This window comes from Motacilla alba, chromosome 14 (genome assembly GCF_015832195.1).
Source record: "Motacilla alba alba isolate MOTALB_02 chromosome 14, Motacilla_alba_V1.0_pri, whole genome shotgun sequence".
NCBI lineage: Eukaryota > Metazoa > Chordata > Aves > Passeriformes > Motacillidae > Motacilla > Motacilla alba.
The window spans coordinates 6,208,338-6,330,233 of record NC_052029.1 but is presented as its reverse complement, the minus strand read 5'-3'; the positions used below and the strand labels follow the sequence as shown (position 1 = coordinate 6,330,233).

General features: G+C 40.1%; 5 protein-coding genes across 26 annotated transcripts in view; 2 read left to right on the top strand and 3 right to left on the bottom strand.

Moving 5' to 3' along the window:
- Positions 1–970: 970 nt before the first annotated feature.
- Positions 971–58,801, bottom strand: CLEC16A (C-type lectin domain containing 16A). 10 transcript variants are annotated; one of them, XM_038150735.1, is made up of 25 exons: positions 58,589–58,801; positions 52,391–52,519; positions 51,617–51,750; positions 50,718–50,866; positions 49,980–50,085; positions 48,462–48,467; positions 48,001–48,124; positions 46,926–47,100; positions 45,966–46,019; positions 43,476–43,589; positions 38,446–38,674; positions 36,927–37,056; positions 32,730–32,830; positions 31,869–31,991; positions 30,393–30,502; positions 29,879–29,923; positions 28,599–28,649; positions 27,767–27,895; positions 24,087–24,207; positions 19,630–19,781; positions 18,722–18,926; positions 17,873–18,040; positions 12,402–12,548; positions 6,660–6,783; positions 2,640–2,826 (listed from the first exon to the last, which is right to left on the bottom strand). In XM_038150735.1, exons 1-24 carry the CDS (start codon positions 58,666–58,668, stop codon positions 6,707–6,709), a joined length of 2,859 nt encoding a protein of 952 aa, XP_038006663.1. In that variant the 5' UTR covers positions 58,669–58,801; the 3' UTR covers positions 2,640–2,826; positions 6,660–6,706. The 10 variants fall into 10 exon arrangements, 9 of the variants coding, with proteins under 9 accessions (XP_038006660.1, XP_038006669.1, XP_038006662.1 ...); XR_005258598.1 differs by having other exon boundaries at positions 2,693–2,826; positions 6,577–6,783; XM_038150736.1 differs by lacking the exon at positions 6,660–6,783 and adding an exon at positions 3,868–3,906 and having other exon boundaries at positions 2,775–2,826.
- Positions 58,802–59,725: 924 nt separating this feature from the next.
- On the top strand, positions 59,726–68,195 carry DEXI (Dexi homolog). Of its 3 annotated transcripts, XM_038150744.1 has the most exons (3): positions 59,726–60,753; positions 65,103–65,356; positions 67,537–68,195. In XM_038150744.1, exon 1 carries the CDS (start codon positions 60,226–60,228, stop codon positions 60,505–60,507), a length of 282 nt encoding a protein of 93 aa, XP_038006672.1. In that variant the 5' UTR covers positions 59,726–60,225; the 3' UTR covers positions 60,508–60,753; positions 65,103–65,356; positions 67,537–68,195. The 3 variants fall into 3 exon arrangements, with proteins under 3 accessions (XP_038006672.1, XP_038006671.1, XP_038006670.1); XM_038150743.1 differs by lacking the exon at positions 65,103–65,356; XM_038150742.1 differs by lacking the exon at positions 65,103–65,356 and having other exon boundaries at positions 60,511–60,753.
- Positions 68,196–69,990: 1,795 nt separating this feature from the next.
- Positions 69,991–98,346, bottom strand: CIITA (class II major histocompatibility complex transactivator). Of its 7 annotated transcripts, none has more exons than XM_038150727.1 (22): positions 98,309–98,324; positions 97,875–97,955; positions 92,572–92,713; positions 90,822–90,935; positions 90,333–90,392; positions 88,931–89,014; positions 88,303–88,365; positions 85,471–85,620; positions 84,154–84,294; positions 83,963–84,019; positions 83,167–83,226; positions 81,972–82,037; positions 79,812–81,516; positions 79,525–79,698; positions 78,600–78,671; positions 77,186–77,266; positions 76,074–76,166; positions 75,643–75,726; positions 74,817–74,900; positions 74,254–74,337; positions 73,515–73,607; positions 69,991–72,146 (listed from the first exon to the last, which is right to left on the bottom strand). In XM_038150727.1, the coding sequence occupies exons 3-21, from the start codon at positions 92,696–92,698 to the stop codon at positions 73,535–73,537; spliced, it is 3,372 nt and encodes a 1,123-aa protein (XP_038006655.1). In that variant the 5' UTR covers positions 92,699–92,713; positions 97,875–97,955; positions 98,309–98,324; the 3' UTR covers positions 69,991–72,146; positions 73,515–73,534. The 7 variants fall into 7 exon arrangements, with proteins under 7 accessions (XP_038006655.1, XP_038006658.1, XP_038006657.1 ...); XM_038150730.1 differs by lacking the exon at positions 98,309–98,324 and adding an exon at positions 93,011–93,197 and having other exon boundaries at positions 97,875–98,292; XM_038150729.1 differs by lacking the exon at positions 97,875–97,955 and having other exon boundaries at positions 98,309–98,346.
- Positions 98,347–108,809: 10,463 nt separating this feature from the next.
- On the top strand, positions 108,810–118,824 carry TVP23A (trans-golgi network vesicle protein 23 homolog A). 4 transcript variants are annotated; one of them, XM_038151544.1, is made up of 7 exons: positions 108,810–108,952; positions 109,343–109,422; positions 113,321–113,465; positions 114,406–114,495; positions 116,129–116,254; positions 117,873–118,002; positions 118,402–118,824. In XM_038151544.1, exons 1-7 carry the CDS (start codon positions 108,917–108,919, stop codon positions 118,461–118,463), a joined length of 669 nt encoding a protein of 222 aa, XP_038007472.1. In that variant the 5' UTR covers positions 108,810–108,916; the 3' UTR covers positions 118,464–118,824. The 4 variants fall into 4 exon arrangements, with proteins under 4 accessions (XP_038007472.1, XP_038007473.1, XP_038007475.1 ...); XM_038151547.1 differs by lacking the exon at positions 108,810–108,952 and having other exon boundaries at positions 108,982–109,422; positions 113,321–113,357; XM_038151543.1 differs by lacking the exon at positions 108,810–108,952 and having other exon boundaries at positions 108,982–109,422.
- NUBP1 (nucleotide binding protein 1) overlaps positions 118,009–121,896 on the bottom strand; it is a 7,542-nt gene continuing 3,654 nt past the window's right edge. The window contains exons 8-12 of one of the 2 annotated variants that reach the window (XM_038151542.1): positions 121,167–121,277; positions 120,939–121,041; positions 120,162–120,245; positions 119,533–119,588; positions 118,009–118,563 (exon numbers count right to left, since the gene is read on the bottom strand). In XM_038151542.1, the coding sequence (XP_038007470.1) occupies positions 119,536–119,588; positions 120,162–120,245; positions 120,939–121,041; positions 121,167–121,277 (351 nt within the window). In that variant the 3' untranslated portion in view covers positions 118,009–118,563; positions 119,533–119,535. Of the gene's footprint in view, positions 118,564–119,417; positions 119,589–120,161; positions 120,246–120,938; positions 121,042–121,166; positions 121,278–121,896 lie in introns of those variants that run through there. The other variant, XM_038151541.1, reaches the window with a different exon arrangement.

Below are 121,896 nucleotides of genomic sequence, written 5' to 3'. Positions count from 1 at the left end.
CAGATTAACAGCAGACCTATTATTCTATTTTGCTAATAACAGTATCTAAGTCATTTCCTGTGAAGCTGTCACTAGACAAGTGATCATGAGATTTAAAAGCCACTCAAAGGTAATGAAAAGCACAACGTCACCTTTCTTTCCCTTTGCCCCATTTCTTGTGCAGTACAGCTCAGGGGTGAGATTATTCATAGGCATATGCATTGAAGAGACTCCTAGTGCATGGGTCTAATCTTGCTAGAACTGAATTTGAAATGAGATAAATTAAGATCAAGGTTTTCCAGTCTAAAATTAATTCTATTTAAGGGAACTCAGCCTGCACAGTGGTATTTTCTGTAATCTAGGTCAAGAATTAAAGGTTAATAACGAACATGAAATGCTTTCTAATTAAATGAGGCATTTTTTATAATGGTCTTCAGAATATTACTGAGACTACAGTGTAATGCTGCACCATTTTAGAGAAAGTCTAGACTGCAATCAGTTCAGCTAATAAAAATTCATGTGGTTCTTGTGCCCAGATTGCTACTGAAGTGTATAGGCTTGTTTAGGTACATGCACATTAGCTGCAACCATGAGTGCAAATTCATCTTTAGCAAGAGACCAAAAAACCCAAAAAGCAGGCTCTTATTCCAGTAATGCCAGATTTTCACACAAAATCCACTGCAGTGCTCAGGACACATAACTTTGAGTTCATTTAGAGTTTGGACCACTCTGGAATGGTAAGAGTATCCGTTAATTCGATTTGAGATACAGAAGAAGTCACAGAGAATTAGAAATCAAAACTGCATGAAAAAGTTCATAGGGGAAAAAAAATTCTGGTATTCAGTAGCAGACACCTCATATATCCAGTTGGCAAAGATTCAATTATTATGTGAAGGAGAAGACAGAAAAAGTGAGAAAAGTGGTACCTGTGAATAGTTAATCTCATATATGTGTATATATATACAAATGTGTATATATATATATATATATATATATATATATATATACAAATGTATATATATATATATACACACACACACATCACTGAAAAGTCACTTCAAGTATTCTCTATGACAGCCAGGAAGAGGTACAATAAGCAACTGGGAAGTGGGTAAAAACTCTGCAGATTCACCCATTTGGTAAGAACTCAATGCCAGTAGAGACAGCAGAATGAGGAAACAGATTGCTGTGGTGACTGAAATCAATACCAAGTAAACAACAGTCCTCCTTTGAGGAGTTGCCAACTCAGTGTTAAGAATAGACCAGCAATGATAATACTATTAATTTAAATTAACTTACTTGGAAATTGATGAAAAATCTTAAATTCCTTTCATGTTAAATTATGTATCAAGTCAGCAAAGAACATTCCAAACTTTAAAAACAGCTTTCCCTTTTCTGTCAACTTGGTGTCAGGATCTAGGAAGTAATGTTAACTCAGAATCACTTTTATGTAGCAATGTTGTTTAACTGGGATACTATCCCAGACAGGAAGAGAAAAAATATACAGTACCTCTCGAGATCAGACTTGCAACGCAATTATCAGTTAGATATGGTGACCTTCTTCCTACATGACTCTGAAAAATTTGAAAAACCTCTTTAGAGTAAAACTGCTTCTGCCTGCTTCTTGAAGTTGTCTTTCAGTTGCAGGGATATCACCATTCCTCAGATGTGTAACAATTTGACTGTCAGAAGTGAACAAACAAGCTATAGCAATCTTTTAAAAGATTTTACATTCCTCTCTAGGCAGCTAAGCAAAGACTAAAGTAGTCCCAAAAATCCCTTATGTTAATTTGAACAAGCATTGTGTTTTAAATTTGAATCAAACCTTGAAATAAATATTACATATGGAAAACATAATATTTAAGTCTGGAGTCCTACGAAGACAATACTGAATGTGGCCAAGCCTGCTGGTATTGTGCAGACCTCCAAAAGATGAACAAGATTAAAAAAAAAAAACCAAAACCAACCAACCAAAAAAAACCCAAATAAAACCCCAAAACCCCTCTTCCACAAATAAAACCCCAAACCAAACACCAAACTGAAAAAACACACCCTGACTCAAATGGAAGTTTTACCTCTGTCCTATAATATATATTTTTTTTCTGGTCAATGGCATGTCTCCTGTTTCAGAGACGTAACAACGCAAAGCTGGGTATCCAAAAGTCTCTTCACTTTGCCATAATACTGTAGACCTTTTACAATTAATTAGTTCCTATTAGAAAGACAGTAGGTCCTCTGAAATATGTTCATTTTCTTGTATAACAGAAACTGGTAGGAAAGAACCAATGCAGATTCAAAAGTTTGGGTTTTTCTCTTTTCCCCAGTTCAGATATGCTGAGTATCCGACGTTGGCTCTAAAAACTGCTGACGTTCTCTGTCACCACTTGGTCCCTTCATGTGGACCTGAGGCCTCTCAGGCCTCCAGAAGTATCTGCACTCCCAGAGGAAAAAAAATCACAATTTGGTTGCACTTCCTTCACTGTTTATTACAGTCTGCGTGGTGGCTTTAGTCAGAACATTCTTCCTCTACCTCTTTCACCTTGTCAACTTCAACTTCAGACTGCAAAGAGGCCTGAGGGACGCAGCTGAATGTTCGAATGCTGTGTGGATCAACTGGTGGCACCAGCGTGAGCGACTCCACGCTCAGCGTGTCCGTGCTATCATCTGTGAGTAAGGATATCGTGGGCTGCTGGGCAGGAATCAGGCTGGGAGACAGGTTGGCTGTTTCTGTGTCACTGGGTTTTACAGCATTTCTGCTGGACTTTGAAACAGCTGCAAGAGTTTCATCAGTCAACATCGTCTGACCGGAACTCGCCGTCAGAGGCTGCTCTGGAGCTGAAGCATCATCTGAGAAAAGAAAACACCAAGAACAATCAATATTCAAGTCAGTATGCACATTAAGCCTAACAATACACCATTATTCATGAGTGTTCAAGGATAACTAGGTAGAAAACACAGTTCTGTGAAGCACTATGCTTACACATCCACATTTTAGTAATTAGAAATAAACCAAAATATTATAAAGGCATAACCTAAAATGCCAGCAGGATGATGTTCAAATTAGGAACCAGGCAATTATGTATATTTAGTATTAGAATATGTATCAATAATAGAAATATTCTTAGAGAGAGGAAGTTGAGGGAAAGAAAACCTCTCCAGTATTTAGTATGGACTAAAATGGACCCACTACCCCTTATCAGGAAGATCTTTAGAAATAAAAGAAAAAAACTGAAGAACCACTCTACAGCCAGCTTTCCCAAAAGGTGGCCTGTTTCTTACAAAAATTTGGAAATCATTCTCTCAATTCATCCTCCAGATTCCCATTTAAGTGACACTTCAACCACAGAAAGCAGAATTATGGCAGAAGAGGAAGGAGGATCATTTCCTTACTGCTACTGAAAGGTGCTGCTTTACACAGCCTGGTGAGACAGGAGGGTTTTGTCCTCCTAAGCATGGAGCATCCAACACTCAAAATTGAGAATAAGCATAAATGCTACAGAAAACTGATATGCTGCTGCACCTCCTACTTTATGAAAAAACCCTCCAACATTAATAGCTATTTGTGCTGTCCTTTCCCCCTAAAAATCCTAGTGAGCTGTCAAGCAAGCTGTTCATTTGGCTCAGGATGGAGAGGGAATGGATGGGATGAGGTGATACAGCCTTAGATGATCAAGTATGCCCAGAAAAGTCAGGTTTTTTTTTTCTTTTCAGACTACAAAAATAGATGCCATTAAAGTAACAGGTATCCAGCTTCAAGACAGACCAGTTTTACAGCTTTTGTAAGAAACAGCATGTGTTCAAGTGTACAGGAATCTGCAGAAAAGCTTACAAGGCAATGTAGTGAATACAGAAGCTAAGAATTAAGTTATGGTTCTAATACACAGTGACCTTAAAAATATTTCCGTTTCATTATGATTCCAATTAGTCCTGGAAAAGAACAGAAAGCATGAACATAAGACAAAGGGAAAAAAGGAAAAAAAAAAAAAGGAAAAGCAAAGTAGAGAATAGAATGGGTATCAGTAAGGTATCAGTGGATAACACTAAAATTACTGATTTTTTTTACCTTTCTGGTAAGATAACCCAAACAATGGTGTATTCTCGCTCCAGAAACATGTACTTTTTGCTGAATTGGTGGCTAAAGCTTCTTGCTTTGATAAAAACAAGATTTATAGATGGTAAAAAGTATAACATTAAATAAAAGAGACATCAGTGGTTATTTTTGAATTATAAGGATAGATTCAAAGTAACACTACAGATTCTTCATCTGTCAAGAAGCTTTAGTGAGAATGTAGCAACTGATAACAGAGGAAGTGATGCAAGAATCACATGGAAAATGAACTGCTAAAACAATGAAATACAGGCTCATTTCTCTGAATTCCAAGCTAAACACTAACATTTCAGTATGCACAGAACAGTGAGTTTCTGCTTTTTGAGTCTATACAATCTTAAAATGACATCAAATGTTCTTTGCCAAGATAACTTTTTAATCTTATACTATAGCATGAATAGTCACCCAAATTCAGGATTCAGAAACCTGAGGCATTCTGGTAAGTAAAGTATTATCAATCAATGGTATTCTGCTCAGAATGTTGTTTGCAGCACATTTCTATTTAACTTCTGAATCCACACTTCATTTCTTAAATCACTCCTTCCCCTCTCCCAATAGAATATCAATGCCTTTTCTTAATACTTGCATTTATTGAAATGATGAAAGACATTATATTCTTTTGTTATGCTGGATGTTTTGGTCCCCAAATCCTTCCAGGCAAGTTCTAAGTTAATGCTAAAGTCACTCCCTTTTTAATGCCACAAACAAAAAGTATTTGGAAAAAGTCTTCATAAAAAAGGTATCTGGAGTTAACAAGTCCAAATTTTCTACACAAAAGTCTCAAAAAATGTTAAGAAGAAAGATAAAAATATCAAAAACTGTAAGCAGAATATGCTGCCCAGTATTTCAGTGGCAGCATTTGTAGAGAATACAAGATCAGAGCTCTCCTCTGCTTCCCTCCAGCTGTTATTTACTATTGCTAGCAGCCAGTCTCTCCTCTCAGGATGTCTTTAGTCACTGCCAGCCTGGTTTCCATCACCGTGGCACTGAATTTCAGGGAACAGTGGCTGATTGCTGTAACCCAGGGTGGCACTACTGCCAAAATGGTCAGAAAGCAAATCCCAACACACAAAAGGGTGGAGGAGGGAGAGTTCTGAACATTGTCTAGAACTCACAAGGATGTCTGTCTTTAAGCAGCTACCAAGACAGGTACCAAGCTCATGCTTCTAAAGAGTTTCACAAAGCCAGCATGTTTACAGATTAATTTCTCTACTTATTATCTGGAACTTCCCTTTATACTATATATAAAAATACTAACTGGCTTTCAAAAAACCCAAACTCCCAACACTTTGTTGCAGTTTGACTTTTGGATATAAAGAAAATTTGTAGTTTTTCCCTGGATAAAACCACCAGTCACTGAGATATGCTCTGCTCTTAAATATCAAAAGGTTATCACCTAATACTAGAAAACAGCATTTCTATTTATCTCTCCCCAGCCTCGATGTATTTAGGCAAGAGTGTTCTGGCAGAAAATATATGCCAAATCTGCAACAAAACCAGGGAGAGTGAAGTCAGTTTCTTAAAATGGTTTTGATCTTAATACTGAGCTCTAACAAACAGCCTTCCATACCTCCAAACTTATTGTACGTACTGAAAACAAGGTGTAATTTTGCAAGTTTTGGGTATTATTAGCTCTCTTTGGATGCAGAGCCTTCAACAGGCTTACATGTTTTTCAGCACTTCTTAAATGCTACAAAGATTCTCATTACAGCAAAAAAACCCAATTAAAACACTCAACTTGTTATATTAACTTATGCTAAGAAGGGTTATTGTGAAAGAAGTTAGAAAAGAACAGAAAAAGGAAAGAACGAATATCAGCCACAGAGAAGTGTCCTAAGCTGTACAGCAACATACTATGAAAGGATAACAAAAATACAAATTACAGGACATTAGGCAAAAAGTTGCAAATTAAATCTATAAAGATGAAAAAGGGTGTTTAAAGTATTAGCAGAGTCAACTATCTTCATGCCATGACAGTAGCAAAAGAAAAGAAAATTAGACAAAAGTTCAAACAGATTATATAACAAAGGTCATCTGGAGCATATTTCCATATTTTTTTGCATCTGCTCCTCCTCCTCACCTCCTCAGGTAAGGACAATCAAACATAATGTCATCTGCCAGAATCTGATGACCACAGAAATACTAAGCTTGTGCCATCAGAGTCCAGGGACAGTCTTATGTTGAATGCCTGTCCGTTTGACCTGTGCTATAAAGAGATTTCTTGCTGCTGGCCAAGGACCTGCATTACTGTCCATTCAGGAGCCTGTGTGCACTAAATTTCACTACAGCCAGGGCTGCCCTGTGCAAATGAAGACATGGCTGCTTTGAAGCTGGAGGCTTGATAGCACAATTTCCACCTTTGGCACGAGTGCCCAGAGACACGGGAGAAGCTGCAGATAAGGCTTGCAGAAACAGCTCATTATTGCTTTACAGTTCTCCCAAAACAAAAAGCAGAGACAAATATTATGACACTTTCTTCAGTTTCCTACCTCACTGTCATTGCTGTCAGCATGGAAAGCAAATATGTTCTACTGATTGTTATGGGCTTGTGAAGGCTTATGGAGGAACCTGCCTGAGTGGGTATTGCGGGAGTTTCTGCTGCAGCTGCTGCTGGAAGGCCTAAACCCAGTGTCCACCGTGACTGTCAGCCTCCGACAGACTAAACACCCGCCGGCGTCCTTTCCTGCCAGACCTTACTAGAGGGAAACACAGCCAGAAATCATACAGAGGCTTCAACAATGACACAGGGGAGGGAAACTGGAATGGAGACAAAGGATAAATGTTAGAGCAGCAACAAGAATAAGTGACAAGGACACACCCGTAACTGCTGGTATCTTGAATACAATTTGACACCACACCAAGAGCCTTCTACGTTTGGGAAATACTTCTGAAGCTGGAAGTATTCATTCTTTAGAAATAAATGAGTTTATATGAATTTAATGTTTTGCTTCCTATCTGAAAATGCTCGTAAGTTTGGGCTATGTCTGGCAATACCAACAGCAATTACATCAAGGAGGGCTGGCAGGTATTTATTTGCATTACAATCTACTCACCTGCTCTAGAATCTTTGAGAGAAGTTATTTACCACAAATTCTGGTGACACAGAATTATTCTCCTTTCCCCTGGCCATGAATTAGATGCCGTGCAGGTGACGCTTCAGACCACTCAGCCCTACTATTCTGAAACCCAACAGCAGCATTTACATTTGGTTTATGGTAAAGCCAAACACAGGGTTTGAAAAGATAACAGCAGTTCAGATGATGATGCTTGGTGCATAGAAAGTTCCTAGAAAAGAAACTTTCTAAGAACAGAAGTACTTCCTCACCTAGTCAGAAAATTACTAGAGCTTCACGGAACAGGAGGTCAAACCACATTTACATTACTGATTATAGAGGGGAGAGACAGAGATGGTTTCAATAAGAAGGCAGGCACTGCTCTTATAAGCTCTCCAAGCTTGATTAATCACCCTCTCCTTGGAATGGAAATTTAATTTCACAGACTGGAATCCAATATGTTCTTTGCAACAAGGGACAGCTCTTAGTACTTATTTTAGATCTTTTATCATCAATACCTGCCAGAAGCACAAAATACAGCTTAAGTGGCACAGATCAGTGCCTTGTGAAGTCCTCATTACCTACTGCTCTGATGTAAACATTTTCTTAAGTACTGAAGCCAATTGTTTTAAAAGTTAAGACAGCTTAAAAAGTAATAAAATACAGCACAGATGACATTAATACATTCATAATTCTGGAAGACTGCTAACTTACAGTAAGAGAGCTTCTATATCTAATCCTTGGCATATATGAAAATAAGCACTTTAAAGAAGTGTACAGTTCCAGCAGGGGTAGCCAAGACATGACTGTATTCTAAACTCTGAAACTTTATGATTAAAATCTGCCTAACGAGAACATTTCTACCTTATGCATAACAACATTTCAAAAGCACATGATAATTAAAAAAAAAAGTTAATACAAAGAAATAACCAACCTGATAGCAGCACTTGCAGAACCCGATACTGATTTTTCTGTCTTGCTAAGCATTCTGCTTTCTTTAAGGGATGATTTCTGCTTTTTCAATTTTAAAGAACAGTAATCTTGCAAAGGGCTGAGCTTAATCCCCAAACACTGCAAATAGGGGAGTTGCCAGCCTTTAAAATATCTGTGCCATAAAGCAGTGTGACAACTACAAGGTAGAATAGCCAATGAACTTGGGAATCATAGGAGTTTATTTCACTCATGACAAAGCAACTGATGCATACTGTGGGACTGTTTGATGCAGGTATGAGTGATAACAAGTAAATTGTTTTTACAAAACATTAAACTAACATAACTTTTCCCTGTGACACAATTTTGAAAGCTCTTTTGCTGTTTAATCATCAATATATCCTCTATGTTGTAACATTTTCTCTTAATTGCAATTTGTCTTTATTTTGTTCTCATCTGTCACTGTTTTATGTAAAAATTGGTGTCCATGCTCCAAATCTTATTTCCTGAAGCAACTCTGAAGATTTACAAGTATCACCTCAAATATATCTAAACCCTGACCAGTTTAAATCTGTCAACAGACTGCAGCTTAGGACACTATAATCACGAGTTCGCAGTATAAAAAGCTGTGTGGTTTAAGATGTTGCTCTTGAGGAAGGTAGTTGAGGTAGTTTCCTTGAAGTCCAGATAGGAATCTCCCCTTTATCTAGTCTGGCCTTCTTGTCTGAAGTTCTGAGCAACCCAGGATGCTTTTCATGCTCAACAGCTTGAGCAGGTGCCAGAACAAAAAGGGGAGCAGAGAAGAAGGGGCAGAGAGGGGCACACACATTTGTGTGTGTGTTCAAAATGGAATGGGAAATGAGACAGTCAAATATGACAGATGGCAGCAGCATTCAAGGGCTACCTTGGGACATAAAACAGATTTTGGTAACTGCTTGCTGCTCATCACAGACTGGCTACTTCCTCCTCAGAGGAGCTACTTCACATCATGCAAGTTACTGCTGAGAAGCAGAAGAGGAAAGGCATTTTAGTTTCAACTGTCCTCAAGTGGTTAAGCTAAGGGAAAACCACTGCTTTACACAGAAGTGGGTGAATACCAACAGTTGTTTCCATATCCCAGCTGAGTGGTCAGTATGACCTGATGTAACACCGCCTGTGCTCATGGCACTGTCACCTCCTTCAGCAGAGTTCTGTTCATGCACAAGCCCACAGAGCAGCCACCTGCACAGGCCAACAGACCCCCACTTTCATGTCATGTGCCTGGCAAGCTTCCACTACAGATCACATGTAAGTACTACGAAAGGGAGAATATTCAAACTCGCAGTAAACTGGCCAATCAGTTAATGCAGAGACACTGATCCCAAGAATGACATTATTGAACAGACACTGAGACTGGCAAAAAGTGTCAAAAGAGCTCTGGGGGCTGGGGAAAACCCTTCCTACATTCACACCTCCCAAAAGACCTAGCTCCAGGGATTTCAGAGTTCTCACTAGTCTGTAACAAGGACCTTGACACACCATCAGACACTCAGCCACAGGTTTTAAACCACTACTTGTGTTCATTATTGCCTGCAACTACACTAAGCAGTTTGGTACAGACCAGGGCAGCAGTTTTGAAGAATTATGCACACTTATTGCTTTAGTCTGATTTTAGGAACAGTTTCTGTGCATTAATGAGGTTCTTGTAGAAAGAAACTAAACTATAAGATATGCTGCGACTATGCACCAAATACACTTCCAACACTAATGGCAACATATTAGTCTGACCTGATCACTGGTCCTTTGAACGGCCACATACACGACAGGGATTCTTGGTCCTGAAGATCAGAGCAAATATGGTGCAGCAAAATCCCTAAGCCACATGCATGCACCTCAGTACCAACTGTGCATTACCCTACTGCAATAAAATACCTGCTCATGCACATTAAGTCACTGTCTTTCTCTCTGTAACTGCCCTCTGAGGAGAACAAAAGTCATCCCTGCAGCAGGTTAGTGCAAGTTGCTGATTTGGGACTGAAGCAGCTGCTGCACATTGTCAGGTTCATTTCCTCTGACTCGGCTGAAGGTGACTGGGCCCAGTGGTAGGACCCAGAACTGGATCCTCACAGCTACATTTGCTAGAGCATCACATAAAAAAAATAAAATCAAAGCACACCCAAAGACAGTTTTCCTGCACGTGACATTTTGCACAAAGTTTATGATTAAGTCACAATGAAAGTCAAGGTGGGCAGTTCATGCAACCTAACTGGTAAAGTGCATACTGAAATCAGGCACTCCAAAATACTGTTTCTCTGGTTTTGGTTTGGGTTTTTTTCATTATTTTTATCTTTATTTTTGGGGGTGAGGAGGATAGGGAGAGTTTGGTGTTTATTGCTATTTGTTTTTCTTTTTTTTTTGGAAATCAATGAGCAGCCTCCTGTCACCAAGCTTTTTAAAATGCAGGAAAAACAAACAGAATTTTATGTTACACAAACGCCAACATACTGTGTAAGTAGACTGCAATTTTGTTAACTACAGTCTGTGATTATACTTCAGTAATTCACTATCTTTTTATACTTGATGAGTAATTGTATGTTCTAGATCTATGCATTTTTTGACAGAAGCCAGATTATGTGTGCTTGAAAGACCTCAGTCTGAAACAAAGCATAGTCTTGCTTGATATTTTTGTGAACTAGCTTGAATTGCTTATACCTACAGAAATAATACAGATTCTTTATTTTCATTTCCTTTACCACAATTTTCTCTTAGCCACTCTTGATAAGAACCTGTAGTTGCATTTCTCTTTCTGACCATAGAGGATTCAAATACAGCAAAGGACACTGTACATGAGCCTTTTTGCACTGCTAAGGAGAAATGTCATCAAATTCATGTTTTCTTGCAGTGCCAATCCAGCCTGAGAGTTCTGACAAATGACAGCACTTCTCTATGCAATGACTACATATTACCTGGGCCATGAAGAGACTAGGTAACAGCAATCACTTACCAACAGAAAAAAATAAAATTTTGAATAGATGGTATATAAAAAAATTCCAAATTTTATTTTGAAATTACACATATTCCAGGACTATTTTGACTATATGTTAGTCTCTCAAGGTAATAGATGCTTTTTAATCTAGACTCTGGCTGCTAGAATGCTTTAAATATTTACTGTTCCTTAATTTCATGAGCACCCTTTCATTACCCTTTTCAGCAGTATTTCTTGCAGGTAGACTCACTTTAAACATATAATGCACATTTGTCTGCTGACACTGCTCAGTGAAACCTAAAAACACTCAATACCTAACAAAGTTGTATCATTTCCTGTAGGACTGCAACCAATTTTAGATATAGATGGGCCTTCCAAAATGGCATGTCTTAGAAGGGGGAGCCAGAACAGCCCTCTCAAGGAGTGGATCAGCACTGGAAGTGACCATTAAAATGAGGGCTTGCTTGACAAGGTCTTGAGAATCAAGTTACCTCTACTGTTTTATAACAATATTATAAATTTATTATAAAATTAGGTAGAGTAGGTCACTTCTAGCATGAAAGCATTTCAGGATGCACCCTTGTCTAGTCTCCAGCCTGAGGCTTTGCCTCACACAATTTGCACTCAGAACAGACACCATTACAAGATTCTCTACAAATACTACATAAAAAGGAGGAATAATGCAACAAGAAGTTGAAGTTTAAGCAGACTCACTAAATATACTGACCAATGCAAACACATGCAACCTACAATTGTGAAAGTTACAGTGTCAGTCTATTTATACTCCAGCCTCTTCTGCACCAATGAAACAGCCTCCTGAAATGTGGAGGTGTTCAGCCACAAGAGTGTTATTGCAAAAACTACAATATTAACGTCCTAAATAATTATTTTCAAATATTTCATATTTGGCCCATTGTCACAAGTTAACCTGAGGATCAGATAAACAAACAAAAGCAAATGTCATCCAGTTCAAAAAAAGATGCTTCATGTGGAAAACAACTTATCTACTACGTTGGAAGGCTAACAGTTTACATTACAGATTTATTCAAAGCAACACTTCAGTTAAAGCAAACCACTGACAAAAAAACCCCCTCAACATTCTAAGCTGTTTGTGCTAGGAGAGAAGTCAGACAAGCAGGACATTATTTCACCAGTACTTTAAGTCTCTACTGAAAGAAACCAAGTATTTAGAGTTCCAGAAAGCTGAAGAGATCACTGCAATTTGTACCACAATTTACTTTTAATTGGCTTAGTTGATTAAGTGATCTAAAACCATAAAGCCCTACTCCTTTAATCCAGTAACTTAATTTTACAATAAACTGCTCTGTGTCCCTTAGTGCCTAGGCTGAAGGTGGTGAGTGAATACCTGCTGGGCTCTGAGCAGCAGAAGGAGTGGATGTTGAGCTTGCAGTCACTGAATCACAGCGCCCTGTACTGCCACTGCCACTGGAAGGGGATGGTGACGAGAGTGGGGATGGATTGTGCTGATTTATGCACTGGGCTACAGCAAAGCCTGCAAAACAGGACAGTGAAGTTTATAAGTTAAATATCATCTTCAAAGAGTTAAGCTGTTGAAGAAACTGGGAAAAGGTAAAGCAAATCCTGTATCAAGGGCATGCCAACCTCATGTAGTGACCCAAGGGATGTGCCTGCTCCCACCTTCATCCTGGAAACCAGAGAAATCTGAATGTACCTTACTGAAAACAGGCTGCAAGTGCTGATCAATGAAAAAGGAAAGAGTTTAAGGGATTCAAAGCATTTTAAAACTCAGAGATTGCATGAACAGTCAAAACATATCAAAACTCTTCAATTTTTGATATAGTCAATTTATTCACAGGTCACAGACCTTAACATGATAAGGAAAATAATTAAGTCAAAAGCAAACAAAAAACCTCTTGGACAGAAGACATACATTTTTTACTAGATATAACTTCAGAACATTTTAATCAATCACATCTAATGCTGCCATTGAATTTCATCCAGCCTCTCACAAACTAAACTTTTTCCAGTCTGAAGACAGAAAGGTCTACAGCACATCTTAGATGAATCATCTTCTGGCTTCTAGTGTAATACTTCTTCAATCTCTTTGCAGTGTAGCATCCTTTTCTTTCCTAACCACCTTGCATTCATTCCTTTCTCCTTCTATAAGTACATACCTATAGCCACCGCTTCAGGTTCTGATAGCAAGCAGCTTTTCAGAAGTTGATGCCCTTCTTAACAGCAAAAGAAGTGTAAGTGTCTTCACCATGGGCTGTAGGTCAGGTGAGGTACACCATTTCTGCTTCTGCAGCTCTCCTCCCTCTCTCCCATGGGAAAGTACTAATGCAGAAGTCTTTTTGGCAGTCCTGTGAATTACTGAAAGCAGCCACAATGTGGACTACAAAACACCTAACAATACTCTAGTTGCTACCTTTACTGAACAGTCAACACTGAAAGGGAAAGTATCTGACAATCAGGTAAGACTGAATACACACCACACAGTTCTTTATCCTTTCATAAAGGGAATCTCCCATGGCACTGGATGGATGATTTACTCAGAGAATCTCCTATATGGGGAAGGTGCTGGTGCCATACAGGACACAGCCACCCAAAACTCAGCTTAAATGGACACGTTACAAGAAGCTCTGAAAGCTTTGAAACATAGATATGCCAAGTCAGGAAAATGCTGTTAGCAGCAACACACTGACAGGCTGTGCTACAAGTGAAAACAACAGTGATGAAAGCACAGAAGAAAGCTCACAAACATCTGTCCTGTTAATAATCTGACTTGATCAGTAGTCCCACCTCCTACCTTCTACCTCCCACGCTTACCCAAGAACTAGACTCAAAACCACTGCAGAAACACAGTGGTGTCTGAATTTCTGCAGCACTGCAGCATAGTTTTAGATAGGTATCTAAATGTCACTTTTACCAAGTTAAATTAAAATTCATTATGTTCAAGATGAACACCACTTGAAAGAACTAAATCACTACCAAGGCAGGAGAGATGTCTTTCAGTGAAAAACAAAATATTTGGTAAGGAGCTAATTATCCTATAAATGTAAATAAATCCATGCATTTTATTTCAGAAACCAAACTGATCGATCTTCTACAATCATTTAGGTAAGTTAAACTGAGTTTGCACACAGTGACGCCTAACAGTCTGCAAAAAGTTAACCACAAACTAAACCACCTCAAATGTGAAAGACTTCCACATGTATCACTGGCCCTGAGTGCTATAGTTTTTAATCACAGAAAATGTACATTAGATTTTTCATACACAGTTCATAGTTTGAAATACCAATTAGGATGGGGAAGCAAGGAATAACCAGTGGACTTGCGACCACAGAAGTGAGGCAAAGCCAACTGTTAATGTCCTTAATGAAATTAAGAACAGTTCCTAAAGCCACTGGTACAGAAGAGCTTACATCAAGATATTTAGCTTCCCTTACAGTGCTGGTAAAAGCCACACCCATCCGAAGCATTCTATATCCACAAAGTTTGCACTTCAAGGGAGAAGAAACCTTCCACCCCCACCAGAGCAGCAGAAAACAGTAAACAAGGTTTCTCATGACTGTCACAGGGAAAACTGGTCTGATTTAGCAGGATTGCCAGCCAAAAGCTTCTGCAAAACAGCACTCATGGATTCATGTCCTCACACAGGAGCATTCGCTTCAAAATGACCTCAACATATTTTCTCTTCCCAAAACAACTGCAAAGGAAGAATTTTAAATGTGCTAACGGAAGCTAATTTAGATAGGAGGGAAAGGTAAGCCAAAATCATTCAAAATACTGTAACTGGGAAACTACTGACCAAGAAAAAAAAAATTCTAATCAGGAAACTCCTAGAGGAAATACCTGCAAAGAAAATGTGAGCAGAATTAATCACAGCTACAGGAAACAAAATAACAGTTAGGAGATTCATCTGATGATGACAGGAATGTTAGTTCATACTACACAAAGAGTTCCAAACCTATGGATGATTTTTTTTCCTTCAGACTTCAAAATGAAGGTGGTTGTAACCATGCTTGCCATGCTAATGTTAACAAGTTTTTCTCCTACCTTTTTCCTCTCAAAGCCTTATCATCTACTATGATATTAACCATGGATAAAATATAAGAGAAATCTATTGATTTTTGAATCTTTTGCTTTTCAAAATAAATTTACTTAGTAGGCAAGCAACCACACTTGTTAAAATATTTAGATGTACCTTTTGCTGGAAATCGTTAACATTTCCCTTAAGAATAGCTGGGCATATAAATCTCAGAATAGAGCTGATACTTGAAACTAATTCTTGAGTTTGCTTGAAGAGGAAGTCATTATTTATTTACTTTCAATGGAAGACCTTTGTTCACAGGGCCCCTACCAAATCTGCTGGTTTCTTTGGAAACAGTGTTCTTTATTCACATAGATTGCTTCAAAAGTACAATACATTCATATATAGCTAATACATGAGATGGTGAACAGTCCAGCCAGCTACACTATCCCTAAAATGCTCTAACATTCTAGCAAAGACCAGTAACCTAAAATAGACCTTGGAGTACACTCATAGCCATGACTTCATGATGATAAAATTGATCAAGTGAGGGATTTTGATTATGCTGTTCTCTGCTGAAAACTGTCCAGTCCAGCAGGAGATAATCACAGCATGTCCCTGCACTTTTCATTGTGTTCAGGGGGATGCTCTGAAGCATTGTCTGTGACATTCTCATCACCCTTCACTTGTCCTGCCCAAAATCCAGTTTCAAGCTGTAACAATCCTCACCCTCTTTCCCCCAGACACCAAGATTTTAACTTTGCACTGTGGAACAATGAGGAAAAATGAAGCCCAGTTTGACAACAATAAGGGAACACAGAAGGTAACTGCAGGCTCTCTAGTGACATATGCAGAGCTTGATATAGGCACTATGAGAGAAACCGAACCAGACAACTGCAGTGAGTGTTCTTGAAAATTCTAAATTCATTGACAACAGGAATTAGGGAACTGATTCAATAGCTGTATCAAAGTTCACAGACTGAAATTTGCAGAAGCAGAAGGAATAAAAACATTATATAATTGTTAATTTCTTAAAAACCATGCTGGATGTACAGCATCGACAGCTAACACAGTCCTAACAGAAGTAGTAATTAGTCTTCTAAAAATGTTGCCAGAACAACAGCTCTGCTTTAAATCTACAAAGGACATCATCACCAAGAGAAAGGGAAAGCATAATTTGATTCTTAAAAGTACAACCAAATTAAATGACAGTGCGAGTTCCGCAGAACTCAAACACCAGTTGGAGCTGTAACAGTAAGAAATGATACATGAAGCCAGTAATTTAACTGCAATTTGTTCAGTAATTTTTTCAAAGCCACAAAATTCTCCTCTTGAAGTAAAAATCACTGCAAGTCTGATTAAGGGATAAGCACAAACAGATTCCTATAAAAATCACTAGGAACAAGGAAACCTTATTCATTCCTCAGCAAAGATAAGATAACAAACCCACATTTGATACTGGTTTTGTAATCAGATGCCAAAAAAGGATATTAATCCTTTTTTTATTATATTACTACCTGTCATAAAATGCATTTCAAAGATGCTGTACTTGAAATACTTCAAGTTGCGTGCCTCGTTTCTCATACTTTGTATCAAATAAAAGCTTCAAAATACTTTTCCCTCTGCATCTGCAAGTGGAAGTCTACATTTCCTGGATTCAAATAAAGGATGTGGTTGCTTGAACAAACGACCGTGTTGTGTCATCCCCAATATTCCCCTTTAAATTAGCAGATGAAGTCATTAGTTAGGAACACAAGTTCACCCTCTTAGAGAAAGCTGAAACAGTAACACTGGACTCTTTACAACCACACCTTTTCCATGGAAGTCAGGTCAAATAACGAAAACACTTCCCTCACACAACATACACTTGTCTTTGAAACACCTGACTGACAACACCTATGGTTTTATAATTTCTGTTCCCCAGTCAGGACTCAGGTAACTGAGCTCCAGTTAAGTCTTAAAGCAGTAAAACATCTATGTTCTAAGTAATTTGAATTCTGTACACTTGAATTCTGAATCACATTTCAAGAGAAATGCTGAGTTCTGTGAAAAGACTGGCAGCAAGTGGTAATGAAATCTTTTGTATAATACAGCACAATCAAGTACTTTCAAGCAGGATGAGATTTCCCTTTAAAATGACTCAACCTAAAAGGAAAAATGTCACCATCTGGAAAAGAATTTCTGCAGAGAAGTCAATTTGTGAAACAGACAATAAAGAGATAAAAAAACAAAGAGCTCATTGATTTAGAATCTTTCCTTTAATCCCAGTTCCAAGCTAATGTTTCAGGAGTAGCTGTGGCCCTTTTCTGTCTTGCTCACTCTGAGGGAAATGAGGCAGTGCACAGCATTCTAGCTGTTTTCACAATCCAGCATGAAAACATTCATAACCAAATTAAAGGAGGAAATATGCACAACTGACCAGGACTACTCACAGAATCTAAATGGGAGGTGCTGGGCTGCAGCTCCAGAGCTGTGTCCAAAACCCATAACTACAGCTGAAGGCTGAACAGGAAGATCCAGATGTGTTGCATAAATACTGAGTATGCAAAGCATGATTTAAACTAACTTGATTTGTAAGGAGGGCAAGGTATTAAGACATCTGGGGAAACTGCCATGGAAGTATTGCTCACAACATACCCAGAATACACACCCAAGTATTACTTGTTTCTCTCAGAGTAAATTTTGCCATAAGCCTCATCCTGGAGTTGAGTGTTCAGGAACACACCACAGTAAGCTTTTCACTGCTTGTACGAGTTACAGTACAGTTTCTGCAGAAAGAGATCACAAAGCAAAAACTGCTTGTTAATGAATGCTAATCTTACCTGGGACTTTGTCAACAGATGCAAAGACAGAGCGCTGCACTGTTGGGTCACTGCTCCCACGCCGGGACTGGTCATAGAATCTAAATGGGAGGTGCTGGGCTGCAGCTCCAGAGCTGTGTCCAAAACCCATAACTTCAGTTGAAGGCTGAACAGGAAGATCCAGGAGAGCTATGTTTAATCACAATTGATAGTTTTTGTTACTCAAATACATAAAAGGAAAAGAGGTGACAAGAAAATTGATAGTTTGCTCAGGACCTAAGACTAAACCAGATTTTAACATAACTTGCTTTCATTTGCCTATTATGGTTACAAATGCACTGACAAACTAAAGAGTCAGTGCTTCTGGCAGCCTTTTCTACATTGCTGTCCACACCACATTCACTCTAGGGAAACCTCAAAATACAGTGGAGAAGAAAAAAATCCCAGGATTACAGGAAGCCCCTTACACTAAAAAACTATGGGAGTTATTAACAATAAAAAACCCCTTTTGTTTTTCCCTGCAGAAATAAAGTAATTCATTAGTTACAACAGAACACTGCAGAAAGCCATTTAAAGAGACAATCTGCTTTAAAATGGAAAATAAATGCATTTGCATTACATTCAACGTAAAAAATTCAATATCAAGTAGATTGTGATATCCTCAAAACTCCTTTAAATTTTTTTACAGGAAGCGCAGCATAAAAGTGTGACATATTCACTTAATAAACTCAAAGCTAAAGATGAAACTAAATCCATTCCTTGGAAACTCAGCCCTGGTTTAGAGCTTTCTGTGGCCCACCACTCCTCAGTGTGCCTCAGCCTGCCATTCCAAGTCTTGTCTCCCAGAAGCATTTCAGGACAAGCGCTCACCGGCTATTCTCTGCATCTTGGTGCGCCGAGCCTGGATGCGGCCTTTGGCCAGGCGCTGCTTGGCGATGATGCAGCGAATGTGATCCGCAAAAATGAACGTGGCCTGCAGGATGGGGAAGGGCTTCGAATGAGGGCTGGAGGCAGGCTTGTGAATTATTATGTTCAGGGCTCTGCTGTCATCCTCTACTCCAGTCACCTGCATATCCTAAAGAGAAGCAGAATGCAAATAGTTAAAGAAAAAGTAAGCTTTTTTAAACTACAGGTTAAATATTAACATTGAAAGAAAATACTATGAGAATGTTCCATATAAGCTCTTACTAAGACAGTTTCCGTGTTAAAAAACCCAACAAAATAAAACCGAACCAGACTCTGCAAATTGTACAACTTGGGTTTACTTCTTCAGAAATCAGTATTCATAGAGATTGAGTTAAATTATTTGAGCACAGCAAATTTTCAGGAAATACAAACAGCAATGGTTAAGGCAAGAAAGAGACAAATGAGAAAAACTTCCTTAGACAAGCACAGATCATTCAGAAATTACAACCTGTCACCTTCTCTACCTGTGTAGGAAAATCAGAACTCTAAGTGAGTTCATTGATGTGCTACTTGAGTAAAGTGCTTGGAACACAATCCTTACCAGATGTGACTTCAGTGTTCAAATGAGCACAGCCCAACATATGTTAAGGAAGTTACCCCATCTGCAATTGTGTCTCTGGTTACCTACATAAACTCCTTCAGAAAATCAGAATTGTTTTAAAAGGCAGGAAGCAGAAAAAAGACCAAAGACACAGGGAAGCACGGTACAGAGCTTAAATATATAAGCTAATACTGCTATTACTATTTATCCAACATAAAATGTAGATTTTCAGCTCAGAAAAGCTGGCCAGCCAAACTACAACTTCCCTTACCTGCAGAAGGCCTGCAAACTTAACTACTCCCCATCCGAGTCTGGCAACATCTGGTTCAACCAAACTCATCTGGTAAATATCCACAGCCAGGAATCTTTGAACTTGACCTCCATCCTTTGTTACGACTGTACAAGCAATCAGATCACTGTTATCTAAAGGAAGGAAGAAAGGAAAAAGGTCACATAACACTCAAGCTGAGGATTCTGGGGTGTGGGTGTTTACATAACAGAAAATGTTAACACATAGAAATATAACAACCTTGACAACACATGGTTAAATCTTCTGTTCTCATTTTTAACAGATATTTTAACTTCCCTATCATAGTTACATAGAAAGGGTAGGAGAGATTTTAACAACAGTGGTTCAGCCATACAAGTTAGATATAAGATGGGTACTATATACACCTTGCTTTCTCTTACCACCGTCATTACCTTTCAGAAAAAAGCTCCCTACATCTCAGGGGTGAAATTGCAACAGTGCTGATTTCTCTCACTATGTGAAGTTTCAAGAAATCTTGTTAACAACCACAGCCAGACCCAACACCACTGCAGGCCATAACTTCTACCTTGTTATAAACTTTGTCTCCTGACACAAGCTACTTTTGTACAGGTCTGGTTCTTGGGCATACTTCTATTTCAATATTATTTGGACTTTCCAGGTAAATTGTGGCAGTGTTTTGACAATGTTTGTTAAATGAGGTGACATTTTTTCCTTTATCCATATATTTCATTGACTTATATTGAACAAACATGCCCTCTCTTACTCCAGAAACCCCTCCAACAAACCCCAAAATACATTCTCCCCCATTTTCTCACTGCCCCATTCCAGTTCAAACCCATTATTAATGAAAAGGGACTAAATCATCCTCTTCACACCAGCTGAAATCTACCAAGCAGCCCTTAAACTGGCAGTGCTAACCTCTGGCAGAGCTCTGCTAACTCTACTAGGAGTTGCTTTTTCCTTTGCTTCATACTGATACTTTCATTCATATATTTGATGCACACAGGTCTTTTCCTCTCTCTCATCTAGTACAACTTACTGCAAGTAAAATATTGTGAAGGCTATACAAAACAGTAGAACTTATTTACTCATCCAAACATCCAAACAAGCATTTAACACCATTTTCCATATTAGAAACATTTGCAGGATAAACTACAAGTTGAAGTGTACAGCTCTTCACAGTGGCAGGTTATAACTACAGACAACAGCCATAAATTATAGTCAGGAGGTGGAAGAAATTCTTTTGTGCAGCAGGTTACCCAGAGATGTTGTGGAATTTACATCACCAAAAGTTTTCAAGCTTCAAAAATCAAACCAACTTCCTCTTCTCTACAAATAAAAAAACCCACAACACAAATGAGAGATCCTTTCCAACTAACATTTCTATGAATCTACCAATTACCTTTTACCAGCAGGATCCATTCAAAATTCATTGGGTGGTAGGAAAGAAAGGCATGAAATATAGAACCCCAACACAATTAAGAGGATAATTAATGCTAACCAGTGTGAATCTACTGTCAGCTTTTGAAATTTGAGAAAACAAGTTTAATCAATAAATGCAATACATACAGGACATGATTCAGTTAACATGACGATTGATTGCTATTACCTTCTCACAGCCCTGGAAGGCTCAAGAAATCCATAAAGGATTGGCAAATTTTACTGTAAGAACCTGTGGAGGATTTATTCCTGTTTAGAGAAGGAGCTGAGACACCAGGCAGAACTGGTGAAGAAATAAGAAATAAGAATTTCTTATTTTGGTATGCTTTATTTTGTTGCCTATTTATTTTTTTTATTCTTTAACCAAATTAATCCATCAACATGGTTATTTCAGTTGACTTGAATTCCTAGAGCACTCCTGTTCTTCTCAAGACACAAAGTGCTTGGATTAGGACTCCTTCAAACAGGGTATGTCAGGCTGATGAGTCTTTTGGAGATTCTCAACTAACAGGCCACAACACCAAATAGAGTTGTGGAGTTCTCAAATACTAGTTTTTGACCAGTATTTACAAAGTTTTTAGTGCAACAGTAAGCAGGTTAAAATACTTGCTGTAGAAATTCAACTGCCCAAGTACAGAAATGCACTACTTCAGGAACTCAAAGGACAGAATGCTTTCCAGAACAGAAAGTTTTTATTTTAGACCTGACAACACCTTGAAGTAAAGCATTACTGTAAAAGTCTTGAACAGAAAGGAAAGTTACTCATTTACTAGGCAACTGTTACAGGAATCCATCCTTTGAGTCTATACAACTGAATGTAGTCCATTTACATGCCTGTTTCTAGTTCACAGCTGCTGAAGAGTCATAAACTGTCATCCTTGATGACAAAAACAGAAGAGCAAGTGTGGTTAAACACCTTTTCAGTGAACTGATATAAGAATACTTACAGCTATGCTATGAAACAGCTGGAGATACCCAACCACATTCAGATGGAAATATCAAGCCCAGTAAACTTCAGTGCTACTCAAATTTGGTCTGATTACAGTGAACCACAGTGAATGGTTTCCTGGCGTGAGACTGATGTAGAGAACTGGAGTGCCTCTTCTGAGATTACCAGCAATGGCTAATTTCTCCTCAAGCAAAATGAAGGTTGTAACCAGTTTGGACACTACACCTCCATTACATGAATCCAAGACTTCTGTGTACTTTCTCCAAGAAAAATCCAAGTTTTAGGAAATAGAGCCAAGGAAGGAGAGTTCACAGACCTCAGCTGCTTGCAGTGCTGAAGATATAAATTCAGGGAAAATAGTTGCCTGTGTTTATAAAGATATTTGCCTGAAATGACTGTATTGTAAGAAATCTTTATGAATGTAACAGCTACTTGATATGGTCTAAATGCACCTGATCTACCTTGGGGCTTGATCTTTAATGATTTTATAATTTACAGTCATCCCAATTCCAGAAATTATCTGCAGACATTAAAAGCTCTTACAGAAAACTTTCAGCCCTTTCTATACACAGCTGGCAGCCTAAGATAAGCATTAGGCTGGAGATACTGAAGGCAGCACCTCCCACTTCACAGGAAGAACTCTTCCCAACAACAGGCAGCCCTTCTGGGATGATATTCTGCTTTACTAACTAAGAAAGCAACAAATCATGAATCCACCTTGTTCCCATGAAGTACATTTAGGTGAAGTTAGGGGACGTGTCCCTGGTCATACACCTGGTACCACATTTTGGGTTACTCTCTTTGCCACAAAGGAGACAAGTTGTCCTGGACACCTTTTTCAGCTGACCCCGGTTTGAGCAGGAGGGTTAGACTAGATGATCTACTGAAGTTCCTTACAACCTCAATTATGCCATCATAAACGTTTCTGAAATATATTTTAAAAAACGTTGACTGTGATGGCCTTTTAAAGCCTGCTCACTCTGTCTGCAAGTATGCAAAGAAACGTAACTATAATGTTACTTTTTTTCTGTTTTAGCAAAGAAATAATAGCTTTAAACGTATCCTCATTTACCTCTTGACCATAGCATTTAAAACATTAAACTAACAGAATCCTGTTACCACCTGAAACCAGGCACTGAAGCTGTTAATCTGAGCTACCAGTGATTTCACACAGTGAGCTGCTAAACAAGACTGGAAACACCTCCAGCCTCACAGGCAGTCTAAGTTAGACAGTTATCACAAAATATGTAATTGCTTCAAAACCATTTTCAATAGAAAAACACTGCAAAGTAATAGTGGTTGTAATTCTGGTGACAGCATATCCAGCAGTACGGAATGAACCTTTTGTGCAATTACCTGACTCTCATATTCATATATATCCATATATACTGGTGACAACCTTGTAACTACACTTAAAGGTTCGCATTCAACATATGTCCATCGAAATACTAAAAATCCTTCTTTACAAGAAACTTGAATCTCCCTCATCAAGCTCACATAAAACACCATCATTACATTCAGGCAAAAGGAAAAAAGGAGCTATTTTGATACAGTTCTGTGGGATTTTTCCAAATCAAAACAGTAGCTGAAACTATTACTGGATCATGTCAACCTCTACTCCCCTCTTAAACTGATTTGTATACAAACAAGTATAAACACTGAAGGCATCTTAATGTTCCCAAGAATTTTAAAAGCCTTGTATTAATAGAGATTGAGGAAAATTTGTTAAATCAACAACACCTCCAAAGTGATATTTAAAAAAGGCACACAAATGTAATGTTTTGGGTCACACTTTGCCCCCTGCAAAGTCTCAACGTATGGCACCTATGCAATCATGTGCATCCTATGTGCTTTATGCCAAAATGCTGATATTCTCCTGTCCCTCTTGTTTGGGCAAAGACTCAAACTGGAAAATACATTTTTATGTTACAACACACAGTAGAACCTCATCACCGTGCTACTTCAATTCAGGCAGTTAAAGTAAGAATAGCAGTAACAAGCAGTTTAGGAGAAAAAAAAGTCAGTAATTTTTCTATCAGACTATTTAGGAAATTGAGGGGCTACTTACTCAAATCCAGAACATCATCTGCCTTTATCAGATCTCCCTCCCTCGTGAGTGGTAACTGAGTTTCCAGCTCACCTTGCAAGTGCAGTGACAGTGAACGGAGCATAAAGAAAACTCTGATTGCCTTGAGAAATTAAAGAAAAGATTATCAGACTATTTTTACACCCAATACTACATATTTTAATATAATCTTATGAACATATACTGGCTTTTACAACTCCCAAGTTTGCTGTCCTATAGTAAATCTTTTTAATACATTTAAAACCGAAATTAAAATTGTAATACCTTTTACACTGAAAAAGTAGAATGTAATTTCCAACTTAGTTAAAAAAATACATGAAAGAAGCTGAAACATGTAATTTATTTGCAGTGAAGTAGAAGCAGCAGAGCTTTTGTCTCACTGGCACACTTACACAGATTGTGACTGACAGGGAAACTATTACAGGAGCTGTTTAAGCAAAAACAATCTTGTAATATTTTAATTTAATCATTATGTTAAGACTGATTGTATTTGCAATACTTCTATGCTATAGACACCTACACAAACAACCTTTAGAGACTCTCACATTTTGAACTTAAAACAGTAATAAGTTTTCTGGCCAAGTCCAGCTAACATGTCTACAAGTTAAGAGAGAAACAGAGGGGATTTCTGCATTTTAATTTGCTGTTCTCACTAAAACTAGCCACATGTAATGTAACTTTCTCAGAGCACTTAATTTATATTCTCAGAAGGTCTTCATCAGGGCAAAGCATTCTGAAAGCTGCAACAGTCCCAAGAAACTTTCAACAGCTGCTTTGTGAAATGAATATGCTAGTTTTGATTTACAAATTCATGACATACGGTATGCAAAGACCCAAAGTGTCAAAGAACAATCATTTTATTAGCCACATATTGAAAGGCACCATTTGTAATCCTCTTTCCCTACAAGAACTGCATTTTCAGTACAGCAAATGAAAAATCATTTTTTATTACTTCCGGTGTTCTGCTTTTTAAGAGTTTCCTACACAGTAATTCTGTGGTGTGCTGTAAATTAACTGCTGCTTTACAGTAACAGCATTGAAATCATGAACAGCTGCAGTGCCCAGAAACTCCCAGATTGCAGGAAGTATTAGGAAAAACAAATCTAAAATGCTTTAAGGGAAAACCCTTCACTCCTCTATTTTTAAAATCAACAGAACAGTGGCTCCTGTGAAGTAGAACTGTGAGTCTTTGGCAAGCTCTCCACTGGCAGTGCTTCCAGGAATTTCTGGCAGAACAGGGATGAAGAGAGAGAAGCCATGTATCAGGTTCTTCCATGAAATGACCCCAAAGGCTTTGGTACGCAGTTGAAACTGAACAGGGCAACATCATTATGTGGAGCAAAGGACATCAAGGGCAGCTAACAAAAATATGGTACTAATACTATTTAACTCATGAGAACAGAGTCACTTTAGAACGTGAGATGATCACTCCCATTTAGGCAGACTGCATTCTAATGTATTGTGGATTCACTGAAATTATACAGGATTATTATAAAGCAGTTTTCCTACCAAGTACTTCAAGAAGAATTCACAGTATTTGGTTTAATATTTGCCAAATTCAATCAAGAACAGGAAAATCTTGCCATTTTTGGTAACCCAAAAGTTAAACCCACAAGGTTTGTGTTTGGGTTTGTTTTTTTTTTTTTTTTTTTTTTAATTTGGAGGGCAACCATCACTCAGCTTTCACTTATCTACCCCCTCAAACCTCTTCCTCCTAGACTGCATTAATTTTTATCACATTCATTTCCCATAAAATTAATGACACTCATCTCCAAACATATAATCACATTCAGTGCAGAATAAAGTACACGAGTAGAAAATAAAATTAGAACTTTAGCCTTTGCAAAAAAAAAAATAAAATGAGCAAGAACATCAGATGAAATGGAAAGTGTGCTGTGCTTCCTACAACACTGACAGCCCATAGTTTGTTACCAATATCAATATATTGTGCCTAACACATTTTATCAGATCTCAACAAAACAATAGAAAAGTTTTGTGGACTAGAATTTTTTTGGTTGACTTTTGGTTTTAACTTGGAACAAATATGGATTTCTACCTACATTAAAGCATTACACACTACGATGCTAATTTCCTCATCTATATACATGTTCTATGTGCAAAGAAACAGCAATTTGCAGGGAAACCTACCACTATCTTATTACATTCCCAAGAAACAGTGTTCTTAGTACTTCAAAAACTTCTCACAAAGTGAGATTTTTGAGAGTTTCTCCTGAAGTTGTCAAAGAGAAGAGCTACCACTTAGAGGGACTTTCTACAGTAAGGAAGTAAGATCCTAACAGTTAAGAACTCATAATATAATCAACATTCACTTTCTAGTGAAATAAAACTTGGGAACTTTTCTGAATCGTGTCAGAGCATGCTCAGAATCAAATGTTTTTCCATTTGAAATCATCCTTAGAACCTCAGCAGGCTGAGTGGCAGCAGCAATGTCACAAGGTATACCTGAGTCCAGCATTTTGTCATGGCAGGTCAGCCGGGCTCAGGCTGCAAGGAAGCAGCACAGGAAATGAGGAGATACTAAACCCTGAGTGCAATGTGACTGAGGAAGGAGCACCAACAAGGAATCATTCTGGGAATTCTTGCTCGTGATAGAGACCCTTTCATCCTAAAGGATCTACAGGAATATTTGTACCGATTTTTTTTTATTTCCAACAACAGAAGTTAAGCTATTCCTTATTTAGCACATGAAAATCCCAGAACAGTCATTTCCCACTAATGTGCACTTCTAAGTATCTTTCTGTTGAACACTTCAGAGAATTTCAGGAAGCATTTCTGCTTTCTAAGAATAATACTTTTCCAAATAATTCACTGTATTCTATCCAACAAGTTGCTGTGATAACACAAGCTGTGTAGCTTATAAGCAATGAAAACGAACCTTTTCAGAAGATTCCTGGAAATGTTTTTTTTTCTCCAAGAATACTTGAATATACTTACATAATACAATTAGATAAATGCAAAGAAACTTTGAGAACAGCACTTCCCAAATAATGATTTTGGGCACTAACATATCTCTTAGATTTACTGACACTGCAAGGCTTCCGGGACACACCCAGATAAGGGCCAAGAACTGATTAACCAAGAATGGAAATAAGGATGTTGTCATTCAGGTAAATATCACCTCTACAGATTGTGTCAGTAACAAAAATAGATACTTTGCTGGTTCTCTCTTCATTCTCAAATCTCTCTCACAAATTACCTCGGCAGGATGAACTCTCAAGTAAAATTAATTTTTTTGCCATGTCTAGAAATTTGAGCAATACAAAGCCAGTCAGTCTTCCACGGAGATTCTTACTACAGGAATATAATTGAGATAGCAGATCACAAAAGAAGCTGACAATATACTGAGTGTCATCAAAATGCCTTTGTATGTAGCTTTCTGTATGGTCTGAAAATTTAAACCGAAGTGCAAGAACACGTTGCATTGACTAGACACAGGAAATCAGAGAAAAAGTTTCTCCACTGGGGCAGGAAATTATTATATATACTCCACACAGATCTGTCTTCAGCAAGCTTTTATGATTTTATGGATGAAGCTTCCAATCAAGCGATTTTCAAAGAAAAGTATTTGTATTCCTAGAATTGCTCAGTGATTTTGGAAACATTTTGTCATGAGCAGACATAAGAAAAACAGTCTTACTCACTCTTCGTGTTCTTTCCACATCTCCACAAGGCAACCTTTTCACAAAATCAATCCCGGTCAGAGGCGTCCCCGTTGGGGGTAGCAAGATTGAGGCATCCATCATCAAGTATTCTACATTCATCGGTTTCATCTACAAAAATATTTTAGCACCGGTTAGTATACAGAACAACAAGCATTTGCCTCTAGTCCCAAATACAACCATTGTTGCGTATTTTAAAATTCTGAGAATTTTTACTATCATGTCTTATTTAAGGGCCTTACATGCAATCTTTCATTTACTACATGCAACCGCTCATTGTTCCCAGACACACTGCCAAAGTTTTCATACAAATAAAACACAGGAAAAACACCAGAAGATTACAGAAAAGATATTTCCCAAATACTAAAAAACAAATTCTGCCAGGTCTGATTCTAAGTTTTGACTTAAATATGTGGTTACTTCAATCACAAGGAAGTTTCTCGTAACTTTCTCTCCAAAAAGAACTTTCTCACAAGAGAGAACATGCTGAGCTTCAGATAGGTATAGGAAGATTTTCATATTGGATTTATTATTTTTCCCTAAACAATGTCCCATTTAGTAGGCTGAAGCAATTTTTGTATATTCAATTTTATAAGTAATGGAATTTTATTAAATAAACAGCTGTGAAGTTTCACATAAATAATTTATGTAAGTATAGACACAACTTCTCAGGGGCAAGAACACCTCCCCTGTTTTGATATCCTACTCCCAGCAATAAAGACCCCAGTGTGCTCAGCAGCTATCAGCACTTTTTCTTATTCCTGTGCTGTATCTGGGTTTGAGGATTTGCCAGGGCAGAAGGGGTCTCACTTACTGTCATACTCCGGTATTCATCTTCAAACATATCCAGGAAGATTTCTTCTCCCTTCCAAAAGAAAGAACATGGACATGCCATGAAGCCTTGCTGTTTGGGGCTCTGTCAGGTTGGGTTCTGTACAGTGTGTCTGTGGAGGGAGGCCAGGGCTGCAGGGCACTGCTGCCCTTCAGCAGCACTGCTGAACTCTGGAAAACACTTAGGAAAGGGAGAGATTCTCTGCAGCCCCTGGAGGACCATGGTGGAGCAGGTACCAACACCACAGCAGGCAGATGTGCTCTGAAGGAGCTGCAGTCTGCAGGACCCACACTGCAGCAATTGTCCAGAAGGACTGCAGCCCATGGAGAACGGGACCCACAGTGGGGCAGGAGAAGGTGTGAGGAGGGAGAAACAACAGAGAGAAGCTGTTCTGGACTGACACCGAATCCCTACTTCCCATTGCCCCTGCACCACTCACAGGGGGAGAAGGCTAAAGAGCTAGGAATGAAGCTGAGCCTGGGAAAAGGGAGAGTTGGGGCACAGCAGTGTTTTAATATGTCTTTGTTTTTCACTATCTGAATTTATTTTTCTTGGCAATAAATTGATTTCTGTGAAGTTGAGTCTGTTTTGCCCAAGACTGTAATTGGCAAGTGACCTCCCTGTTCTTTATCTTGACAAGATATTCTATTCTCCCTCCATCCTGTTGAGGAAGGGCAGTGAGAGAGCAGCTGAGTGGACCTTTAGCAGCCAGCCAAGGTCAACCCACCACAAGTTACTTATTTTTTGTAAGCCACATTGAGCAAACAGAATTCTAAGAAAAACAGGAAGACATTTCAGACACTTGAAATCTGTCATGGACTTACTGCTCCTTATATAGAAGTTAATGCCTAGGGCTAAAAAATTTAATTTCTTTCATTGTTTACAACACATATGTAAAAGTAAAAAGCTGCAAAGGTTTCCAATAAGGAAAAAAAAAAGACAAAACTTTTGATCATCATTTCAGATATGATACAAACAAAAAGCAATGTCAAAACCAAACATATTCCATATTAGTGTCAACGATAAACTTGATCTCCAGCACAAACCCTGTGAGTATTCCAACAGCCCTTTGTGACATAAGTCAGGCTGGTATGGGAAGGGTGGAAAGGAGAGGAATTCTCCAAGAAAACACTTCCTTCACTATCACAAATTTGGAGTTCCTGTCTTAAAAAAGGTGCTTCTTTGGACACTGTGTAAAGACTGGGCTGCAGACATTCCCCATATGTAAAGGAGCTTTTCCTTACAGCACACTGCATATTTACCTTATAGAAACGACGAAGGAGATGAACACTTTCCTCCCTTGCACCCTAGGAAAGAGAAAATGCACTTCAGGGAATACATACACCACTTATTAGTCACGTTAAAAAACCCACCCAAACACTCATACAGAACAGACTGTCTAATAATTCAGGGCCTTAATCCCAGAATATCATAGAATACAGTTCTTGCACCTATGAAAAGGCAGCTTATTTGAGTTTATTATTTATTATTTCAAAAGCACTTTTCTTTACATTATTGAGATGGATAACATACAAGTTTCAGAGAAACAATGAAATAAAAAACTGCTGGAGGAGCTACAAGTTAAAATAGCAGAGATGAGAACAGAGCATAGGTTATGATGCTCACAGCACAGAGCTACCAATGCAAAGATGTTCTAGAAGCTCAAATTTCACATCAAGGCTTATTGCAATCAGAAATGAAACAAATTTATTCAACTATACTCCAAGACTCAGACACCATAATGCAGTGACTCGGAATTTGAAAGAAAATACTCACCTCAAGACAATCAAGGTGAACACTTTTTATGATCCTGCCATTTTTGGAAAACACAAGCTGCTTCAGCAATAGGCAGCCAAGTTCTAAAGTTGCCAAACGAATTTTTCCATCTATGAAAAGAAAATTTCAACATACAAAACAGTAGCAGTTTAGTTACAGCTCTTGTGATCATCCCATGACCTTAAATGTTTCTACTCTTCCTGCAGTTGTCAAACTTTGCTCCTCTGTCCCACCCCCATCAGACAGGGATGAGTGCTGGTGCTGCCTTACTATGCTGATGGCTATAAAGAAAATACTGGAAGAGTAATTTAAAGCAGAGGAAAATTTAAAGCAGAACCATTCAGTAAGAAGGCAAAGATTAACACCATTGAACAGTAAGCTCAAACATTGGTTTTGCTGCCTTTATCAATCGGCTGCACAGGTTGAATTACTCTAAAATTACAAAAGGATCCCAGACATTTGGGATGGATGAAGTTACCAGGTGAAAGGAAGCTTTGTATAGCACACTAATAAGGCACAGTTTTCCCTTGAAGAGAGAAAAGGAGATGTTCTACACAGCATGCAGCAAGCTGAATAAAAAATCACCCATTTCCATCCTTCCCCAGCACATCCCTCCCCAGACATGCCTTTATTTAAATAAATACATATCCTCATTTGCACTCCTTCCTGCTGCTGCAGGTACAAACTCTTCATATATAAACATGTTTTTCATCTCTGACACATCAGCACAAGTTAATTTGCTGTTGAGCAGTTTTGCAAGTCAAACAAACAGATTTCTATTCTACAGACATTCAAAAATTTGATAGTGTGTCGGTTTCTGGGGAAATCCAGTTCTACCCATTGTAAGTTTTAAGGGGGAAAGTTCAAGGAGGAGAGGTGTGGCTTGAACAAAAATCATATTTTCATGGAATAGGTCATGGAACATTGTAACCCTCATTGCACAAAAAAAAAAAAAAGGAAGAAAAACCCCATGTTTTCTGTAGAACAGTTGAGAACTGAAAATACAATCTGAGATGATAAAAAGTATGGGAAAATTTGCTACCACCTAGAGCTGACAGACAAAGGATTACTATGAGCAAAGGACATCATAGTTTTCAAGATTATTTCTCAATTGAAATTATTTCTACAAGCAAAGGTGAGACAGATCATATTTTCAGGATGAACTCCATTAAGGTAAAACCCCTCAAAATCTCAATTTTTGTTTATTCAAAAGTGCAGAAAGTAGGAATTAAGACAACAGACCCTTGTGTAGTTCTGAGTATAAAAACAACTACTCGGCACAATTCCAGAGTTTCTGGTTCCTCACCAACCAAGAAAAAGCCAATAGTTGTCTTTCACAAACCATATCTACATACTGCTCATCAAAGAGCATGCTGAACAGTCACTTTCCCCTCAAAGACAAGAGGCTAAAGAGCTTTTACTCCATCTTCAAAAATTTCACCTTGGAAGGAAAAACAAACCCTGTAAAAGCAATACCTGGTTGTGCAGCATAATTCATTATCCTGATGAGCCCTTCTGCAAGGACATGATTGTACGAATTTCTCTCTTCAGCATGTTGAGCTGGAAGTTGAATTCTCTCCAGCTTGACTGAGTCAAGTCCTTTCACAGGGGTGAAGGAAAAAGATGCAAATTAGAAAACAGGAGTGTGCTCCAAGGCAAGCATTTAATAGACCACAGCAGTTCTCTCAGAAGAGAGCAACTAGCAATAGGAAACTAGGCTTTGACTTTGTATGACAAGGAAAACGAGGAACAACAAAGACCAAACATAGTGATGAATCCCTGAAAATTCTCAGCCTTAAATGGGGCCTACTGGGTGAAGACACTCAAACCTCAAAGTGGCTGGTGAAATGCAAATAATTTGGCTGTTTCTGAAATTCTCATATTATTTGTTTGCACCTAAATCAAATCAAAGTCAAGCCACACATCTGGAGAGCATAATGGCTAAAGGGGAGAAGATCAAAGTCTGATTTTAAATTCTGCTTTGGTAGTTAAGTAATCTGTTCATATATGTTCAAACTAAATAGGAATTTTATTTTGTAGTAGCCCTATTTAGTATCCTCCCCAACACAAATAAAATTTTCACTGACTTGTTATATAGGGAAACTAATCCCATCTTTCTTTAACATATTCCTCTAAAATATCAAAGTTATTTCTCAGGAAATGCTGGTTTGCTGGGAGACCTCTTAGAACAATACACAATTATGGACTGTGGGGATCTTCCTGTCCCGTTCTAAAGAACAGCAATAAACAATCCCATGAAACAGAAGACAACTCTATTGAGGTTTACAGTGTCTTCCAATCCTGGCCTAGCAGTTAACTCTCCGTAACAGCACTTACCTTTGTTGTGTGACATTGCATACAAAAGACAGAGCACAAAGAGGGCATAGTAATCATCTTCAGGACAGTCCAGTGCATTATAGACCATATCAAGAAAAGGCCTGTGGAAAGGAGCAATTTACAAACAGTTAAAAAAAAAATCTATAGAAAAATGGGTAACTATCTTATTGTAAATGTAGCTAATGGAAGAGGCAAATTCACAGCAATGCACATTTTCAGGCATTATAACAAAAGAGCTCTGTTACAGAGGTTCTGTTGCAGAGTACTCAGATTACAGCCATGCTTTGTATTTACATACTGACAATAATTCTGAGTTTTAACTGGATTCATTACATAATACTTTCCCAAGAACTGCTCGTTCAAACATTTACTGGGTTGTTTGTAGTCCATTTAATAAGTACACAGAATCATTGCTTTAAATGCCTATCTAAATAAATTTAAGGAACTGCTATCACTGTTGTATAAAACAGACTCCTTTAAAACTCATGTGCTAAACAGAATTGAAAAGTTCTCACTATTACAAATAATCATTTTTACCAGAAGTTTGGAGGAAGCTACGTTTTTCTAAAACAAGAGTTTTACTGTCCAACAGTTATAGGAAAGAAAAATTAACTAGGAGGGAATATCCGAAGAGAAAAAAAAAGCTTTGGATTCTAGATAAGCTTCATTTTCCTGAGTTTAAACACTTGTGACCTATGACACATATACAGGAAGTTAAAACAGTGCTAACTTCACCTTTTCTTTACCTGTACGTTGGAAAGAGAGCATAAATCAGTGTAATCCAGAAAGCATTTAGACAGATCAGATACAGCTGAGATTAACCTGATATTAGCAAAGGCCTGATGGCAAGGTAGCTTCACTTCTGGTCTTAAGATGGCTTGCATCCAGCCAGTAGTTCAAGTTCAGAGCACATGCAAAAACTAAATATATTTTCACAACTGGCCCAGCTAAACAAGTGATGTGTCAGGGTAGTGTCACAGTCATCAGGAGATGACAGTGTGGAAGCCTGAGTGGAAAGGGTCTATTCCTATCTTTTAAACTATACTTTAACAATGAAAGGAAAAATATCCTTACATTATCTAAATCACATTAAAAAATACACTAAAAGAACCAAGTCCCAGAAGCAAACACATTTGGCCGTGTGCAGGCCTAGCAGATGAGAAGCAGGCACTACAAACTCCCTGCTGTGGTTCCTGGGGGTCAGAAGGGCTGTCAGAGACCAGAACACAAGACACTTCAATCCCCACTCCAGACCTGTGGCGCCCTCCTGGTCACACCGAGCCCTCCCTGGAAAGCCGCAGTGCCCAAGGCATAACAAAGCACGGGAAGTTCCCGGCAGCTCCAGGCAGGTGCCAGCACAGCGGTGTCTCTTACTGAAAGCAGCAGGGACCAGGCGGTGACCAACAGCCAGCCCACGCTGCTCCCTGCTCGGCTCCTGCCACAGCAGCACATCTGTGCACTTCTGAGCCTGCATTCCAGCGCTCCTCTACCAGAGCTGCCGCCGGCAGCGGGCCCTCTTTGGCCAAGTTCGACACTGCTCAGAGTGCTTAAGTCGAATTACCCACACACTGTAGATCTCAAAAGGATGTAACTACTCAAGGAAAAACAACCAAGAATTAGCAATGTTAAAAACAAGCCAAGAGGGCCTTTGTGGTCCCTAAGCATTACCCAAGCCCTACAAGCCTCGTGTCACTCTCAGATGGGGGGCTTTTCACTCGATAAAATGAGCTCAGCTTCAAGGTCTAAAGAACAAAGAGGACCAAGATATTAAAATACTTAAATGCAAGCTAACACTTGGTTTGTTTTCAGACCAACAGCAGACAGTAAATAACCTAAACCTCAAACTATAAAAGTACTATTTAATATAATTTCATTAAAGCCAAAGTTTTACCCGGTCAAAGCTGCTGAGGTATCAGTAGTTGTTCCATTAACACCAATATTACACAGTATTAAAGGATTTCTGTGATGCCTAATGCATTTTTCATTGTTTTCCCCCACATACTAATTAATTAGATTCATGAAATTATGAAACTTGAAACAAAATCATTACACAGCAGCAAGAGGTACCATTTTCATTCCAGATGCTTCTTCACAGCATCTTATCGGCATTATCTGTCTCAAGCCACAATAATCTGAGGCTGAAACAGCTTCCAAGAATCCCCCTCACCAATGTTCCTCATTTAGACTAAATACACAACAGACCCAGAAAAACTTCAGCCTAAGAAAATAGCAACAGAAGCCACAACATAGCATGAGGATTTGACATGCTTTGGAAAAAAGCTTTGCTGTGCAGCATTTCATAAAATGAAGCTAATTTAAAACATGTCTTTAAGCTTAAACTTTCCAGTAGTGAGGCCTATCAAAACAAAATAACACCTAAAATACTTAAGCTTCTCCTTTTGTTTTTCACAGTAGGAAAAGGGCTAAGGGAAATGAAAAGCTTGACTTAGCTTTTACAGCTGCAGACTTTTAACTGCCATCTATGCTGTTTTCCATTTATTTTTCAACAACTACTGGACAGTTTTAAACAAAAAAAAAACAGTTTTCATAGTAAAGGCTATATGGTAATTATTTTCAAATGTATTTCTTAACTCGGTAAGCATTTGCTTCCTTTACTAGTCTTTCACTAAAGTCTTGATAGAAGCAGCAGATCAAATGCCATAGAAATGTTCCTGAAATTATTTATTCTTGTGGAGTATGTCCACAACTGAAGACTGCAACACACTAGGAACCACGGTCACCACAAGCATCAATGACTGTTGCAGGTGTGGAAACTTCAGTTCCAGTATGGCATAGAGGGCCCTGCATTTCCCACTTTCACATGGTGCCTTACCCACAAGGATGAGTGATTCCAACCAGAGTAGGACAGAAACCACACCTACTGAAGCAAGTCTCTTGAGAAATTTAGCTGCTGCTTCAAATATTATACATGGCATAATATAATACAACTTAAGCTATAGCAGCTAATCCACTGACATTAAAAAAAAAGCACATATAAAACAAAGGCCAGGCTTGCCCTATACAAGGTATATCCTTATTTTAAAACTATTTTTAGCTCTGCACATTCTTTGATGTTGCTTATTTTCAGAAAAGATGCAGAATGCTGTGAGACCACATCTGCAGATCAAGAGAGGCCTGAACTGCAGACACTTGCCAAAGGCACTGGCAGCTCCAAGCATTCTGCACTTTTCAAGACCCGAGCATCCCAGTCCCTTTAGTATTCCATGCACTCACTGCCAATTTCTTTCTAAAAGCCATTTGGCACATATTTTAGTCAAATTATCAATAATCTAGAACAGTGTGTTTTAAAGCCAGTTCAAGTCAAGGTTCAATTTCACTTTTACAATGAAATTAAATGTTATCTTTATTAATGAATGCAATCTAAACTACAAAGCTATAATGGAGACAGAATGAAGTTCTGGGAATACCAGGCAGCATTTCCCAAGTTTAAAAATAAATTTTAAATCCTATGAAACATGTTCATTTCTCCAATGGACACATTTGCAATTACTTTTGTGTCAGGCACATTTGGTTTCTTAACATTCTATTAACAGGAATGCAAAATCTCTAGTGAGAAGGTGTTTTAGGGGTATTCATTATATCCAAGCTTAAATTTTGAAGTCAGGGTAATTTCTGCTCCCAGAAACACTTATAAACTGTATTTCCAGTAGAAGTTTCCAATAATCCTAAAACATACTAATGGACCCTGGAAACAGCAGAAAGGTTACAAAGGTTTGCCTAGAACTAGCGCTACTAAAATTCTGCCAAACTCATCCCTGAACTGAAGAATTTTCCTTGTTTTTTCCTTATAGGTGCATACAAAAATGGACAAATGCAACTATAAATATAATTAATAAAACTTCCATCTTAACTTAGGGGTTTAGGAAATTACAGAATGGAAAGATTTATACTCTATTTTTGTCATGTTAATATTCTGTAGTTTAACTTTACCAACTTAATGCATCACAACTGCCTAAAGAAAAGCACAAACTACAAAAGAACAGGATAATTTCCAAAACTGAGCAGTAGAGAGACTACACCTCACTTTTGTATTGAGTCACTCACTTGTGATCCAGAAAAAAACCCTGTAATTTTAACTTGAAGCAGATTTGAAACATCCCTTTAAGAAAAGCAAAAGATTTAAGGGGAGGGTAGGTAAGGAAACATTCAGCAACATCTTTTACAGTTCCTTTATACCTGTTCCAGTTTGTCATCTCACTCCCAGAAGCAGCTGCACTTTTTTCTTCATCTGTCGTATTCTGTTCCGTCACAGCAGAGATAGATAGCTCTGACAGCTTACACCTCTCCATGATTACCATCTCTATTTCTACAAAAACCAAAAACATGCCACCAAAATTTGGTATTTTCAACAAGGTTATCACAAGCTCTTCTGCATTTTCTGTTTGGTATTAAAAGCATCTCATGCATTTATATGCAAGAGGTATAACCATTACTTCAGAAAGGTTAATGAGCAGATGTGGGCAAATTTTCTTCCCAGCAAAACTAAGAAATTGGCTTACATTTCTTTAAGGAATGTAACACTATAAAAAATGTATACATATACATAAAATATGTAAAGAAAATATACATATCATTTTGGCAAATAAGCCACAGTCAGCTCCCTTCCCACGCAAACCACAGGAAGAAAAGCCATAGAACCTCTTTCTGAAAAAAAAAGTGTGAAAAAGCTGGTGAGACTGGGGCATGGGTGGACATCAAGTTTCACTGAGGGTGTAAACAGGCCTCAACAACTGCAGCAAACAGGACACCTGGTCCCCAGTGCTTCTCACCTACTGAGTTTCAGTAGAACAAATCTTGCATTTCCTTAGGAATTTGGACAAAGATTACAACTAAATGCACCAGTTAAACAGTAGATTATTTCAGATTTTCATCAAATCATGGTGGAAAATACACCATCAGATATTTGACACCATTTAAGGAAAGCCTTCTCAAAAAGACTGTTTACCTAAGTCTAAACTCAGTCATGTTTGGACAGGACTGTCAAAGCATAACACTCTTTCTTTCAATTGCTTGCAGGCAATCCAGCCACATTTTTCTCAATTTATGTTTCATGTAAGTACTAGGACTTATTATCCTTCTAAAAGTTAGTAACCATAAAATAAATAGTTATAATATGCTGTAAGACCACTCATCCTATAAAAGCAGTTCTTAGGTTTTTGCTACAACAAAAATGCACAAAAAGTCCAAGTAAAAAAAAAATCTGAGAGTCAATATATTTTCAAATTTGAACTATTTAATATCATTTTCCATCATGTACTGTCACTTCTAGCACACCGGTTAAATTTTATCATTCAAACATACATAAAATACTGCTGATTATCTTGAAAAGGTGAAGTGGCTACAGCTCTCCCTTACCACAAAAGGACAAGCTTGTTACAAAGCTGTCAAGCTTGCTCATCAAGAGCCCGCAGCCATGAACACTGAGGTGCGAGGCATGCATTGTGATAAGGGCCAACACCTACAGGCAGATATGAACACACTTTCATAGCTTTTAATGAGATTAGACGTACATGTTCTCACAGCTTGATTTAACAGGAGAAAAAAATCCAGCCAAAGCCTTAAACAAATGTCACAGTCCCATGATTACCTCGTGCAGCAAGAGAACGAGTCATGTAACTAATCACAACCAGGTTCATCAGTAAACAAAAGTTTAAGTTTAAAATTGTAAGCACCGTTTTCTTGTTGGGATACTCACCTTCATTTTCAGTGCTTGTTCTTACACCCTTTGAACTTGCTTCTGAACCTTTACTTTTATCAAGGTCATCTTGGTTATCTTCAGATCCTCTCTCCTCTTCATCTTCCTCACCAACATTTTTATAGTTGGGTCTTTTCTGCATCCTCTTCTTCCCTTTCTGTTTGTTAATTTCAAGAGACCTCTCAAGTGTTTCTGTGGGTTTTATGAAACATCTGATACTTGACTTTGCCTGTAAATTTGAAGAGCGTACACTGAGTTACAGCACAGCATTTTTAACTGTAATTGATAAAGAAACTTCAGTTCATACAAAATGTAAATCAGCACACTATCCACAAATCTCAAATCCATTTTAAAATACAAAAAATTAACACCAAATCATCAGTAGCACAACTATCCCCAAAGTAAGATACCCCAAAGACTGATCATTAAAAAGTAGGCCTTCCTGAGACAAGGCAATGCAGAACTATCTATTTCATCACCACAAGCTTTAAACTGAAGGTGTGAGACATATTACATATAAAATTCAGACACCTTTTGTAAAAATCCTTCATGTGTTGACAGCAGCATATGAATATGAACTACACCCCTTTTAAAGGTGCAAGGACTTTTTAAAGCAGCAAGGACAAAATCCAATGCTCTACGCTGTGAGATTTTGGGTTGGTTGGTTTTTTTGGAGTCTTATGCTTCCCTCATCATCAAATTAATTCCTGTATCAACTAGGGAACAAAGGACAGTCATTAACCTTCTTTGGGCCTCCAGACATTGACTTATCAAATCTGGAAAACACAACTTCATTTACTAGACTTAAGTTACTTGTGTTTTACACAAAGTTATCACAGGATAAGATGGCAAAGCAATACCTCATCTTCCTAAGTATTAATTTATAGAACAAGAAAATAAATTTAGATAACAAATTTCTCCCAGAAGAAATGAAGTATTTCCAATAATGTGTCATCCTAACACAGAACAATGGATTCTTATAGAAAGTGACCAAGATACTACAAGAAGCTCTGCAAATAGAAAGAGTAACAAATTTGGTTTTTAACAATTCTGCAGCTTGTTTCTCAGCTGTGCTGTTTGAGCTCCCCTTGGCCTGCCAGCTGATCACCAGAGTACAAAATAAGCACTAATCAGCCAAATCTTTGTTACTGAGAAGTGAAACACATGGTTTGGAACTTTCTGCCAGGTTTGCACTAAACAAGACAGTTACAGAAACCCCATTACCTTCCAGAGCTCAAAACCTCAAACAGATTCAGCTCACACTGCCTAAAGGGTTAAAACTTTAAGGGCAAGCAAGAGAAAGAAGTAAAACTAGAGTAAATACCAAACTGATTACATCCTTTGCCTTAGGTGACTCAGTACAATAAGCACTCAAGATGACTGCATCAAAGAAACTTTGGGGGAAAAGTTTGAAAAAATCCTCCCCTTCACCTAGTTAGAACATCTACACATAAGAGATTAGGAAAATATCAGGGAGGAAGCTGTCTACAAGTTAAAAGGCCAAAATGATTCTCTGAATCTTCTGATATTTTACAAAAGCTTTATAGGAATATTGCATAAGTGAATTTACACGTGGCACTGAAACAAACCCCATAGTGGGAAGACTATTTTACAATACCAAAAAGTCCCCATAATACAAAATTTACTACACTTATAGCCCCTGATAACCTCTTGGATGCATTTTTTGTGCAATCCAACTTCAGCACAGGAAGGTTATAAAATGACCAGGTTACCCTTATTGATGGCTTCTGGCCAGAAAAGTCTTAAGAAAAGGGAAGAGCACCTTAAGTCCTATTATTTAGGGGAAAAACAGTAAAGTAGCATGCAAGTTGCATAACGCATTTTCCCCTTTCTGCATTCACTTCTTACTTCTGCATTGCTTCCTAGAATCTTGTAGCTACTTCTTTATAGAGAAAGCATGTACTTAACATCTTTGCATCCCTCATATGCTGTCAGTCACAAGAGCAAAGTACCACAAGACACCAGTAGACAGTGATGTGCTTGTAAACACTGAGCCATAGTCTGCTCCAAGAAGGAATGCTGTAGAAAAAACCCTACACAAATATTCTGTTCTGCTAAAGGCAACAAGGCTATATCATTAAAATATTCTAAAATCAGACTTGAAATTATTTTAGATAGCATTTGGTTTATAAGTTGATTATACAGGTTGAGGTACTGCTAGTTTATATCTTTAAAATGTCTTTCAACCACATTTTCAATAATGGTTTATCTTGTGCAATGTGTGATGGTAAAATAAAGCACTACCAGTAACACCTTTTACGGGAAGGAGAAAGTAGGTTAAAGAAGAAACAGGCACTAGGTAGAACTGGCCCACATCTGAATGATGCAGGAAAACAGATCTCACAGGAAGTAAGGTAAACCTTAGTGTGATATCTGACAAGTTTAAATACATTCTGCTGCCTATACATATTCAGCTCTCATTGTGACATGAGGGTTTGTATTTCTTCTGATGATGCCCAAAACCAGAAATACATGGAAAAATACAGAATGATGTGAAGAACTTGTTCAATGGAGCCTGGGCAATCCCTACTGCCCGGTGATGTTCAGCAGATCTCCATGGGTAGGTTATTGCCAATTCATAAGATATCAGCAATTACAACTGCTGGTCATTTTTTCCATAAATTGATTTACAGTAAACAGTATCACTTGCCCCTCTTGTGAGAACCACCACTGCTCTTTGCCCTAAATAACTCAGGGTATTTTGCATTTATACACAGCAACTGTGATGCGTCTCAGTTTTTGTTTTTGTGAAGTGTTCTTTACTCAGTGTCCCAGCAAGAGGACTCTGCATCTAGTAAACTCAGTCCTTACTCCATTTCTCATTCTACTTTAATTTACCTTATTAGAAAGATGAATATAGATATGAGGTTCTACTTACTTCTGGGTTTAGAAACTATGTGCTAGTTAGAAACTGACAGTTACATTTCAACTTAAACATATCAAGACATCTCAGTTACAACAGATGAGCAGCGATAGGTACAGAGCGAGGGTATAGAAATGCTGCAGTTCACCACAATACACAGATATGCCCACAACAACAAGCTTAGGACAGTATCAGAACAGTTATCATGACAAATTAGAACACAAAGGAAGTAATAAATGATAAATTTCGGTCTGATTTAAGAAAAAAATATTTCTACGTTCAGACTAAAAATAAATTTTAAAATTTGCTCATCACTTCTTTTTAACAATTCTAAACTGACTTCTGAAGTAGCTTTCAGTATTCAACAGAAGTTTGCAACTTCTTTGCAACAGAAAATACCACAGCACTAACCCTGCAAGGATCCTGATGTGCCTTCATTTGTAGAGCTGACCTGAGCCTCCCTGCACTGAGCTGTGTATCAGCAGGGAAGCCCAAGCAAAGCCTGCAGCAGTTCCCACACAAACCTGCAGAGCAGCTCCCTCTGTGGCTCCCCTCCTGGAAGCCATGGAGCTCTTCTGCTGGACATTGCACCCCACTCCTTCTGCACATAACCAACCTCCACCAGCGGGCTTCTGGCAGCCTAGGCTTTCCCCTCCACGGTCTCACTGAACAATATGGTTGAAGTTACTAAAAATTAAGGTTTCTCCCATAGAAGTTTTCCCTTTGTCCACTGCTCTGCACTTCCTGGAACACAGCTCCACCTCCGGCAGCTTCTCTAAGGGTCTACTGCAGAAGGCCAGTCTCCCTCCTATTTAGTACCTGTTCAGGTACAGCAGAACCCTCAGCCTACATGTTAAGAGGACACATCTTTAAGGCCAGTAAGGAGCAGCAACCTAAATAGTATTACAAAATTAAGAGATGAACAGCAGTCTATAGGAAAGCCCTAATATTCCTAACATAAGTGCAAGCACACAAACACATGCTATAGGTATTTTGTAACTCAGTACAGTAACCATGACAGGAAAAGAAAATCTCACTTCTGTAACAACTGGTACTCCACCCTCTTGCCACAAATTTCCTACCAACAAAGCTTCTTCTGCACAAGTAACACACAACATTCAGTATGCAGTTAGCAGAATGTCAGACATTTCCTAACATAAGTAAGAGATTGCTTTATCTTAAAGCAATCAGTCAACTCTATCATTCTACCATAGTCTTTTCTAAAAAAGGTTAGATTCTAAATGTCAAGGTCAACAGAACAAAACACCAGAACCCAAAAGCTACCACTAAGATCAGTCCACACAGTGTCCAATGGCCTGTGGGAAGAAATGCGGAAAAGTTGACGTACCTTGGAGGAGTTGAAACATATCTCCCTCCTTGAAACTCCCAGAGATAGAGCCACTGCTAGGAAGGAGGTGAGTAAGAAGCAATCTAGTGCTTGTTATAAATTGAACATTCAGTCAGCAACTGCTGACCAGTCAGCCAGTAGGGGACATATTCAATTTTTGGACAGAACTACAGTCAGAAGCCTGTTACAGTAAGGTCATGCCCCCCTACTGTTACCATCTCCAAAATAGGCCTCTAAAAGGTAACAAGCATTACACAAACTGTGAAAGCCACAACAAAAGGGAAAATATTAAAAACATGACACCTAGAAAACCAGTAACAACAGTATCAGCATCCAGCAACATCTACCCATGGTTAAATGTGAAGGTAGAAGGCCAATGGCAGAGTAACACTCTCCTCTCTCTCTGTGGCTGGTCTCTCTTCTCACATGCTCACTGATGCACAACTTCCAGAGATGATCAGTTTTACTGCTAAAACACTGGAATATTCAGATGAAAATCCTAAGCCCAGTATTTTTTTAGGTCTCTCATTTCTACTACAAGTTGCACAAGGAAATTTCACAGGAAAATTGTGCTGAATCATTTTTATTTCACTACCAAAGGGAAGATAAAAACTGAACACAGAAGACCGGATTACAGAAGCGTCCCATCAAAATGATGGTTCAACAACAAAAAGTCTGGTGCTACTCTCATCTCCTAAACATAAACACCTTGGCTTACCAGTTTCCAGATACCTGCTTTTATTTTTCAAAAATTTTCTTTGCCTTAAAAACAAAAATTACGGACAGTTGGCCACTTACTGAGTTTTTCTGTATATCTTGCTCAACCTTAGAAGAAAACACTGAGAGGTCCCCATTGAGTATAACCTCAGCCAAGGAGTTCACCAAAGGAGCATAATGTATAATCAGAAAAACCTATTGAAAGAAGAGCAGAAAAAAGCATCAGACACATTTATAGAATACATAGTTTCACAATTTCACTCGCTGAACACACTTTTGACCTTGTTACGTGCTATCTTTAGTTTACATATAAGTACAACTGGTAACAGGGAGCTCATTAAATCAATTTTAAAACAAAGGAGACAAGGGTATCTGACCTTTCTCTACCTTTGAAGCTACCTAGTTTTACTAATTCTTCATATTCTTTCCTCCTGCTGAGAAGTGCAAATTCTCTCTCTTCAACACCTTTGAAAGGAAAGTTGTGTGATATTCTAGCAAGGAACTCATTAAAACCATTCCAGATATTTATTTTTTTTAGAAACAACAAACTAATTATGGTGCACAGCATCCCCAGAGCTTCCTGTGTGCCAACAACTGGCCAGACTCCAGAAAGTGCTGTGCACACAATCACTGTGCAGTGATTCATGACTAAAGGCCATGCACTAGGCTGAGATGGATCAGAAGCAGCTTTTCTGGCTCTGAAATTGCAGCAAATCAGTGTCAGCTACACAATGGCTACAGAACACAGGAGTAAGGACCATAATGCCTGGAGCATTTGATCACAAGTGCTTTGGTGCTTTACCAGAGTTCTGTGTTCACACTGACTACTCTGTTTTGAGCCAAAGCTTACAAGTCTGGGCCAGCAAACAACTGGCTCCTGGACAGAACCAGCTCAGGTCCAGCTGCAATAGCCTTCTGTCACCTAATATCCACTCTCTTCAAAGGAATATTAAGGCTGGATCCCTTATCAGTGATTCTAGCTGTAAAATTCTCAAATAATTCTTAAGTCATTAAACCTAATCACTGCTGTGAAAATATTTAGCTAAATGTTCTCCACAGGTTTTCTGATTAAAGTCAGAAGCATTCCAGACCTCCAAAAGGGAAGTGATTATTAGCATGCAGTGGTGATCTACAATAAAGTTTGAAGTCACAACACACTTCAAAAGTGCTTTGAACAACCTCCAAATCACTCGAGCTTCTGCCAATTCAGCAAGCGTTGCTTGACTGTCCACAGGCCTGTTCTGGTGCAAGAACAGCACATGTTCCCTTTGTCTGAGTGGCAGAGAAATCCCAGCAGTGCATTTTCAGGTGCTGGCATGAGTCTCAAGCACTTGTGTCTAATATAAGAGTAGTGCCTAGAGCATATGCCTGGTGTCAGGAACAGAAACAGTCAGCAAGGTTTGGCAGATCCTACCCCACCACAGACAAACTCCAGGTTAAAAGAGGTGGGAGAAGATGTTTTTCTGCCAGTCACAGCAACAGGCACTTCATTTTCTATATCACATCCCATTCTGATACACAAAATTTGTTCTCAGTTCTTTATGACTACTTCCATTTTCTTCTTTAAAGAGAATGAAGAACATAGATACAAATCCTGAAGTGATACCTTATCAACACTTCCACTGAAAGCAAAGACTTTAAAAGAAGTCACCTTACACAACTGTATGATGCAGATCCCTTTGGTTACAAGAAGCTGCTGCTCCCACAGTTTAATCTGTGGTAAATAACTCTCACACCACCACAATATTTTAGGTTTAAATTAAGGAGCATCACATTATATTTTCCTAGGAAAAAAACCCACATGCCCTACTTCTAGCAAAAAGATGAAATTATGGGCCAGATCACAATAAAATGAGTATTGAAAAATTCTAAGATCAAAAAAAAAAAAAAGAAGTATAAATTCTATGAACACAAGTCAAAACTATTTTCATCAGACAATTTAATTTAAGAAAATCAGTTTCACAGAAATGCACTGAAGACTACAGGGACAACAGATAAATTTTCTCTACAAAACAAAAAAATCTACTGTAGAACTTTTAAGGTGGAACTGATATGAGTAAGAAATACATACTTAATTACAGATGTAAGCTATAGGCATAATGAAATTCATATTGTGAATTGTGAGAAAGTGAGATTTTGGTAGTGGTGGTTTTTGGGGTTTGGGTTTTCAAAGAGGAAAATTCAAACCTGAGATTTTCCATAGCTTAAGCAGATTCAAAATGCAATACAGCATCCAGATAAATTTCCTCTGCCATTGTACCAGTTCCAACCCAGCATGTTGCATGTCTATCATACTTTATTTGTCAGGGCGTGTACGCAATTTGAAATGCTCTAAAGGTTACCCTGGGCAATGGGATCCACAGAAAAATGACATGAACTCAAACTGTCTGCCAAAAATGTTTTACTTTCTTTTTCTTAATGAAAACCGAAAGGTTAGAATTCTAATTCTCTCTAAGGTTTTAATGAATTTTCTTTTACGGTTTTGCAAGAATGATGAAAAGACACTGTTTTATAATCACAAGAGTACTGCAAAATTTGTTCTGAAACAGGACAAATACTTAAAATACTTACTTGAGAAAGAAGATAGAGAGAAACCTGCAGACTTATTTTTGGACGCTCTCCACCCTACAGAAAAAGTTATGAAAAATGTTTATTTATACAAAGAATTCATATGGCTTACTGTTTTATTTAAAATGAAACTTGTATTGTTCCACATTCTGCTACAAAATATTCAGAAAGCATCAAGCTTTTTATCTTTAACATTCACTACTTGTAAACTATTTGAAATGGAGACTGTCCGAATACGCATATCCCTCACTCTTCCATGGTTAAAAAATTGCAATTACTGTCTCTCTTGGTCACTTCAGTAACTTAAACAGGTGAGCATTTGAGAAGTACATTGGTTTTCACCATGCTACTATTAGTTTAAAAATTCTTCTCAGTTAACATTCATTAAAGACTCCTAATTAGCTATTCAGATAGCATGAAATATTACTCACAACAGACAAATGAATGTAGGAACCTGTGCAGGGTTAAAAAATTAGTTTCTATTTCACTAAAAACCAGTTTTAGTGAAACCACCACTTAATTTAAAGGCTATGCTTTAAAAATAAATTCAGCTACATCACATTAAAACAGCTTCTTTACAAATAGAAGAAATGAGTATCAAACCCAGACATCTGTATTTTCTACATGGATAGATTTTTAGATCATGGCAAATTTACTTTTTCTGCTTCTGCCAGAAGACAAGTTAGCTTATCAGAAAAGGAAATCACGCATCTCCCAGTGTCACAGAAATTTAAACCCTGTTCCAACTTTGCAGTTCTTCTTTCCCTCCGCTACCATCATGTCACCCAAAACAGCTTTTCTTTGGTGTGCTCTTGAATGCCATTTCAGGCTATTTCCTCTACAACCACCTTATTTAAGCTGTTTCATGTAAACCACACATCAAATACCTACTGCCCAAATCACTTTGCACACTGAAAGCAAGCAGCACCTTGGAGAATTAATTGTTTGCAGGTATTAGCTTACCTTGTCTTGATTTACTAATGAATACACGTAGAGGGGAAGGAAGAGCCTATTAAGAAGGTGGTCTGTGAGCACATCATTTAAAAATTCACAGTTAATGATAAGGATATCATTAAGGTAATGCAAATGATCAAGATGTTCTGCTACCAGGTCACTCAGTTTGCCCCTATTTCTGTGCCTGAAAAGAGAGCAGAAAATAAAAAATTATACCTGATCAATTGTGAAAAATCAGGGAAAAAAATTAGGGGAAAAAATTAATGTGCATCCCTGCCAAGATCACCTGGCTCAGGTAGACTGCCCAAAGCAGATGTTTCAGAGAAGTCAACTAATGCAACTGTTAAACAGTTGCCTGTATTTCCTTCAGGATGCACACATCAAGTTTTTGCCCCAAGTTTTCACAAGACCTGTTTTTATAAAGCTTTGCTTCCATTGCCAGTCTTCTCACAAGCCAACTACAAAAATGAGAAGATTTTTTTCCAAAAATGAAAGAAGAATTAGATGTTGTATTTAACACCTACCTCTTCACTTTAGGAAAGCAAGAAACACACTGCCACTCTAAGGTGGGGGTGTCAAGACAAACCAAGAACAACCTAAATCAACAAAGTATTTCTGTAGTTGATAGTTCAATATTACACTGTTATGTCAGGTCTGACAGCTCACAATCAAGTTCATCTTTCTAGTTTAAATCTTTTTCCTAGAACCTTTTCAGAAAGCTCTTCTAATGAGATGACACAAAGAAAAAAAGGATGTTAGAAAGACAAAGTTTATAAGATTGAGAAGCACAAAATACCTGTTGTGTCTTCTGGATATCTGCTGTTTTTAGCAGAACAAAACAAAGACAAGGAAAAGTCTTGTTGCAAACACTAATTTACTTGTAGGGATATCAGAACAGATCAGGCACACAGCACTGTTTCCTTGAAGAATCACTAAAAAACTTTGAAGAGTGGAAAGTCTGAACTGTCTACATGGGAACATATCAAGCAACTAACCTAACTGGACCACTACAGACAAAATAAAGACACCACTGACACCTGGGAAAAGCATTTGCACTCAATAGGCAGCATTTGTAAAAGCTTACTCTTCATCAGTCTGCACGCAGTTATCCAGCTCGATCACGTGGCTGCCAATAAACCAGACGAGGTTGGAGAAATAAGGAACTGCAGTTTTATCTCGAATGTAATGCAGCATAGGCTGGTTGTCCACTGAAGAGAAATCATTAAAAAAGAAAAATCAGTCGCCAATATTTTTCATTGCCTTTTAAGAAATACAGTAAGATAGCTTCTGAATTTGATTACATGCTGGTTTTCCATATGAGTATACACCTGACACAATCTTAGGCATGAAATGGAAATCTATAAAAATGTCACATCAATTCTTATCTGGCTTGAATGAGCCTAATGTTGATATATTTACAGATGACTGAAAAGAAACAGATCTAGTGGAATTCAGAAAGGTTCTTTTAGCATATTATTTATTAAAAAGAAGAGAGAAGCGCAAGAATAAAGCAGTAATGCTAAGAGTCAAGCTAGTTAGACTTACATGACACTGCATTAAGGAACACAGGAATCATCAGTGAAGGAAGGGCAAAAGAAACAGACAACAGTTAACAGGATTAGGACCTGGGATAGTGACATCCTCTAAAAGGGTTTAAAATGCTAAAGCACAAAGCATCTAAACTAAAACACATGGGGTAGCAGTTAGAGCAGAATATATGCAAACAGGTAGTCATAAAATTATCAAACCTGAACGTCTGAGCTCTGCCTTTTCAATTCTAACCATTATATCACTACAACATTCAATGAAAATTCTAGAAAAGTCATTTTTTAAAATAAAAAAATACTTAGCTGCATAAATATATCACAAATAGGATATGAAGCCTATAATCTGCTCTTTTTTGTGAGCTCATATTTGCATTTACAGCTCCTTGAAATAGAAGGCAAGTACCAAGTGCCCATTTCTCATACAAGAAAAAGTGTTGCACTGTACAGACCCTATTTGCTATGCAAGCTATCCAGTCATTTGCAAAACAAACAGCTCATTGTTTTAAAAAAGACCTCATATGCTTCTATGAGGACTGTCACACCACTTCTCTTAATTGACAAAAAGTTGTGTAAATTCAACATGTAATTTAACTTAAAATGGACTAAAGAACAAGAAATCCTGCATGAACATATTGCATAATATATATTACTTTACAGCATGCTGATTTCAGAGGTAGAAGTTCAGAATAAACAATTTTTCTACAGAGAACACTGTGAACAGTTGATTAAAAATCTTAAATATCCCAAGAAAAATTCAGGGGGAAGTGACTTTGGGACATTGGGTTTAGAGTAGACATTCTCAAAGTAGTGCTAATTTCAAAGTTCAACCAGGTTGCTGAGGTCCCTGCTGAGTTTTGAAGACCTCCCAACAATACAGATGCCTCAGTTTCTCTGGAAAACCCATTGCAGTGCTCAACTACTCTCACAGTGATGGTTTAGGTTTTTTCCTTATGTCCTACTGGAATGCCCAGCAGAGGAGTTTGAGATTGCAGTCTCCTGGCCTTCACTGAGCACCTCTGGGAATGGTCCAGCTCCTCTTGAGACTGGAGTGACTGCAGCACCTAACCATTCTACAGTCATTTTAATGCACTTCCAGTCCAAAAGGGAGTGATGTTGCTTACTGCTTCATACACTAAAAAGCTCAATTTCATGAGTAAAAGATAATTCATATTCTTAAAACACTCTGGTTTTGGGGTTTTTGTTTACTTTTTAAATACAGTCACATTCTGACCTCTCTTGGAAAGGAAGCAAAAGTACCTCATGTACGCCTGACACTTTTGGGTTTTTTTTTAAACCAGTTTCATTGGTGAGAAAATAATACTATTTACAAGTACATACTGCAGGTTTGGGATAGTTGTCACAAAAGTAAAAAAATGCATATCTGAAACCTGTCAACATGCTAAGCTTTTCAGTCTCACAAAACAGACAGAAAACCCTCACAAATAAATAAGTGAAAATTAACCTACAACGAAACAAGATTTGCACACATACCTTTTTTAATATATAAAAAGCGTACCTTTGTAGACATTTAAAGTTATAGTCCTAACAGCAATCCTGACCATGCTTTCGGGGTGGTTAAAAAATTTAATAGCTTCAGTGTACAAAGCAAAGTCATTAGTGTGCTGTAACAAGAGGAAAGAAAATATTTATTCATTAAACATGTACAGAATAGGGTTTGGGATTCTGTATAAATTATACTTTCCCTGTATTAACTTGGTATCTTTACCTTCTACTTAAGTAATCAAAATGATTTTACAATGCACATTCAGCTGCATTTGTAGCTCTGCGTTAAAATGAGCTGCTTTAAGCACCAGAGCTTCCCAGGGTAACTGCACACATAGCCAGTGCTTTCATGCCCTCTTCTGGCAGAAAGCAGAGTGCAGAGAGGAAAAAACCCAATTCAACTTTGCCCTTTGACTCAGCTTTTTGGACTTGGACTAAGCTTCTTAGAACCAAGTGATGCAATAGAAAATATCCTGTTTATGAAAGCACAAGAAAACAAAGCATAAACAAGTTGAATTCTCAAGGAAATAGACTTTAAAACTATTGAAATGATCCAATATAACACTAACTTCCAGATTTTTAGCTCTTTATAGTTGTAAGAGGACAAAGCCATGCTTGTGCAGAGATCCTCACAAACAAATTCACAACCACTAGTATGGCCATTATAAAAATAAAAGCAAGACATCATGAGACAAGTGACTAAACAGAGTATGTGCCACACTCCTATCAGTTTCTTTATACTGAAACTTACCTCATTATAAAAGAAATGTACAGTATGATTATTGAGTTTCAGGGAAAGAGTTTTCAAAAATGATATGTAATATGCCATGATCTCCTCATCAGAAAAGTCAAATTTGTGGACAATAATAGAATTCACATGGTTATTAGAGAGCAGGTAGTCTGAAAAAAAAAAAGTATTTACACAGGTTAACAAAAAAAAATCGCTGTGGTAACAGGCTGTTTTTGAAGTGCCAGCTAGAAAACAACAACCTGATGCTTGAAGATCACAATTTTGAGCCAAACAGCTCAAGTGATGCCTTTGAGCATTAACATAAAGGATCTGCTCCCTACAAAGCTCTTTGCTCCCAAGGACAAGACAACTGAGAATACACTTCCTCTTCCTCAATTCAGGTAAGCTCTGCAGCTAATAACACATAAATCTTTTCCTCCCAAAGTCCCAACTCTCTAAGCTTGATGATGACTTTCATACCAGCTGTGGAATACTTCAAATTATTAATTCTCCATCTCTCTGTATTTTGCCAAAAAACCTTGAAGGAACCTCCTGTGGCTGACTGCCAGCACCAATGATGTCAGAACAGTTACAGTACAAATGACACACCAGAGTTTCACCACATGACCTGTGGCAGCAAGTGAACATTTCAGATCACAACTAATTTGACTTAAGGAATCCCTTGAAATGTGCTAAATGGTTGTTGTACCAAAAAACTACTTTTGCACCACTGAAAATTTACAATAAAAGGTAATGTGGAATCAGTTTACACCATATTTTTGGTAGTGTTCCATTAAAAAGACTGTTAGTAATTCATATAGTTCTGTGCAGGGGTACTAGGACTAAATTTCATTGAATGAAAGGGAATCCAATAAAATCTAGATCACTTCATCCTAAGCCGTTTGGAAGTGTGTCCTTACACAGAGATGTTTCATGGCTGATGTTCTCAAAAAGGATGTTCAGAGTCTGTAGCAGCTGCACACACACATAACGACCTGACTTCTGACGCAGGATGTTCAGGAAGAATTCAAACATATTTTTCTCCAAGAAAAAGCTGAAATAAAATAAAGGTGTCATTAAGTCACATGCTGTAAGTAACAGGAACATAATTTGGCTAGGAGCAGGGATGATTCAAGGCAACTTTGACAAACAGCATGTTTTGCTTTTATGAAGAATTACTTTGCAAAGTTGCATCTGTATAACAAAAAGAGTATCTTTCAAAAACCTTAAATACTAAACAAGATGGCTTAAAAATTCAAATTATGCAGAAAAAAAGGTATCCAGTAATCAGGGCCTTTCTTACTGTATTTTTAGTATATTCAATGTATCAGGCAGCTCTAAATACCACAGCTAGAATTTGTGGTATCTTAGGTAAATTGAAGCAATGTGATATTAATAGACATACTGAGTAAATCTGGACCCTAAAATAGGTTAGAGTTCGTATTTATATCAAAAGAATGGAGAGTCAAACAAAAGCAGTACTTGAAAGGGGCTCTGGAATCCAAACACTTGTTAGAAGCAGCAAATTCCTGTATGACATGAATATGAACTACTACAGGACACATCTTTTTGCACACAGTCATGACATACAGTCTTGGAGGCGTTAACAGTAACAGTGTACAGAACTCTGTACAACTCCAAGCATTCTTCAAACACAAAAGCAGAGTCTCAGAGATCTGGCTCAGGATACTCACTCAAACACTGAGCTGTCATTCTGATCCCCCCAGATCAGGATCTCCGTTATGGAACGAATGGTCTCCACCAGCAGGTTGCGGTTGTGATCTGTTACGATCGTATTTTTACTCAAAATATGATACATGTACCTAAAAGAGAAAAGAAGTACAAGTAATGTGCTATCCTGCCACTTCCACAGGCACCACGTTTGTCTTTCATCACTGTACCAATGCAGACACACACAGATGCACACACTAAGTCTAACAGTTGTATAATTTTAAAACCCTAAAATTTCCTTCTAATGATACAGAGAGAAAAGTAATTGTTAAACAGAGAGACAAAGGAAACAAATATCCCCCAGCCGGGTGAGTTATGAGTGCTTATGCATATGTTAACATAGAACTAGAAACTGTGCAACTGGTGCAAGGTGCTTCTTCTGTGAATTTCTTTGGAATATGTTGAAGTTGAAGGAGTAATGAACAAGAGAAATAGAAGAGGCAGATAAGCATGCAGTAGCTGATATGGAACAGTGGCAATGAAGGCTAACCCTTCTCTTGGGTGGCACATAAGTTCAATCCCTTCTCTTGCCTGCAGAGCCCCCTCACAGACTCACAATAATTTTGACGTTTACTAACAGGACCCTCAAAGACTATTCATTCACCTTGGCAAAGCTTCATCAGGTCTCTGGTCCTTTGAGCACTCCCAGAAGTCAGTATTTACCAGAAACATTGACTGGAAAGGGGGTAAAGTCCAGCTTTATAATTTCAAAGGGCAAGAGTTGAAGACTTTCTAGTGAAGCTTAAAAAAGCACAAAAATCACCACTGCTTTTCTCCCTCTTTTTTTTCTTTTATATAGTGATTAAAAAAAAAAAAAAGTAAATATAAGAAAGGTGCACAGTTTTGAAAACAAATAAAAAACCGTGAGGGAAATTTCATGTCGTTTTAGAACTGCACAAGTTTGGATTCCTAAACACAGCTCCTATATTATTATGCTATGATTGTACTGAAAACCAGGAGTAACACCTCAGCATTTCTATGCAAATACTCACAAGTGTTTGGAAAGGATGACAGATTTCCATATTATTAATTTTGCCAGGAATAGTGGAGTTAATCAAACTTCCAGGATCTAATTCTGTGAAAATAGCCTGTGTCCTGACCCGGGGGCAGCCTTCATTATTGTTTTGGATTCCATGAGAGTTTGTTCAGTGATTCAGACTAAAATTTTAGGAATCTCTTTAGTAGAATTTTGCCAAGCTTCTGTAAGGTTCAAAAAACACAGTGCATTTCTAAAAAAAAAAAATTGGGGTGTCTGGTTTATGGCTTAAAGTAAGATGTTTAGGTCAAAAAACAGACTTGAAATCATATTTCAAAAACCAGGATTCTCATCCATTTTATCAACACTGAAAAACTGAATCACTGCACTGGGCAAGCATGCAGCCAGAGACTAAAATGCCATTTAACTGAATACTCACATCAGGCTGTTCCAAATATTTATCAGACTTACAAAGACATGACAAGATATCACCTAATTTCAGAACCTTTTGCTTGAACTCAAAAAATCTCTCACAAACACACAAGAATTTTGATCATATCTACAATTTATTCAAAATCAAAATTTACTCAAGAATTTAGTTTTGGGAGCCTTCTTCAACCGCTGAGCTGCCACTGAGTTGGGCAGAGTTTCCAGGACCTGCAGCAAGAATCAGTCTGTCCTCACAAGCCATGCAGGGAGCTGGTGCTGTTTCAGAGAAGCTGATGGTAAAACACTGTGTGCTTACAGTTCTTGATATTACTTAACCATCAAACAACAATTCTGCTGTGCTGAGTACTGCACAAGGACACAAGAGGTAAACAGCCCTCAGAACTTCACAGCTTTCACAAACTTGAAACCACATGCTCCCTTCCCTCACCCCCGAATCAGCAATGTGACAAAGCCTGCACTACATTACCAAAGCCATTATCATATTAAATATATCACCAGCCAGCAAAAAGGAGGAAAAAGGTGGGGGGGGAGGGGGAATTGTCTTTTCTTAATCTTTCTCTTCAGTAAAAAAAAAATCTCTCCCTCTTCATGGTGTTTTTTTCCTCCCCTCCTAAACCAACACCCATTTTCAAATCCAAACCAGTCGCTGATCACACTGAAACCACTCTAGGGAAAGCTGATTCTCAGCTGTGTGCTACAGTCATAAACGCCTGCTCACGTGCTGTACCATAATAGCTGCACAATCAACAGCAGGCAGAGAGCACCTGGAAATCCTCTCCCACTAATCTGAGGATCACAGTTCAAGATTCCTTCTGCGGAGACTGACAGTGGGACGGCTCACAGTGAAGATGTGAGAGCTTAAGGCTCACCACCTTGAGAATTCCTGGGGTTTCTAGAACAGCACAAGGCACACGAGGCCCAGAAAAACTTCCCATTAGGGCACTTTGTGCATCATCAGGACAGTGAATCAAAAGACAGAGCACAAACTCAGTCCCTGCTTTGAGGATGCAGCAGTTAATGGAGCAGAGACCATCTGAAGAGATGGCAATTAGATCACTTCATTCTACAATAATTTTAACGACTTCCTGAAACACTTAGTAATTAATACTATGTTACTGCTCATATTTTAGACTATTAATTTGAAGTGACGTAGAAGTTATTGTATCTGTGAACATGTATTTCTCATTAATAAGTTACATTACACAAACTTGGGATTAAAGTTTACTCCAGCAGTAGAATTTTGGGTATGGGATGCAGTGGGAAGAATAACAAGCCATTATTTCATTCTGGGAGCCCGTGGAATATAGAGCATTACAAACACAAAAAGTATGAAGCATTTAACAATCAGGAACACATTATCTCCAAATTTATTTACTTAGTAGCAGCATTACTGCAAAATTCCTTAATCTGCTAAGGCATGATGCATTTAGAGGAAACCTGAGCTTCAGCTTCAAGCTATTCCTTTTTATTTCATTTTTTATTTCTCTTACCTGCTTGAAAATGCACAAGGAAGCATACACATACTTGCTTCTCTTTACAGACACGTGAAATACCATATTATGAGAACATGAAGTATCACACAAACCAAATATTTTTGTATTTAGATAAATCCTTAAAGGCTTTCTCTAAATGCTGATTACAGAGGGATCATGTTTGTGCTTCAAAACACAAAACTATCAAAGAGGAGCCTTTTCTCATCTCTGCATCTGAAGACTGGGTTCAAACAAAAACACATCACACAGAAAGTGCCAAAGCACTCAACACCATCAGAATCAGTGGGCAATGTTGCCAGCAACTTAACAAACCAAACAAAATTCTGAACATTTTTCTGGTTAGAACCCATGCTCAAAAGGGTAGCATAGTAACTCATGAATATTTTAAGTGCCCATTAATGACTTTCCTACTTATTACTTACAAAAATATACTAAAACAGGTAAGAGTTTAGGAAGTCAAGCGCTCAAATTTTAAAAGCCCAGACTTGACCATAACAGGCTTGCTCCTTCACACTGCCTGTAATCAGGTAATTGCAAATTGTTCTCACAGAGGACACCTGATGCACAGCAATGACAGTGCCTCAGGAAATGAATCACCCATGAAAAAAGACTGCAAGCACACCTCTATGGACACTGCAGCTGACCAAGGCATGGGAATGTTCAGCACCCAATTTTAATGGCATGGAACCTTTTGTGCAGTCACAATGCAATTAAAATACCAAGTGCAGAAGCAGCCATGGGAAATGTGCTTGACAGTAACAACAGGGCTGTGTAAAACACCACAGACAAGTAGGGGGGGAATGTCTGACTTAGCAACAAAGACACTCAAAAAGATCAAGTTCTCTGAGAAGTACCAAGGCAGCGAGTAGCACTGTGCCATCCTTCTCTAGATGGCATTTCACAAGTTGGATTAAATTTTAACTGTTCTCACTAGATCAAGAGACTGTATAAAAACACCTAACACAAACAGTCTCACAATTTTCCTTCAGCCAATCCATTCTCTGGCATGTTTGCAGGAAGACTGAATAGCAAAATTTCAAAAGCAAACCTCAAACAAACTACATTAAAGCTGATGGGAAAGATCCAGCATCTACTGACAAAAAGCAGTAATGTGGATTGTTTACAATTTAGACTAAACTCTCCCTTACGCAAGTTTAAAAATAAAAATGTTCCCACAAGGCTAGCCCAGACTGATTTCAGCCCTGTAACATAGCATAATGCACCTCTTACAGGCTGAGCTGACCTGTAATGGCAAAGCAGGTGCGCTGTACTCAGCTCCTTCCTACGGAACACAAAATGGGGATTTAATGAGTTGAAAAGATGAGAAGGTAAACAGCTTATCAAGTGAGCTTACTGAGACTTTCTTCCTTTCATGACCCCAAAACAAAGGCTCTCTGACCTTTTTCCTTCTCTTACTTTGCCCACTTCAACACTTGGAAAAGACCTAAATTTCACCTTTCCTGTTGCCATCTAGCTAGAAGCTGAAATTCACACAGCCTGGATAAACAAATACATAAAATATACATAGTATAAACAGATCAAAGGTCTCATCCATCCTTTACAAATGACCATTTCAGATTCGTAATTACAGAAATCACATAAAAATAAAAAAAAAAGCAAACAGACCAAAGCTCATACATCAGTAGATAAATATATACTTCAACTCTCTGATAACAAGCCACAACACTTACAGCCCAATTCCCCATTGCTACAAATGAGGTAGGGTGTAATTTTTCTATTCTCTGTGGCCCCAACAGATCATATGGACACATTTTTTCTGAAATGTGATAGTAAGTCTCGAGTCTCGTTCTTTTTTTTTTCCTGAACTTAAATTCGGTTTTTTCAAATTTCATCACACATCAGCATTCTTGCTTTATCTTCAAGTCAAACATCAAAGCCAGACAGAGCTAAAGCTCCACTAATGCTGAGTAGTACACAGTAACTACTCCTCGTATGTTCAACAGAACATTCCTGTGTTTACATCTGAGCATGATTTTCCCCCTTTTTCCTGTAAAACCACACTACACTGGCTTGCTAGTCTGACCTACAATGCTTTCAAAATTATTTCTGCAATGCTACTGCCTCATTAGTTTTGTATTCATGGGCTTGAGTTCTGTGTCTTCGGTAAAAAGCATTGCATGTCAGATACTCTTACTAATTTTGAACATTTTTCCAGTTTAGAGACCAGAATCCATAAATCATCTTGATAAATCAACTGCGAGATCCGAATCTTGTACAGGGCATCCTGCTCCTTACTGTCAAAACCCATTCATGTCCTCCTTGTAAGATGACTGAAAACTACTAGGCACTTTTTCTCAATGAGCTACATAGTCACAGTGATTTCATTTAGAAAGTGCTTCGTCTCTCAATGGCCTCCTTTTCTCGTTCAGTACAAAGAGAAGCTATCAAGGTGGTTCTCATTTTTCTTGCAATAGCGGAACACTTAAAATGGAACAGGGAAATCAAATTTTTTATCCCTTGCCACCCTTCCAACCCTCCAGTGGCAGAGCTAGGAAAAAACTATTCCACCTTCTGCAGCCAGCAGTAACACACGGCTGTGGGGCTCCAGAACACATCACAGCTCTCAAGCTCAAAGCTTTCCTCCTGCAGCAGCTGCTGCGTCCTGCAGCCCAGGGCACATCCCGGCCCCAGCGCCGTGACTCACTGCTGGCTATCGCCACCGCCACACACCCTGGAGCTGCTCACACTCCGGCACCAGCCCCTCGCCTCCCCGCCTCAGCCGCCACCACAAACAAACAGAGCTCTCCCTCACGAGGAATGCGGTACTTCTTGTATTTATCACGCCTCGCACTCTACTCCACCGAAGACTCCGTGGCATTACTAAAAACAAAACAAACACGTATGGCAGCCCGGAGCGTGACATTACATGACGAACTACGTCTGCCCTGAAGACGTTCTGGGACGGAGAGGCCGGTTTCCGTGAGGCAGACAGCAGACCACAGAGCCTCCGCCACCAGGGGCTGCTCCGGGCGCTTTCCCCTGGGGAGAACTGCGGCGAAACGCCCCGGCGAGGGCAGCGAGCGCCTGGGGAGCGCCGTCCGCCGAGCCGCCCTCTTCTCTCCCGGCCCCGCAGCCGGCTCCGAGGGAAACGCGCCCCGAAACCTGTCCCGAGCAGCTCTGCGGACGGAGCCCGCCCGCAATCGGCCCCTCCGAGCCCCCTCAGAGTCCCGCCACCCTCCGCCCTCACCGCCGCCCCGAGCCCGCGGCCGTCCCCCGCTCACTTGAGGTGGTCCAAGGAGTGGATGCTGCGGGCGGCCTTCCCGTGCCCGCCGCCCACCCAGCTGCGGGAGCGGCCGAACATGCTGGCGGCGGAAGGCTGCTCCGGCCCGCGGGCCCTACGGCCTCATAGCCCCGCGGGGCGAGCGGGCGACCGGCGGGCGGGGACCAGCCCGGAGCCTCGGCGGCGGAACCGGCGCGCACGGCGCATGCGCGGCCACAGCACGCCGGAAAGCGCCGGCCCAGCCCCGCCCCCGGCCCGCGGACTGCGAGTCCCAGGGAGCACCGCGGGGGGCGGGGCCAAGCCCTCACACGGGCGGGGCGGGGCTTGCGCGGGGCGCGCTCCGGGCCCGAGTCGCTTAGAACGTAAGAGAGTAAACGGAGCCCGAACCAGAAAAAAACCCCACAGTAAACGTGTGAGCGTATGTCCTAATTGTGTTGTAATTTGAGGTAAAAATTGGCCCCTGGCATTCCTTGTTCGGCTTCCATAACCCAACGAAGCTGTCCTGTGGGGTCACTCCTGTGCTGCAAGACGCAGCGTCAGAAATCCAGCGGCTGGCATTCCCCTTGCTGAGGTTCTTCCAGTGAGGATTCTGAATCGGCATAAAAATTAAGAACAAAGAGAAGGGGACCCTTGACTGTCTTGACCTAGTTTTGGATTTTTTTTTTTTTTTGCTTTAGCCAGAGAAATAAACTAAATCTATTTATATCTCAGTAAAAGCTGAAGAGTTCAAGCAGTATCAAAAATGCACCGAGTTCAAAATCCCGCCTTCGGTTATATTTTGGTAAAGGTAAAGCCTTGGTCAGCAAAGAAACACCTGCACCGCAGCCGAGAGGGGCCCGGGCCAGCGGTGCTGCTCCAGGAGGGCCGCGGTCACAGCAGAGGTCGTGGAACAACTTCCAGGGGCGAGGGCACAGCCCGAAGCTGCCCGCGCTGCCCCGCTCCGCAGGCTGCGGGCCGCGGCAGAGCTCGGCGGGCAGGAGCGCGCAGCCCAGGGTCGCGCAGCGCCAGCGGCCCCCGTCCCCTGCGGCCCCCGTGCCGCTGCAGCGGGACCCCACTGCCGCCAACGGGGCGGAGGCGCCGGCGCCCGTCACGGCCGCCCCGCGCCAGCAGCAGCGCGGCGCTGGTAAACAACGGCGGCGTGCGGCGGGGCAGGCGCGGGGCGGGGAGCGAGGGGCGGGCGGCACGGTCCTGCCGCGCAGGCCGGGCTCGCTGGCAGGTGCTCCGAACCGACCTCCCGACGCGCCTGCGGGCTCCTTCCGCAAAGTTTGCGGGCGGCAGGAGGAGGAGGAGGGAGCCGCGACGGGACTGCAGCAGCCGGGCTGGAGATGCCGCTGAGCAGCCTCCTGCCAGCCGCGGGGCTGCGGCAGCGCCGCTGAACCCGCGCTGGCCGCCCGCCCGCTCGCCGGGGCGCCTCTTCCTCCGGGCACTGACTGAAGGGATCGAGCCGGCCGCTCCGCGCCCCCGCGGGGCTCGCTTCTTCCCGGAGTCCGGATCCGGCTCCTCAGAGATTCCGCCCTTTGCTGCCACCGGGGCTGCGGCGTACAGTCCTGCCCCGCTCCCAGCTCCGCCGGTGCCGTCCGCGCCCCCGCGCCGGCCGGGCGGGTCGGTGTCCGCTGCCCCCGCAGCCCCCACGGCTGCATGACCGCCGCGGTCTCAGCACGTCTGGATTCGGTGGAGTCGTGGGCCTTCCATGCGCTGCTGGTGCTGCCCTATATGTTTTACGTGGGCTTGTTCTTTGTCAATGTGCTGATCCTGTACTATGCCTTCCTGATGGAGTACATCGTCCTCAATGTGGGCATCGTGTTCCTGCCCGAGGATATGGACCAGGCTCTGGTGGATCTGGGGATGCTTTCCGACCCTGGCTCCGTGCTCTACGAGACGGACAGCGAGCTGGATGTCTTTGACGGGTACTTGGAGTGACGCCCCAGGGCGCTCCAAAGCGACTGAGCTCCGCCGCCGCCTGGCCCGGGGCAGAGGCCGGGCGTGCCCGCATGGCCGCAGCTCGGGGATGGCCGCGGCCCTGCTGTGCGATCCCGTCGCGGCTCCTTCTGCGCAACATCTTCCCTTCCGAATGACACCCGCCCCGCCGGTGCAGAGGCCAGAGCGGCAGCCCGGACCCGCTGCCGCCGGGCAGGCCCGCGGATACGCAGAGGGCTCGCCAGGAAAGTAAGTAATTCCTTACTGTCCGGCCGGGCAGAGCGGGCACAGCGCCGGGACACGCTCCGCCGCAGCTCCCGGCACGGGGCAGCGCTGCGGGCAGAGCGCCCGGGCGCCGGCGGGGACAGCGACCCTCTCCCCCGGGACTCATCCTCCGAGCCACTGCAGCTGTGCTGCGGGGAGCTGCCTCTACAGCCGGGCAGCAACTTCGCTGATCCGGTCCTGAAACCAGCCCTGAATCCAAATAAGCATCCCGGTTAACACTTATTACAATTCAGAGACCTTCCTCGAGCCAGAAATATATCTTAATTTGCTGCCCTTTAAAACGACTCTCTTGGATAATGACAAACTACCCAGCTCACCATTTTAATTGTAGCACGAGGGCTTTGCTTGATCAGTTCCTTTTGTAGTTTTGAGTGATTCTAAAACTCTGGAAATGTAAGGATTTAGCATTTTAAAACACTGAAATGCATTTGGGAAGAAAAATCACTATTTCTAGCTAGGACTTTCTGTGCCAAATGTATGTTAATGAAAACATTCACAGTTTAAATTAAAATGTGTTAGCAAATCTGCCAGCAGATTTTTTTAGCCAAATATTGTCTGTAAATCTGAAAACTAGATCAGGATATCTTAATTTTTCTGTTTGAAATGATGGAAATAGGAAATCCAGTTTAAAGTTACAAGTATAAACTCGGTGATCACACATACAAATACCAGTTAATATCAATCTATTTTAAGCAGTCTTCTAATTTAACAAACCCAAACAAGCCTTTCCTGTAGTTCGGTCCTTCATATAGGTTAAAATTATCTCCTGAATATTTCTAGTCAGATTTTGTGTAAAGCAATATTACCTGATTTTGGTCATTAATTTAGAAGGAAAAATTGGACATTTTTGGTGTTGGAGTAACATTGATTGCACAAACACAGCTGAACAAGACTTGGCCAAAGGCATGTGGGAGCCTAACGAGGCAGTGAACAGATTTTGTTGCTACTGAAGAAATCTCACTGCATATAGTCACTGCAAATGGAAGTGTCTATGCCTACATTTGGTGGTCCATCCCAAGCAACTGGATCAGAATCACTTCTGCTAGAATAGAAAGTGTGGAGCAGAACAATCCTCCCCACAAAACAGCATAATTCACATACTTTGTGTTCCAGGAAAGAAATTCCTAAAAATTAATGGTAATTCAAGCAAAATCTTTGGTGCTAAAAACCATATCCATTTTCTTCCCCAAAATACCTTTCCCTAAACTCCAAATCTTAGTGCTCCAATGCTATTTAGTAGAGGGATTAAAAATAATTTTTTTAAATGGCTTTTTTTTTTCTGTCTAGAATTTGAATTGATGACTTGTGTCTAGTTTTCAGGAGGACCTATGGACAGCATCAGACACAATTTTCCTCAGTGGAAAAAAAAATTTTCCTACTATACAAATATCATTTGATATGAGCACATTCAGTTCAGTGGAGATTATTTGTCTTCTTAAAATTTTCTTTCTTATTAATAAGATAAGCAGCTCTGGAAACTTCTTGATATTCTAACTATAAACCCCTCCATATGCAGAAACCAAAATGCAGAGGTTTTTTCAAACTTCAGAAGTAAGGCTCCATTTTTACCCCCCAAGAGCTCGTGGAGCTCTGCACAGGTACCAGCTCCAGCCTTGATCTTTCATTTGGAAGCTGTCAAGGTAGATGGTGGTTTTCACTGAGAAACAAATCACAAATCCCAAAAGTTTGAGCAGTTCTTAGGCAGCAAAAAATTTAATGTGTTTCATCTATTTATATATTTAATTATACTTACAGACATAGCAACCAGGCTACAAATTGCAATTATTTAGTTCTGAGGCAAAGACACAGTGTCACCGTCATGACGAGGGATTTGAGTTAGTATCCTCTTACAGGTTTCTTCACTGTTCTGTGCCATTCCTCCTCAGCAGTTCTTGGAGCAAAGCAGGCAGAAGAGGGCCCTAATTTGGAGCTGTGTTTTCTCCTTTGGGAGCAGAAGGCCCTGAAAGGGAAGATTTAGATGCTCGTGGTGCCTTGCCTGCAGTGACCCCAGCTCGGTGTGAGTGTTAACCCCTGCCCTCCTGGCCTGGGAGGGTTTCCCACCTGCCCTGTTCCCTTGCACCCAGAGGTGCTGAGGATTCACAAGACACTGCAGGAAGAATGGGTCTGCTTTGCCAGCAGTGATGAAAAATATGTAGGCCTGCTCTTTGCATTAAAGAGCAGGGTTCTTCATGTGACTCACCAGTGATTCCTGAGAACAACCAAAGAGCTGTGATTATCCTGAGCTGAAACCTTGCAGCACCCTCTGTGCCTGGGAGAGCTGTGCCTCACACCCTGCGTGAGTGACGTGTGACAGGAAAACAGAGGGGGCAAATCCCAGGAGGCCCTTCTGCAGTATGTGGAAAGGCTAATTTCGATGTAAAAATAAAAGATCACATGGATCAGAACAGCTCTGTGCTCTCTGGCAGCAAACCCCTCACTTGAATAAACTCAATAGAAGCAAAACGATGTTGAAGTTTCTCAGCAAAATTGGTGGCAGAGATTGAAGGCAGACAGATAAGTAAGCAGCTGGAAAATGTTTCCTGGCCTATTCAAATGAAGAAATTGATTTGTGTAAACTGAACAGAATTGAGCTTGTTTGTGTCATCTACTGTTTTCATGTAAGTGTGCCATGTTTGAAACCCCCTGGAATAAGGTCCTATGACTCTTCTCATACTTTCATAAAATCAGATGTGACTCATCAGAAAGTACTCCTATCAGAAAGAAAATGGGCAAAAGTAATCAATAATGAAAACTGAATAAGAAGACTGAATTTATGTAATCTTGCAGTAGACGCTTTACCTGTATTTTTTCATAAGATGAATTATGATGAATATCTTCAGTGAGCAGAATCCAGCACTCAAAAACCTGTGACTCAGCACTTGCAGTGAATGCCAGCATCTAAATTCTGAACCAAAAAACCCCAACATAGCTTAACTCTCCAGCTCATCAGTATAGTGCCAATCAGAACTGCAGGCTCAGTGTCTGTGAGACAGCCACCCCCTGCGCCTCTGACTGAGGCAGAGATGTCCTGCGAAGGACAGATCAGAAGAATTATGTCACTAGCACTGTCAGGATACATTTAAATGTATCAAAATCTACTTCCTGACTTCTTTCTTTTCAGACTTTAAATATTAAAAATAAGGAGCAGAGTGGTTTGTTACTTAATTTACCTTGCCATTTTTCACTATTTTTCCCCTTTTGGTAGAGATTGCCAAGGTGATTTATGGACTCCATGGTACAGATCGGTTGGCTGTTTTATGAGTTACAGTAGCAACAGGATTAAGAGCAATTGCTTTGATTTTTAGAACCATGTTTTGAATTTTTAGCTGTTACTAAAATTAATAGAAGTCCAGTGTTCAAACTCAGCTGACAGCTCTGCTTTAAAGAAATGTGTACTTAACAGGAATTCCATTCTAGATGGAAGGAAGACAAAATCAAGGTTAATTGTTCAGCTGTCCATACAGACTCATTAACCACAGCCATGGACAGTTCTAGGTGATTTTCTACCAAATGCATTTATTTATATAATGTCAAGAGAGTAAGCAGATTTTTCAAAAGTTTTCCAAATGTTGCTGTTAATAATGTGAATTAAAATGAGGCACAGAAATTAGAGAGATGTTCAGTTTTTGAGAGACATAGTTTAGGCCTGAGCATTGCATGTGTTGGAGGCCTCAGCCACAAGTAACTTTAAAGAATAATTTTTTTAACAGTTTGTGGTTCTTTCCTATAAAAATCAAGCTTTCTGTAATGAAACTTGCTTAAAGAGGTGGCAATAGCCAATTGCTACTTTTAAGCTGTCAAAGGAATTAAGAAACAAATCCAATTTAATTCTTCATGTTTGTTTCCTCTGGAGGAGGGACAAAGTGACACTATAGTTCAGCTAATAACTATAAATCCTAAAATAGAAGAAAAGAATAATTTGTTTAGAGACATTTAGTCTCTAACTCTTTGCATTTGCCCCTCATAATGATCCTAGCTTATAAGGAGTACAACTATCCCAAAGGATTAAATATGCACAAGTTGCTAAACCTTTCCAGTTGCTCAGGGAAACTGTCTGACTCTCTTTCTTTTCACAGTTGCATTTTATTACTTTGGCTACAGATTAGGAAAGAAGAAATAGCTGAATAGTTTGAATGATTCTCTCTGAAGACACAAGCATGTGTCTAATATATGTGATGAAAAGGGCAAAGACAAATAGGAGCCATGTATGGGAAATAATGGTACAATGGAAAATGATGATGTGCACTGAGTGATGGATTGCTGGGGAACCTGCAGGTCAGTTCACAGACTTAAGGCTAAATACTCTTTTGCAGAGCCAGAAAGAAAGACCCAAGGGTTGCTCAGGCAGTGGAGCCTAAATAGGCCACAAGAACTGAAACACTGCTGCAGAAAGTGAGGAAACAGAAAGCAGACAGTGTCAGGATGTGAAACACAGTCACACCATGTGTCCTTTGCTCCAGCCTGCGTTGTGGAGAACTGTAACTTCAAAGACAGAATTAACAAAGATATCGTGACTGAGCTGTTAATGCTAGAGTCATACCACAGCCATACTGTTCAGTGCTTGCAGGTATGTTCTAGGCTATTGAAAGTTCTAGTTCTGAGATTTAAAAAATATTTTAAAATATTTTCTACCTCATTTTCCAGTTTTCTGTTAAAAAATAGATTCTCATGAAATTTGAGGGACAGATTTCTAATCTGAAAATTAGAAAGGCAGGATTGAATATCCTGGCCAATTGTATAATTTACACCCCATTTAATATCTGCCACAACAAATTGCAGTCTTGGACTAGCAGCCCTAGAGCAGTGTTTGGATCTACCATTAGACAGCTTTACCCTTTGCTTTGGAGGCCCAATACATTTTGCTGTGCTATTTTTAAGTCAGTCTAGAATCTGATCTACAGTGCAGAATACTAACAACCACACCGAACTGTCTGCTGTAGATCATTTTTTAGTTCCACTTGGAAAGCAATCAGATAAACATGAAATAACCTGTAGAGCTGCTGGTCCCCCTTTCCATGTCCTCATTTTGAGAGAAAGGATTTTGAGCAGTGTGTTCTGTTAGCAGGTACTGTAGCTGACAGACATTTGACAGAAATGCCTCACTGGACACAAAAATGCTTCTTGTTTCTGACCTAGTATCTGCAGTAAGTGGCACACAGGAGCATGGGAAGTGTTGTGATGAGTCAGACCACGATCTCACAGCCCTGTGTTCCACCTCCGGGAGAGCTCATGTCCCTGACCAAAGCCTGCAGGCTGCTCTCTCTTCTTTCCAAGGCAGAATGCAGGATGTTGGGTGGCACGTTGCTGCCCAGCCCTTTAGCAAATGTTTTCCAGACCTGCCACCCTTTGCCCAGTCTGTGCTATGAAATCCCTCTGGATTTCCTTCCTATCAGTACCTCTGCATACTTGAAAGAGCTTATTTTCTGCACTCTGGAAGATTTCTCTATTCATCCTCTTCTTTGAGTCAGTAATGGTGATGAATAAAAATTGGTCCCTGGTATACTCTGCTACTGAGTTCTTTCCTACCCAGCTTTATTCTTTGCTTCCAATCTTTTAATCTGCTTTCAATCCATAAAAGAACCTTTCCCCTAGTCCTGTATCAACCTGTTTGCTTTAGGCTTCCTGTAACACCTGTGTGAATGACACAGTTGCTGTGTCTGTCCAAGCTCATGCAGAACGTGTGACATCAGATTTCATTCTTCATTCAGGCCCAAAAAGGGGAAGGAGGGAGGAGCTGTCTTTCAGAGACTTGCTGCACCCCACACAGAAATGTCCTGAGCTGCAGGCAGCCAGGGGACCTGCTTGTGGTCTGCTGTACCTCAGTTCCTCAACACAGACTCATGCCCAGTCCCCTCCAGAGCTGCACCATTCTACACTGCACTAATTAGCCATCTGTAAATCACGAGACCAGATGAATGCTGTCACGAGTGCCCAGCACCTTTGTAATCCACAGCTCTGGTTCTACTTAAAGGAATCTTCTCAGCCTTGTATTTACCCCTGCTGATTGTAAACAATCACCTCCTAATAGCAGTGGGATGCTTTGAGTCAGTCAAAGCAAATTAGATAAACTGGGATAAAGCAATATAACAGTAATTTATTCTTGGCAGTAAGACCAGGAAGTTACCCCAAAATGTTGTTTAGCTCTCTTAACTACTTACCAGTGGATCCAAAATAGTTGGAACAATACGACTGAAGTAGAAGAGAAAGTAACCAAAATCAGAGACTACATCAAATACAGACAATACTTAATTAACACGATGATCCAAACAATAAAAACACACTAATGAACCAACTAATAACACACTAATTATCTAGTCAAGATAATGTAGCCAGTTCAAACATTAGTTTTATTTAGTAGGTCTAATGATATCAAATCTGGATAAAATAGGTTGTCCCACTGTATGTCACAGCTGTTTTTACTCTTAAGAACATCCCCTAGTACGTGATGTGGTGCACTGTGCTTCACAGCTTACTCTCACACCCCTCACACTGGTATCTTCATGGTTCTGTTAAAATGCCTAAGGACTGGTGTGCTCTGACATTAACAGAAACCGTGACATTGATTTTTCTGAAAGGTTATGCAGGTCTTCACTTCTCAAAGAATTATTACCCATAGTCACAAAAGGGTTTGATTTTTTTTTTCTAATAAGTCAACAACATGGTGCTGTATGTCACATACTCAGTGACTTTTCTGTTCATTTTAGGTATGGAGGGTTACTCTGTATTTATGTGTTTTCTTTTAAACAGATTCATTAAACACCTGAAATGGATTATGACCAGGCCAGTGGATCAAGTCCTGGAAAGAAACTGTACTCTGAAATGTAGAGATGAAAATAAGGACAAGAGAACTAGAAGAAGAGTTGTCATCAGACCTTGTCAGTTGTGACTTCTCTTCATGGTCTTTGCCTCTTGTGTGTGCTCTTACTGCAGTGATTCATGCACCATACTGGGCTTCCATAGGTAATTCTGGGATGGACTATATGAAAAAATAAGATAAACTATGTTCCATTGTAACAGAAAATCAAGATGTTATGCAGATTTGATAAAATTTTGAATGAATACCATGTCACCCAAATGGACACACTCTACACATAGCTTAAGCCAGTTTTACAATCACATGTTGAAAATTCTACCAGCTAGTAGTTCAAAAGCAGTGCTTTCTCAGGGGAAAATATGCAGGAGTGACTGAAGGAGATGCTGTTCAGGGAGTATAATGGCAAGAACTGTGCTAGTAAGATATTTTATTTAAAAAGAGAGTTTTGAAATAGATCAGAAAGTGAATTTTATATAAGTCAGGTGGATTCATTATTTAACACAGGATACTTTGCAGATTGTTTAAGCTCACGTCCCTATGTACAGATGTGAAAGCAATACAATAAAGACTGACCTTTTCCATGAAAAATTAAGCAATTGTGTTGGAGTTGTTCTTCTTCAGTTTGAAAAGAAAATAATTGAAATATGCTTTCAAGGAAATTCCAGTTTTCCTGCAGGTACCTGCCAGTAGTTCCAGATTGCTGAGATGGCCAGCAGGTAAGAAATCCTTCTCGTGAACAGCTACTTAAAAAACCAGACCTGAAGTGAAACATCAGGCACTGTCTGTGGGGAAGGGGGAGGGTAACTCACATGTTATTAGGGCAGGCATTAGACTGGTTTTGTTTTATTGTCATTATACTTTTTAGAAAAGTCTGATTTTTGTAACTGTGCAATTTTTAAATTGAGTTGGATAAAGCAGAATTGAAAACAATTCTGCTGACACTCTCTGCATGATGTCTGTCCTCTGCAGTCTGTGTCTGCCATCTGCTCCCAGCGTGGGCTCCCTGCTGCAGACAGATGGTGTCAGGAGTCTCTTTTCAGCCAGTATGAGGGAACAAGAGGGAGATGGCTTAGATCCCCCATGAAACAATGACAAACTTGTGTATCCTGATACTCCCAGTGTGTTGCATTCAAATTGCACATTTTAGCTCCTAGGCAGTAGAAATTGGCTCCCAGTTCCCAAAATTCTGTGCTCCAAATGCAGTTTTCAGCTGCTCCTGCAGGAGGGGAAGCACTGACACCAAACCAAATAGCATTTCTCCAAGATAGGTTTCATCAGGTGCAGTTCAGGACCTTTAAACACTGACAAGTGTTTTGTTCCACACAGTCCCTGGACAGCAATTCAGGAATAAAGTCACTTAGGGCACAATATTCTAACACAAAGATACATTTAGGGAAGACAAGTCCCCACTGAGGTACCTACAGAAAGAATAACCAAGTTTACAAACTTGTCAAGCCCATTTGGTAGTAGCACAGTAAAGGTTGAATTTTGGTACTGCAGGGGGCATTCCTGCTGCCTCTATAATTATTAATCCATAGTGTTCACAAAGGTGGCCTCACTAGTTTTTCAGGGTCCCACATATGCCTTTTTAAGAACATGGTTCAGTTTGTCACTATTGGTACTCACTGCAGTACCTAGGAGTTTGTAATAAGTTCTCTGCAGCGGGTTTGTGCACACAGTGCACAATAAAACAATACAAATTTCCCTGAGTCAGTCACTTTGCAGATTCTGAATCTTAGACCAAGATTCCTGATTTCTCAGAACAGCTCAGCTTCATGCATTTAAAGGATAAGGAGGGTGTTACAGGCTCTACCATGGTAACACAATCCCTGGCATTTTAGCAAGGCTTCTTTGACAACAAAAAGAGATGGACATAAACAGAGCAGCATTTTTCTCATCCTAAAAGATTTTTTTAGCATAGATATTTGATCACAACAACTTCTTAGAGGGTAGCCAGTGAATTCAGTTTCTATACACAAGGCACTCATTTGACAAAAACATTCTGGAGGAGCTTGGTGCCATAAGAATATCCAGATCTTCAACCCAGATTAAGTTTAGAACTTTTAACTGCAAAGATTGAGAAAGGATGAAAACTCCTTTTTGCTTTTATTAGCAGGTGGCCTCAGTCAGCACATTTGTATCTCCTGATCCTGAACTTACAGTCTGTCAGTTGGAATTGCAAGAACTTGTTCCTGTTAAGAAAGAATTATTTCTCCATTTCCAGCCCACTGAACTGTTCTGTCTATTCTGTCTCCATCGCACACAGTCTTTCCATTAGCCTGCAATACAAAGCCCCAAACCTATTACTGTGGCAGAAGCCAGCAGTTGCTGTGTGGTTTCATAGTGTTTCCAAGAGAAAAATCAAAATTTCAACGGGTACTAGAAGGTACTGTTAAACAGAATACTTACTTTTATTGATACTTTAAAAAAGATGTGTAAAGACAGCCAAAACACTGTATCAAAATTTACAATCTGTACATTATAAACATACATTCCCACTAACTCAGAGAACAGCAGTACACCCAACATGATTTTAGTAGTCCAGACAGCATCCTGTAACATTCAGCTGCCTATGGAATATTTAGCACATTTTCAGACTCAGTCATGGTAAAGTGCAGCTGCAGAATATATCCCTAAAGGCCATTTGTCATCCAAAGCTTAGTTAGGAGAGGTCAAGACAAGGGCTCATCACGGATGTGCATGGCTGGAGTACCACAGGCTGATGGGAATATCACACCAGATTTGGCTCAAACTACCTCCCATTCAAGCAGCTCCAAGAGGAGAGGATGAATAAGATTTTTATCCATGGCTCTGGCCAGAGTTTGGCTACAGAGAAGAACCATGTAGATGGTAAAAAAAAAACCCCACATTCTAATTACAATCATATTCTCCACAGAGTTTTTCCTCCTTGCTCTCTGTTCCTTTACATGTTATATCTGATTCCCTGCCCTCAGAAACAACAAACAGACCTTCCTTTCTCCCTTGTTTCTTTAATTTGTCCACTCTCTTTAATTTGTCCACATCCCTGCTGTCAAGATTCTGCAGGCACTGAAACTTAAGCAGAGAAGTAGAACTTGCTGGAAAGAAAATGAATGTTGTGATTTTGAACTTTAAATCTGTGAATTTTTAAAGACCAAGAAACAGAGTATTTGAGAAGTTAGTTGAGAGAGTCTAGTTTGCACAGATCCTTGGGTCAGTATTGTCAGTGCTTCCTAGCAGAAGAGATATCAAAGAGGTTGTTGAAATAACCCTGAGCTAACTGTGAAGTGAAAACTTCCCAATTTGTAGCATTTGAGCATTCCTAGCTTTTTCCATCCCTTTCCGTTGTTCTGTCTCAGACTTTATCGTGACAGGAAGCCAGAATGGTGCTCCTGACCTGACAATTGCCTCTGCCCAATTTTAAGTTCTCTTCATGTTCACAGAGCAGAAATAAAAGAATAAAAGAGACAACTGGTTTGCTGTTGCAGTCAGCAGGATGAATATTTGGCCCACATATGACTGAGACCAGCAGCATAGACATGATAGTGCTTTGAAATGTGCTTTTGTCTGATTGCCTGGTTACTCCTAACTCAGAACCAGAAGGCCACATAAACCACACACAGTAGTGATCTCACTGTCAAGTATAAAACTGGTGCTTGTAAACATTTATGCTGCCAGCTGCATTTAAGAAATTAAATACCAATCCAGGTATATGAATTTAGAGTTCTCATTTGAGACAAAGTAAAAACCTTCAAAGATTGTTTGAGGATTTGTGTGCAATAAACTGGCTATTTTAATCTATTTGGATTTCTGCAATAATGTTAGAAGAATCCTTCATAGTTTTTAACTTTCAATTCCTTTCTTCTCATTACTTCTTCTTTTTTTTTTTCCCAGTCTTTTTGAAGGATTCTGTAACAAGTCATAGAAGATAAGATATGCTCCTATCCCTTAAGGCAGCACTGATTATTAGTGAAGAAAAGAGCAACTTCTAGATTCACTGATTATTATGAAGAAAAGAGCAACTTCTAGAATCTTGTGGATAATCCTATCAGAACATTTGCTAGGGCTGATGATTCTTTTATGCTCCTCACCCCAGTGTTTCCCATCAGTCCATACAGACAGGTGAAATCTGTAACACTGAGCTTTGGAAGGCCAAAATCATCAGACCAGATTTGATGGCAGTTACCACTGGCACCATGAAATAAACAATCAGATTTGATCTGTCAGTGCTTCAGATGTTGCAGGTTGAGCAGCTTTCAGTTTGCTCTTCGATGACTTGATGGAATTTTATACTCACAATATCCTTGTGGTTCCTGGTCTCCTTTAATGGTGGTCATAGTATCCAGATGCTCTTTCCATCTTTGATGTTGCTTAACATTTACTACTTAAGTAGAAATACAGTTGGGTCTTTGAATAGCATTTTAAAGCTCTATTATTCACCCAATTTAAGCATTGCTTAGAAACTTAAATGTGACATTTTGCAACAAACATGAGAACACCGATTCATAAAGCAGCAAGAAGACAGGAAAGCACAGAGGACACCCTCCCCTCTTCTTTATGACACCTGTGAAATGAAGAAAACAGAGCATTAGATGTACACCCATCAGATTAAGGTTACAAAAGTAATAGATTTAATGAGCTCTGGAAACAGACAACAGTGGCTGGTGGATGCTGAATGTTTCAAGGCTGGGAGACAGGATCCAGAGTTCCTGCTCTTATTTATCCTCAGAGCTAATGCAGGTTTCCTCACAGTGATCATATCCCTAGTGTCTCCTTTCTCAAGAAGTAGGATTGTTCAACAGGACAAATATTTAGTTGACTGTAGGCTAGTAAGGAGCACCAGGATTTTTCACTGCTGCTGTAAAAAGCTGGTCTGTGAAGCTGCTGTGGCATCTGAACCTGCCCCTGTAGTCAGGTCAGTGCCTTGCAAACAGCCCAGTGTGGAGATTACTCCACTGAGAGCAGGAGTCATGCACAAGCTTGGCTCACCGTGTGGTCCAGGGAGCCACTGGCAGCTGCAGCCATCCCATGGCCAGGCCCATTCAAAGCATGGCTCATGCAGCTGGTGATCACACTGCAACTTGTTTCCTGGCCATCTAAAGAAACCGGAGCACATCTGATATCTGGCTTGACTCTGGCATCTCATTCCTCACTAGGATCATTTGACTGATGCAACACACACAATATTTTTTAAAGAGCAAGAGGAAGCACATGGCAGAAAATTTGGAACAGAAATCCTACACAAACTCCCCAACATCCCATGCTGGCTGCAGCTCCTTCAGTCCAGGACCATCAAGGCATCAGATCCTGGTAATCATTAACAAACTTATCAAATTCTTCACAATGCAATTACTTCAAGGATCCTTGAAACTGTGCAGGCAATGAAGTAAAAGTGGCTGCCAGTGGCTAAGCCACACAATGACACAGAACAAGGAATGTAGGAGGGAGTGTTTTGCTCTGAGTACAGTACAGGTACAGCTGCACAGTCAGACAAGCAGCTGTTAAGGATCTGTATTCAACAAAGGAAAAGGGAAAGGGCTTACTAAAAACCAACAGAAAACAAGTTCTGAGGAGTACAGAACTCATCTATTAAACATGAGCAGTATACAGAGCTTTAGTTTTCCCCAACAAAAACGAGAAGGTAAGCAGGGCAACTGCCAGTCACTGAACTGGGCTGGACTGGGAGTTCTGGAGGTCCATTTTTCTTAATAAAGCACTTGCAGTCTGCTAGTGCAGGTGCCAGGGAGGTGTGGGGTGCAAGGTGAGTGCAAGGAAAGGGGGCCTGATGTGACACTGATCTGTGCCACTCTAGGGCACCATTTCCAAACTTGCCCATGGACACATGGATGCTGTTACTGTGCCTGCTGCCAGTGAGCCTGGAATCAACACACGGAAACAAACCTGGTTTTCTCAGGGAGCCAAGGTTTGTTACCTTTATGGAATCCTCTGAATCTACACACTGATCCTGGAGTCCAGTTGGTGAAGGTGTTCAAGAACTCCATAGGGAATGGTAGGATTCCACATCCTGTAAGGGCAAATTCAGAAAGGAAAGAGATTTTAAGAAGTGTAATTTGTTTTACCTTCTTTTAGTGTGTTTGATGTGTTTGTACCTTTTTTTGGTTGTTGTTGTTGCCCTTTTTTTTTTTTTAAGTTGTCCTTCCTTTTGGCTATCATGCTATGAAAGTACGTAAGCTATGGAGCAAAGGGAAATGCATTTTGATTTAGAAAAAAGCAGTTCAATACTCCATAATCTTGCTGACTCTGGTTACACAACTGCACTCCTGTCTCTGTAACTTTTTTAACCTTCCCTCTGAATGTGTACTGGTAGCTTCAGTCTATTTAACCTCTAATGATGGCTGCTCTTTGTTTATCCCTCAAACACAAGTGGGCAGCACAGAGTAGGTCTGGTTCTCTGGGAGGGCAGAAGATTAACAAAGGGAGGCTCAGTGGAAACTGTTTCAGTCAAGACAAGCTCGATTGCCTGGGACCGCTGGGAACAAATGCAGCTGAAACCAGAGAGAACATTTTTTAACATCTCTGCTTTTGTATTTTGCTGATGTCTTCGTTTGTGCCTCTTTTAAATCTGACAAATGCAGAAGGCAGCTTTAGCATTATTGCTAACCCAGTTTTACAGGATGAAGGTACAGCAAACAGCCTGGCAAGAGACTTACACTAAGTTCTTCATATGGGGACATTTTCGTAGGCTCTCAGTCAGCTGCTGGGCTCCAACACCAGTTATTTTGTTATACTGAACACTGAGGAATAAAAACAACTTTGTTAATCTAAATCAAATGGTGCAATCAAACATTTCATTCAAAATAAAAAACGCTATATAGGTTAATCTGCAGATGGGGTAAGATAGAAACAAGAAAAAACCCAAAATAGATTGTCAATTCAAAAAACCTGTAATAATATACTCAGAAGGTTGAATGGGAACTTCAGTATGTTAATTCATCTGAGAGATTCCATTTTCCATGTTCCTGAGGTAATTTTCTAGCTCCCTCATGAGCCTCCCACTTTAACACTAATATTTCTGGGTTTATGGCGAACTGTTCCTTAATCCTTTCTATTCACTGACTATCTGGACTCTGCAGAAGCACATTTCCCCTATGAAATTTTCCCAAAATCTTCTTCCTCAGAGTCTGTCTCCTCCGAAACCAAACATTGAACATTTGTATTTTCAGTCTCCAGTGAAGTAAGCTTTCCTGGTCACCTCAAAAGATTTCATACTCACTCTAGCACTCTTAAAGATGTCATTGCAGGAAGAACTTTTGCCAGATTTTCTGCTCCAAAATCACAAATGTTGTTATTGTACAAGCTGCAGAAAACCAAACAGAATAGTCACAATTGAATAATGGATAATGTACACAGATATTAGATCAAGGGTTTTCAAAATGTTAAGTACATCTTAACTTTCATTTTGTCCTTATTTGCAGTTAAAGTTTAAAACACACATTCGTATTTCCTGTCTGAAGTAAGGCAAATGGCCACATCCTTCTTCACCTAGCACAGGTACAGCAAAAAAGGTCTAGAGTCTATTATTCTATGGATAATAAGAACATTTCTGTCCACACAGACCAAATTAAAAATCTGCCAAAAAAAAAAAAAAAAGAAGTTTAAAGATTTGGGGCACAGCATTCAAAAGATTTCCACATCACCAAACTACTCCAGAATTGCACACCAGGGTTTCTTGCATTCTCTGCTTCCCTCAGGCCTGTGCCAGATTTCCCAGTGCAGTGGGATGGACCATGGTCCCCATATCAGCAAACACAGACAGCTTTGAGTGTGCAGCAGATGTGGTGCACATCTGTGCAGGGCATGATTCATCAGTGGGTATTATGGACTGGATTTAAACATCAGTCCAATCCTTGCTATATTCCCAGATATGCTTCTGTATGTCTGTCATACTTCTTCTCCTCTTCTTTCTGAAGACTTTATGCAAAAATGAAGTGAAAAGCCTGGCTGCTGAACAGTGTTACCTCTTTGTTCCTGTTCAGTAGTTTCTGACAGAGACAGCAAGGTATGTTTTCAAAACAACTCAACAGGCTACAACTACTCACCTTAGTGTTTTTAAGGAAGACAAGGAAGGGAGAGCTGCAGCGAGGTTCTCTGCACCCCGGTCGGTTATTTTATTCTGTGATAAACTACAGTAAGTGAGATCACTTTGTTAGTCGAGCACATTTATTCTAATTTATTAAAATGTGGGGGAAATTAATTTTCAATTTAAAAAAATATAATTTGGACCGTCTGTTTAGACTAAATGCAGAGAAAAAGGCAAGATAAAGCCCTTGAAGAGAAGTCAGGAAGGATTAATCTATTTGTCTAATGAATGTACTGATTAAGTACAGGCTCACTGGTCTTCCATGCCCATGGGATACTTTTGCCCATAATTGTTAACAGACAGTCCCTTAAGTCTCTAGGTTTAATATGTTTCTTCTCAAAATTTCCCTGAACTGTTAACCTTACTTCAATGTTACTTTAATGCACTTACTTTAATGTTTCCAGTGATGTCAGGGTTGGAAAGACTTCAGACAGACTCTTTGCTCCTTCATCTCCTATGCCATTTTCACTCAGAGCATCAAGGCTGTGTGATGACAAAGAGAGAATTAGCCTCCCTTTTAATCTAAATTTTTGTGGTCTATTCACCTCAGAGACCACTCTATCTATCTTGAAAAGCTTCTCTGCAGTAGCCTCAATCAGCATGAAGCATCACACAAATTACAGCTTCTCCAATAAGCAGCTTTCTGCTGCCCAAATTTAAAGCATAAGATTTTTTTTTTACTAGTTGAGTGCCTTGACCCATTTCCTTTGATATGCAAGATTATTAAAATAGTTATGAAACAGCTGTGTTCCAGCTAAGCTGAAAGGAGATTTCCTGTGCACACACAAATACAGAACTGACAAAATCCAGCAGCGGCTGTAAATCCTTGCCTAAACCACTCCTTCTCCAGAGAGGGAGTATTAAAAATGAAGTTTTCCTCATACCTAGTCAGATACTGGAATTTCAGATACTGGTTCCCCTTCTAATCTAACAGATAATGCTGGGATATATTGGATAGATTTCATATTTTACTGTTATCCTGAAATATTGGCCAGCTACAATTCAGACAAATGGCCAATGGGCTGCATAAGGCCAAAGGCCCTCCCACAACCCAGGACCCTTCCCACAGGTGCCACGGCACAACCCTGGCTACTGCTGGTACACTTGTTTCTAGCGTAAAGAAGCTTAAAACTAAGAGACAGTTGGTTTGCCATGGATGTTCTGGAGCTCCAGTGAAGTCACAAGTCCCTGCAGGCAGTTGGTCAGTGGCGGGGCAGGGAGGGGGCCCCCAGGGGCTCTGTGCTGAACCTTTACCCACCCAGGAATACCCCAGGAAGGAACTGAGGGTTCTGAACAAACCAACACCAGGTGTCTCAAGGGAGGATGGGGAGTGTCAGCTTTTAGGCTGCTGTTACAGTTTGGGAATGTTTCTGCTGTTCAGTTTGGTTATCCAACAAGGAGTCTTGTTGGCAAATAAAATGTTTCTTGGGTGCAAGAGCTTCTCCATCACCAAGAGCTGCTGAGGAAAAATGTTAGCAAAGTTAATCTTTAGCAGAACTCACTCTAAATGCTGAAGTGATGGAAATGCTGCAAGAATTTTCACGAGTTTTAGCAATCCTTGAAGGCCACATGCTGGACCTAGCCTGGAAGAAAATACAGACATGCAGCAGGTTTTTCACATGCTCACAAGCAGCCAAACTCAGGAAATTTTGAGTTCTTTTCCTACAGTCCCCAATGCAAGCTAGTTTACACTCCTCAGAAGCAGCCATTCCCTACCACCTGCACCAAGGAATTCTGCTGTGAAGCCTCCAGATGAGGACCAACAAGGCTAAGGTCAGACAAGACAGAGCTTGCACAGCAGCACTGGGACATTTGCCACTTTTTGTTCCTCTCTGCAAGACTTATCTCACTTGTTTCAGATTCTTGTATTTCTCTTCTCTATCTTTTTCAGGTTTTTCACTGTAAGGAAAATCTTGAGATGAAATACATATCTATCTCAGTATAACTGAGAAATGAAAACAAAGTTATTTCTCCCCAACTAATAATAAGTCAGTCTAACTTAAGATCAACATTTTACTGCAGCTTAAAGCAAAAATTGCACTTTGATATTCATGCTCCAAGCATTTGTCTCTCATATCCTATTTGGATTTTCTTTGGTATCAGAACAAGTTCAGTTATTTAAAAGGATTAGCATTTTAAACAAAATTTAAATAAAGGGAAATAGGAAGAGGAAATTAGAAGAGAAAGCAGCATAAAATCAGAAGTGAGGCCAAGCATAGCTGTGCCAGGTTGGGTTAGATTTACAGAACAGGAAACAGGTGAGAACGTGATGAGAATTCTCCATTGCACTGCTGCAGTTTCTGCCCAAACAAATTCACATGCTATGGCAGAATATATTGAGGAATAGGATAGCCTTGGAGGCTGCTCACAGTTTGGAGGAAACAAAAGAAGTGTTACTAAAACCTCACTTTTAAAGTAGTGTTACCAAGTAAACCTTCCATCTTCCAGGAAAAGGGTGCTAAAAATTTATTTGGGAGGCATTCTCTGATGGAATCCTCTCACGGCCTTAGCTCTGATAGGGTAGAAAATTATGTCAGAAGACTCAGATAGAAAAGTTCAGCATTTCTGGAGGAAAAGTATTTCCCGGGTAGTTGGATCACAGTCAAAATATTTTATGCCCTGTGGCACAGGATCAGTACCTTGTGGTCAGGAGGTAACCTGAACTAAAACAAAACAAAAAAAGAAAAAAGTTGGTAGAGCCCTGTTGATCTGTAGTGCTGCAGGAGCCAGAAATTATCTTCTTTGAGTTTTGGCCATAAGATAATAAATCGAGTTCATAGAAAAGCAAGATAGCAATAAATGGGGTTTCCTTAATGCTTTAAGCTGACTGTACATCAGTGCAATGGCTGTAGCCAACACCCACCACTGCTCCTCCTTAAACAGGACCACCTCAACCAGCAGAAGTTAGGCACTTACGCGAATTCGAGTTTTCTGAGGTTTCTGATGGCAGGAATTTCATAGCTGGTGCAACCAGATGCTTCTTGCACACTAAATAAATCACAGTAGAATCAGAGCATGATAAAGATTTTAGCAGCCAAAATAGTGCTTTAAAAATAATCTGTTAGCAAACTTTAACAGAAAATTAACCACTGTTGCATTAACTGAGGAACCAGGAAACTTCAGAGTAACTTCTGCTTCAACCTTTCTTCAACTGAGTAATTTCTATCCAATAATTGCCTTTCATAGTGCAATTGTTTGCTCTTTTTCCAATAAAACTTGAAAATACATTTTTATAAATAAACTATTTTCTGTCAAACATGAAACTATTTTGTCTATATTTTAATCAAAATACTCCACCCATATTAAAATAGAAGTCATCATTAAAAAAACCCAAAACAAACAACAAAATTTTACTTCTGCATGTTTTTAATTGCAACCAGTCCCCCAGCTACATCAGCAGCAGGGATGGAGCACAGGGTTTCTAGACCATATAACACAAGATTTTATCTCCTGGGCTAAAGGACTGACTCAGGCCATTTGGGACCAATGAAAACAGGCTTTCATTTATGCCCCGGTGCTACAGGGATAAAGAACCAGCCCAAGTTCTGTAACTGAAAGCAATTGGAAGATGGCATACTCAGAGATTAGAGAGAAATGACAGCTGGCTTGTTCAGTGGCAGTTTTGATGACTGCTCTGCACAGTGCTGTCATTGCTCATCCCTGCCATGACAGCCACCTTACAGGGGAGTAGGAGAACCCCCTGACATGACCCAGGAGCTTGTGCTGCCTTAGTTACTTCTCCTCTGGACAAGCAAACAACCCCATTGTCCAGCACTGGTGGTGAAACCCTGTTTTCATAAATTGCTGGTATAAGAGGAGTTTTGATCATAAATGATCCTACCAATTCATCATCTTCTCCTGCATCTCTACAAGGTCGGAGAGGTCACTGATGTCCTTCATTGTCTTTGCCTTAAAGGGATCAAGAACAAATTTCTCTGTGGACGCTTTCAGCAGTTCGTAGTCTTTTGTCTGTTCTAAAGATTTCCAGAGCCTGACTGTGTCACTGAGGGAAGCCCTGTGAAGTGACAAAACATGCAAAAGCAACAGATGTGACTGCTGTTGTTGCATGAAAGTGTCATCTACATACAGTGCTATGGATGATGCTATGGGGTGCAGAGAGTGACCAACCTGAATGATGCCACATTCCTTAGGCTGACCAAGGCTTGCAGCCCTTGCATGTCAATGCTGCTGTTCCGCAAATCCAAGGAAAACTCTTTTCTTGACCTTTTCAAAATAGAGTGAAGTACGTGGACATCAGGTGGTGTAAGAACTATGCCCAGAAAAGACAACTCTGGCTCGAGTCTTAAGGCCACGTGCTGCAGAAGATAATTGTTCTGTGTTTCATAAACACAACATAAAAGCTCCAGCAATCTCTCTGGACAGAGAGTATTAATCTGCAGCCTTCTAATGTATTTCAAGAGTGTCTTCTGCTTCTTGGTTGATTGTTTTCCATCCTCATTTGAAAGAGAGCAGAAGTAGGGGTCGTCCTGGAGAAACATCAAACCAGCCAAAAATCGAGGCATTAAATCTAACCAGTTATAAGGTTTTTTCTTCTTGGATAGGAAAGACAGGTACTTTGTTAGGTTTTTATCCTTGAGCTCTTCTGCTAACAAAAGGTGGAGCGCACACAAGAAATTCTGAATGACAAAATCAGAGAATGTGCTCCCAAATTCCTCTTCTTCACTATCTGAATGTCTGGGGAATGCAAATGGCAGGAAAAACCCATACTTCAGAGCAAACTCTTTAACTCCCTTAGAAAGAATAAGATCACTTTTCATGGCACTTTGGTGCTTTTCTCCAAGACACCAGGCTACACGAGCTAGGGTAGCAAGACTCTCTTGATTTTGTGTGGTTGTAACATCTGTTTGCAGAAACATTATCTTCTGCTGAAAAAATTTCAGGAAGACTTCAGTAAGAGTTGAAGGAAGACTTTTCTCTCCCATTTCAAGCACAGTCTCACAGAGAAAACAAATGAATCTGCACATAACAGGACTGTAACAATGACTGAACAAGTACTCACACTCTTTGATTAATTTCAGTGCACTATCACAGTATAATGATTCTTCAAAGTATTTGGTTATGTACAATTCTCTCTGCTGAGGCGAAAATCCTACAATTTCAATAGTCTTATCCACTTTGGACACGTACTGGTACAGTTTGTCTTTTGGTCTTGCTGTAAATAATAAAGTACAGCCATTGAGTATCTTTTTCTGGATGAGTCCTGAAAGCAGCTCCTTTATACTGCACAAATCCTTTTCAGGCTGGCTGGCTGAACGAGGAAAATTCTCATGATCATGCAACCCTTTAAAACCATCAAAAATCAGAAGGACTTTATCAGGATTTTGCAACACATACTCAAAGATCTCTTCGCTTCCCTCTTGAGGTTTTACGAAGAATTCAAGCAGCAGTTCCTTCAGGCTGTATTGCTTCTCAGGCAAGCTTATTTGCTTGCAGTCAAACCAAAAAACAAATTCAAACTGAGAAAACTCTCCATTGGACCAGTCCTGGCAGATCTTCTGAACGAGAATGCTTTTTCCCATTCCTGCTTTTCCCAGCACCACAATCACTTTAGTCTCTAAGTCTTTACGCTGTGGGATTTGAAATATTTGGCTTCTATCGATGGCTGTCTTTTCCTTCTCTTGCAGGCTGCAGGTTACCAGCTCCTTTTCCATTGCTTTTGCACTATTCTTTCCAGTCTTGGTTTCAGTTTGACTTTGAACAAGTGTCCCATCAATGAACAGGTGATCCAGATTTACTTCCCGCTCCATGGTCACAGATTTGCACGTGTCTCGGAAATAATCCTTAAGGGATGAACAGAAAGTTTCCACTTGCTCTAGAGAAATAAAGAGCACACACAAACTGAAGGAACCAGTCCACAAACTGCACCATTTCATGGTGGCTTAAGTGCCTGATTGCAATATGGTGAAAGCACAGGCATTCCCATAAAGCCCAAAGGGCTGGATTTACCCCATGCAACTGCAGGGGTAAATCCACCTGAGAAGTGCAGGCCCAAGAGAAACTTTCACATCCATGAACTGAGTAATTTTGGAGCTCTCTGTACAGATGCTAAAACCACAGAAGTACACTGAACTGCTAAGCAGGTACTACATCTAGATAGCTGCAGGAAGCCAAGTCAAATATCTTCAAACCAGAATTGTGCTCAGACCCTCAGAACAGCTTCACAAGTTGTTGAATGATTCCTACAAGGAGCTTCTCTGTATGGAAAGAAGCACCGAATCTTTTCCCAAAAAATACTGTAAGGTTTAAGTTCAAGAGTTCTAAACTCACCTGGTCTTTTGAAAGGTTCTTCAGAAGGAATTATGGAATCTTGAACTTCTTGAAATTTCTCTAAATCTGGAGAAACAAAACAATATACTTGACAAAGACACGTAGATAATCACTGATTCAGCTTTACTAATTTTAACAATAAGATTAATGCAAATTTCCAAATTCATTGTAGAATATATTCGGAGTAAGAGATATTTTATTCATTTTACAAGGAAAATGAATAAAATTCTCCCACAAGTAGAACTCTGCTGATGTGCACTGTTAGAGGCAGAATGGCATCAAACAAGACCACAGCTGTTCTGATAGTTGTGGCAAGCAGATTTACCATTACCAAGTGACATTCACTGTTCTTTTCAAATGTGAGTGTTTTGCATAAATTCATGTTCACACATAGTGCATCTTTATGGCTTCAAAAGCAATGGCTTCCTTTTGTTATTCTACACCTTGTAACCAAGCTCTAAAGATGAATGTCACAGAGAAGTGACTCTTGGTAACAATGTTTACCCATTACTCTCCCTGACAAAGTCCTATTGCTGTCCAATTTTCTTTCTTTTCACCTGTTTGCTTTCAAACTACTGCAGACTTCTGCAGTAGGGTCAGGTGAACAGTGTCTCCTTTACACAAAGAAACTGGGAATTTTTCAGATAGAACACATTTTCTACAGACTGGTAATTGCAGAGTATCAGTTTTGACAAAATTTTTGGTAGGAAAAGCTTTGCAGATGCAAGACAGAATTTAAATTGACAGAGGCTGGAACAAACTCAACCTCAGAGTCTCGTAACCACGCACAGCAGAGATGTGCAAAAAATTACCTAAACTAAACCAGATTAATCTCCCCAAATATGCACTAATGTGTCATCTTGATATAGAATGTAGTCTAAAAGAAATACAAATTTTACCATTTCAGAGATCTGGAAATTAATTCCTACCCTGCATGCCAGCAACCTTCAGAATGGTTTGAGTTCAGAATTGCTTCTAAAAGGGAAGCACCACAGGCCTCCAGTAAGAAAGATATTAAATAAAGAAGGCTTGGGCTAATGTCTATTTTTGATTTACAGTTTATTTTATTAACTAAGAAAACAGAATGGAAGAACAGAAAAAAATCTGTCATGAGACATTTAGATTGGAAACTGTTCAAAGCAGATGGGAGTGAAAAACTTTTAAAAAAGAAAAAGAAACTGGCTTGGCATCTTACATGCTGATTTATCTGCTGCTGCATCTGGAATTCCAGGGCTTGTGGCATACGTATGTTGTGCTGCGGTAAATCAGTTGGAATTACTGGCATTGTTTATTTACAGAAACAGTAAATACAATTTACAAAGACTTCCCCACACCTAGGGATATTTGCCTCTTAATCTCCATGTTATACTTTTGCTTTTGGGGTAGTGGAAGCCACCAGAGGGCAACAAACTCCTGCACTGGGCACAGGGACCAGAAACAACACTGATATCAAACTTTGGGTTCCAGCAGCCCTCTGAGGGCTGGAAGAAAAGTGTCTCAGGAAAGTTTGTTACCTGAAATGGGACTGTTAAATCCTGACCAAGGCTCTGATTTCATTATAAGCCTTTCTGTGCATTAGGTTTCAGTATTGCTTAGTTAAATAAGTCATCATCGTGTTGGTGTGGGGGCTTCCAGCATTTAAGATGCTCAGGCCATGTCAGCATCAGATCATCTCCCACTTTCTGAGGGTGCTCCAGCACCCTGGGATTTGCATTGTTTTAACTAAACCTGACTTCTTCCAGAAGCTGGATGTCATAGCAAACACAGGGGATTGGCTGCTGAACCTGAAGCTCTACAAGTCTTATCTGTACATTTTGGATCAGACTAAGCAGCCAGTGATCAATACAAAAAAGGAAATACCATCCATTTTTGTTTTTTTAAGGTCAATATGAGTAAAGCCTGGAGGGGAGAACTGGCTTTGAGTAGAAGCAATATGGTTTCTCTTCCAGTTCAAAGTACTGTACATATATAAACCCTAATTTTCTGCTTACCACATAAATTAACTGGAAAATTTGGAGACATGAGTGTTTCCATGGGAGATGTCAGCACTAGGAAGAAACAAAGCATAGTTTTCAGCATATCATAGCTATCAGTAACCAAATTTAATCAATGCTGCTGTTGGCAGCGTTGATTTTTTAGCACTTTATGCTTCTTTATGGGGATAAAACACTATTGCTCTTACCTGGATATACTATAACATCAGATGGGCCATTTTCAAGAACAAAGTTAAATATCTCCTGAGGAGGACCTGCCAAGCCTGGATTCTCTTGGTACCCTTTCACACTGACTGGTAGGCACTCTGAGGTCAAAGGTTCTGACAATCCTGAAATGAGTGTAGAATAATTACTCTTCTGTTTTTAAAGGGTTCTGCTTTCTAGAGCTTTATGAGAGAGATAAAGCTTTCTAACAGTACTTATCCTTTCTGGTAGCTTCTAGGCAAAACTTCCTGGTGGAGAATTCACAGGATCACATGAGGTCCAAAGAACCCATTAAAAAAAGAACTCCTACAAGGTATGATGAGCTTGAAATACAAGGGATTACCCAGCTTTTAGCAGCCACTGTTTTCAATAGTCTATAGAGAAATTCTGTTATCATAAGGAAAAGTGCTTAAGGCAAAGTCTGGAAATGTATATTCAAAGATCCAGAGAAGAGTAAATGAGTAAATAGTATGTATCTGCATTAAATTTACCTTCCTTGCACTACATCCTTCCCAAATAACTGCACATCAAGCAGGTTGTACAAGCATCCTCCCTCTCAACCCACACTGGGAAAGTTTTTTGATGATTCAGTGCTTGCAATTTAATCAGCCATAGCTCTGAGTTTCTGTAGGTGGGACAGAATTTCTTCTGCTACTTTATGCTGCTTCAGCTCGCATGAGGTACTTCAAGACTTCCAACTTACACACTGGTTTTGGTTCCTTTCCAGCACAGAGTGTTATGAACACTGAAAGGTGTTGAACTGGGCCTTTACCATTAGCACATCTCAGTGTACCATGAGCACCCTCTGCTACCCAGGCCAGCACGGCCCAGGCCAGGTGCCTACACAGCCCATCAGTGGGATTACTGCTCAGTTTTCATGAGCTAAATCATAGCTCATGATTTTGCTCTACTGCTGCAAATGCAATTATCCCTCAGTCCTTTACAAATCTGTGGATGAAAAAGGAATTGGAACTAAATTAAAGTTTAATAATGAAAATTTTGTGACTTCCTACTCTTAGGACAAGTAAGTAATTACTTAGATTAGCATATAGTAAATAACTGTTCTGTTATAACCAGCATCAATTAAATGAAAGATTCATTCTACTCAATTAGGAGCAATGCCCTTTTAATTTCCCTTGAATATTTTTCATTCTTGTAGTGAATGCCACACCTTTAAGAGCTGCTATACCTGCCATTGTCCTGCCATTGCTCATAGTCAATGACAAGATTTATAAGAGAGTTTTCCCCATGTGTAAATCAGCCTGTGTACAGGTGCACACCTACAGCTGTACTCTACCTACCAGGAATGATGAGGCTTCTTTCCAGCCCATGGGCAGCAGGAACAGAACAGGACATGTGCTGGTTAGTTAGGGAGGTGCAGCTCACTGGGTGGCTGTTCAGAGGCATAGCAAAGAAACTGCCACTCCCTGCAGAAGCTGCAGGGACTTCCACTTTAAAACAAAATAGCAAAACAAAAGGAGAAAGTCATCCCATTGGTAGAAGTTAAAGGAACCAAAGAAGAGGTCTCAGTAGATAAGATAAATCACTTGATTCTGATCAGCTGTGTTTTGATTTTCCAAAAGCAAGAACAATTCACAATAGCCTTCTGAAAACTATTTAGCTCTCAAAATCTAAAATGTATTTATTAAATTCTGTAGTAGATCACTTTTTCTTCCCAGTAGTTTCTCTTTAAATTTTCTTTATCTTCGTCCTTCCTGGCCCCTCTTATTTCCAGATGTATCTAGATGTACATGACCCCACACATGGATCACTGACAGATAAGACATAACAGTGTCTTACATTGGCTGTACTGATTTTCCAAGCACAGTTTGCTGTCTCAATATTACACAAAAGCAGAGAAGGCCACAAGTAATAAGCTGGGGGCCTTGACTCCCTACTTAGACACTGCAGTGCTTGTAAGGACAAAGGGTGTGTGTTAAGTGTCTCCCAAAGAACAGTCACCAACACCAGAGTTTTTAAAGATGCATCTCCTCTGAAGCATATTTTTTTCCTCCAAGAATAGAACAAATGAGGTGAGAGGTTTGTGCATTTTACAATTTCATCTGCTTATCAAAAGACTCCTACAAATCAAGTAAGACACACCTGCTTATTTGAATTAGTCTGTTAGTTTCATTGGTTTTACAACAGCCCTATTCTCAGAGTTGGTTTTGCTTTTTCCTTCCCTCTCCTGTCTAGTTGCAACAAGTAAGTCTATCACTTCATCACTTTCTGTGGTCTGATGTTTTTATCAGGAGCTACAAACCTGTTGGGGGTTTTTGCCACTATTTCATTAAATTCCTTTGAAAGAATCTCATCCTTGGACTACTTTGAACTTTAGTACACATTATTCTCTTTGCAGTAGGTACTCTTGCATTTCTGAAGAGCTGATGCATTTTTTTTGCAGGATTGTACTGTGACACCCCTGACAGGTTAAATAAACTCCTGATTTTGTCAAGTAGCTCATCTTTTTGTCAATTAGATTTTTCTACACAGTACTTATTCTGTCTTATGTATATTTTCCTTCCTCAGCACCTTCACTGGGTCAAGGAAAAACTGTATAAAAACGGATAATATTCTGAGGACTTCCAGCAAAAGAATGGGTGCAGCTTCACAAAGCACCTGTTAGCTCTGTGATGATCCTTCATCTGGAATGCAGGTTCTGTAGGGTGAGGCATTTGGAACTGATGTGCCATTTCCTTATGGAAACTATTATTATTAGTGTGGCATAAATATAGGCTTTTAAAAGTGCCAAATCTATAAAGGAACTTAAGCAAATAGAAAGTAATCCACCTTTAACGGCTACTAACTGCCAGGAACTTCACCTGTGTCTAAATAACTATGGTCAGCAGGTACCAGTTCAGTAGAAACTCTGATAACTTTCCCAGCGCTAGCAAACATGTTTTTTCTGCTCAGTTCTCCTTCCCCACTCCCTCAGAACTCCACAAGAACACTGGAAAACCAGCTTGGATCACAGTCGTGGTGCACATGTATGTTCTTTCACACTTTGACACAGTCTGTGCCAGCTCCTTACCTGAACTGTGCTGAGGTGCAGTTCCAGATCCCAGAACTCTGGATGGAACTCTAGGTTACACACTGGTTTGGCCACCCCCCCATATGTACACGGCCCCTAGGGTTTGGTGCAGCCAGAGTTCCCTTAGGAGGCTTGTGAGGTGTGCTGACATAAAACGAGTCAGATGTCCATTCAAAACACAATATAAAACAGTTAAAACTATTGCTGTCAAACCAGATTGTTCTCACCTGGATTTTGAAGAGTATTTTGCTGGTTTAGCTCTGCCTGAGATACCCCTTTAGGCTACAGCTGGGTAAGAGCATTAGCACCAGTTTGCACCTAGGGGATAAGTTCCAGCCTGCCTGCTGGACCCAGGTGCTGTCTTGTACATGGTCTAACAATGTGTAAAACCTAAAAATTTCCCTTTCTCCCTTTCTTTCTTTGGTTTAAAGGACTTTATAGCATGGACTGGGCCAAGAAATCATCTCTTCACAGTTATTATTTTCACTAGGATGTTTCACTGGACTTTTGGAAGATGTCATACTTGACAGAGGATCAGACCCAGGGCATGTGGAGCTATGACCTGATGGGTAATATGACTCAGGTCATAGCTCTGCATTTACTGGGTTTGATCCTTTTTGTTCCAAGTGAGACATCTTCCAAAAATCCAGTGACAAAAAAGGTGTACGTGATAAAATTTACAGAATTTGGCACTGACCCAGGTCTCCATTATTTTTCTTTCTTCGCTCATGTGGATTTAGAAAAGGTCAACTGTGCCTGTGCTGATGTTAAGCAAGTAATTTCCCTATCACCTGGCAGGAACATGGACTTTTGAAGCATAAGGATCCTACTGTTCTTAGGCTACCACATAGCTGATTCTAAATTGCACAATTATATAGCTGCAGATAAGAGGACATGGATTTTTTAATATCATAAATTAGTCAGAAGAATCTAAAAGTGTGATTTTTGCAGAAACATGAAAATGCATGATGATCAAAATCACCAAATCTATGGCAGCAAACTTTGCTGGAAGGTAGAGTTACAGTACCTAATAGAGGATGAGATTTTGGAACATGAGACAATATTTGTTCAATAACCTTTTCTTATTCAGCCAATGACTTACCAGTTTTCTTATATTTGGGTTCTGAAGCATCACAGTAACTCTCTGCTGTAGAGCCTAAGAAAGCTGAAAGAAAGCAAGGTCATAGTAAGCGGCAAAATTTTGGTAATTTTAAATTTACCCCATGAAACTTATTTTAAGTAGAAGGGAGTGTTGCCAGTTTCAATTCAGCTATTTCAGAACTGTACATGTCCAATGTATAAAAATGAATGTGAAAAGCCTCATGTTATTTCGCTCTGTGAAGTTTTAATTAGGCTGCAGATTTTTGTGCCAAAGATGTTTGCTGTTGTTCTTGCTATTAAAAAGGCAATTGTTCAGCCAATGCTTACTGAGCTATAGATATACTGAAAACAAAGTCAACACTGCCATGAGGATGACAAAAATGCAAAGAAATATAACATGTTTAATGTTGTGTTACAGGAAAACAAATTCTGCGGACTGTAAATTCTACGCTTGGAAGAGCTGCTTTCAGTTCCTGCCCACAAGACTGAACAAAGGCAGAGGAAGCACGTCTGGTGTCACTGAAGAACTGCATGACAAGTGCATTGGGGCTGTGCTAAAGCCAAGGGGCTGTAATGTAAGTTTAGAACTCAGGCACAAAGCCTTTCACATTCTCACTGTTTACACTTACTTCGTTTAAGACATGACTGCATCTTTATGTCAGGAAATTTCTCAGTGTTTTCAGCAGCAATGTCATCCAAAATAAGGTTCCCTGCTAAAAACATGAAATACCGTCCAATGTCAAACTTGTCTCTTAATAAATTACAGAGAGGAGTAAAAGCAAGAGAAACACACCAACAGAGAGCAATGAAATATGCTCCAAATAAAAGATAAAAACCAAATAATGCGATAAAAGATGTATCCAGATCCACATGACTTAGAACGCCCACAGAGCTCTGAGTGCAGACTTTGTCACCCTGTGTTAATTTCTGAACTGCAAGCCATTAATCTACTGGCAGTGGCTAATAAAACATAACTACTTCTCAATGCTCTAATGATGAGCAAAGGATAAAACATTGCAGCTGTGTCACAGTGTGATCTCAGTACTACTCAATTTAGGTACTAAAGGATTTTTTTTAGCTACTTAAAGATCCTTTAAGAAACAGAATAAAGGGTTCTAAAACGATTTTATATTCTGTGCTGCAAGAACTGTGAAGTTATCCACACCATACTTTTACCAGAAAATAGCTAAGAACTAATATTGCATTCTGTTTTTTTCTAAAACCAATAAAAATATTGCCATTGGGTGCAAACCCCTCCAAATTCTAAACACAGGGAGCAGCATAAATAATTTGAAATATGAGCTTCCCACAGCCAGGATTATTCTAGGGAAATACTGACCTTTGGTAAATTAGTCCAAATTATTTTGCTCAAACATAAAATGGGATAGAGAGATATTCTGTGAACCTTCTGGTTCTATGGATTTCTCAACAGCCACCTATTGATATATCTGATCTGGAATAGTAAATAGCTGCATTTGTGCTGCTACCAAAACAATGATTTGGTACCACAAGGCAAGCAATGCCTCCAGTCAAGAATGGATGAAGGAATGATTTGATATATATATATAAAATCGCATTGCTGCATTAATCAGGATGAGAAGTAAAACTTGACATGCTTCCTCAGGCAGCTCTGTGCATCCTGGACAGAAATCAGTGTGTGCAAACTGTATTTATACACATGCAAAGTGCTCTGGGGACTTATGTGTATCATCCCTGCTGTGCTCAGAGTAAGTGTGATGCTACTTGAGGCTATTAATGCACTTGGACAGTGAAGCTGTGCATATTCTATGGGCATGGTGACATGATCAGCAGCTTGGTCAGAGACAAAACTGCCATTTTTGAGAAATTTTATGCAAAAATGCATAAAATCCCCAAGTTTTCCAAGAAAATCCTGGGACATTGTACCAAGGGGGGAAGAAGAAGATACCAGAGGTATAGAAACTTTATTAGTGTTCAAACTGGGGGGGATGAAGCACGTGTTAGACAGAATACTGTCATGGAGAAAATTAGTCTTTGCCATATCAATCTTACCAAAAATGTCTTCAACCTGCTTCTCTTGCTGATCCTTGAGCACATATTCTACTAATTCAGCTAGCAACAAAAGAAAAAAAACAAAAGAGGAACACAGTAATGACACAGTAAATGTCACAGCAAAACTCTAGTAAGCTTATCCTCATTAACAGAACTCTGCAGTGTAAGTAAAATGGAGGAGTTAAATTAAGTTTTTCTTGTAACTTGTTGTTCAGGAAATAAAGATCACAAGAAAAGAGAAGTAGAGAAAGGAAGTATTAAGCAGAAGGAGACATTAATAGAGAGATTTTCCCCCAACAACCACAAGCTACTGTTAATCGGTTTCCCCACAATGCACAGGTTCAGGTACTCTAAATTAGATCTATCACACACGAGGGAAAGGCTGCTTGAGTAAATGCCATGGCTTCAGATTGAGATAGAGTTTATAAGAAATAGCTATAGCAACTGATTGTAAAATAATGATTTAAAAAACAAAAATTGCTTTCATACCTATTGTAGCATAAGCATCCGTGGTGTTGCAACAGGGGTAGAACCCATCTCCATTTTCATATGGGAAATCCATATTATTTAACTGTTCATAGTTGCTGGCATCAACTTCAAGATCTGGAGTTAATAAGGAATATTCATTGGCTCAATGAATGCCATAACCAAGCATAAAAAACCAGATAGCAGGACATGCAGAACAGGCAGATTTGTTACTTCAGCAGAAGGCTTTGGCTTTTCATTGTGTGTTGGCTAAGAAGGAACAGAACTGAACTCTCAGTAATTCACAGTCACCTGGAAATCATCACTTTTCTTTTGCTAAACTCTGAGACCTGATCTCTCCTAGTAAATAAAATACTTCCTGAATCCATTCTATGATGATCAAGCCCAGACTCATACAGCTTATTAAACCTTCTTATCCTTCAGGATATGGTGGTATCACTCAGATGCCCAGTTCAGAACAATGCTGTATCCATGCTAATCCCTGAATTGCACTGCAAATTGCCTGTGAAGCTGTCAGTTGGCCAGGGACCATGCTAACACCTTCACAGCAGAGACGCCCAGCTTCCAGTAACTGGTGCCATGTCCTGATGACGTTTGATTTACCTGCATCATCTCAGAAATTGCTAAGGCTCAAAAGTATTCCAATCAATGAAACATCTGTGATAGCATGAGTCAGTGCTTGACCCCTAATTCATCCTACTTTCAGTCACTGAGCAAGTGAGGCCATGGGGTAAGGAACACTCCTGCAGCTGTTTTTAACAGTCAGAAAGTGAGAGGGAAAAGCCCAAGCTGGGAAATGATCAATCATAAAGATAATTCTGGTGCTCAGTTCTCCACTGATTTGCCCATGTGCCTACTGGCATTGGTCACTCATGAAAGCCACAATGCTCCAGATTGGTAATATTTTCCACCTATTTGGCACAGAGCTGTGAGACTTCATGCCTGGCATATACCAGCTCTTCTCCACTCATTGCCATTCTCAATCCATGGTCCAGCTCATCTGTTTAACATAAGCTCAGCTAATGCTCCATACCACAGATAGGCTTTCATACTTTTATAACAGAACACTCAGGTCAGTCACAACTTCCACACAAAGTCAGGAGCACAAAGCTTGAGATCCAGGGCAACCTCCTGATCTGATTACTTGTAGGAACTGAATAGCAAGAAATTATCAACTTCATACTCTTGCCCTTCTGCTTTCTCATTTGTAATGGAATTATAAAACTACTGTGTCCCAAAAAGCTGGAAAATGGCATCTGGTAATGAAACTCCATTGTTTCGGTGCCTTAGGATCTCAGAATGCAAAGCTGTTTGCTCATGGACTACATTCATCACAAACTCATCTAAAAGTCTCTGTTTAGCAAAACTTTTGGCTTCAAGCCACAGAGCTGTTGACAATTACACTTGGCCAGCTTATGACAGGAACATTTGCAAATAAGCTACTTAACAGGAATGATATCCAAATGAAAGACACTGTCATGCCCTGATGAGTGACAGTACAGTGCGTTTTGTTAGACTGACTGAGCAGGATGCTATAAATATGTACAATTTAAAAACATGACAGTTTCTGGAAGCAGTCACTGTGTGTACAGACACTGACAAACTTACCACATCCTAACACCTAGTGCTTGTAGACTTTAACTCAGTCACCATGATAAACTGCTATGAGGTGGCTTTGGAGCTGAGAGGAAATGGCAATAACTTACAGTGTAAGGAATAAACCAGTCAAGTATTTTTTTAGTGTTTTACTAACCTGTAGCGAAGTCACCTTCTTCATCTCCAGATGACTTAGGATCAAAGAAAGTACACAGATGCAATGGGTCAATATCACTGTGCAGTAAATCAAGGTAGCCATTTTCAGGCACAAATACTGAATCCATAGTTTGTCTCTTTGTCTGAAATCAAATTGCAGAGCAGTTAGCTATGATACAGCCACAGCTTTTGCCAGTCAAATCCACAAATCCTGCACTGTGGCTTTCTGTTGACAAGACACAGATCCTGAGGCTGGAGAGCTGGCATTTCTTACCGAGACCTGCATTGAGTTAAAGCCCTAAGTTACTTAGAGATCCAGAGACAGCTTGCAGTGAGATTCACCTATCTTTTACTCCAGGGAGAGGAGTAGGATACTGCAGTCTGACGAACTGGACCAAAAGTGACAAGTATTGAATAAGGGGCAACCCGGGTTATCTTACCAGGTTATAAATGATGAACAAATCCAGTAGGTATCAGGGAAATTAGAAGACTGCAGTGAATATGACAGGAGACTCCAGAAGCCACATTTGTTCATAAAGTTTATCTGTTCCTCCACATCATTGTAAATTTCCTTCTATTTCCATCCAGTTACTGCAGCAGATACTAGAATCAGTTCAAACATTCCTCCTGGATATTCCACAAGTATAGAATAATACTACCTGTTACTTATTCATCATCTCTATCAAATTATTTCAAACCCAAATATTGGCTCTTCAGTGTTTATAGATCACTGGTGTAAATGCCACCTGAGCTGGTGATCCAAATTATTTACTCCAGCATAATACTGAGATACCAGGATGAAAAGAACAACCAGAAAAATTTTCAGACTCTATCCTGTCAAAATAGGTGTCCACATTCCACAACATGGAAAGCTTCAGCTTGGCATCAAACAGCTTATTTTTCAATGAAGAATATCTAATAAATGGCTCTCAAATACTCTGCCCTTAGTAGAAGACCACTGATGTCCCTGTTTGCATCCATCTCTGTTCCTGAGGAGTGCAAACACGGAGCAACTGCTGTACCATGAAACCTACCTGCAACATGGAAAACCCAACAACAGCCAACACTGCAGCTGTGATGAAAGAAGGCAAAGCAGACCTCATCACACACTAGCACGTGGTGCTGGTTATTAACTCATCTTCATTCCTCTTACCCCTCCATGGGGTTGTCCCTCTGAACAGCTTGGAAATGGATATTTCTGCATTTGCTGCAGAAAATGCCAAAATCTAGAGCCAGAAATTTGAAAAGTAGGTGAGCATGGTGTGGATCCATGAATAGGAATAGTCTGCACTAAGATAGTTCTCCTTTTTCATGTTTTATGGCCTCACAACACTACCAAGATTACAAAAATTTGATATTATTGCCTGGCAGCTATAAATGGAAAGCAGAAGTTGAGAAACCTGCCTGAGAACCAAGAAGGAGATTATAAACACACCAGATTAAATTTTCAGTTTGTTGCAACACTTTGTTTTGCCCCTTCCATTTGTTGAATTAACAGAAAATCTAAATAGGGCCTTACAGAGGGCCAAGCTGCCAGACTTTGTGAATAAAGCCATTGAAAAACTACCTCTGAGTCAATATAATTTTTGGGGTTAGAGTCAGAGAAGAAATCGGGCAGAACACTTAAGGGGAATGCAAAACAGTCAAATCTATCCCTCCAAGTTCAGTGATTGGCAAATTGCTTGATTACAGCACAAAGAAAAGGGCATGTCCTAGGGAAGGAGACTGAGTAGGGCTACTTAATCTTCATGGAAATACCAAGCTTTAATTAATTTATAGTCAGAAGAGCTTTTCTATCTTTAAACTTTTCTTTCAATAGCATTTCTCTGTGGATAAACACATAAGAAATGCAAAAATGTTTTATGCTATAATGGTCAAGAAGTCAGGAAGCAACCAAGGGAAAGTCTTGGCAGTGCTAAGTCTGGCTACAGAGCTTAAAACTAGAATGTAAAAGATGGTACATCTCAGGTGCACAGAAGTGAGAGAAACATACTTTTCTATCTTATCAAGATGAAGATTGCAACTCCTTCAAAAATGAAAAACTTGGTTGCTTGCCTTTGTTTGTTACACCAGTCTGAAAGGCCCTCACCTTACTCTGGTATTTTTTCTTCATTGTTTTGTTTTGACTCAAATTCTTGTATTGATATCTCTCTATTGACTACACTGGATTTAGGATCCTGGGATTTCTTTCTAATCTGAACCAAAACATTTTTAATAACAGGTGTATTCTGCTGCATTAAAAACACGGTCCCACCATGGAAAATATACTGTGAATAAAGAAGCAAGTTTTTGAAAGATGGAAATTTCTACATGGAGAGGAGGCAGAGGCAAGGAAAACTACACATCAGGGACAGCAATTGTTTTGCTGCATATTGCAACTGAAGGACACAAAATGAAACCAGACCTTTACCAAGCTTGTTTACAGCAGCAACTCCTTTCCCAGAGCTTCCCCTTTTTTTTTGTCACAGCATCCCAGCAGTCCTGTCTGAGGTGAAGGGTGAATAAGCTCTGTACTGCTCAGCACTTCCTCTGTTGTTTCATACATTATTTTAACTTCATTTACTGATATTACATTCCCTTTGGGGTCTCATGGGACCCAATGCTGCCAAAAGCGGTATTTGGCAGTGTCATGCCAGAGGAATAAATAATTTTGTGATAATTTCTGTGTTAGGGCTGTGGAGGCCAGTGGCAGGTCTCAGTAGGAGCAAGGCAGAGCTTGCAGGGACCTGCAGGACAGGAGTCCCCAAGGCCACCTGCAAGGCTGCCACGCACAAAGGGCATGTGCTGGGTGGGGACGAGACAGGACGTACTTCCAAATGTATTTCCATGCCATGCAGAGAGTTCAATCCTTTGTGGTTTGGACACTGGTTAAGATAAATATTGTTCTTTAAATCCTTAAATAACACCTCCTTTCCCCAGCAGCCGATATGCTCCAGCTGCACTGCCACACTTGCCACCCTGTGTGCCCTTTGTGACACCTCTGCAGTGATTCTGGGCACACCTGACACTGCTAGGTCTCTACTCAGGATGCATTTGGTTCAGCTCTGCATCCTGCATACATGGCATGACAATATGGTTCACTTCCAAGACTCACAATGGGTTTTTTTTTCAGTGCTCTTTTAGAGTTCAAGTGATGATATGAGTTCAATATGAATTAAAAATGCTGGAAAAGCAATGAAAGAAACAGTGACCATCACTGTAAAAGGACAAAAAAGGAGTAGGTGTTCACCTAAATCACATATTAATCATAAGAGTTAGATGGGCCATTTTAGAGTTCTAAAGGCAATGGAGGTCATTTTGATTCATCATTTTCCCCAAATAATTTGATTTAATTGTGCCTTATATTTTAAAGGGTCAGCATGTTAAAAATTCCAGGCAATGGGGTCTGCTACTAATTGAAATCAAATGTTATCTAGGAGAACAAAGGATTATAAAGGCCAAAATGCAACATTTACTCCAATAACAATGTAAAGGAGAGAAGATTTGAGGAGAGCTGTTAGGGGCTTTCCTTCCCAAACTTCTGTTGACATATGAACTAACAGGCAATAAATCTCCCACATGAGTACAGAGGTCAAGAAAATGAAAATTTGTAAAGTCATTTTAGGAACAGAGGAAATCCCCCTCTAATTTAACTTTTGGACCAGTTTAGGAAGCTGAGGATAATTCATAGAAAAGAGTAGTAGTGCTATGCAAATCACACACTTGTTAACCAGAGGATGACATAACATCCAAGTCTTTCATAACATTCCAACTCCTAGAATTCAGAAAAATGGAACAGTGGGACTCCTGTGAAGACAGGAAGTTGAAAAATGAAATAAAAAGATTGCTGAACAAATGCTATTTTCCTCCAACGCCCCAGACCCATTAAGTGCTACACGTGAGTCTGAGTGAAACAAGCTGACAAAAAGCAGGTTATATCAAGCTGTAAAAAAGGAGTCCAGTGAAACACCAGTGCTTTGATTTAAAAGCACTTTGATTGAAAAGCTCAATATTGTTGGCCGCTATTTTATAGCCTTGTTTTCTCACACCAACTTTAGAAAGTTTTCTCTCATCTTCTGTGCCCCCCCAAAGGTTATGTCAAGGTGCACAAGGCACTCCCCCAAAAGCAGAGCTGTTTCCGGGCTTTTGCTGCAGACAATGTTTTGGGAGCAGCTTATCTGGGAGGTGGGCAAGCCAGCAGTGGGGAAGGATGAAATTCTCTCCACATTCCAATCACTTATATCCTTTTCCTCTTCTCAAATACATGAGTAACAATTCCTCTGCTCCACAGGTACCACATGGATTTTTCCTTTCAGACATGCCCTGATTATTTGTAAAATGCAATTAATGGAGCTCAATTTATATTTAGCTTTGAAGTTTTAGTTTCTATTTCAGATCTGTGAAAAACTTACAGTTCAACTAACAGTTTAAAGGCCAGTTTAACTTTTCCATTGTATTACCCAGCTCAAGAAGAGGTAAAGACTTTTCATACTTTTGCTGAGAGTCTTTATCTTTCTGATGGAATGGTGTTACTTTCCACAGAATTTATTTGATTCTAAAATTAAAGAAAAACAGAGATGGAGCTGAAAAAGAACCTGATCTATATCCTGCCTGTTATCCTTTGTCTCTGTTAGAGATGAGTTTAAAAGAGTTTAATAAAGCATAGATATCAGGTAAAAGAAGATTTTGCCTTTCAATGAGCTTAGCTTAGAACGAGCAATATTACTTGTCTGGTGCAGGAGATGGACAAGTTCAGGCAGAGCTGTAACAAGTGCCCTGCAGGTGTCAGAGTTGTGATTCAGAGCAGAACTTGCCTTTCATGTCCAGTATAACCTCCTGTGTCACAGCTGTGCCCAGCTCTCTCATCCCAGCTATGAGATAAAGTAAAGATCACAGCAGACACTTGTCTACATTTTAACTCAACGGCTTTCTTCAGGACAGAATTTCAGCCCTCCTCAGTGGGAAAGTAAAGCTCTAGGTTGTTTTGCCAGAGTTATGAAAAAATGGAAATAAGCCAGTTTTTTTTCAGTGATTCTCAGTTTCGCTTTCCATAGGCACAACGTTTATACAAAAAAAGAATATTCTTAACAAAGTCTGAAACAAACTATAGCAACCCTTTGAGCAAGTAGCAGGGCCAGCCACAAAACCAAATCACAAAAATGTCTCTAAAATTTCACCCACATTTAGACATCATCCCACTAGTATTTGAAGCAACACAAGTCCAGATACTGACACACTGCAATTACAAATATGTACAAAAAGTATGATAAGATGAATTTACCATGATAAAAAAAGCATGCATTCAAGGGTTCAAGAAAAACTAACCTTAAGAAACCGGACAGCTCCTGCTCTTCCACTCTGGATTCAGTACCAATAAATGATGAGAACTGCCAGCCCTGTCCAGGGCTAAGAGAAAGTGACAGCAGAAAGGAGGAAATAAGAAAGACCAGAACACTCAGAGGGGGAATTCCAAAGAGGAAAATTAAGAGGAACCTCCCTTCTAGCAGCCCCAGTATAAAAAGCAGTGTTACCTTCACTGGTCATTTGTCCCTGATAAGAAGAGCTTGATCTTGTCACTAATTAGGAAAAGATCAATTTATTTGGTTGGAAACCAGAATTGGATGAGAGCTGGCAGTAGCAATTTTCATTGCTCCCCAAATTCTTCCTCTCCTTTTCCATTCCAGTTCAAATCTGTCCCAAAGCCATGCTGTTAAACAGTCCATCAGTAAGAATAAAGGTAGCAGCATGTGGGCACTTACCTTGCAGCTCCACTTGGTGCATCAGAAGTGAAAGTATGTCTTTCACATGTTCACAGACTCTGCTACACAAAATAAGTTTTGCATCTCATGCAAAGTCTCTTGCCATTGGCCCAAAATGACAAGTAGGATGTTCTATGAAACAGGAGCTTGTCTGGCTTGCACATGGTGTTCACAGTTTGCTTGTAGCAGCATCCAACAGAATGTTTGTTCATCTAATCATCACTTACCTTGCCATGCCTACCTGGTGTTAAGACAAACAACCTTTTGAAAACCAAGTTCATTCATGAGCTTCCTCTCATGATGCCTATAGCTGCTTTTGTGGTGATCTGCAAGCTTATTTGCTTAGTTTTCTATTTTTAATCATGCATAGACCTACACAAATTAGAAATTAATTATAAAGGAGACTGTACTCCAGAGGGAACAGATAGTTTTTGTACTATTATTCCACTGGCTATAGCTTTTAAGAAAAGTTGCACCAGAGGCTGAAGGGGAAAGGCAATATGATTTGATGAACACAATGACATCCCTGCTTCAGACTGCGAGGTTTTTATCAGCTGCCAGTAAGAAAAGGCTCCTGCACAAGACAGCAGCTCCTATAAGCAAAGCAGCTGCTGACCTGTATAAGAATTTTCTCTTTGCAGAGGAGATCCACTTCTACCAGGTTCCATGGGAATATGCTCACTGAGAAGAGACAAAGCTGTTTCCTTCCTGGGAGCAGCTGATTTCTCTGCAGTACTTACAGACATGGGGCCTGATCTGTGCTGCAGGACATCAGCCTTTTCGGGCTCTCTCACACCCAGGCTGTGTTGGAACTTCTCTGTGCACTTTTGAAGAAGAGCAACATCTCAGAATAACAGCACTATGTTACTAGCAGCACAGAAAACACAGATTCTGCACAAATACAGATTCTGAATTTTAGTGGTCTGTTTTGACAGGAGACAATAAAATAATCACTGTATAAGAAATCTGTACAAAATTGCACATGGCTATTTGTTAGCTCTATTCCAATGTGCAGCACAACCCCTCAAGTGATAAACTCCTTCAGCAGCCCTGCAGGCAGATCTCTAGCAGCTTCTGAGGCTGAAATCCATGAGGCAATCCCTATACGCATCAAAAACAAAAGTTTGGGGAACAAGAGTTCAGCTTATCACTGTGATTCCAGTTCATGACTGCAGCAAAGACTGGTTGTCCACTTTTTGTACAACACCCATAGCTGCTTGGAAAGAAAGGAATTGCTGGAGCAAATCATAGCTCATCTAGTGGAGTAGTCTATAAAGGTGGTCTTTGAGAGAAAAGCAGACTGGAAAAGAAGAGGCTGTGAGACAGCTGAGAACTGCCTAAGCTTTTCAGGTGACCATCAGCTTCTTTGCTTTGATGTTGACTGGGACACTACCCTACTGCCAAAGGAGGAGACAAAACATGCTTAGTAGTTGGAAGCACCAGCATAACTGACACCAGGCCACATTCTATGGTTTTCTACATTTAAAATATGAATTCCTGGCCTCAATTTGAATGTCTGTAATGATAGAGGTCAGTATTTTGCCCTCACATGAACTATCTTTATTATGTTTAGGTGTTTCGAGCCAGGTCTAATAAGCTCTCAACACCAATATCTTAATTTGTATCCTGACAATTTCCTCCTGTATTTTCATCCATGCCTTTGTTGTCTCAAAATGTTCTTTTCATCTGGTATTAGAGAGGCCAGTCCCCACACAGAGCCAAAATATTTGGTTTATTTACAGTTCTGCACAGAAAGGGAGGCTGGATGGCAAATTCACAAAACCAGCACCACAGCTATTACAACTTTTCATTATTAATACGTTTTGGTAAACAAAGGCATGAATGTTCATTGGCTACAAGTTACATAGGTTTCTTATTAATTTGTATTCTATCTTCTATTAGTTAAAAGATTCCCTCACTTCTCATACTAATTATTCTGTATGCTCAGTCTTTCTGTCCTTTAGAGTCTTGCTCCCTCAGCTCTCTGAGAATGTTTGTCCAAAGTCTGGTGAAATTCGGAATGACCAGAAATATTTGATGCCATAATCTGTCTTTACATCTACCAGATTGGAAATTTTGAACCTTTTGAATTCCTAACTTCACTTACAAAAATGACCTTCTGAGGAAGCTGCAGGTGTGACCAGCAGCATTGCAGAGCATTATCTTGGTGTGTCTCACCTGCAGTCTTCATGCTGCATTACTGAGGCTTCTCATAGCATTTGGGAAGAAATATGGTGGGTGATACTAGAAATGTAGGTGTGGATGGATGCTGGAGGACTTTGAAGCATAGCTAGTTTCTGAGGCGAGCAAGCAAGGAAAAGGTTTGATCAGATGGCTTTTTTAAAAAGCTCTAGAGAAAAAACCCCACCCTTGCAATCTAAAAGACCGAGCTCTTATGTTCAAAACAACTTCCAAAATATCACAGCTTTACTTTCCTACAGGAAGTCAGTTTCATAACAGACATAGAAAGGTTTGTATTAAGAGCTGCAAGCCTCGGTGGAGTTGCTGAGGAAATCCTTTGTGAGTGTGTATTCGTGATGGAAGGCACAACATTGGTAACCAAAGGCTCCTGAGACTCACCCAAAGTATGCTCCTGCAGTTCTGCTTTGCATAGTGCAGGAATGGGCTGATGCTTATTCACTGAGGGCCACGTTCTCCAATGCTCATGGACATTGCTATGAAGTCCCTATGGATTTCAATACTGTATTATGAACAGGGAACTGTGCTTCCTTGAAAATTCCTTCCATATTGGCTCTGTATCTGAGCTCTGGTTTTTCAGTCAGGTACTGACTTTGGCCTCTCTGGCCAAAAACTGATTTCCACAGCAGAATTTTTGATTGGGATTCCTTCTGTCCAGGGTGAATAGCTTTGAGGTACTGGTAGCTGAAGAATTTCTCATAGACTGAAAAGTCTATTTAACAAATTTCCCTTTTTTTCTGATTATAATGATTCAAGCTGTACAATATATAGACATCAGCAGTTCACTACTTTGCTTTTCTGCATGACTTCCCTTCCTGTTCTATGGATGCTCTTTAACTCACATGCAGCTTTTGAAGATAAGACAGATGTTTCACAGCAACTGTATCTCTCTTAGGGATTGTGATGGAAGTGTTCTCAAATATCCAAAAGAAAATACATGCCTTATCTACGTAAAGTGCTAAGCAATAGCTACATAAGAAGCACCAAACAGTAAAAATGCATGGCCCGACTCAGTTCTCTTTTTCACACACATTGTTTGTGCTGTGACACATTATAAAGAGGAAAGTGAGTTAAAAAGGAGAACTTGTGCTTTTGATTTCTCTGCATTGAGAGGAAGTATCACTTCTAAGTAAATACGGCGCTGCGCAGTCTACAGCTAATTTTGGAACCCAAATTATATTAGTAAAATGTCAGTAATTAAGGTCACTTTTTTTGCCAGGGGCAGGGAGGTAGATGAAAGTGTACCAATGTAGCCCACATTATGTCTTTCAGCACATGGCATTTGGGTATGTCATGAACTATAGTGGATTTTGGTGTCAAGACTGAGACAATTTTTTTTTTCTACAAGTGCAAAAACAAAACCAGAAATAGAAATCACATTTAATTATTGCAAATTAGGACTGTAGCAGCAGAACTAGAACCAAAGCTTAAGCCTCTCTAGTCCCCTTTCCCTTATTTTGGCCTCAGTTACAAGATAATCAGCTTTGGGTTCAAAGGCAGAGTAGTTTTGGCACATTATTGCTTGGTTTGCCTATAGCCCAGCAAAAGCCAGGGACATCTCTATAGAAACAAGGCTACCTCCCAAGTTATGATCTTGCAGCTCTTGTTGGAAAACTCTTCAGGAATACTTAGAACACATGGGAAGAGTAAAACAGGAACAAACTTGAAGTCTTTATATCTTAACACCCATTCAAAGTCCATCTTGCTTTTGATCTGTCTCCAACCTAGATATAACAGAGGTTTGAAACAATCCATTGTTTCAGTTGAAAAGCATATAATCTCCTGGTCATGATGAACACTGCCTGGGAACATTTGAAGGTGGAAACTGCTTAAGGGTTGAAACTTGCAGAAAATCTGCTTTTCTCATGTTTAAGTGGCAATCATGATGATGTACCACAAGCTGTTTGCTCAGTTGCTTGTCTGCTTCTGGAGGGAACTATCCAATGGAGAGGAGCTCTTTCTCCACAAGCAGCCTATCATTCTCCCATTAGTGTATCCCCTCACAGTCAGTCACACGTGTCCTGGAGTTCTGAGCAAGCACTTCCACCAGCAGCTGGCAGCTGCCTGGCCTGGAGGAAAAGACATCGAGAAAACCTCTTATGCCTTCCCTTGGTTTTCAAGTAGTCTGTGAACATCACAAATGCACAGATCCCTTAGCATTAGTATTGGAACAGGCAGTGCACAACAGTATTCATCTTTTTGACAGAAGAACTTCTCATTTATCTGTAGCCAAGAGCAATTAAAAGAAAAATAAAAGAAAATAAAAGAAAATAAAAGAAATTTGTGTATTTCCTTTCACCACCACTGGAATTCATATAAGTAGTCCAGTACACTGGTACACTGGAGCATGTGACATAAACCCCCTGTAATTTCCCTTACATTGAAATAAAATAGAGCAAGAATGGGAAACAGCACACAAACGCAAACTCCAGCAAACAAGGAAAAGGATGCGTGCAAAAAACCACAGCCTGTGTCAAGTTTCAGATTGAAGCAAAAAAACTAGGCAAAAATAATAAACTGACAGTTGAAGAAACCACATATTTTAGGGGCTTCCCTAGAGCATTTCTGATCTTTGTCAACTAAAACACACACCAGACACAAAAGTTTTCAGAATCCACACCAGACACAGCAGCTCTGCCATCAGTCAGTTGAATGAAGCAGCACTTACCGTGACCCCCATTCCAGTGGTTGTGCTGTTACTGTAACTGCACAGAGTGATTGTGGTATCCTAGAAAGGTCACACCATCTTCTTGTTCAGGAGCTTCAGGTCCATGTTGCCACAGTTCGGCAGTGTGATCTCTGGGCTGTGCTGCCATGGAAGAGAGCTCTCACACCCTTCTGCTGAAGCTGCTCTGTCCTGCATGAAGGATGAAAATCAGACAGTGCATTCTCTGAGAAACCAACACATTTGGGTTCTTGCCCTTCATCCAAGCTTTATTTCAGTATTTTTAATTGGTGATTATTTGTAGATTTTAAAGGTGTGTTCCTCATGAATTTCATCCTTCTGGTTGGGAAATCAGGCAGAACCGTTTTCATGGGTTGGGTTTCAGTAGCTGTGGAGATGTCCAGCACAGCCTGGAACTTCCTCCTCTTCGAGGCTGGGAGGTTGAGGCTTGTCACCTTTCAGGTCATAGAGGAAATTGTGGTCTCTTAAATCATGGCCTCGGGTGTAAAAGGGGCTCACAGGCCACAGACATGAACCTTGCTTTCAGTTTTGCCAAAAGATCAGGCCCCTGCCTCTAGGAGAGGTTCAGAGTTATGTCCAGCAGCACCTGGTGCATCTTGTAAAGAACAATCAGTCAATGTGGCAGACCCCATCCAAAGCACTTCATGTCCCTACAGATTATCTGGGGGATCTAGGGACCTACAGACCAATCCAGAGCACCTCCTCCTCTTTGTACTATTCAAACCTACAGAAACAGTATGGATTTTGTGAATTTTAATACCTCAGATATCCCCTCAAGTTCTCCATGTACTGAGGAGTACAAGGAATACTAGGAAGCTGAAGCTATTTAGTGAACTAGAAAAAGAAGTATTAATAAATTAGGAAATATACTATTAAACAATAATGCTATAGAAGTAGGAATCACAGGCTGCTTCAAAAAAATTTCACAGGTTCACAGAAAAATTCACAGAATTAAGAATGGTAGGTACAGGTTTTCATTTCATCGCATCACCAGATTAGAAACCCTTTCTTACTTTGTGTTTTTTCTATATTCTCTTTGAATTTTTCCTAATAAAGTAATTCCCTTTATTCATCTCAGTTTAGAATAAACAAGAAAAACAAGTGCAAGCAAGTATGGCAAGAGGCTTAGCCACAGTTTCCACAACAAAAGATGGAGTGGAAATTGCCCGTCAAAGTGGTTGAAGAACTGTCCAGCAAGATTCTCAGGGAGCTGAGTGAGCCTGTGCAGGTACTACTAGCAGCCACAGGGAACAAAAGAAAAAGGAAATATGTAAAAAATCTAATGAATAAGCAACTTAGAGCTTTCATAAGCAAATTTAGGTTTTATTTCTGCACATAAACCAGTAGAAGAAACAGTGCTCAATTTCTTATCGGCCTCCTACTGTACTAAGCCTCTCAGCTTTTTGATAGCCATTAGGGTATTTTATTTAATAGATTAAGATTATTATTATTATATTTTTGTCAGTAAGACTCTAGAGGCTTAAGGCAGGAGAGCTATTGGATACTTGTGTGAGAGTGTACAGGTATTTTATGTTCACGTAGCAAAGGAGGGAAGGGACTCTAAGCACCTTTTCTGATGAAATCACTTCCACTGTGGGAAATGGATCTGGGAAATGGAAGGGGATAAGCTCTGCTTTGTGCAGTAGATCTATGAAGTTGCTTAAACCAAACTTTTGACAGCCCAAGTTCCTTATTTTTGGAGTTCCCAATCTGAGAAATGAAAGATGGACTTGCAAAATTAACAAATACCAAGAACTGCAGCTGAGAGTGACTGAAGCTTTGAACATATCAGGAGATACATAAAGCTAAACACATTGAAAAATCTGCATCCAAATGCTGGGAATGCACCCCAGGCTGGAGGAGAGCTGGTGACTTTGCCTTGGTGTGCCCCTTTTTGGATGTTCCTGAGTGACCGCTGCACAGTCTAAACAGGAAAATGACACTGAAGTAAACTCATTAATAATTTCAAAGCCTTTAGTTTCCTGGGTAACTGCACTAGGGATTCCTATAGCATGAGTTAAATAAGGCCTTAAAGTCACACAGGGGTTACAGAGGATAAAATGAGGTATTTAATAAAATATGTAATGTTTCCTTGGTTTTTCCCTAACTGAAAAGAATACAGCTGCTACTGCACTTCTTAGAATCAAAACCAGTTACTGTGCAATAATGGGAATTTAGACTCCTTTCTTCACATACTCAAAAATTATTTTTCACCTTTTTGGCCATAACTAAATGAAGGATCAATTTTTTTTTAAATCCCCATTTATATTTAGGGCCTAAACTTCCACAGTTTTGACATATTTTTCTGTTACCCATTTCTTACTGATGGCAGAACTTGATCTCTATTGAGAGTGTATTGTTATATATAAAAGACATTGTCCTGATCCCTCAAGTAAATCCTGTGGCTTCTCCCCTGTTCACAGAATCACAGAATCACAGAATTTTTAGGTTGGAAGAGCCTTTAAGATCATTGAGTCCAACCCATGTTCTAACACCTCAACTAGATCATGGCACCCAGTGCCACATCCAGTCTTTTTTTAAACACATCCAGGGATGGTGACTCCACCACCTCCCTGGGCAGATGATTCCAGTATTTGACCACTCTTTCTGAGAAAAACTTCCTCCTTAATTCTAGCCTGTATCTCCCTTGGCGCAGCTTGAGACTGTTAATACTGAGCTGCCAATTTCAACAATTCATGTATGTACAGCCAAAAAATCTATAGAAATCGGTTCTGGGCCAAAGCAGGAAATCATCTTTGATAAATGAATTAGAAAGCAATGCTATTAGAAATTGATCTATTTAGTACCTTCTCTGATTTGCCCTATCACACCCTAATATAAACATTTTGTTGAAGCACCCACAAGCCTTTTAAGTGTATGTCTGATAAATGAAAGTGAGGTAAGAGTTATTACTGGATTAAGAACATTTTCCAACATTCAGAGGAATAGAATACTCAACTGCAAACCCCACCGAAAGGCCTGAACCAGAGCAAAACCAACCAAGTTATTCACAATATCCTTAGGCAGTTTACAGGGGAAGTCTCTGATAAGTCTCTGCAAGATTCTAGGGAGTGTTCCAAGGAGAAGGAGAAATCAGCTGACTTCCTGGTAATCGTGTGAATAAAGCACCATATTAATCTTAGAGGAAGCTCTATTTATTGTTGAATCAGAGAATGGAGATTTTTCAGATATTCATATCAAGCCTCCCGCCTCTGAGAGTGTTCTACAATAGAAATGTCACCATTTATTGTGGGGAGGGAATTCCCTGTAAGGTAATGGCGAGGACACAGCAGCATGTGATGTATTTTTGAACTATTTTATGCTATATACTTCAGTCAGCAATTAAGTGATATCTTAACTTATTTCATGAATGGTCTAGGTTTTCCTGTGCAAAAACCTGAAAACCAAACCACAGTTCATAAATTCAGTGTAATGATCTCTTCATCTGGGGCTGCTGAAGCACTATTTGAGGACTTACATCATCTTTAGGGTGTTGCTAATCTTTCCAATATTCAAAAAATTTGTGGTCAAGCTACAACTCAGAAAAAGTGTTGAAAATAAGACAGTTTGTTCTGTAAAATCCTAAATAACACCAGAAGCTTCTAATGAGGTTTCACTTGGATGCATTCATTTTAAAACAATGAAGAATTCTTTTCTAGCAAACCCCAAAGAAAGAAATTCATTTGACCAATGATTCCTCTAGAAACCAAGGATTCTTTCTAGGTCTCAATTTGCTCTAAAAGAAAATGATGAGCCATACAATACCTTGAGTAATCACACAGAATAATTTCATATAGCTTCCTAGAGAATTTACCAAAACTATTTGCATAGTACAGTGAAGTCTCCTGTGGGATTATCTAGTAGAGTTTGTTAGGAAAACAGATAATCCCTACAGTGAGCCTGGGGAGATAGGCACTGGAAGGAGGCAAAACGAAGGAAAAATCTATCTGTTTTAAAATCAAAACACAAAACACAGGTTTTGCTTGTTTTCAAGTGCTTTCATCACTCATGAAATCAGTTAGCAGCAGCAGTGTAGTAAACCAGACACCTATTGCTGTGACAGGCTAATTGTCCCCTCTCCCACAGAGGTACTGTTTTATGTGACAAGGAACACAGGACACAGTTATTTCCTGATGCCTTAGAATGAAAATGCAATGGCTTGGACAATACAGCAACATTACAGAATTACTAAATTCAAACCATCAGATTTGCTGGCAGAACTGCCCTGAGAGGTGCAAGAGGAGCTGCTGCAGGAGCTGAGGTGGATCTGGCAGGCAGGAGGATGTGAGACTTCCCAGCGCTGCTGAGGCTGCTGTCAGTGAGTTCTGGGAACTGCTCCTGACTCAGAAGCCAGCTCTGTCTGAGTTACTGTTCATTCATGGCTTGGAAGCAGAAGTGCACGTTGATACAGGAAATGAAGTCAGGATCAGCTTCAGGTATGCACAGAATTACTTAATAATTGTATCTCATGAGAGCTCTCAAAGAGAGCTCTCTCTTTTTATCTCCTTGGAGAGTGAAAGCCCACTTCAGTATTTTTATATTGTAGGCTATCGTGAGCCATCCCATCAAATTGCAGGTGCCTGTTCAGTTTTTTAGTGGCAGTCTACTGTACTTACTAGCACACTGTACAAGTAGTTTTAACACTACCAAGGCCAAAACATGACAATCAAAATATTAACATCATTAGTCATTAAGTACACCTTTCCTGCCTTACAATTATAATCCTACTAAGAACAGTTTCTCAGTTTTTCTTACCTATTACGTATTGCTTTGTTCCAGCAAGTCTTGTGCAAAGATGCTTTCTAGTTGATGTTTTTGAAAAGTTCTACTCAGTAGCTTCTGCACTTACTCAACAATCTTAGATGTTTAGTTAGATGTTTTAGAAAATACTAGGAAGTTATTGTTTTGCAGGCTTATTTAATGCTAGTAGCTAGTCAGATCTACATGTGGCTGTAATTAATCACATCTTTCTTGACCCTCCACTTCATACTAAGCTGTCCAGACTATTTCCCCCCATTATTGTGAAACCCTTGCCCCTATCCTGAGGTTTGGTTGTCTTGTTTCACTTCTTTAACTCTGCTGCATAATCCACATGCATTTTAAATTAAGGCACGAAAAATATTTATCATGAAATCATAGAATATCCTGAGTTAGAAGGGATCCACAAGGATCATTGAGTCCAACTCTTGGCCCTGCACAGAACAGCTCAAGGTCACACCCTGAGGGTTTTGTCCAAACACTTTTGAGCTCTGTCAGGCTTGGTGCCGTGACCACTGCCCTGGGGAGCCTGTTCACTGCCCAATTACCCTCTGGGGGAGAACCTTTTCCTAATATCCAACCTAAATCTCCCCTGACACAACTCCAGGCCATTCGCTCGGGTCCTGTCACTGATCACCACAGAGAAGAGACCAGTGTCTGCCCGTCTACTTCCCCTTGTGAGGATGCTGAAGACCACACTGCGGTGTTCCCTCGGCCTCCTCCAGGCTGAACGAGCCGAGTGGCCTCAGCCGGCTGAGGGGCCGCGTTCCCCGCACCGCTCCAGGGGCACACGCGCGGTGTTGCGGCGCTGCCCCTGCCCTCAGAGCTGGCTCCCACACAGGCACAGGGCCGCTGCCAGCGGGGACAGCACTGGCCAGCTGTGGGTGTGCGCCGAACTCACGTGTGCTCCCACATTTCTACACCTACGTTCCCCTTTCCCTCCACTCCTTCCTTTCAGGGTTTGCATGCAGCACGAGACCGCAGCGGCCCGGACCCGGCCGGTGCGTGTGGCGAGCCCGCGGGGCGGACAGCTGACCGCGCTGAGGCCCGGGGCTGCCGGCCGGGGCTCCCGGGCCCCCTCACGCTGCTAGAGCCGCCCGGCCGCTCTGGCCCCGGCCCGCGGCGGGAGCCGGCCACAGGCACCCCCGCTGCGGGGCCGCACGGAGCAGCGGGGGTCCCGGGGGTCTCCCGGGCGGTGCTCCGTGAGGCGCAGTCGCCGCGGCTGTGGCGAGGGGCAGCCCCGCCGCAGCCGCGCAGCGCCGGCCGGAGCCCGGCCCCTTTTCCCGGGGCCGGCAGCGGGCCTGGGGCTGCGGGCCGGGATGAAGCAGGTAGGGGCGGCGGGCGGGGCGCGGCTCCCCCGGGCCCTGCGAGCTGACGGGCTCCCGCCGCAGGCGCTGGCGGACGACACCGAGGATGTGTCCCTGGATTTCGGGAGCGAGGAGGAGCTGGCGCTGCGGAAAGCGCGGATCAGGTAACGGCGCGGAGGCCGCAGCATCGCGGCGCCCGGGCCCGGGCGGCCCTGGCTGTACCGGTGTACAGAAAATTCCATTTCAACACTTCATTCCCATTTTTTACAGGGAGGGTGGTGGAGCGCTGGAACAAGCTGCCCGGGGAGGCTGGGGGCCCTCTGTCCGGGAGATGCCCGGGCTGGAGCAGGCGAGGCTGGGCCCCGCCGCCCGGCATCACCAGGTCACTGGAATTGAAAACCTGACACACCCAACATGCCAAATCCCAAGCAGACAGTGCTTTAGTTAGAGCTGGAGCAGTGGAGACGAGTCTCAGCTCCAGCAAAGCCTGCTGTGCAGCAGTGCTCAGGCACTGCAGTGGACACCTGGCTCAACAGCCAGATAGCTGCAATAAAACTGTCATGGTTTCCTACCACGGGATGTGATGCTGTGTGGAATATAAAATATCTTATGCTTGTAGACATTACCTGAGAAAACCCAGCCCATTAACCCATCTCATGTGTCAGGCTAAGCTTGGGTTCCTCACCAGAGGTGTCACTCTGCAGCTCTGGCCACACAGAGGTGTCCCAGGTGACAGAGCTGTTCAATCACTGGCTTTTGAAGAATCTCCAATCAAAGATTGTGAAAGAGTTTTATGTCAAAAAGAATTAAGCATGCACTGATCAATAATGTACATAATCAGCTTTGATTTCGATTGCTTTCTCTGCCTTGCCCCAGTTTGGTCTGGTCCATTCCAATGATAATATTTCTTGTAGGTGTAAACAAAGAAATATAATAGATGTTAAACTTTACACAACATTATCTGAGATAAAAGGCAATCATGTAGCTTCACAATATAATTACTCTTTTACAAGTGTCTGGTGAAGCATTGCTTTGGTCTTTGACACTACTTGAGTCAGCCCTGACAATAAGATTAACCTTCCCAGAATTGCCTTGGTTTTACACCTTAGCAACAGCACACATTTTAAATGAATGTTTATATTTTGGTGCAGTCTTGGAGAACATAGCTTCAAGGATTCAACTAAGCTGGGAAATACAGCTTAGAAATACCTTGATCACATGAGCCACAGGTTCTGAGGGACCAGACTACCTTAAGCATGAAGTGAAACCACCCTGGAATGTTTGTAGGAGTCACAGCACGCAGCACTTTACCCTAGAGATCTTAGAGATTCCTCCTGATTCATGCTACTCAGTAGTACAGCACAGGTAATATATCAGCAAAGTGTACAATTCAGTGATCCACTTTGTGTAGACAGTGGCTTCATTAGAGACAGCTCTTCTTTCTGGCCCTCAAGATAATATTAAAAGATGATGTAGTATTGAAAATTCATCTGCTATAGAATGCAGAAATGAAACTGCTTACACTGCTCACACATGTTTGTTTTTATATTTCTGAAGAATCTTGTGCAAATGAGCCTGGAAGTCACCCAGGTGCTGCAAAATTTTGTTATCATATTAGAGGGCATAACAAGGTGTTCCAGTCGTTTGTCTTTATTCTAATTTCATATATCTTGAACTTGGTTACAATTTGCATAGGCTATGACCAATTGCGCTTGTGATTCCCTGAGGTATGTGCAAAAGGGCTCCTTAAAAGCAAAAGGTTAGGGGCTACTTTCCTAAGAAATTGGGAAAAGATAAGTTCTGGAAATTGGGAAATTCTTCCTCTTTCCTAAGAAATTGGAAAAAAATTGCAGTACCAGGACTTTGGATCTGGAAGTAGAGAGCATATGATTGCTTCTTTTACAAATCAGCCAGGAAACACAGTGATCAAGGAGAAAAGAGAGCTCATTTATTCAAAATTTGCCTCAATGCATTTTGAAGTATCAGACAGAAAAAAAAAAAAAAAAGGCAGCATGTAGAAGTGCTGTGGCACTTCTGAGCAGGCACCTGGAATGAGTCTCCTGTAGTTCACTGGCACAGCTTAGGTCTGACCCAAATTTGATTCTTTAACATGGGATGCAACTAAATTGATTACAGCTCATTCCTGTCCTGACAGGCATCATGGTCCCAAACTGAACAGAGGTTATTGTAACAAGGTACATGGCATTCACTGAGCCTTGAGGCTCCAGCTGTACATCACATGGATGTTTAGATGCAACAGGAAAACAAGAAGGCCAAGCAAGTGGGTTCCTGTCCTTTCAGGACTAAATTTATGCCAAGTTGAGCCATTATAGAGCTGCAGTTTCCTTTATCCTTTCCAGAGTCTCAGTAAGTGCTCAGCACTGTAATAAATGACAGTTTCTTGCTCATGGGTTTTGTTTTGTTTGTTTTTTAGTAAATACCCTTCCGTGGTATTGACATTGGAACAAATCCAGCATCCAAACAGTAATCCTGCTGTAATCCAGTAATACTGCTGAACCTGCCTTCCAAAATAAAACATGAATTCTCTGAAGTTACTGCCACGTTTGAAGCACTGATCCATTAGAAAAGCTCAGGCAACCCTGGTGTGCTTTGGGGTTGTGATCTATGAAAGCTGCTCTGGACACAAGGGCACCACTTCCATAATTGACTCTTGCATCTTCTTGACCAAGATCAAGGCTCGAAGCGGCAAGGCCCTGTGTGTTTCAGCCAGCTCACAATATCCACTCCACCCACCTGGCTGCTTATGGCAGAAAAAGCCCCTTTGCTTAAAATGTCACATGTTCAGTTCTAAGTCAGAAGAAGTTTTTGGAAAGTTTGAAGTTCACATGGCCATGACCAGGAGTAAATATAAACTTCACCTGTGCCTCATCCTTCCCTCCCCAGTCATATGTGTAGTACTACAAACACAGTATTACCACAGGAGAAAGATAAACACCAGAACAGTCAAACAGCTAGAGAGTAATAATATAACCAGGATATTCAAGTTATAAAAGTTATTATACTTACATAACTGTCATTTAAGTTTATAGTAAACAATTGTGTATATATTACATGTCTCATTTTATTAACCACAATAACAGAATAACATTTAATAGTTAAATAGTTGATTATGCCCCAGGCCATACTTTTGTTAATTGGCTAATCTACTGTTAATTGGTCACAGAGGCATAGGAGCTTAAGGAGACCATTCTTGACTTAAATATTTTATTTAGATATTTTATTCTCTAAGCTTCAAGGAAGAAGTTACTTAACTGCAAGAGCCTGTAGTTAATTCTCACTTTCAACTAATTAACAGAAACAATTGCACAGAGTAAAATTTTTACTTGGCGTATTACCCTGAAAATTGCACTGTGCTCATGACAGCATTCTCCAGCCCCCCCACCCTACTGTGCAGGCCAGTATTCCACGTCACACACTTACTTCTTTCACTGAAATTTCTCTTTATTTTGTTACAGACAAAAATTTGGTCAATGAGCAAAGCATAAATACTAGTGAAATTATAAGCAGTAATTCAGAAGAACTTTAGATTCCCAAATCATTCTGCCTGTCTAAAAGGAAGTATTTGGTTTAGACATTAAATATGAAAGTTCATTTTGTCTTATAGCAAACAGTTCCCATTTTTTTTAGAGTTCATATTTTGTTTTCAAAGCTGTTCTGAAAGGCATAAGAGCTTTCTCAATTCTTTTGTGCTTTGCAATGTTGATTCATTTAATGAAACAATAAGGATTTTGTGGTACTGTGTTGCACACAGCCACTAAATTCCTTCACACAGGACCAAAGAATCTGGTGAAAGGCTCCATATTTTGTTCTGTCTTAGAGAAAGTTTTGACAGAAATTTGTCTTTTAGATTTAGACCGAAGCTTGGCTATTGAAAATACCATTGTTTGATAATGAAGATATACACCAACACTGAAATAATAGCAGCTGCAAATCAAAATACCATTATAAACTTGAAATACCTGCGCTGTGCTACATTGTCAGCAAGAACTGTAACATTCCCTCCTGTCCCATAACCTCATATATGCTCTGTGTTTTTTCTAGGCACCCACTGGCCACCTTTTTCCACCTGTTTTTCCGAGTGAGTGCTATTGTTACCTACTTGTTCTGTGACTGGTTCAGCAACAGCTTTGTTGCCTGTTTTGTCACTATTCTCCTCCTTCTATCCTTTGACTTTTGGTCTGTCAAGGTAAGATGACCCTGAATAGTAATTACCTTGGGAAGTATTTTGTCATTAATTAAAAAAAAATTGAAATATGTATCATGACAGAAATGACAAAAATATTGCAATCTGTTAATTTATTAAATGTCTAGCCCATTTTAATGAAGATGTTCACATATGTTAGTTATTTAGCACCATATTTTCTATGGCTGACTACTAAGGCCTACTAATATGGTGAGAAAATTACTTTGCCATAGGTAGATTTGTTTGTGTGCTTCCCCCCCCTTAAAAAATAAATTAAAAAATTAAACCAATACTAGATTTCAGCAGTGGATGCCCAAGGATGTCAGGATCTGCAACCTTGTGCCCAGACCCCACAGCAGGGGCTGCAGGACTCCTGAAAGCCCAGCTATAGCTCTGGTGGCCTAATCCCATGCAGGCAGGTGGGTCAGGCCAGCCCAGGATCCAGGGGTTCCACATGTTGAGCAAGGATTTTGTTTTGTAGAAGTGAAGCATTGATGCACCTCCAGTATTCTGAAAGCTTCTGGTTCATCCAGGCGCAGAAATATTCTCTTGGTTTGTTTCCCTGATCCTGCCCAGCTTACTTGCTTGTCATTAATTTCCCATTTTCCAGTATGTTTCTGTTCTCAGTATTCCTCTTTTACTGAGGAAATTTGATTATTGGGGGCTTGTCCAACTGACTTGAAAAAAACCTATAGTTTCTTGTTTAAGTAAGTGCTATTGTGCTTATTATCATATTGCAAGAGAAGAGGCCTCTAAATTTGTAACTCCACCCGTCGTTAATGGCTGTTGTACTCAAGCTGGAATAGCTTTTAGAAGTAATTGTTTTATTAGATAAAAGATGATTTTTTAACATGCTTGTCTTTTTAATTTTTTCTATTTTTAACTGTCACACTGACAAGTGACTTGTGCTACTGATTAATGCAAATAATGGTTTCATCACTAGAATGTGACAGGAAGACTCTTGGTTGGTTTGCGTTGGTGGAACCAGATTGATGAAGATGGAAAAAGTCACTGGGTGTTTGAAGCAAAAAGGGTAAATATATTAATAGAAGCAGGCACAAGGCAAACAGAATCCATAGGAAATTTGTAAAGCTGATACCAAGTCAAACAAAGTAACAAATAGAGCACCTTTGTAACAGTTACTTTTTATCCAGCTTCCATAGGAAACAATGTCAGTATTCAGGTGCAAGCACTGTTTGTCACATCCTGGAAGCATTCAGGGCAAAACAGGTCTCACAACATTGTCAGCATATGGATCAGCAGAATAAATATTCATAGCATGGTGCTATAGGTACGAAATGTCTCTGGTAGTTCTATTTTATTTTCTAGTGAGAATATCTTGTAATAAACACATCTTTCTATAGATAATCCCAACACAGAATCCTCTTCAGGAAAGATCTACGTGGAAAGCAATGCTGAATACCTCAGATTCAGTATTTTGAAGTTAATATTTTATTCACCTTCATGGAATATAGTGGGAAAGAGAACCAGGATCACAGAGCATTCTGATACTGCCAATGTCCCCCAAACACACTGAGGGGAAAGAAGCACATTAGAATGGCATTTGGCATCACTGCCAGAGTCAGGAGTCAGGGTTTTGCTTTCACTTGCTGACGTTCTCTCTGCAGCCCACTGAGCCTGGCAGAGCAGCACGGGACATTCTCTGGGGCCCTCCAGCTGTGTCCCCAGCCCGGCTGTGCCGGTGCTGTCCCGGTGTGCGGGACCGCAGTGCCCTCTGCAGTGCCCTCTGCAGCCTCGGCTGCGGCTGCAGGGTGCCCCGAGCACGGAACACAAATTAACGTGCTTCCTGAGAGTCTGAGGGGGGCCTGAAGACAGAATAGAGCAAACCCTGCGGGACAGAATACATGGAAAATTCAATATACTGAAAATTAACTAAAAAGCTTTTCTTTTCAGAGTGGAAGAGTCCAGAGGGTTTTCTTTTCCAATTGTGATGCTTCTGTTTCAAAAGTTGGCACTAGTGGTCATTGATTGGTCTGAGGGTTGGAGTGAGATTTTGAATTTTGGAAAGATCAGAGTCTTCTGAACAATTCTATTTATGGGCTTTTTTGTTCTTTCTTAAGTGTAATGAGTGATGAGCCCTTCAGTGTAGATAGAGATATGTGAGTTGTGCTGACCTGAAGAAATCTGTAAGCAGGGCTTTGCAGCCTGCTCTGAAGTTTCTGCTCTCCCTGAAGAACAGACAGAGCACGGGGCCATAAGGCTCCCTTGCAGTTACAGTGCGCCCAACTCCAGCATGACACAAGAGGCATTTTCAAAGGCACGGTTCTTAATTCATGGAATGTCAGCAGAGTTCAGAAGCAAAACCAAGTATTTATATAATAGGAATACATAATAATTTATATAATAGGAAAATAAGCTTCATCCAAAATATAAATTAAGCTAAGATATAGCATCTTTTTATGAAAATGTATAGAAATGTTCCCTTTTATAAGAATTCCAGTCTGAACTAGAAGCAACTGATAAATCCTATGGATGAAAACGCTGTCGTGTACAGTAGGGCATCAGGAAAGAAACTGGGCATGAGCTATTTCTCTTCTTGGTTGGTCTTCTTCTATGCATAGGATAAGTGAAATCTTCCTCCTGTTAATTTGTCATTTATTGTGGATTTTGACTTTGTGACTAATAGTCTCAATTTTTTCTTCCAGGTGCCTACAATAGCTGCCTCAACTGAAGCTGAAGCCCGAATCTTCTGGCTTGGTCTCATCATCTGCCCAGTGATTTGGACAATGTTTTTCTTTAGCACCTTGTTCTCCTTGAAGCTGAAATGGCTGGTGAGTCATGGGGTACTGAAAACAATCTACTGAAAACAATCTGCTAGAGGGAAAACCCAGATTGGTTATTTTGAACCAAAACTCTCTACAGTAGAAAAATTTCACCAGCAGCTTCAAAGAATCCTGAGGAGTTTTCTGCAGTCAAGGCTTGCACTCTGGAATGGATTGGTAATTTTTAGCTGTACTTCTACTGGGTTATCAGATGTCAACTCCTTCCTCTAGAGAACCTCAAGTGGTGGGCAAAATTATGAGCTTCTGTTTAATTATATCATCTTACTTACTTACTTACTGCCTCAACTTATTTCAGTCAAATAAAACTAACAGGAGAGGACAAAAAATGAACCAGTGACGTTGATTTCAGGTCTCCTGGGAACTTAAATGTACTTTTAAAAGTAAGGAATTTAGATCTCTGGTACCATTCACTTTTGAAAAAAACAGCATCATTAGATCATAAAACCTTGATAAACTGAGCTATAAGTAAGTATTTTATAATTGCTCTACTTATAAGTCATCTACTTAAAAAACCCAATACTTTTTTTCTAAATATGTGAAGAAATTTACCCAAAATATTGCATTATATTAAGGTATTTTTGTCAATGAAATCTTCACATTTTCCCCTGTAAACATTAAATGCTTGGCTAATTGCCACACCATTCATTCTGTCAAGTTCCCAGCCATGCTCAGTACCATTTCCTAATTCAGTGTGAAAAGATAAAAAGCACCTCTGATGTGTGCAGCTACATAACCAGTAACAGCCAAGATTGCATATTTATTATTCAATCAAACAAGAAATTCAGTTATGGGCATGAATCAATTGCAAATCATTAACTGCTTTCTGGTGTCCCTAATCAAGCAATAGTTAAAATTAAACCAGCACTCTTTGTTCATGGCTCCACCTTTATTTTTGAAAAGCAGAGATTGTTTGCTAAGCCAAGAGCCGCTTGGAGACAGAACTCTAACTGGCACAGGAGGCAGGCTGCCCAGGTGCTTGTAAAAGGCAAATTACACAAACAAAAATAAAATCACTTCTGGGAAACTGCTTCTGAAGGCTAAGAGAAACACTTTTGTAAATTAATGCATCAGTCAGATTGGTTCCACCTGCTGCTTAACTTTAAGTACCACAAAAGGAACTGATTATTTTCACTGCATGTCAATGCTAGATAGGGAATCTATCTATGGCTGCTCTTTGTAAATCCATAAATTACAGATCTTATTTATTTAGAATAAGTTGTTTGTCAGCTGAACAGGCCTGCAGGTGTGCCATGTATCTGGATGTAAAACTTCTAGATATGAATGGGGCTTAAAAAAAGTGAAATGTTTCAGGAAGCTATTGAGTAGGTCCTTTTTTAAGTAAGTGCTTTTAGGAAAGTAATGAAGTCTTTCAAGATACAGAATGACAAAACTAGTATTGGTGTTTTGATAAAAATAAATATTTGCAGAAAGGAACTATTGTGTTTGAGATGATTGGATGTCTTTGAAGGCCATTTATGATTGGGAGCAATGTCCCCCTCTTACAGCACACTTCTCTGGATAGTGTACACACACACACACGTGTATATCCTACACAGTCCATGCACAACTATGGATTTGTTCCTGCTGAACTCTTGTTTGTCCACAGGCTCTCGTGATTGCTGGGATCTCCCTCCAGACTGCTAATTTATATGGCTACATCCACTGCAAGTTAGGGGGACAAAAAACCATCAGCAGAGTAACCTCAAAGTTGTTCGGCACCACAGATGTTCCCAAGAGTGAGTACTGAGCTTCAGCCCATGGGGTAGAAGAGCCAGCGTGCCTCTCAGGGCTACTGCTGGCTTTTCCTGGGTCTCAGTTCCTGCAGGGAGTCCAGGATAATCCTGACTCTCCACCAAGCCTCTCTGGCAGTGTCACATGGAAGAGCCACAACCCCAAGTCACTTTGCTCCACGTTTGGAAGCCTACGAGCTTCACAACTGAGTTGCTTCCAAGTTCCAGAAGAATGTCCTTAAGTTAAATCCTTGGAGTTGCTATAATTCTAATGCCTCTGTTTAAGCAGAGCTGGAAGAGTCATCTTCAACCTTCAGGCTTCCAGGTGGCAGCTCCCTGCTTTTGTAAGAGATCCCTGTGTCCCAGGTTATGCTTATAGCCATGTGTGCTCTGTTCCCTCAACAGGACAGAGCAGGAGAATTTCAGAAGATGGCACTGAAGAACACGGGAAGACACGCACTAGGTAACCAAACAAGGAAGAGCTAAAGGATGAGCAGTAAAAAAAGTAATTCATAAAAGTTGTTCTTCATGGGAAGATATTTAGATAAAGCTCTTCTAGAATTATGCCTGCATGGAATAAAATCATTTTTGTTTGAGTCTTTAGATCCCAGAAGGTTTAAAGCCTTTGTTACTTAAAAGCTTCACCAAAAAGTTGTTCGTACGAACACAGACAGTGCTCATAGTTTACAAGGAGCATGCTGCTTTCAGAAAAGTTGTCAACTAACCTCAAACTGTTGGATTATCTTAACCAGAAATTACATGTAATGAAAATACAATGCTGATTTGTTTAACTATGAAACTACAATAAACAAAATCAAACTGCCTTTCCCTCTTGTACACAATACTGATTTTTCAGAGCTTTCAAACTACAAACACAAAGGGCCTCTTCATTATTGAAAATACTCAATGTTTATTTTTTTAATGTTCAGGCTTAGGGTCAAATAGAACAAAACAGAAGTCATGAACCATGTTCACCCACTACTTATGTGAAGCTGACAGTTATGTATAAAATTAATCTTGTTTTGATACCTGTAAAATAATAAATAAAGCAGTGCACTTGTACTATAATACTACCCTGGCTTTCACTCTAGACACAGATTTTTCCCACTGAAAAGAGACATTTAAATGATGTTATTCAGGGAGAGGGAAGGAGCATTACAGCTCACCCTTGTGCAGCAAGCAGAACAAAGGCTGCTGCACATGCCCTAGTGTCAACCCAGCGTATTTTATATTCAACCTCCTCAGTAAAATGTGGGCTGTATTATCACCTCTTCAACTGCTACCTTCACTGTCAGGTTATTGGTACCATGACACTGGAGGCAGAACACACTTGATAATCCAGATGCAGACTCATTTTCACAGCTTTTTAGTGAGGGAAGAACTACAAGAATCTTGAACTTTTGGAAAAAACATAGGCAAGAGCCTTTATATTACAAATTTATTTGCAATATACAAAAAGAATACATTCCTTTAATAAATCAAGGCATAAGTTATTTTTCTATAATTAAACATGAGCTACATTTTTGTTCCACTTACAGATTACATTATCTTTTCTTCTTGCAAATGGTGTTGTTCACAGTATTCCTGAATTCCTGCAAAGATGGAGAAAAAGTAATGTAAGTACTATTTCAGTTGTATATCAGGAGTTTTTTTGCTGCATCTGTCTCCTGAGGGTACAAGTATCTGAAGTTGGGCCTTCCTTACACTGAAAGTGGTTTTAGGAATATTTTAAACAGTGCAGCACCAGCTGTTTAGGGAGTTTTTGCAAGGGGTTTTTGTGTAATTCCAGTTAGAAGTGGAGGCACTGGTCAGTCAGTTGCCTCACACTGTGTTATGGTGAGCACCCCTCCACACACCTGCTCGAGAGCCTCAGAAGGTTTCTCTGAGCACAAGGACACCCCATGTCTGAAAATGAAAGTCTCACTTCTCTGAAGTCAAACGTTGAAACCAGTTATCAAATACAATTTCATTATCACTTTAGCAGCCAGTCAGAAGTGATGCCCAGAAGCAAACACGGTCTTTGCACCTGCTACTTTCAGAATTGCTGTGCCCCACTCCTGATTTTATTATTTGTGGCACAGTGACACAAGCCTGTGTAACACCTTTGTATATTGCAGCAGTGCTCGGAACCGAGGGGATTCATTTGCAGTGATTGTCAGACTCACTTTGAATGATATTCCTGTAAGACAACGTAGCTGGAGACTCGGGTGCTTCAGCCAAGAAAGACTGGCCTCTGTCACAACTTTTTCCTTGAAGGACAGAGAAAAAACACAGAATCAAAGTAACAGGAAAAGATGAGCTTTTCTTTTTTTAGCCTTTATCCTGTTCCAGTTACACCCTTCCAAACAGCCACCTGCATCTATTCCTTTTAGGAAGCCCTGAAGTCAGTAACAGGACTAGAAATAGAAATACAGTATACAGTTTGACAGAGGAATAGTACTAGCAGAAACCTTCAGTTGGGAGCTGTTCCTTGATGTCATTAATTCAAGTATTAATTGGTAACAGTTGGTGGGCAAAGAACCACACCTCCTTGTGACCCACAAGAGAATTTGGGCAGTGCCAGTAACAGTGAGGGTAAAGCACTGGTTTTAATGCTTAACATCTACAAAATACTCTTCTTTGAAGTGGTTATGATTTCATTCAGTTTGCATTTCCAAGTGACTACACCAAAGAGAAAAACATGCTGTATTTCAGGTATGATTACAGAGCTGAAAAAATGTTAGCATGTAACCTTAATTGATTAAGGAAAAGTTAAGGAAATTACCTCAGCACTTCCCACATTCCACACCAAGCTATAGTCATAGTTCCAGTGACTTTTGATTCAAAAAACCATTGATCTAAAAGTGCTAAGAGACATCAGCACCCATATCAGGGTTTTGCAGCAGTTACATCGCTATAGGAGGAACGACTTGTTTTAAGTGCAGTGCAATAAGTGACTTTACCTATCTGTGGATCCAGAGGCACTTTACCCAGGAGAGAAACACTCAAGTTCTGGCACATCTTCTCTGCACCACCAGTAGTTGGGGGAAAGATCTGAGATTCATTCTGAGACAACATGAAAATCAGAGTAAAAATACTGCACAATTCTGAGAAAAGGGCATTTTTGGAGCAATGTTTGCTGTCCAAGCAATGCCAAGGAAAAAAACACAGTAATACACAGCCAGCCTTACCTTACACTTGGGACACACAAAGCCACTCATGTTCTCCACAACACCTATGATGGGCAGCTTCACTTTGTGGCAGAAGTTGATCTCCTTCCGAACATCCTGAAGTGACACTTCCTACAAATAATAGCAAACACTTGTATTTCAACTGTTTCATGCTGAATCCATTCAGTTACCTCCTTAGAGCTACTTTATAATGAATTATTACTGCTGTCTTAATATTTTTAGGAACACAAACCTGTGCTATGAGCTCTATCAGCAGAGCAGGTACAACACTTCAAGCCTACTGGATGTGGTTCTGTTTTGAAATCTGACTCTAGTCAAGATTCACCCATATTTATGTTTTTTATCTCCTGTGTTCATCTCGTATCTTCTTTAAATGCAACTTTTTCCCATTTTCATCTTACAGAAGGATTCTTGGTATTCTCCACAGATTGAGGACAAGAACCACCAGGCTGACACTAGTTACCTTTTTTCCAATTAAATTTAAAATATCTTATCCTCTCCTCAGAGTTTTCATGTATATGACTCACCTCATCCATTCTCCTGTTCCCTTCCTCCTTCACCACCTCTCTGGTATTGTCCTCAACATTTTGCTTCCTTTATGTGTTATCCTTTCTGCTGTTGTAGAAATACTTCATGTCACATGCTAGTTTGATCTCCTGTTCTGTTCCAAACCAGACATGAAAACCTCTGTTTGAACTCGGTGTGTTTTTAGTTTCAGCTTTCCAGGGGT

What these genes read in the sequence shown, in the direction of transcription:
- CIITA (XM_038150724.1), bottom strand. Translation starts at nt 93,673, where the DNA reads ATGAGGTCTGCTTTGCCTTCTTTCATCACAGCTGCAGTGTTGGCTGTT. An exon ending in GGATGCTTATGCTACAATAG is followed by an intron (nt 90,393 to 90,821) that starts GTATGAAAGCAA and finishes TTTTGTTGCTAG; the next exon opens with CTGAATTAGTAGAATATGTG. An exon ending in CCATCACTTCAGCATTTAGA is followed by an intron (nt 76,167 to 77,185) that starts GTGAGTTCTGCT and finishes GTCATCACACAG; the next exon opens with CCTTGATGCTCTGAGTGAAA.
- DEXI (XM_038150742.1), top strand. Translation starts at nt 60,596, where the DNA reads ATGGCCGCGGCCCTGCTGTGCGATCCCGTCGCGGCTCCTTCTGCGCAA. An exon ending in GCAGAGGGCTCGCCAGGAAA is followed by an intron (nt 60,754 to 67,536) that starts GTAAGTAATTCC and finishes TCTTTTAAACAG; the next exon opens with ATTCATTAAACACCTGAAAT.
- CLEC16A (XM_038150741.1), bottom strand. Translation starts at nt 58,668, where the DNA reads ATGTTCGGCCGCTCCCGCAGCTGGGTGGGCGGCGGGCACGGGAAGGCC. An exon ending in AAGATATACAGAAAAACTCA is followed by an intron (nt 38,675 to 43,475) that starts GTAAGTGGCCAA and finishes TCAAATTTACAG; the next exon opens with GCAAAGTCAAGTATCAGATG. An exon ending in GGTGAAAGAGGTAGAGGAAG is followed by an intron (nt 2,400 to 2,499) that starts AATGTTCTGACT and finishes GATACTTCTGGA; the next exon opens with GGCCTGAGAGGCCTCAGGTC.
- TVP23A (XM_038151543.1), top strand. Translation starts at nt 109,271, where the DNA reads ATGAAGCAGGTAGGGGCGGCGGGCGGGGCGCGGCTCCCCCGGGCCCTG. An exon ending in TTGACTTTTGGTCTGTCAAG is followed by an intron (nt 113,466 to 114,405) that starts GTAAGATGACCC and finishes TTTCATCACTAG; the next exon opens with AATGTGACAGGAAGACTCTT. An exon ending in CACCACAGATGTTCCCAAGA is followed by an intron (nt 118,003 to 118,401) that starts GTGAGTACTGAG and finishes TTCCCTCAACAG; the next exon opens with GACAGAGCAGGAGAATTTCA.